The sequence below is a fragment of the Dendrobates tinctorius genome, unplaced genomic scaffold (assembly GCF_039654945.1).
Source record: "Dendrobates tinctorius isolate UK_male_01 unplaced genomic scaffold, ASM3965494v1 ptg000193l, whole genome shotgun sequence".
Taxonomy (NCBI): Eukaryota; Metazoa; Chordata; class Amphibia; order Anura; family Dendrobatidae; genus Dendrobates; species Dendrobates tinctorius.
In genome coordinates, this window is record NW_027361860.1 from 25,619 (window position 1) to 169,797 (window position 144,179).

The following is a 144,179-nucleotide window of genomic DNA, read 5'->3' on the forward strand; positions in this document are numbered from 1 at the left end:
CTCTTCTGTGCAGACGCACTTCTCTGCTCTGTTGAGGGCAGAGGCATGTACTGCAGTGCGCAGGTGCCGGGAAAGGTCAGAGAGGTCCAGCATCGGAGCACTGCAGTAGTTTGCAGTGCCCTTAATAGGGCAGAGAAGTACGCCTGCGCACGAGCACAGTGCCGAGGAGCAATGAAGCAAGCAGGATGGCAGGATCGCAAGAAGATGGGATGCGCCAGACCCGGACCTGTGACACCCATCAGATCGGACCTCCCCCCGAGTGACTATTATAAAACTTATTTTTCTTATCTTTCAGGTCAGACCGGGGGCTTATCTACAGCATTATAGAATGCTGTAGATAAGACCTGAAAGGTGGTGGCCACATCCTATAGTGGCCAAAAGAGGTGACAGGTTCCCTTTAAAGAATTTTTATTATTTTCATTATGGTTCAAATGATTCATAATTATTATAAATTGATGTTATTAGTTATGTAGAGTCTGAAGGTAGCAGCTAAAGCTGGCAATAAAATTGTTGTGGTAATTATTACAAACTAAGGTGGGGGAAAAGGATGGAGAAACAGAAAACATCTTCAGGAACATGAGAAAAATATTATAAACTGAAATAAACAGTATGAAGAAAAAAGAAAATATTAAGAAAAAATTAAATGACCAGTCAGCGAAAATAAATGGAACTGTGCTAAAAAATGCTTTCTTTGGCTTTTAGAGTAGAGACAGGAAGAACCAGAAAAAGCTGGCAATGAACTGGTAACGACGGAGCACAGATAAGAATAGAAAAATTGTAAACAACAAGGATAATATCACTGACTATGGAAATCCTAGTTCTTGAAAAAAGAAAGTAAACAAAAGATCAACAGGATGAAAGAAATAAAATTGGGTTTAAGAATTTAAGAAGTATTTCATGTGTTTTTTAGGGTAGAGTCAGGTAGAAGCAGAGAAAGCTGGCAGTAAATTTTTAATAGAAGTGCTTCCTGATTGGGTACACCTTGTCGTGGTTGGAAGGGTTTTGTGTTTTTTTAGATCAAAGCAATGTAAACTAAGTACTCTGTTATTTAAATGTACTATTACTATATACATGTAGGGTCTGCTTGTTAAATGCTCACAGTGTGAATGCACATCAATGCATTGCACTTGTACCAACATATGCTCTGGCTCTGTTGTTTTAGGTTTTGGTTTATTTTTTGTACTTTGTACTAACAACAGCATTGATTCCCTTTTTTGGGCCATTTTGTTTATTTAGCTTTCCAAGGGCAGGTGTCTGAACAGTCAGACACAGGTCCTACTCTGCCCTGATCTATTTTTACATCTGTTGACACATGATGAGAAGAACTACAAGAGTTAGGTACAATCCTGATTGTGGTACGCCTTGTCGTGGTGGGATGGCTCTTACGTTTTTTGATCAAAACAATGTACTCTATGTTTTATATATATGTACTACTATATTTACTTATTACAGGGTAACATAGTAACATAGTGAGGCCGAAAAAAGACATTAGTCCATCCAGTTGAGCCTATAAAATGCTGTCAGAATTAATCCCCAGATCTACGTCCTTCTAAAGAACCTAATAACTGTAAGATACAATATTGTTATGCTCCAGGAAGACATCCAGGCCTCTCTTGAACCCTTCGACTGAGTTTGCCATCACCACCTCCTCAGGCAAGGAATTCCAGATTCTCACTGCCCTAACAGTAAAGAATCCTCTTCTATGTTGGTGGAAAAACCTTTTCTCCAGATGCAGAGAATGCCCCCTTGTGACCGTCACCTTCCTTGGTATAAACAGATCCTCGGAGAGATATTTGTATTGTCCCCTTATATACTTATACATGGTTATTAGATTGCCCCTCAGTCATCTTTTTTCTAGACTAAATAATCCTAATTTTGCTAATCTCTCTGGGTATTGTAGTTCCCCCATCCCCTTGTTTGCTCATTTTTTTTTTCAATCTTACGTTATATAGTAGAGCTAGTGCAGATAAGGATGGAAAAAGTAGAAAAACAGCATGGCTGACTAATGAACATAAGGATAATTACTGACTATGGTAACCATAGGTATTGGAAAAAATACCTGATATAAAACGAAATCTGGGTAGAAAAGAAAGGCGTTTGGGAATAAGAATTTTTTTATTTGTGTTTTAGAGTAGAGTCAAGAAGGAGCAGAGAAAACTTACAAGTAATTTGTAGAGGCAAACTTATTGCACTCAATTACAGAAAGACAGAAAACAACATGGACATGAGAATAATGTTATCACTGACTGTGGAAATCATAGGTGCGGAAAAAAGAAAACCATCAAAAATAAAATGACCAGCAAGCAAAAATAAATGTTACCGGAGCTAAAAAAGGTTCCATGTGGTTTATAAAGTAGAGAAAGAACACAGTGAGCACAACTCAAGATGGTGCTAAGGTTAGGTTCCCAAACCGTTAAAGCAACAAATATAAACCTAGCACTCAACTTAAAGGTATTTGTAAGGCGGTTTATTGTAGTACACGAAAAAAGACGTTTCGGTCAATGTGACCTTCTTCAGTTACGTGTGGTATATAGATTGTGTAGAGCTTATAGACATCTATCAGAAAGGACGATGGTGCTTTATGCATTGAGGAGAATGATCTCTCTAAGGTAATGAGCTTGTCAGTATATAGAAGAGGGGCAAACGTGCCTCCAGATGCGGTGTCCACCATCGTCCTTTCTGACAGATGCCTATAAGCTCTACACAATCTATATACCACACGTAACTGAAGAAGGTCACATTGACCGAAACGTCTTTTTTCGTCTACTACAATAAACCACCTTACAAATACCTTTAAGTTGAGTGCTAGGTTCATATTTGTTGTTTATAAAGTAGAGTCAGGAAGGAACAGAGAAAGCCGGCAATAAATTTGTAATAGCAGTAAAGAGAGAGAGAAACAAAACTGTTTGGGTGACTAATGAAAATGAGGATAATGTTATTAGAGACAGCTAAATAAACAAAAGGACAAAAAAAAAATGATCAGCAAGAGGAAGGAAATGCTATTAAATCAATGAAAACAAGTGCTTACTTACCATTGGGTTTAACATCATTTACCTGCAAGGAAAAAAAAAAAGAAAAAACTGCGGATAGAGTAATGAGTACAGGTCTATATACCCATCCTTATTAGAGAAAATTACAGTTTAGGATCCTGACTTACCTGTACTGGTAGCGCTCGGCAGAGGGAACAGCTAATTAAGCACAGCAGCACGACTCTGAGCTCCATTGTCTTGTATTTTCTCTCTTCTGGTGGTACAGGTGCAGCGTAAGCTCAATATATACCCCAAATTGTGTAGAAATAGCCAATCATCGCAAGGGCTTTCATCAATGAGCAAGGAGGCATTCCCCATTTGAAAAACCATTGTTCCACCCAAATATCCGAAAGGCTGTAATTACACGCACATATAAGCGCATACATCTTCTGTTTAGCTTACAGGATTAATCCTGATCTCTTTAAAGCTATAGGATTGATAAAGGGTAGTAGTTTATTTTTTTCCAATGTCCTTCTCAATTTATATTATTACAATTATGATTTTGATCATGAAAAAAATCCTTAGACCTGTGTAAATGGACTTTAACAGATTTAAAGGGGCTCTCCAAGAATTTGATAAAATGGCACCTGTCAATTCAAACTTAAGGTAACGAGTCAGGACGAGTTGCAGTTTGAAGAAACAAAGTTCGAGATCTATGTCTCGTCTGACTAAGTAAGGAGCATCATAAAAACCTCATACCTCAGTCTCAGTTTCATAATTTTTAAGGTTGAAAGTAGATATAGATTATAGGTTGAAATTTAGGCAATTAATTTCTGCATATTAGTGGAAATATTCCTCTCCGACTCACAAACGGCAATCAGTTTAGTTCCTTGTATCAACATCCCATCACAGAGTCTAATGCCTATAAACTTTAATGTTATATTTTTAGAATAAAGCATTTAGGCCCTTCTTGAACTTTTGTAGTGTATCAACCATTACAACATCATGCGGCAGAGACCTCCATAGTCTCATTGCTTGTATAATAACGAATTGACATCTGTGGATATGATTAAACTGTCTTCCCTCTAGATATAAAGGATGAACCATGTCACCATTGCAGGTCTAGGTGTAAAAAAAAAAAAAATCACAAAAAAAAATCTCAGTATAATGAGCCGCAGGAGAAGGGCTGTGACATGAGATTAAATAAATACTCTTCTCGATCACTAAGCAGAAAGGATTTTTTTGTCCAGCCTAAGTCCACTGTGCCAGTGCCGTTGCCAAGAGTGGGCCCACCCACCTTTCCAGGGCAAGGGCACTCGCACGGGTGTGTGCGCCAGGTGGTGACCCCGGCCCTGTGGGGGAGGTAGCCCAGTTAGGGAGGTGGAAAAAATGGCATATGTTGATGTGGGACATTCAGCAGCTGCAAATGGAGTAATTGGAGAAGTCCGCTGAAGAGGAGGACAAAAGATAGACATTTTTCTGGCAACCTACGTGTCAGCAGGGGAGGGTGGGGCAAAATCCTTTGAAACCCATACATGGTTCATTTTAATGAAGGTTAGCTCATCAATATTTTGGGTCGACAGACGGGTTCTTTTTTCTGTCAGGATTGATCCAGCAGCACTGAAGACTCTTTCAGATAACACACTAGCAGCAGGGCAAGCGAGCTCCTGTAAGGCATATTGTGCCAATTCATAAGGCATATTGTGCCAATTCAGGCCAGATGTCAAGTTTACAGGCCCAAAAGTGAAAGGGGAATGACCGGTGAGGGAGAACATCATCAATATGGGAGAAGTAGTTTGTTACCATAGTTGACAACTGCTGTCTCCTGTCACTTTCAATTGATGCAGTATTACCAGTCGTGTGAGTGGTACTTGAAAAATCAGTCCACAACATGGTCATGAAACCCCTGTGTCCAACGCCACTTCGGCTGTGTGCACCACGAACACCTCTTCCATGTTGCCCCCTACGGCTCGTGGGAGAAACATCACTGCCGCTGTGTGCTGGGAATGCCTCAAACAAACGGTTTACCAGAGTTGCTTGTTTGTTAACCAATATTAGTTCTAGGTTCTCCTGTGGCATGATGTTTTGGAATTTGCCTTTATAGCGTAGATACAGGATGCTGGCCAACCAGTAGTCATCATCGTTCATCATTTTGGCAATGCGGGGGTCCCTTTTTAGGATCTGCAAGGCATAATCAGACATGTGGTCCAATGTTCCAGGTGTCAATGATGCACTGCGAGTGATGGGTGGAGGAGCACTTTCTGGCAAATCAACATTCCTCCAGTCACGCACAAACCCTGTACCTGACCTTGCCACGCCAACATTTTTTCTTGTCCCCTGAGAAGCATCCTGCTCCCCAAAATAATCATCCCCATCATCCTCCTCCTCCTCCTCTTCCTCTTCTTCCTCCACCTCGTCCACGAGACTTCCCTGAGCAGACAATGGCTAACTGTCATCAAGGCTTCCCTCCTCCTCTTCCTCCTCGGCTGCAGACGCCTGCTCCTTAATGTGCGTCAAAGTTTTCATGAGCAGGCGCATAAGTGGGATGCTCATGCTTATGATGGCGTCATCTGCGCTTACCAGCCGTGTGCATTCCTCAAAACACTGAAGGACTTTACAGAGGTCTTTCAGCTTCGACCACTGCACACCAGACAACTCCATGTCTGCCCGCAAACTGCCTGCCCGTGTATCCTCCCACAAATGAATTACAGCCTGCCTCTGTTCGCACAGCCTCTGAACCATGTGTAGGGTGGAGTTCCTCCTTGTTGCAACATCGATAATTAGGCGGTGCTTGGAAAGGTGGAGCAATCGCTGCAGCTTCTGCATACCACTGTAGTGTACGGGCGAACGGCAGATGTGCGAGCACAGTCTTCGCACATTATGGGGCAGGGCTGTTAACTCCGGATAATTATTGAGGAAGTACTGCACCACCAGGTTCAAGCTGTGAGCCAGGCAAGGTATGTGTCTGAGTTTTGAAAGGACTATGGCTGCCACAAAATTCCGGCCATTATCACTAATTACCTTGCCTGCCTCAAGATGTAGACTCCCCAGCCATGACTCAGTTTGTTGCTGCAAGTAGTCGGCCAGTACCTCCGCGGTGTGTCTGTTGTCACCCAAACACATCATCTTCAACACAGCCTGCTGACGCTTACCACTAGCTGTTCGATAGTGGGACACCTCGTGTGCAACACTGGCAGCTGCGAATGGAGTGGTCGTGCGACTGCACTCTGTGGACGAGCTTTCGCTTCTGGAGGAGGGTCGAACGCATACAGCCAACTGTTTCCTACACCGTGGGCTAGGCAGCACTGTCCCACCGCCGCTGTCCCTTGTAGACCCTGCATCCACCACTTTAACCCAGTGCGCAGTGATGGACACGTAACGGCCCTGGCCATGCCTACTGGACCATGCATCTGTTTTGAGGTGCACCTTTCCTCTCACTGATTGCTTGAGTGCATGGACAATGCGGTCTTTCACATGCACGTGGAGGGCTGGGATGGCTTTTTGTGAAAAGAAGTGCCAACTGGGTAGGTCATAGCGTGGTACTGCGTAGGCCATGAGCTCGCAGAAAGCTTTGCTTTAAACCAACCGGTAGGGCATCATCTCGAACGAGATTAGTTTGGCAATGTGGGTTGTTATGAATGAGTCACCGTAGGAGGCAAAAACAGAAATACTAGCTAAGTCCAGAAAACCAGAGAAGTTGGCAGCTATCGGATTGCAGACCCCTGAACCTATCAACAACAACTAGCAGCAGCCGTGGGGGGTCCCAAGGGTGCCCTAGACCCCTCGATCACAGCCAGAGAACTACATAGCCTAAAGACAGAAAGAGAAATCTAAACTGCCCCAGAGCAGACCCCAAAGCAATAGGCAGCCCCCAACATATAAGGACGGTGAAGCAAGATGAAAAAACACTCACACAGATAGAAAGATAGGCTGAGCAAACGATGGGGCCCAAGCAAACTAGATAGGACAGGATAGAAAAGCTGCTGCCTGTAATCCGCCAAAACCCTATCAAAACAAGAGCCAACAGCTGATAGGGAAAAAAGCCCTGAAGACGCTAGGCTTCAAAAAGACTATATCAGTACTCAGGTATTTTCTGAAGACAGAGCAAAAAGGAATTCAGCTCACCCCAGCAGGGAATGGAAGAAATCAAGGCAGAAGGGCGTCGGCTGCCTTATATCCAGTCAGTAATTCCCGTCACCCAGTCGTCATCATCATCCTGCCCAGGTGCTTGGTAATCAGCCTCACTACCTTCCTTCACCAGAAGAGGGAGTTCATCAGACCTCAATGGTGAAGGGGAAAATGAACTCACAACAGTACCTCCGCCTTGAGGAGGGGTCACCGAACCCTCATCCATGCCACCAGGGCGATCAGGGTGAGCCTGATGAAAGGCACGCACCAATCTTTTGCCATGAATATCAGAGGCAGAGACCCAGGAATTATCCTCCTGACCATAACCCTTCCACTTAACCAAATACTGGAGTCTCTGTCTAGCCAGACGGGAATCCAGTATCTTCTGTACCTCATATTCCATGTTACCTTCAACCAATACAGGGTCCGGAGGTGCCACCCCAGGAACTACTGGTTCAACAAACCTCTTCAACAAGGACTTATGAAACACATTAAGGATTTTAAATGTAACAGGAAGAGCCAAACAAAAAGAGACCAGATTAATAATCTCCAATATCTTGTAAGGTCCAATAAATCTAGGCTTAAACTTAGGAGAAGCCACCTTCATAGCGATATTTTTTGATGATAACCAAACCATATCACCAACCTTAAACTGGGGACCAATGGTCCTATGTCGGTTGGAAAACCACTGGGCCTTTTCCTGGGAGAGAGATAACTTATCCACCACTTGGTCCCAGATCTGGTGCATTCTCTCCACCACAGTGTCAACACCTGGGCAGGCAGAAGGCTCCACCTGCCCTGAAGAAAATCGAGGATGAAACCCAAAGTTACAAAAAAAAGGTGACATCAAAGTGGCAGAACTAGCTCTATTATTTAAAGCAAATTCGGCCAAGGGCAAAAATGAAACCCAATCATCCTGATCAGCGGAAATAAAACATCTCAAATACGACTCCAAGGTCTGGTTTGTTCTCTCCATCTGCCCATTGGACTGAGGGTGAAAAGCAGAGGAGAAGGACAACTGAATTCCCAGCTTGGAACAGAAAGTCCTCCAAAATCTAGACACAAACTGAACTCCTCTGTCAGATACAATGTTCTCAGGAATCCCGTGCAAGCGAACCACCTGTTGCAAAAACAGGGGCACCAACTCAGAGGAAGATGGCAACTTAGGGAGTGGTACAAGATGAACCATCTTAGAGAACCTATCACAAATCACCCAAATAACAGTCATTCTCAGAGAGACAGGCATATCAGAGATGAAATCCATTGAAATATAGGTCCATGGCCTCCTGGGAACCGGCAAAGGCATCAACAACCCACTAGAGCGAGAACAAGGTTTATACCGGGAGCAAGTCCCACAGGACTGCACAAAATTCCTGACATCACGAGACAAGAAGGCAGGCCACCAAAAAGACCGACTCACCAGATCTCTAGTACCAAAAATACCTGGATGACCAGCCAATGCAGAGCAATGAACTTCAGACATCACTCTCTTCTTCCACTGGTCAGGAACATACAACTTTCCACTGGGACAATGCTCAAGTTTGTCCTCCTGGAACTCTTCCAGAGCACGTCTCAAATCGGGCGAGATGGCAGAAAGAACTACCCCTTCGCCTAAGATGGTAGCAGGCTTGGTCACCACAGGAGAATCAACAAAGAAGCTCCTAGAGAGAGCGTCAGCCTTGACATTCTTAGTGCCAGGAAGAAAAGAGACCACAAAATCAAAACGTGTAAAAAACAAGGCCCACCTAGCCTGTCTAGGGTTCAAGCATTTGGCCGACTCCAGGTAAATCAAATTCTTGTGGTCAGTGAGAAACACGACTTGATGTTTAGCTCCCTCCAACGAATGTCTCCACTCCTCAACTGCCCATTTCGTGGCTAACAGTTCCCGATTCCCCACATCATAGTTATGTTCAGATGGAGAGAACGCTCGGGAAAAGAAAGCACAGGGATTCAATTTAGATGTTACAGGATCCTTTTGGGACAAAACAGCTCCTGCATCAATCTCAGAAGCGTCCACCTCTACCTGGAACAGGAGTGAGACATCAGGTTGCCGCAAAACCGGGGCAGAAGTGAATCTTCGCTTCAGCTCCTGAAAGGAAGAAACAGCCTCCGGAGACCAATTCAACACATCAGCACCCTTCTTAGTCAGATCAGTCAATGGCTTGGCAATACTAGAAAATTTTGCTATAAATTTCCGATAAAAATTAGCAAAACCCAAAAACTTCTGGAGGGCCTTCAAAGAAGTGGGCTGAACCCAATCATAAATGGCCTGTACCTTGGCTGGGTCCATTTCAATAGTTGACGGAGACAAAATAAATCCCAAAAAAGAAATCCTCTGTACCCCAAAAAGGCATTTCGATCCTTTGACATACAGGGAATTCTCCCTCAAGATCCGGAACACAGTCCGAACATGTTCCACATGAGAATCCCAATCCTTGGAGAAGATCAAAATATCATCCAGATAGATAATCAAAAATTTATCCACAAAGTCTCGGAAAATATCGTTCATGAAGCACTGGAAGACAGAAGGGGCATTAGTGAGCACAAAAGGCATCACCAGGTACTCAAAATGTCCCTCCGGAGTATTAAACGTCGTCTTCCATTCATCCCCATGCTTAATGCGGATAAGATTATACGCCCCCCTGAGGTCAAGCTTGGTAAACCAGCAAGAACCTTTAACTCTGGAGAATAGATCCGAAATCAGGGGTAACGGATACTGATATTTAATAGTAATTTTGTTGAGGGCACGATAATCAATACAAGGCCTTAATGAACCATCCTTTTTGGCCACGAAAAAACCCCCAGCACCTAAGGGTGAAGAGGATGGTCTAATATGACCCTTCTCCAACGCCTCCTTAATATAGGATCGCATAGCCTCGTGCTCGGGTACAGATAAATTGAAGAGCCAACCCTTGGGAAATTTACACCCCGGGCTCAGTTCAATTGCACAGTCATAACTCCTATGAGGAGGCAAATATGCAGACTCATTCTCACTAAATACATCATAAAAATCCGCCAAATAGTCAGGAACATCATGCGACTGAGGAGAGGTAGAAAAAACCGGAGCCTCACTAAGGGCACACCGACAACCCCAACTCACCACAGACACAGATTTCCAATCCAAAACTGGATTATGAATTTGCAACCAGGGAAACCCCAGAACAATGGTATCATGCAAATTATGCAACACCAAAAATCTGTAATTTTCTTGATGGTCTGGGGCGACCCGCATTACCACCTGGGTCCGAAACTGAGGTTTATTTTTCGCCAAAGGAGTAGCATCAATCCCCCTCAAAGGGATAGGCGTCCGCAGTGTCATAGGAAATCCACAACGTTTAGCAAAATCCAAGTCCATTAGGTTCAGGGCTGCTCCGGAATCCACAAAAGCCTTGGCGGAAAATTTGGACAGGGAGCAGATCAGAGTAATTGCCAGAAGAAACTTAGGTTGAACACCACCCACAGAAAACGTGTGTGCAAAACGTTTCTCTCGTTTAGGACAGACAGAAATAATATGCGAGGCATCTCCACAAAAAAAACAGAGCTTATAATGCCTTCTGAACTCCTGACGTTGCTCCCTGGACAAAAATTCAAAAATTTAGACCGATCCCCAAAAAACACATCAGGAGTAGGGATCTTTGGTTCAGCAGCATGTGAATGAGCAAGGTAGGCTGAAATTCCCCGCACTTCCGCAGCTAGCTGCTCCACACGATCAGACAATTGCTTTATCTCCATTGAGAGAACAATTACAATTCTTTCCTGCTATTGAGTACCCTAGGATCTGCGGTTCTGTTATGAATGAGTCACCGTAGGAGGCAAAAACAGAAAAACTAGCTAAGTCCAGAAAACCAGAGAAGTTGGCAGCTATCGGACTGCAGACCCCTGAACCTATCAACAAGAACTAGCAGTAGCCGTGGGGGGTTCCTACGGTGCCCTAGACCCCTCGATCACAGCCGGAGAACTAGATAGCCTAAAGACAGAAAGGGAAATCTAAACTGCCCCAGAGCAGACCCCAAAGCAATAGGCAGCCCCCAACATATAATGACGGTGAAGCAAGATGAAAAAACACTCACACAGATAGAAAGATAGGCTGAGCAAACGATGGGGCCCAAGCTAACTAGATAGGACAGGATAGAAAAGCTGCTGTCTGTAATCCACCAAAACCCTATCAAAACAAGAGCCAACAGCTGATAGGGAAAAAAGTCCTGAAGACGCTAGGCTCAAAAAGACTATATCAGTACTCAGGTATTTTCTGAAGACAGAGCAAAAAGGAACTCAGCTCACCCCAGCAGGGAATGGCAGAAATCAAGGAAAACAATGCAAAACAAAACCAAAACACAAATGCAAAAAGTAGAGCAGAAAACTTAGCTTTTGAGGAGCAGGAATCAGACTGGTCTCCTAGAATCCCTCAGAGAGGTCACCAGCAAGGCAGAAGGGCGTTGGCTGCCTTATATCCAGTCAGTAATTCCCGTCACCCAGTCATCATCATCCTGCCCAGGTGCTTGGTAATCAGCCTCACTACCTTCCTTCACCAGAAGAGGGAGTTCATCAGACCTCAATGGTGAAGGGGAAAATAAACTCACAACAGTGGGTGTTCAAAGTCAATGTGAGAGGATGAGTACTTTCTTGTCCTACTCATAGTCTCTGGTAGGGTGAGCTGGACTTGAGAGCTGCATATGGTGGAACTAGATGTGGTCATAGCGGACTGAGAGAGGGTTGGTGATGGTGATGGTGTTGGTGGTGTTGCTGATGACCTAGATTCAGTCTTTCGTAGCAATAACATTGTGATTCCATGACTGCTTTGCCCTTGCGATGACACCTCGACATTTGCTGCTGGTGGTGTGCTAACCGGTGGGCTTACTGTGGGGGAAGAGATGTAGTGTTGCTGACTACCTTCATTCGGAGCAGTTGCACATGTGGTACGTGAGGTTTGGTAGTCCGTCCACACTTGCAAGTGCATGGTGGTTAAATGTCTAAACATGCAACTGGTATTTAAATTTTTCAGATTTTTCCCTCGGCTAAAGGTCTTTGCGCACTTCTCACAGATAACTTTTCCCTGATCATTAGGATTTTGTTCAAAAAAGTGCCAAACTGCACTCTTCCTACTATAAGAGACATTTTGAGGCCTTGCACGCTGTGCTAATTTGACCGTCTGGCCAAGCTGTCCTGCAACTCTTTTGGTTTTTGTAACACGATTTTGGACTGCTACGGTCCTGCCAGATAATAGCTGTTGCGATGTCGTTGCCTGCTGCGGATCCTCCTCCTCCTATTCTGAGTTTCATCAGGGTCTGATTCTGCCTCAGTACACTGCGAGGACAATGTAGTGCTCTGAGTGAATGTACCAGCAGAAAAATCTAGCAGTAGCTGTGCATCAGTGCACTCCATGTCATATTCATCTTGGACTGGGGAATTCACGCTTTGACTTGATAACTCAGGCATGATATGTGAAAAGAGGTCCATGGAGTAATCTGTAGTGTGGCCTGCCGCATTCTTCACTTTTGGTAGGGGTGAAAGACACAAGGAAAGGTGTTGTTCCTGACCAGGAGCCTCCACTGACAACTCAGTGCTTTTATTTTTTGAAACTTCAGAAGAGTAGGCGATAGAGCTGGAGGCTGTGTCAGCAATGTAAGCCAAAACTTGTTCCTGAAGCTCCAGCTTTAAAAGCGGTTTACATACTCACAGAAAAGGGAGCCTTCGAGTCCTTGTGGAGCCAGACGATGATGCAGGCTCAACACCTCCTGCCTTAGGTGCTATTGTGCTTTTGCCACTAACAACAGATGCACCACCAACACCACCACCATCAGGACCAGCTTGCAACCCCCGCCCACATCCACAGCTTCTTCCACCATACTTCCACAAGCTATATTGTACTGTAAAACAAGGTAAGTGTATATAGTATTGGTGAGAATTTGAATCTCACTAGAAAATTGAGGACGCTGAACTAGTATCTCAGGGCCAGTAAAGATTACACCTCAATGTAACAGGCTGAAATTGGATGGTGTATGACAAGGTGGAGGGTGTATATTGTATTGGTGAGAATTTGAATCTCACTATAGATTTGAGGACGCTGAACTATTGTCTCAGGCCCAGTGGAGATTACACCTCAATGTAACAGGCTGAATTTGGATGGTGTATGACAAGGTGAAGGGTGTATATTGTATTGGTGAGAATTTGAATCTCACTATAGATTTGAGGACGCTGAACTAGTATCTCAGGGCCAGTAGAGATTACACCTCAATGTAACAGGCTGAAATTGGATGGTGTATGACAAGGTGGAGGGTGTATATAGTATTGGTGAGAATTTGAATCTCACTAGAGATTTGAGGACGCTGAACTAGTATCTCAGAGCAAGTAGAGATTACACCTCAATGTAACAGGCTGAAATTGGATGGTGTATGACAAGGTAGAGGGGGTATATAGTATTGGTGAGAATTTGAATCTCACTATAAATTTGAGGACGCTGAACTATTGTCTCAGGCCCAGTAGAGATTACACCTCAATGTAACAGGCTGAAATTGGATGGTGTATGACAAGGTGGAGGGTGTATATAGTGTTTGTGAGAATTTGGATCTCACTAGAGATTTTAGGAGGCTGATAATGATGCTCTCAGTCCAAATATCGCAGCAGACAGCCTAATAAGCAGGACTGCTGCACACAAAATGGTGGAAAAATGAATACTTGGTAACTGTGCAGAAAAGAGGAAGAAAAGTATTTTTGCTTTTAAAAAAGCAGTTTGCCCAGCAGTGTGCAAACAGCAATGCAGCTATCAGGGAGCCTTATAAGGCAGCCTAATAACCAACAGAGCTAAATGCACAAAAATATAGCCTCCCCTGCCACTGCACACAAAGTGTTGTGTTGTAAGTGGAAATCGCTAACAGCAGAAGCAGTTTTTTGGTTTTTATTCCCTGCCTAATGCTCTCTCTTATTCTGAATCAGCAGCAGCAACCTCTCCCCAATGCTAAGATCGGCAGAAGTAAGATGGCAGTCGGCATGCACGCCCTTTTATAGCCCCTTGTGACGCCACACAAAGCCAGCCAATCACTTGCATGCCCTTCTCAAAGATGGTGGTGACCGATGCCTATGTCATCGCGTTGCCCACAGTGTGCGTCCTTCATCTTTGGCTGAAAAAGGGCGCTGGAAGCATCATTTGATAGGCAACTTTGGCTCTCTGGTCACCGACCTCGTGGCCGACCTCACGCAATGGTCAGGTTTCATTTCATGAAACCCGACTTCAGCGAAAGTCGCCGACTTTTGAATTTGACCAACCCGTTTCGCTCAACTCTAGTGTTTACGAATTGACGTGCTGGAGGTTGGAAGTCTAGAGCAGCAATGCACACTGTGTGCCTCACTGCTGTTTTGGGGTAAAGCTTTCTTGATGTGGAAAATTGTGTTTTGATACTCCACCATTCATGGGTCCCTTTCAGGGCAGGAAGCACAATTTCGAATCCTAACTATACAGGGATCATGTTGCAGATAGTGCAGCAAGAAGGCACTCATACTGTATGTTGGGATTTTCCATGAGGTCCAAGCCTATTCTGTGTTGGTGGCTGGATAACAATAATGTTTGTTTCCTCCATCCCTTCCCACCAACCATGAACAACAGTGAATGGAGGATTATCTCTTTCATCTTCTGACAATTGCTTTTCCATCACCTCTTCCTCCTCCATTTGCTACTCTGATTTTGCACTTTTACTAGCAGCTTGTCTGTTATCACCAGCCTCCCTCGATCGCAGTAATCTACCATTCCTTGACATTCGCCCATGTAACGATAGTCTGGAACTTTGAGACAATGTTATCACTTCCACATCCTCCTCTGCCTCTAGGACCACCATCTCCTCCCGCAGGCAATTCAAAGTCTGCTCAAGTATATAGATGACTGGAATAGTGATGCAGATGATGGAATCATCAGTGCCAACCATCTTAGTAGCCATTTTTAAACTGTGAAGAAGAGTGCGGAGGTTCTAAATCTGTGTCCACTCCCTAACATGATATGCAACACGTCCATACTGAGTTGGCCCACACTATACAACATGACATTCTGCATCAGAGCTAATTGCTGCTACCTCAGTTGCTGCAACATGAGCCGAGTGGAATTCCACCATGTCGGCACATTGCATATCAACCTGTTAACTGGCATTGACAAAGACCTCTGTACCAATGCAAGTCAATGACCTGATGGATGCGAACTGTTGAAGTGAGTGTACAGCATCCATGCTTTCTGCAGCATCTCGCCTAGGCCAGGATAATGGGGAGAAAATGCTGGACCACCAGGTTAAGGACAAGAGCCATGCAAGGCATGTGTGTGAGCTTGCCTTGGCATAGGACTGTCACCAGGTTTGCACTGTTATCGGACACAGCCTTTCCTGGATGCAGGTTCAGTGGAGACAGCCATTGCTCCAACTTGGCCTGGAGACCTGTCCACAACTCTTCTGCTGTATGACTGTGATCTCCAAGGCATATAAATTTTAACACTGCCTGATTGCAGTGAGCCCTGGCTGCGCAGTATGGAGGTGGTGGGGATTCTCTGTGCACTGTTGGAATGCGTGTCTAATTAGGGCAGAGGTGGAGGGCACAGGTGGAGGCCCTAGACAAGGTAAAGGAGGAGGTAGAAGCAGTGGAGCACATGTGAGATATAGAGGTTTGTCCTGCAAGCCTTGTGGATTCCAAAATTTGTGGAGCTGCACCCTCCCCGCCTACCCCCACAGCCACCAGAGTCACCCTGTGCACAGTCATGCTTACTCTTCCAAGTGTCTGTGGTGCATGGCACCCTAGTAGACACAGATTTAGTCAAGAAACAGGTGATGTTGTCTGCAACATCCTGGCATAGCTTAGGCACATCTTTTTTAGAACAGTAATGGTGACTGGGCAACTGGTACTAGGGGACTGCGACGGCCATCAGCTTTTGGAAACTGTCTGTATCTACCAGGCTGAAAGCCAGCATTTCCATGGCCAACAGATGAAGATGGTGGAGTTCAACCTCTTAGCTTTGTCATGTATAGGAGGAAACAATCATTTACGTGACCACAACCATGGTACCATGGGTTGGCTGTAGTGAGGAGTGAGTAAGCTCATTGCTCAGGTTTTCCAGACCATGCTTGGGTGGTCTCTGAGTACTTGTAAGTGCTCTGAGATTTAGTTTCTGTTGCCGCAGCTGCACGATTTGTGGCTATTTGACAGCCTGAATATATGTGAGGAATACCTGTTTATTAGGGAATTCCCACATGTATTCAGGCTGTCAAGTAGCCGCAAATCATGTAGCAGCGGTGACAGAAACTAAATCTCCAAGCACTTCCAAATACTTGGAGATCACCCGAGCATGCTCGGGAAAACCCGAGCAACGAGCATGCTCACTCATCACTAGTTGGCTGCAGTGCTGAGAGAGAGAGTGGATTATGGTGAACTGGACAATTTACTGTACCGTGAGGGAGGTGCAGATGGAGATGTTGTGGTGGATTGAGAAAGTTGTGGCTTGCTCATTCTCTCAAATTCATCAAAAAGAGCAGGAATGTCCACTTCTGTTACAGCTGATGGGCTCTCACTCAGCCTGACAGGAGTGGGTAAAGAGCCCAAAGTTCTCTGGTCAGAGACCTGTGTCACAATACTTTGTACGGTAACAGAGGAGGAGAAAGAAGCAGCAGATGCAATTGATAGCGAGACTGATGGTTGTTGATGTCTGCATTTTAGCACAGTTGGGTTTCCAGAGTATCCTTGCATATTCCCAGTCCTGTTGCTCAACTAGTGTGGTAGGAGCACAGTATTAGCAACAAAAAATTAGATATTTTACTCTGCACCAGCTCTGCAAACAGCTGAATTTCAGCAGCAATAAATGGTGAAATATGGCATCATGGATCACATTAGTCACAGAAGAAAGAATTGCTTGAGTGTGGATGAGGCCTGTGTGACAAGGAAAATATGATCAAACAATATCAAAATGAGATCTCCCCTTCTGTATGACATTAGTACCAGAAATTTTTTTTTTGTGTGGATGAGGCCTGTTTAAAATAGACAAGATGCTTCAAACAATTTCAAAGTGAGAGATACACTACTGTGTGATGTTAGTAGCTGAAGACATTTTTTTTGGCCTGTGCATGAGTCCTGTATAACAGACTAGATCCTCCAAAAAATTTTCAAGTGAGATCACCCCCACTGTGGAACGTTAGTAACAGAGGAAATTTTTTTGGCATGTGGATGATTCCTGTATAACATAGACTGGATGATCCAAACAATTTCAATTTAGGATCTCCTCTACTGTAGAATGTTTGTAACAGAAGAATTTTGTGTGTGAGAGTGTGTGTGTGTGTGTGTGTGTGTGTGCGAGAGAGGTCTGTATAAAATAGACTAGATACTCCAAACAATTTCAAAGTGAGATCTCCCCTACTGTACGGCGTTAGCAACAGAAGAAAGAAATGTTTGAGTGGGGATGAGGCCTGTTTGACAAAGAAGATGTGCTCCAACCAATTTCAAAATGAGATCTCCCCTACTGTATGACATTGATAACAGAATAATTTTTTTTTGTGTGTGGATGAGGCCCGTATAAAATAAACTAGATACTGCAAACAATTTTAAAGTGAGATCTACCCTACTGCATGACCCTAGTAACCAAAGAAATTTCTTTGGCCTGTGGATGAGGCCTTTATAATATAGATTAGCTGCTACAAACAATTTCAAAGTGAGATCTCCCTTACTGTAGAACGTTACTAACAGAAGACATTATTGTTGGCATGTCGATGAGGCCTGTATAAGGCTACTTTCACACTAGCGTGTGACTCACGTCGCAATGCGTCGTTTTGAAGAGAAAACGCATCCTGCAAAAGTTGCCCGCAGGATGTGTTTTTTCTCCATAGACTAACATTAGCGACGCATTGTGACGCATTGCCACACGTTGCATCAGTCGTGCAATGGATGCGTCGTGCTTTGTCGGCCGCGACGCACAAAAAAAGTTACATGTAACGTTTTTTTGTGCATCGTCTCTGCCATTTTTGACCGCGCATGCGCGGCCGAACTCCGCCCCCTCCTCCGCCGGACATGACAATGGGGCAGCGGATGCGATGAAAAACTACATCCGCTGCCACTGTTGTGCACGCCTTTCACAGCGTGCGACGGTTCGTCGCCCCGACGCAGGGCGACGGCCGTCACACGACGCTAATGTGAAAGTAGCTTAACATAGACTAGATGCTCCATAACACGAGCTGTTGTGTCATGACATTGTGGATGTTTCCTGCGTCCTGATTGGCTAGCCGCAATGGGCACACAAAGTTAGAAGACAAAAAAGTTTACAAGTGCACCGCTCCTTTGAGATCTCCCCACCCCTACCCTCATCAAACAGGTTCCTCACGCTCTTCATACACCACCACTATCTGAAAAACTTTAGAGGCAACGCAAATCTTTTCCTGCACTTTTTATCTAATGTTTTTGATATTTTCTGATTTTATAAAATTTTGCTCGTGTTTAGGATCACGAATCCGAATGTGCCATTATATTTGGCAATCATTTATGGAACAAATTTGCTCATCACTGGTTGCTATATTCTGACAATTTTCTGTCAACAGAGCTGTGTAAGGGCTTATGTTTTAATGAAAAGATGTACTGTAGTTTTAATTGATACCATTGTGAAGTATGTACAACTTTTTTTAGCACTTTTTATTACACTGTTTGAGATATGAAATGAACAAAAAAATATATTAAGATATACACATTTATCTAAATACAGTTCACTGTTCTAGATAATTGGCACAATCTTTAATCCAAACAAAAACAATTATGATATTATAAAATGTACCGTATGTCTTTTTTTACTTGTTTGGAACAGAAGAAAGCAATTTTTTATTTGGTCGCCATCTTATTAGGCCCATAACTTTTATATTTCTATGTAGACAGAGCTGTTTAAGGATGTGTTTTTCTTACTGGAAAACTGTACCCTAGGAGGTAGCGACCATGCTATTTTAGAATTTTGGATAACTAGAGGAGGAAGACCTGTGAAGACTCAGACGTCAAGGTTAGATTTCAGAAAGGCAGATTTTAAGGGATTCAGAAAGAGAATTGGAGGGATCCAATGGCTGCATATCCTTAAAGACAAAAATGTCCAGGAAGGATGGGAAATCTTGAAAAATGAAATTCTCAAAGCACATTTGTTAACAATTCCGAAAAGAGGGAAGAATAGGAAGCATTTAAGGAAACCAGGATGGATGAACACAGAACTAAAAAATTATCGACCTAAATGGGTCCCTTTATGAGGTAATAACTCAGAAACGCTTCAACGCATCCTAGCGATTCTGAGATTGTTTTTTCATGACATATTGGGCTTCATGTTAGTGGTAAATTTAGGTCGATAATTTTTGCGCTTATTTGTGGAAAAAATGGAAATTTGGTGAAAATGTTGAAAATTTTGCAATTTTCAAATTTTGAATTTTTATTCTGTTAAGCCAGAGAGTTATCTGACACAAAATGGTTAATAAATAACATTTCCCACATGTTTACTTTTACATCAGCCCAATTTTGGAAATACATTTTTTTTTTAGGAAGTTATAAGGGTTAAAAGTTTGACCAGTGAGTACTCATTTTTACAACAAAATTTACAAAACCATTTTTTTAGGGACCACCTCACATTTGAAGTCACTTTGAGGGGTCTACATGGCAGAAAATACCCAAAAGTGACACCATTCTAAAAACTTCACCTCTCAAGCTACTCAAAACTACATTCAAGAAGATTATTAACCCTTCTGGTGCTTCACAGGAACTAAAGCAACGTGGAGGAAAAAAATGGACATTTTAATTTTTCCAACATAAATTTTCTTTTAGCATCAATTTTTTCATTTTCACATGGGTAACAGGATAAAATAAATCCTAAATTTTGTTGGGCAATTTCTCCTGCGTACACCGATACCTCATATGTGGTCATAAACCACTGTTTGGGCGCACGGCAGGGCTCAGAAGGGAAGGAGCGCCATATGATTTTTTGAATGGAAAATATGATTGAATATTTAGCGGTTGCCATGTCGCGTTCGGAGAGGCCCTGTGTGCCTAAACATTGGAGCTCCTCCACAAGTTACCCCATTTTGGAAACTGGACCCCCCAAGAAACTTATCTAGATGCATAGTGAGCACTTTGAACCCCCAGGTGCTTCACAAATTGATCCGTAAAAAAAAAGTACTTTTTTTCACATAAATTTTATTTAGCCTCAGTTTTTTCATTTTCACATGGGAAACAGGATAAAATGGATCCTAAAACTTGTTGGGCAATTTCTCCTGAGTACAGAGCGCCATTTGACTTTTTGATTGGAAAATTAGCTCCAATCGTTAGCAGACAACATATCGCGTTTGGAGAGCCCCTGTGTGCCTAAACATTGGATCTCCATGACAAGTGACCCCATTTTGGAAAGTAGACCCCCAAGGAGCTTATCTAGATGTGTGGTGAACAATTTGACCCCCAAGTGCTTCACAGAAGTTTATAACGCAGAGCAGTGAAAATAAAAAAATCATTTTTTTTTTGCTCAAAAATGATTTTTTAGCCCGCTATTTTTTATTTTCACAATGGTAATAGGATAAATTGGACCCCAAAAGTTGCTGTCCAGTTTGTCCTGAGTACGCTGGTACCCCATATGTGGGGGGAACCACTGTTTGGGCGCACAGCAGGGCACAGAAGGGAAGGAGCGTCATTTGACTTTTTGAATGGAAAATTAGCTCCAATCGTTAGCGAACACCATGTCGTATTTGGAGAGCCCCTGTGTGCCTAAACTTTGGAGCTCCTCCACAAATGACCCCATTTTGGAAACTAGACCCCGTAAGGAACTTATCTAGATGCATAGTGAGCACTTTGAACCTCCAGGTACTTCACAGAAGTTTATAACGCAGAGCCGTGAAAATAAAAATATTTTTTTTCCTCAAAAAATGATTTTTAGCCTACTATTTTTTATTTTCACAAGGGTAACAGGATAAATTTGGACCCCAAAAGTTCTTGTCCAGTTTGTCCTGAGTACGCTGGTACCCCATATGTCGGGGGGACCACTGTTTGGGCACACGTTGGGGCTCGGAAGGGAAGTAGTGACGTTTTGAAATGCCGACTTGATGGAATGGTCTGCGGGTGTCATGTTACGTTTGCTAAACCCCTGATGTACCTAAACAGTGGAAACCCCCCACAAGTGACCCCATTTTGGAAACTAGACCACCCAAGGATCTAATCTAGATGTGTGGTGAGCACTTTGAACCCCCAAGTGCTTCACAGATGTTTATAACGCAGAGCCGTGAAAATAAAAAATAATTTTTTTCCACAAAAATAATTATTTAGCCCCCATATGTGGGGGTAAACCACTATTTGGGTGCACATCGGGGCTCGAATTGGAGAGAGCACCATTTAACTTTTTGAACGCAAAATTGGCTGGGATCAATGGTGGCACCATGTTGCATTTGGAGACCCCCAAATGTGCCTAAACAATGAAAACCCCTCAATTCTATCTCCAACCCTAACCCCAACACACCCCTAACCCTAATCCCAACTCTAACCCTCACCACAAGCCTAACCGTAATCCCAACCCACCCCTAACCCTAATCCCAATCCTAGTTACAACCCTAACCCAAATCCCAACCCTAATTCCAGCCCTAACCCTAATTCCAGCCCTAATCGTAATTCCAACCCTAACCCTAATTCTAACCTTAGCCCTATCCCTAATTCCAACCCTAACACTAATCCTAACCCTAGCCCTAACCCTGATGGAAACCTAAAAATAAAACTATTTTCTTTATTTTATTATACGTCCCTACTTATGGGGGTGATAAGGGGGGTAGGGATTTACTTGAAAAAGAGCAGCGAAACGCACGTCGGTGACGTGGGGATTTAGTCTTGATTCATATCGCTTATGGGTAAGCACTTGGTGCATTTGTTTATGATGTATATTTAATTGTATTTTGACCGGTTCCAACAATGGGGGATTTAGTACATATACTGGCCAGTACTTTTATAATCTATTCCCATGGTGGTATAATGCACTTTGGCATTTTTTACATGGTATTTAATATGTGACCTTGCCTTCATTACCTGATACTGTTGTATGTATTCATGTTTGTGACAATTATGTCTAATAAAATTATATATATATTATATTCTTTGGACTTTGTACTCCTTATGGTGTCTTTGGTTATCAAGTTTTAATGTGGAGTGTCCTGTGGAAGCCCTCTATTACCTGTCACTGATATGGGTGTTCTATCATATATTGTGCTTTGGATGGTTTATTATTTATCTCCTTTTATTAATGTTTTTGTATAAAAAGAAATAAAAACTAATAAAAATGGATATTGTTTTATGTTTAATTTTTTTTATAGCATTCATCATACAATATAATGCACAACTAGTCCCAGAGTAGAATGCTTCACAAAATTCATAAATATATAGTGTGAATGTCAATACAGTATGGTGATCAGGATGTGGCCTTCTGCTTGAGCTCGAGCTTTAGCGATTTGATGAATGAATGATCTGTAGGAAGATAGGCCTTGTGCAGGCCTAGATAGGTCCACCATGATTTTATCCACCGCTATCTTGATAGTAATCAAACCGTCGGGTTGCTGGACTTCCTCTTCGCCTTATTCTTTCTATTCTCCCAACCATAATGTCCTTCTCCAGGGATTGCTCTTCATATGATGTATCCAAAGTAGTCAAGTTATAGCTTGGTGATTCTTGCTTTGAGTGACATGTCTGGCTTGATTTGTTCCAAAATACATTTGTTTGTTCTTCTTCCCTTCCATGGTATTGATAACATCCTTCTCCAGCACCATATTTTGAAGGTGTTGATTCATATTCTGTCTTGGTTCCTCATCATCCAGGTTTCATATCCATATGTTACCGCATAAAAAACAATGTATGAGCCATGCCTTCATCATCAGTGAGACATTCTATGATGTGAAGCCCTTGTGACTAGTGTTGAGTGATACCATCCGATACCGTGAAGTATTGGATCGGATTGGATCGGACCGATACCCAAAAAGTATCGGGTATCGCCGATTCCGATACCGGAAGTCCCATTCAAGTCAATAGGACAGAAATATTGGAATTAAAAAACCCCTTTCTTTACTTGCACATCCTGTTCGGGAGGGGGGAAGAGTGTGGCCGGTGCGTGGGCAGACACTGTGCGTGTCTGTGTGCAGGGGCAGGGTCTGTGCGGGCTTGCCGGGGGTCTGTGCGGGCCTGTCGGGGGTCTGTGCGGGCCTGTTGGGGGTCTGTACGGGTCTGCTGGGGGTCTGTGCGGACTGCCGGGGGTCTGTGCGGACTGCCGGGGGTCTGTACGGGCCTGCCGGGGGTCTGTGCCGGCTGCCGGGGGTCTGTGCGGACTGCCGGGGGTCTGTGCGGGCCTGCCGGGGGTCTGTGCCGGCTGCCGAGGGTCTGTGCGGACTGCCGGAGGTCTGTGCGGGCCTGCCGGGGGTTGTGTGTGTCTGCAGGCATCGTCCGATGGGACAACAAGTCCCATCGGGCTATGCCTGCTACAATGACAGTGATTGACACATTAGCCAATGATGGGACAGTAGTAGTCCCATCATCCGGCTAATGTGTTGAATGTAAAAAAATATATATATACATACATACTACATACATACAACATTCATACATACTACATACATACTTCATATATACTACATTCATGCAACATACATACAACATACATACATACATACTACATATATACTACATTCATACAACATACATACATACTACATACATAATACATATATATACTACATTCATACAACATACATACATGCATACTACATACATATTACATATATACTAAAAATATGAAAATAACAAACAAGCAATATACTCCCTGATCTGGAGAAATCCACGAGGGTCCCATGACGATCTCCCATGGAGAACAGCAGCATCAGCTGATGCGACCACTCTCTAGGGGCCCCAGGAATACAATGACGGGAGGTAGGTATCCTTCCGCACTGTATTCCTCTGCCACTGTAAAAAAAATAGTCCCTAGTCTCACTTTTGGCATTGCTGTGTGAGAAAGTTCCCACGCAGCTTTTGCCATAAAGTGAGACCAGTGAACGTAACCTCTCAGTGATGCACTGCAGGAGATAGTCGTGGGAAACTCGTGGATTTCTGTGGATCAGGGAGTATATTGCTTGTTTGTTTTTTTCATATTTTTTATAGATGACACTGGCTTTGGGGAACAAAGTGACAAGTGATGAGTATGTACTATGTTATATGTACTGTATGTCTATATGTATGTATTGTATGAATGTATGAATGTATTGTATGTAGTATGTATGTAGGATGTATGTAAGATGTATGTAGTATGTATTTTGTATGTCTGTAGAATGTTGTATGTATGTTGTATGTAGTATCTAGTATGCATGTATGTATGCTACATGAATGTAGTATATATGTAGTATGTATGTAGTATGCATGTATGTACAGTATGTTGTATGAATGTAGTATATATGAAGTATGTATGTAGTATGTATATATGTTGTTTGAATGTAGTATATATGTAGTAAGTATGTAGTATGCATGTATGTTGTATGAATGTAGTATATATGAAGTATGTATGTAGTATGTATGTTGGATGAATGTAGTATATGTGTAGTATGTACTATGTTTGTTGTATGAATGTAGTATATATGTAGTATGTATGTAGTATGTATGTATGTTGTATGAATGTAGTATATATGAAGTATGTATGTAGTATGTATGTTGTATGAATGTAGTATATATGTAGTATGTATGTATGTTGTATGAATGTTGTATATATGTAGTATGTATGTATTATGTATGTAGTATGTATGAATGTTGTATATATGTTTGTATGCATGCTGTATGAATGTAGTATATATGTAGCATGTATGTATGTTGTGTGAATGTAGTATATATGAAGTATGTATGTAGTATGTATTGTGGTGCAGTGACCGCTGTGTCCGCTAGGGGGCGCTGTGTGGGTGTCCCAGGACAGCCGTATAAGCATTTCCATTGCCCTGATAGGTGTAGGATACTGAAAGATCATAATGATCAGCAGAGGTACTGCTGACTAGTATGTTCTGTTACAATGTGTCAGGGAAGCCTGTGTGTGGTTGTGTGCAATAGGACCTTGGGTGAGGTCATAGCCATGTGATCACCTGTGGGTGTGGTTATGGACCTTATAGGTACCTGAGGTCTGGTCACATGTGGTGAATGCTGGGACCTGATTGGTCCAGTTTGGAAGGTCCCGTGAGGAGAAGGATCTCTTCACTATCAGCACGTGTGGACGCTGTGACAAATGAAAAAAACAGGGGAAGAGTGACAAATGGAAAACCAGGGGAAGAGTCTTGAGGAGATCATTTGCATATTCCTAGTGCCTTCTGGGATAAGTGAAGAGTCTCCGCGAGCTCAATGATCACTGGGTTTTGGCCGTTGCAGCTGAAAAGAGGAAATCGGAAAACCAGGGGAAGAGTCTTGAGGAGATCATTTGCATATTCCTAGTGCCTTCTGGGATAAGTGAAGAGTCTCCGCGAGCTCAATGATCACTGGGTTTTGGCCGTTACAGCTGAAAAGAGGAAATCGGAAAACCAGGGGAAGAGTCTTGAGGAGATCATTTGCATATTCCTAGTGCCTTCTGGGATAAGTGAAGAGTCTCCGCGAGCTCAACGATCACTGGGTTTTGGCCGTCGCAGCTGAAAAGAGGAAATCGTAAAACCAGGGGAAGAGTCTTGAGGAGATCATTTGCATATTCCTAGTGCCTTCTGGGATAAGTGAAGAGTCTCCGCGAGCTCAACGATCACTGGGTTTTGGCCGTTGCAGCTGAAAAGAGGAAATCGGAAAACCAGGGGAAGAGTCTTGAGGAGATCATTTGCGTATTCCTAGTGCTTTCTGGGATAAGTGAAGAGTCTCCGCGAGCTCAACGATCACTGGGTTTTGGCCGTTGCAGCTGAAAAGAGGAAATCGGAAAGAATTTTGGATCATCTTTCATCGTCTTTAAGAGATCTCAATATGGAAGAGGCCAGGAGCCATTTGGTGAGCTGCATTTCTTGCTACATGTTCACAGACTTACCAGTGGAAAAGCCAAATTTCACATGCCACAAATGCAAGCTTGTGTCCCTGTTGGAGGAAAAGTTGCAAAGTCTCGAAGAGAGGTTAGCTACGTTGAAGATCATTAAGGAAGGTGAAGAGTTCTTAGACAGAGCAGAATTATCTCTTCATGTTACAGAAAGAGAAGAAATTTGAAGTGCACCTGAAGAAACAGAGGAATGGAGACATGTGACCCAGAGAAGCAGGAGGATCAGGAGGCAGTCAGCACCCATACTTCTCAGGAACCAGTACCAGGCTCTCACGCAGGAAAACGATGAAGAAATACATCAGGATAAGACTTTGCCCACAAACAGCAACCTTGTACGCCTTCAGAGTCCTCCTGGATGGAGAAAGAAAAATGTTGTGAAGAAGAAACGGAGAGTGGTGGTCATGGGGGATTCCCTGTTGAGAGGAACAGAAGCCGCTATCTGCAGACCGGATATAACTTCAAGAGAAATGTGTTGTCTTCCAGGTGCAAAAAGTAAAGATGTGTCTGACAGAATATCAGACCTACAGATGACTACCCATTCCTGCTACTACATGTGGGAACAAATGACACCGCAAGAAACGACCTGGAAACCATCTGCAGAGACTTTGAAGACTTAGGCAAGAAAGTGAAAGAACTGGGAGCGCAGGTGGTCTTCTCTTCCATCCTCCCAGTGGATGGCCATGGAACAAGGAGGTGGAATAAGATTCTGCAGGTGAACAACTGGCTACGTCGATGGTGCCGTCAGCAACGATTTGGATTTCTGGATCACGGAGTGAATTACCTTTACGATGGACTACTTGCTAGAGATGGGGTGCACCTTACGAAGACTGGAAAACATGTATTTGGAAGTCGCCTTGCTACACTTGTAAGGAGAGCTTTAAACTAGAACAACATGGGAAGGGAAGCAAAAGACCAGAAAAAGCCATACACCTGACAAATGCTATTGAGAACTCTGCTATTAGAAGTGGAAAGGAAGAACAAAGACAAAAGAATCTAATTAATAAAAATATTGGAGAAAGAGAAACCAATCACAAACTAAAATGTTTCTATACTAATGCACAAAGCATGGGCAACAAACAAGGAGAATTGGAACTACTAACACAGGAAAAGAAATATGATGTCATTGGAATCACTGAAACTTGGTGGGACAATACACATGATTGGAATACAAGGCTAGAAGGATACAACTTATTTGCAAGAAACAGACTTGATAAACGAGGAGTCGCCGCATTGTATGTTAGAAACGCGTATATCTGCACAGAGATTGAAGCTTCAGAGACTGGGAGTTCTGTGGAAACTGTTTGGGTAAGAATACAAGGACAGAAAAATGGAAAGGACACCATTGTAGGCATTTACTACAGGCCACCTGTGCAAACTGAAGATATGGATGAACTCTTTATTCATCAAATGGCCAAGTTCTCCAAAAAATATGACATAGTGGTCATGGGAGATTTCAATTATCCAGACATTTGTTGGGAATCTCTCTCAGGCAAAACTAACAGGTCAAGGAAATTCTTATCCTCTCTTGCTGACAACTTTATCTTCCAAAAGGTAGGGGAGAAAACAAGGGGAACTGCTACCTTGGATCTAATCCTTATAAACAGGGAGGAAATGGTTGAGGAGGTAAAAGTGGCTGGGACCCTAGGAGGTAGCAACCATGCTAGTTTAGAATTTTGGATAACTAGAGGAGGAAGACCTGTGAAGACTCAGACGTCAAGGTTAGATTTCAGAAAGGCAGATTTTAAGGGATTCAGAAAGAGAATTGGAGGGATCCAATGGCTGGATATTCTTAAAGACAAAAATGTCCAGGAAGGATGGGAAATCTTGAAAAATGAAATTCTCAAAGCACAATTGTTAACAATTCCAAAAACAGGGAAGAATAGGAAGCATTTAAGGAAGCCAGGATGGATGAACACAGAACTTAAGCACATGCTAAAAAGGAAGAAACAAATGTTTATAAAATGGAAAGAGGGAGGCATATCTAAAGAAGAATATAATGCTGTCTGCAGAACCTGCAGGGCACAAATCAGATTAACTAAAGCTGACAATGAATTGAAGCTTGCAAGAGATGTCAAAAGCAATAATAAAGGATTTTGGGGATATGTCAAAAGTAAAAGAAAAGTCAAAGATGCTATAGGATTTTTACAGGATGAAAATGATGAAATGGTAAGACAGGATGTTGAGAAGGCCGAACTTTTAAATTCCTATTTTGCATCTGTTTTCTCTCAGAAAGGAAATGTAACATCAACTGTTCTTCACTGTCCTATTAAGGGAATAGAAGAATCCAGGATATCTATAAACAGAAAGATAGTGAGGAAACACTTAGCTAACCTAAATGAATTCAAGTCTCCAGGTCCAGATGAATTACACCCCAGAGTACTGAAGGAGATAGCAGAAGAAATTTTGGAACCCCTCTCCATAATCTTTGAAAATTCATGGAGAACAGGAGATGTCCCAGAAGACTGGAGAAGAGCAAATGTTGTTCCTATCTTCAAAAAGGGCAAGAAGGTGGACCCAGGCAACAATAGGCCGGTGAGTCTGACTTCTATACCAGGAAAGATCTTTGAACAAATTATTAAACAACATGTATGTCAGTACCTGGATAAGAATGAAGTGATTAAACAGAGTCAGCATGGGTTTGTAACTAATAAGTCATGTCAGACTAACTTAATTTCCTTCTATGATGGAATCACTGATTGGGTGGATCAAGGAAATGCTGTAGATATAGTATATCTTGACTTCAGCAAAGCATTTGACAAAGTCTCTCATACAATCCTTATTGAAAAAATGACTAAGTATGGAATGGACAAGACAACTGTTAGGTGGATTCATAACTGGCTTAGTGATCGGACCCAAAGAGTGGTCGTAAATGGCTGCACATCCAGTTGGAAGAATGTCTCAAGTGGGGTACCACAGGGCTCTGTCCTGGGCCCTGTATTGTTCAACATCTTTATCAACGATTTAGATGAAGGAATTGAGGGTAAACTGATTAAATTTGCTGATGACACAAAGCTAGGAGGGATAGCTAATACTAGTGAAGAGAGAGAGAGGATTCAAAATGATATAAATAAACTGGAGAAGTGGGCAGCAACTAACAGAATTGTTTTTAACAGGGAAAAATGCAAAGTACTACATCTGGGCAATAAAAATGAAAAGAGCATATACAGAATGTAAGGAATAGGCCAAAGCAACAGCACATGTGAAAAAGACTTGGGTATACTAATAGATCACAGACTGAATATGAGTCAACAGTGTGATGCAGCAGCAAAAAAGGCAAATGCAATTCTAGGATGTATTAACAGAAGCATACAGTCGAGATCACGTGAAGTCATTATTTCCCTCTACTCCTCTTTGGTCAGACCTCATCTGGAATATTGTGTCCAGTTTTGGGCACCACATTTTAAAAAAGACATCAACAAACTGGAGCAAGTTCAGAAAAGGGCGACCAGAATGGTGACCGGTCTGCAAACCCTGTCTTATGAGGAAAGGTTGCATGATTTGGGATTGTTTAGTTTGCAAAAGAGAAGACTGAGAGGAGACTTAATAGCTGTCTACAAATATCTAAAGGGCTGTCACATTGTAGAAGGATCAACTTTATTCTCATTTGCACAAGGAAAGACTAGAAGCAATGGGATGAAACTGAATGGGAGGAGACACAGATTAGATATTAGAAAAAACTTTTTGACAGTTAGAGTGATCAATGAGTGGAACAAGCTGCCACGAGAAGCGGTGAGTTCTCCTTCAATGGAAGTCTTCAAACAGAGGCTGGACAGACATCTGACTGGAATGATTTAGCGAATCCTGCTCTGCAGGGGGTTGGACCAGATGGCCCAGGAGGTCCCTTCCAACTCTACAATTCTATGATTCTATGAAATGGCGATGTGTGCCTGACCGTTCCCAGGGAGAGGGAAGGAACGTTTGCAGTGTAAAGCAGCATGCAAGGTAACCCGGAGACGGGACTGCAACTGAGAGACTGTATAGCCTGCTGGCTAGATGAAGCACAGCCTGTGTGACTAGGAGGGCTAAAGGGGAGCAGAGCTCCAGTGTGAAGATACCCTGCTGTCTGCTATAAGACTGTTGCATATTACTGCTGGAGTTTTATGAAGGATGAATAAACCTCATGGACTATGATTTGTTGAAAATCCTGTGCCGGATGTGTTTTTTTGATCGCTGCAAGCGAGAACCCCTACTTACATGACAGCGCTACCTCACTTATGGTGGAGAATTTCTAAGGGCAATATAGTAGCCTTGTTGCTGGGGGCAACGGAAAAGGACTGCGAAAAAAAAAAACACTTTGTTGCTAAGGGTTGCGGTTCCAACAGCACATGTTGCAGTGCTGGCAACGCTGAGCCAGGAGGGCTGACTATTGTGAAAGCCGTATTCTGACACCAGCTCAGTGGAAGAGACTGATGATTGCTAGGGTGCCTCTGCGGATAAGAGATACCCAAGGACCTGTGTGGCTGACACAGGTAACGGACAAGTGTTCATTGTTGTACTGACCTGGGTCAGTGAGCAAGGTCCTGGAGGGTCAGTGTTGGGAGGTTCTGGGAGAGGAATCGGATCCCTGGAACTCGTGATATGACCTTGGACCTGGTGAGGCCGGTGTGTTGGGAGACCCTGGGAGGAGGGTCGGCTCCCTGAATAGCACCCAGTGTGCCCAGTGTGTTGGACGGTCTCAGGTGGAGACGGTACATCCTGAATAGCGCACAGACAGGATACGTGAGTTTTTGGGAGTTTTTTCGTGCATGTGTTTTTTCTTTTTTTCCTCTGCAAAACCTGAAGGTGCTTGCTGTGGCTCAGTGGGGTCACGAAGGTCTCGTAGCACAGGGACCTGGTGTTTTTCCTTTTTGGGATCTCCTCTTTGAGCATTGGTAGCAGACGCTGTCTGTCTACACCCTCCTGCTGCAGCTTTATTGCATGTGACAAAGCGGATACAGTAGTTGTGGCTTTACACAACTATTAAGGGTGAGTACCCTGTATTATTTCTTTATACCCATTGCACCTGCACTGGTAAGGCCCTATGTGCGCGCTTTTGTGGTTTCTTTTATCTTCGAGGGTGACAAGCGGCTTCCGGTAACCCAGCGGGGTTACGAAGGGGACAAGCGACTTCCGGTGGATCGGCGGGTCCACGAAGACGGCGCAGCAGGAGCTGCAGTGACACCAGCAGCTGTGTGTGAACAGCAGTCGGTGGTGCCGGTGATCAGTGACAGCAGGAGCTGTGGTGGTGCCAACAATGACTTGTGTGGTATCGTAAGAGACACAAACTGTGTGGTGTGAACTGTGGTCTGAGAAGACCGGTATAACAGACGTGGGAGATCCCGAAAGGGGGTGGAGTCCCGAAAGGGGGCGGTGACCCAAATCGGGGTAGTAGCCCAAAAGGGGGTGGAGTCCCAAATTGGCACGGTAACCCAAAAAGGTGTGGAGTCCCGGGAGGGGGCGGCAACCCAAAGTGGGGTAGTGGTCCAGAAAAGGGCCAAGTTTGAAGAAATGACAGCACTAGATGACTCAGTGGGTATGTCTGGAGTACTGCAGTGTGTGTGTATGACTTGGTCAGAATGTGGGATATCCTTTCCGGATAGTGACGATGGGCCGCAGGTGTGTACCGTGATGCTGCATCAGGAAGGAGTCACTGGTAGGCTGGACTCAAAGAGTCAGGTGACTCTGACAGGAACTCCGCTCGTTTTAGCTCTGACCGAGAAAAACGTCAGAGTTCGCTGCCTCCACGGGGTCATCGTGAATTATAAGGTGGACAGAGTCCTAATTGAGATGACAAAGGGGGAGTGCCAAGGTGGTAGTATGCCACCAAACTTAGTGCATACCTTTGCGAGGCGCCGGGACTTTGTCATGTTTAAAGATGTGGGGCAGGAGTATGGAGACGTTTCTACTGTAGGGATAGCAGACACTGAGACACTGACGCCTCCTAACGTGGACAGGCCAGACGTAAGGGCGACCGGAGAAAGAATTGCGTCAGACGAATTTACTGACCTGACGTCACCTGAAGCGTACCACAGTGGGAATGAGAATGGTGTGGTAAACAAAAAGAGCGGAGCTGACACACGGATAGAGAGTGTCTTGGGAGTTCACTGTATGGTGTGGTGTGACTGTGACGTGTTGTAGCCAGTAGCCACCACTAGGACAGAATCTAATGCTGTGCTGACTGAAACTCGTGACAGGACTGGTGGTAACCTGATCGAGAGGATAACGGGAATAGAAACACAGTCAGAGGGTAACCGGGGGGGTTCACTCGACTGATAGGACTGACTCAGTGGTACCCTTTGACGATATAGTTAAAGAATTAGTGGTGCGACATGTGCTGGCCAAAAGAGAACAAGATCAGGAGATACAACTAATAAAAGAGACAGTGGAAGAACATGTCAAACAAGAGATAATCTTGAGACAATTGGCCGAGCACAAGGCGGAGGGGCTCGAGAAAGAAGTCTTGGAGCTCAGAGGTCACCTGTCCACCTGGCAAAGTGTGAACAAGAGCTTTAAGGAAGAGATGGAGGAACTCAGAGGAATAGTAGAAGGTCTTCTGCGGGAGAAGAGCTTGGACGGAGATGTGCAGCAGCTGGGTCCCAGTGATAACGAGACGGAACTGCCGGTATCTATCTTGGCAAAGGCTCGCAAAGAGATATAATCTCCTGAAGTTGGTGAGCAAAGAGCCGAAGAAGACAGTCACCCGAACGGGTCAACTGTAGTGAGGGAAGTGTCCGTGGTAAAGCCAGAGTCTTCTGTCCAGGAAGAAAGCAAGACCACGACCTTCAAATCTGTGATCGAGGTACCCGAAGACATGCAAGAAGCCTGTGCGGAGGAAGTGGTACATGAGGCTTTCAAAGAGGCGGTCAAAGCATGTGAGGTGCACTGGGCATCTGAGACTCGGCAGTTGGTGATAGTATCAGCCAGGGAAGATACATCAAACCGAGTAGCTGTCCTGAAAGAGATGCATTTGCAGTGTCTACGTGTCAAACAATTGGTTAGGCAGAGTAATATGAGGGCTGCTCGACGCCTAGAGATAGCTAGAGAGGCTATGGATCGGTTGTGTTTGAGGAAAGATGTGGTTCCGGTACCAAAAGCTCTGATTGGGAGAATCATTGGAAGGTCTGGGAAGGTAATGCAAGACCTTGTGAATATCTCCGGTGAGGATCCCTCCTGATGATGACCAGGTATCCAGGGAAGTGGATAGGATTTCCATCATGGTGGTTGGCTCCGTGGAAAGCCTGAGAGACTTTCGGATGCTCGTGGAGTATCGAGTGGAGTACCTGCAAGAAATTGAGCAGTTGAGGCTGGACCATCGGCGAATTAATAAAGAAATACAGAATACCAGGTGGCGGCCGCCTCCAACCCAAGATGTAAGGACCCGAATGGTTTCTCCAAGAAGTGACAGGGCAGATGGCAGAAGAGTGTCAGCAAGGGGTAGTTCGACTGGCAGGATGACGTTGAAAGACCATAGTTCCTGTGAGACGCTGTCTGAGTCAGACTCAGACCAGACAGTAGGCTCTACTAAGACTTATGACCGCACCAACCGAGAGAGACGGTCAGTGAGAGAAAGATCAGGTGACGAAGCGTACTGCAGACAGGTGGAGACTAGAGAGTGCCTGATGACGCAGACAAACCGTGACTGGGGGGTCAAACACAATTACCGGTATTATGACCGCTGGGAACGGGGGAGGCCTAACGCAGAGATGAGGCCGTATGACAAATGGAGATGGTTCTCTCGACCTGGTGGGCAAGGTGTAGTGAGTGCCCAGTCTCGAGAGCCAGGAGTTATGCTGTGTGTTCAACACCACAGGCTTGAACATAGGGGGGAGGTATGTGGTGCAGTGACCGCTGTGTCCGCTAGGGGGCGCTGTGTGGGTGTCCCAGGACAGCCGTATAAGCATTTCCATTGCCCTGATAGGTGTAGGATACTGAAAGATAATAATGATCAGCAGAGGTACTGCTGACTAGTACGTTCTGTTACAATGTGTCAGGGAAGCCTGTGTGTGGTTGTGTGCAATAGGACCTTGCGTGAGGTCATAGCCATGTGATCACCTGTGGGTGTGGTTATGGACCTTATAGGTACCTGAGGTCTGGTCACATGTGGTGAATGCTGGGACCTGATTGGTCCAGTTTGGAAGGTCCCGTGAGGAGAAGGATCTCTTCACTATCAGCACGTGTGGACGCTGTGACAAATGGCGATGTGTGCCTGACCGTTCCCAGGGAGAGGGAAGGAACGTTTGCAGTGTAAAGCAGCATGCAAGGTAACCCGGAGATGGGACTGCAACTATGAGACTGTATAGCCTGCTGGCTAGATGAAGCACAGCCTGTGTGACTAGGAGGGCTAAAGGGGAGCAGAGCTCCAGTGTGAAGATACCCTGCTGTCTGCTATAAGACTGTTGCATATTACTGCTGGAGGTTTATGAAGGATGAATAAAGCTCATGAACTATGATTTGTTGAAAATCCTGTGCCGGATGTGTTTTTTTTTTTAACCCTGCAAGCGAGAACCCCTACTTACATGACAGCGCTATCTCACAGTATGTATGTAGTATGTGTATGTGTGTGTGTGTGTATATATATATATATATATATATATATATTTTTTTTTTACATTGAACACATTATCCGGATGATGGGACTACTACTGTCCCATCATTAGCTAATGTGTGAATCATTGTCATTGTAGCAGGCATAGCCCGATGGGACTTGTAGTCCCATCGGACGATGCCTGCACACACACACAACCCCCCGTCAGGCCCGCACAGACCCCCGGCAGGCCTGTACAGATCCCTGGCAGCCAGCACAGACCCTCGGCAGGCCAGCACAGACCCTCGGCAGGCCAGCACAGACCCCCGGCAGACCCGTACAGACCCCCGGCAGTCCGTACAGATCCTCGGCAGCCGGCACTGACCCCCGACAGGCCCGTACAGACCCCCGGCAGTTCGCACAGACCCCTGGCAGGCCTGTACAGACCCCCAACAGGCCCGTACAGACCTCCAACAGGCCCGCACAGACCTCCGACAGGCCAGCACAGACTGCGCATCATGGTGCGCACAGACCGCGCATCACGATGACATCATTTCTGCAGCCAATCACAGCCACAACAGTGGCTCATTGCATTATGGGAACTTCCGATTCTGGTATCCGATATTGTAAAAATATCTGTACTCGGTATTGGAATTCCGATAAAGTGAATATCATCCGATACCCAATATTTGCAGTATTGGAATGCTCAACACTACTTGTGACTTCTTTGTTGATTTGCCCATGGCTTTTCTTCTATTCACTTCAGGTGTCATCACTGCATCTTGAATGATTATCAATCCGAGCAGAATGAAGTCCTTTACAACTAGCAGTTCATCATCATCCATCTCAAATGTGTCCCGGTCATACCTGGCAGAAGTCAATATATTTGTCTTTTTTGTGTTGATTAGCAATGCCATGTTTTAACTTCCATCTTGACACTACGTAATAAGTTCTTTGTTCCATGTACGCTTGTTGCTATTAATGTTGTATCATCGGAGTGGGCTGACAAAAGTTTAGTATAATCAAAGCTTCTACCAATGATTCATATAAATTCCCTAATGAATATTCATATTGTTATATTCTGCTCTCTTTCCCCGCTAAAGATTAGTGAATGTGATGAATCTAAAAGGAAAAGAAGAAAGAAACTTAATACAAGTCATCCATCCAGTTACACTGGGACCGACAGTAAACAAAGGATGAAACAACCTCAATAATTCCACAAATTACATATGCAGGAAGATTAGGCAGGAAGACGACTGGTATGGCCTGTACGTGTTTGTCCTGAGGTTGTAAGGTGTTGCCTTTAAATACTTACTTTGCTAGAACAATTGATTTTGAAAGGGACTACATAGCTATTAGTCAAGCCTAACTGCTTAATACAAGCAGTGGTCTACTGTACATGATTTTAAAAATAATATATGGTTATTACCTCTATCTGCAATCAACATTACCAATAAACCAATGAATCAAGAACAATTTAAATAACTAAACAGCTGATATAACAAGAGGCTACTTAAAATTCATTAGAAATGTCTTTTTTAATGACTATTAATTGAATAAGTACCAAAAGTGGTTCAAGAAAGGATAACTAGAGAACTGGCATCAGAATCATCGCTGCCTAAAATTTATTGCTGCACAATAGGCATCAAACGGATTGTCTGATCAAAACAAGTTGACGCCTATTCGCAGAATAAATGTTAAGTTGTTATTAGGTAGGGTTCTGAGTATGGGGACTCCCAATGATTGCCCCTCAAGTATCACAGTGCTTGGATGTGCTCATTACTTGGCTAGCAATGGCCTGTGCTTCACGTAAAACTCGAATCCCCACCCTGCATCTTTGGCGCTTGTTACGCAGTCAATAAGCATGCTGGGACTGCCTGTCAGTCACTGCAATACCGTAACCATCTTGGTTGTGGCATAACTGTGATTAGATGACCATGTGACATCATCAAGGAATATAAAATATTAGATGCCACCCAGCTTGGCACACTTATGCATTGCACAGCTCTGTAACCCTTTGTATTGGAGGGAGAGAGTGCTTGTCTAGGTCTGTGTGTGCACAGTATAACAAATCAGAAGTCTGTAGTGTTAATACTGGTGCTGAAGCTGAGCCATCATACTAACAGGCCTTCTAAGGGCTAATCATTTGCTTTGCTGTTTGTATCACATATTAACTGTATTTAGCCTAAAGAGGGGGAAAGAGTAGCAGGAGCAGATAAAGTGACAGAATTTAGACAGGGATTAGACCTGTACAGTCCGTTGGCAAAATATAGCTGCAACTTTTTTCATGGGAGGGTGAAAAATTGAATATATTTTGATCCATCAAGTATTGCATGCTTTTGAGGTCCTTTGTGTTAAATAATACACCCAAATATCATTGAAACATTTTCCTGGGCTATATTTCTTAGCCATACACTATAACATAGTGTTGTGCACATTTCTGTAATCTAAAATTGAGAAAAATTTTGTAGGTTTCCATTTCTCAGCCATATAGTGTTACGTTTTCTGTGAACATTTCTGAGATCTCTAATAGTGAAAAAAGCTTTTAAAATTTTTATAGGATTCCATTTCTCAGCTATACAGTGTTAAGTGGTCTGTGAACATTCCTGAGATCTCTAAAACTGAAAAAAATATTTAAAAAATTGCTTAGGCTTCGATTTGTCTTCCATTTAGTTTTGTGTGGTCTGTGAACATTTTTGTGATTTCTAAAACTGGAAAAAAAGCTTTTAAAAAATTTGTAAGATTCCATTTCTTAGCTATACTGTGTTAGGCCGGTTTCACATTAGCGCTTTTTAAGAGCACGCACGGCCGGGGGTAGCTCCGCCCCCGAGCCGGCTCTCTGCCCGGCGTGCCCGCCCCTTGCTTGTAGCGCCGCCTACTAGCGGACAGCGGCGCCTGCGATCGGCGCACCCTATCTTTAGCATAGGGTGCGCAGATCGTGCGCAGGCCGTGCGCTAGTTGCGATTTGACCTGCGCTGCGCACTTTTGACGGTGCGCCGTGCGCGCCAAAATCCGAAAAGTTTGATTTTGGCGCGCACGGCGCACCGTCAAAAGTGCGCAGCGCAGGTCAAAGCGCAACTAGCGCACGGCCTGCGCACCCTATGCTAAAGATAGGGTGCGCCGATCGCAGGCGCCGCTGTCCGCTAGTAGGCGGCGCTACAAGCAAGGGGCGGGCACGCCGGGCAGAGAGCCGGCTCGGGGGCGGAGCTACCCCCGGCCGTGCGTGCGCTTAAAAAGCGCTAATGTGAAACCGGCCTTATATGGACTGTGAACATTTCTGAAATCTCTAAAACTGGAAAAAAGCTTTTGAAATTTGTGTAGGCCTCCATTTGTCAACCATGCAGTGTTACATGGTCTGTGAACATATCTGTAATCTCTAAAATTGAAAAAAAAAACACTGAAACATTTTTCTGGATTGAATTGGTGCCGTGAGAAAGAGGCGAAACGCGCGTCGGTGGCGGCGCTGCTAACTGTCCTGGTGAAGGTCAATATGGGTAAGCACTATTGCATGGGATAAGTGGGAGTTTCTTCAGGATGCGCACCTGTTATGATCTCTCTGCACTTTTTAATATATGGCCCATATCCATCATAAGCACTTAGCATTTTATATTGGAATCTGTAGGACCAAAGCAGCGGATATTATCTGATCCTTCATTTTGTTATATATGTATGTAATTTGTAGTACTATTATATGTTTAATAAATCTTGTTATTTTTTCATGATATTAGACTCGTACTCCATTTTTCTCTGCGTAATATGTTATGCTGGAGTGTCCACTTTCAATTCCCATTGAGTCGGCACTACAAAGTGGGTGACTCTTTCGGGATATATATCAATTGGTTCCATGTGGTGTTGTTTTATATGATCACCAGATGAAAACAGTACATAAAGTGTTTGAAATGTTCATGATTTTAGTGAGGGCCTCCAGTTGTTGCCTTTCAATGGTCTATGCATGACCCTCCTCATAATTTCTGTCTGGCATTGCACTTTCTGCTAAGTTTTTATGACTGTATAAATACATCAACTACACTTTCAAAATATTTGAATTCACAATTTTTTTATGGATTCAATGACACATCCATACAGTTTAAACTGTTGTTATTATTATATTAAGATGGTATGTAAACCTGACAAAAAGAGTCGGAAAAACTTTCAGGATTAGATTACTCATACATAGAGTATTACTTGCATTCTGTCACATTTTTGTGGTAAATAACAGTACAAAAAAGAGTTTGAAAATTCTACTTTTATGTTCACATTTCTTACCCATACACTATTCTGTGTTCTGGGATACATTTTTGTTACATATAAACACTCAAAAAAAAGTTTAAAAACTGTGCTGTTTTACTTTTTCAGCCATATAGTATTACATGTTCTTGGGTACATTTCATTGGTACAAAACCCTCGAATAACTTGTTCAAAATTTTATTGTTATTATGTTGATCACCCATAGAATACTACATATACATGGGTAAATTTAATTGCTATATAAGCCTAAAAAAACTTGTTCAAAATTTTTCGGTATTATATTGCCCATCAATAGGGTATTACATCTTCTTGAGTACATTTCTTTGGTAATATAACCCTCAAAAACCTGTTTCAAAATGTATGGGTATTATATTGCTCATGCTTAGACTTTTATATATTCAGCGATATATAAGCCTCACAAAACTTGTTTAAAAATGTATCGGTATTATATTGCTCAACCATAAGGTATTACATCTTCTTGAATACAGTTTGTTGCTATATAACTCTTTAAAGACTGTGTTCATAAATGTATCAGTATTATATTGATCACCCATATGGAATTACATCTTCTTGAGAATATTTCATTGCATTTCATTGCTTCTCTCCTCCACACTTATTCGTTCCTCACCCAACCGCCTCCAAGACTTCTCCCAAATAGCCCCCATCCTCTGGAATTCTTTGCCCCAACATGTCCGACTATCAACCACATTCGGATCCTTCAGACGGAACCTGAAAACCCACCTCTTCAAGAAAGCCTTCAGCCTGCATTGACCCCGCTGCCTCCTCATTACTACTGGAGATTTCACCTCAACCAACACCGAAACTGCTGCAACCCATCAACCTACTATCTCCTTCCCCACCATCCTGTAACATGTAAGCCCAAAAGGGCAGTGTTCTCTCCTCTCTGTATCAGTCTGTCATTGTAAGTTTGTTTACTGTAAGTAATACTGTATCTGTAATTTGTATGTAACCCCTTCTCATGTACAGCACCATGGAATCAATGGTGCTATATAAATAATAATAATACTCAAAAGAATGATAAAAAAATGTAACAGTATTAGTGATGAGTGATGTAATATTCGTAATCGCTATACTCGTAGCGAGTACTTTTTAAAAATCGCTTAATTGTTCCGAATAGCAAGTACAATGCAAGTCAATGGGAAATGTGAGTAATTTTCTGCTGGACCCTACAAAGGGGTCTGGGGGCCTGAGGAAAAGGCTGAAATGGATGGGAAAATGATGAAACAGAATGGGAAGTGCCTGATGAATATGCCTGCATGCATTTCTGACTCGCATATGGTTTCTGGGAATAAGTTTGTCACAGTATTATGCCACATTTACAGATACAGAAGAACAACTACCAAACCTAGTTTTCTATTGAATACTGAATGTATCCCCTATCTCAGTCACAATGTGGGACAACCTGTCACGAGGGCCTCCAATGACAAATATTAGTTTGGTTGTACCACTCTACATTCAAGATTTGTCCACTGCAAGGTGGCTTCTTGAGTCATGGTTGACACAGGAAGCCACCATCCCAAGGGCATCCAATCACAAATAGTAGTTAGGCTGGAGTAGGAATACTGTCCTGGTTTGTCCACTGCATAATGTGCATAGGATTTGTAAAAATTAGCCCTATGGGCTGAGTCATAGTTGATGAAGTTAGAAAATGGGTTTTTATGAGAAGGGCTTGACGTTAACAGCAGTAGCATGAATCAGCGGTTTTAGTGAATTTAGGTTGGCTTGCTGTCATCAGGAGGGATTGCAAACTTGGCCCGATCTCTCCAAGGTGCATAAGGAGTGGTCAGGCCAAGTGTTCAGCTTGGACACCCAATAATTAAAGGGAAATGAAGAGTCAGAAAGGATGCACGTCTGGTCACATAAGTACCCCTTGGCCATGTTCTGCAACTTCTCCCTCGTTGCATTGTTATAGGCACAGATAGCCCTTGCTGTTGTGCTGGTTTATTGAAAATTGCCTAATATGTGCACGCCCCCCCACCTCTGTTGGACATGGTGTTCGTGTCTCTCTCCATTATCCCTTGGTGTTGAAAACAGCCTATACCTCTGCCAACAGCATTGTTTGAGAGTGATGTTTTCAGCAACTAATGTACAACGGCCCTCTTGAACGATTCCATTGTAAAACTCTTTGGTGATTCCAAAAGGAGAGAAGGAAATTTCTCCTTGTACCCTGTATCAAGAAAGGTGGCCAGCCAGTATTGGTTGTTGGATTAAATGTGTGTCACGCCGCAAGGGTCTTGCCACAGACACTTACACATGAAATGTGCCATGTGAGCCAAGCTGAAAAAAAGCAAATGTTCTGTGTGCCCAACAGTAGGAACAGTACCCATCCTCTCCTCACGCTGACTCACCTCCTCCTCCACCTTTTCCTCTCCAGCCCATCCAGGCTGCACAGACATGAAACTTGGGTTGGGTGTCCCCACTATAGCATTAGGAGTCCCCTCGGTAGCACAGAAAAGCAAATCCTCTCCCTTCTCACCTTCCTTATCCTCCTCCTCATCACTCAATGTTGCCTCAGAATATTGGCTGGGCTGGGTAGTATCACCCATTGTGAAATCTGGCTCCATACCAACATGCTGGGCACTCAAAGCTTCTTCTTTTAGATTATGCAGTGATGGTTTCAAGAGACACAGCAGAGGGATGATTACGCTGATAAAAGCCTAATCACCGCTCATGAGGTTGGTGCAGTACTCAAAGTTCTCAAGAACCTCACAAATATCTCCGATCAACACCCACAGTTATGTGTGGTGGCTGACTCTCAGTCTGACAGGCATTTTGAAGCTGGTTTTCAGGTACTACCCTCTGCTGCTCACTAATCCTCACCAACATATGATAGGTTGAGTTCCACCACATGGACTAATGTGGACAGCAGAAGGCAGGCTGTGACAACAAAAACAGTGGGGAAAATTGCCTTGTGTATGCTTGGTAGCAGGCAGTAGAATATGTTTGGACTCCTGCTTTGTGTAGGGCACTAACCGTTTTTGTCAATGGACTGATGTGGACAGCAGAAGCCAAGCTCTGACACCCAAAAAAGCGGGCAAAATAGACAGATGCTTTAAAAAAAAAAGGCAACACAAAATGCTAGTACTCTGTGTGCTGGAAAAATATTGCTTTGCCTCTAACCAAAGTTATTTATAAGATGGATACTGGGAGAACATTTTAACCTCTCCCTACTTAATACACAATCTTTCCCTCCATGTACTCTGACTTTGTTGTTTGTCTTCAGCTTTGAAAAGAGCTATTTTTTGGTGGTATTATGGAGCTAGTGACCGGCTCCTTTAAACTGTCCCTGCTCGAGTATCTCTCTCCCTACTCTTCACTGACCAAGTATACACTGAAACGAGCATCAGTCGCATGTCCGACTTTCCATAGCATTCTGTTCTGCCAAAAAAAGTTCCACATCAGGTATCAAAATTCTCAGATTCTCTGGTCAGTGCAGATCCCAGCAGTCAGTGGTGGGATACCCACCCATTAATTATGCAGTGGATAGGTATTAACTTTCTGTTAAACCTTGCAACCCCTTTAAGGCTAACCTGTTTAGACTGCAACTACTAGCATAAAACTCTGAAAAATTACTACTGATAGGATAAATAATTCAATTGGGGTTGAGTAAGTTTAATTGAAACTGTACCAAAGTGGTTCAAGGAAGGACAACTGGAGAACGGGCTCCGAGTCTTGTCTGGTTATGATAGAATGGTATCAGATCACACAGAGCATCATAGCTTGCTGTGTGAGACTTAATAGCCACAGAGTGGTCAGAGTGCCTCTGTCTCTTGTCAAAAGTGTGAATCATGGGCAGGTGAACATCAGTACTAGACAATGAAGCACTCGAAGATGTCTAGGTCTGAAAAATCAAGTTTATATTTGTATGATTTGGACAGTCAGGTTCATGTGGGTGACGTACCAAAGGAAGAGATGGCATTAGGACAGCTTGTGGCAAGAAAAAAAAAACCTGACAGAAGCAGCTTGAAGGAGCAATGTTCTGATGAGAAACCTTGATTTTTGGTATTATGTGGATGTGACACACGTTACCTGCATAACCATAATACAGTACTCCACCATTATGGCATCAGGCTAATGCCCCTGTCACACTGCAAAAAATGGTCTGAAATTATTTGAGGAACATGACGTAGAGGTCAAGGTGATGACTCGTCTCCAAATTACCAGACCTGAATCCAATCGACCATCTTGTCTTGTAGAGTCTATACCTCGATGGATCAGAACAGTTTTGGTGGCACTAATGAAGATACCCAATATCATTTTGATCATTTTATTTAAAAAAAATGCATGATTCTATGTTGTCCCTTCCAGTAAGGGAGATTGTTGAATTCTGTTGTTTACACATTGCTATGAGCGAGAGACACCATCTGAATGTGTTGCCCACAGGCAACTATTAAGCATGGTAAAGCATTCATTAGACAGCATAACGGATTCTCTAATGGTAATTACATGTGTCTGTGTCCCTTCCAGTCTTTCTTGTAATGTGATGAATCTAAACATCTCTAAGACAGGAAGTGTGAAATTGAATACAATAACCTCATTATTTCCCCTACTTACAGGTACAGAAGATAAAGGACTGGTCAGATTGGTAAAAAGCTCCATAAAAATTACATGGCTGTAAAACATTTATTTCTGAAGGGTGCATAGTGCATACAAAAAGACTGGTTAAGTGGATGACTTCTGACCTTTTACATTTCATGCGACACATACTATACACTGATCTGCAGAGCATAGCCAGTGCAGAATAAAAAAATATATATTATAATTTTGCTAACAATTTTTAAACCCCTGTGCAAATTAAGTTTATCTTCATTTATTTCATCTTTTTGCTGTTTGCAATAAACTAATGAAGCAAGACCAAAGTAAAAAGCTTTTTACAACTAATTTAAAAAGTGTTTTTTCTAAATTCATGCCACTTCATTCATTCATGCCAAGATGCCACTTTCACTAATTACAGTCTAAGCACGGTGGCTTAGTGGTTAGCACTGTTACTTTGCAGCACTGGGGTCCTGGGTTCAAATCCCAGCAAGAACAACATCTGCAAGGAGTTTGTATGCTCTTCCCGTGTTTCTGTGGGTTTCTTCCAGGTTCTCCAGTTTCCTCCCACTCTCCAAAGACCTACTGATAGGGAATTTAGATTGTGAGCCCCATCGGAGACAGCGATGAAAGTGTATGTAGAGCGCTGTATAAGCAATGCATAATAAATAATTCACCATTTTGCAATAAGCCTCTTTAGTACTTAGTACTTTAGAGTCCCTCTGACTGATATGACCTGCTGCAAACGTGATGCATAACCAGCTTATGGCAGTGTTCCTGAGCAACCTTATCACATTCCTCATGGACAATGGCCTTTAGTTCACTGGTATTTTGGGGTTTGCAAGCTGCAAATGTCTTTTCTACATGCCACCAAACATTATCTATGGGATTCAAGTCACTATGATGGCCACTCTCGAATCTTCATATTATTATACATTTTTATAGCGCCATTTATTCCATGGCACTTTACATGTGAAAAGGGGTAAATATAGAGAAGTACAATAAGCATGAGCAAAACAAGCAGCAAATTCACCCAATTAAGATTTAATAATTAAAGTATAACTTAACAACTTAACTTCTGTAAATAAACTGATTAGCTGAGCTTTTGCCTTGGGCTAGACCTGAATTCCACCAATCTCTGCCTACAGTTCAAATCATCTGATTTTCTTCACCTTTTACATACCTTTCATGTATGTTTATTGAAGGTCACAGTGTAAATAAGAAAAATCAGATCATCTAATTTTAAAAAGTCCACAGGCGTTTTACTATTTTGGTGGATAACGTTATTGTGAAGAATAATGCTGCTGAGTCGCAAACACCAATTTTTAAAACAAGGAACACAACCTTCAGATATCTGTATCTGTCCTGTAGATCCACCGTCACACACAGCGATTTCGCTAGCGAGATCGCTGCTAAGTCACAAGTTTTGTGACGCAACAGCAATCTCACCAGTGAGATCGCTGTGTGACACTTATCAGCGACCGGCCCCCCTTCCGGGTATCGCTGATCATTCTGGAATGGCCAGGACCTTTTTTTGATCGTTTGTCTCCCGCTGGCCAGCACGCATCGCTGCGTGTGACAGGCGGGAGACCAGCGATCAGCGAGCTGAAACCTGGTAACCAAGGTAAACATCGGGTTTCTAAGCACTGCGCGGCGCTTGGAAACCTGATGTTTGCCAGCTCCCTGAACCAGCGCGCTGGTTTCTAACATACACGGCGGGTAACAAAGCGATGTGCGCTGTTTGTTACCCAGTTGTCGCTGGTGCTGGCCGCTGGTGAAGCGATCATGTAGCAACACAACAGCGACCCTGACAAGGTCATATCGTTGTCAGGATTGCTGGTGCGTCGCTATGTGTGACAGGTCCCTAAGTAAAGGGGAACTGTGACTTATTAGACATACACTGTGTGCACAATTAGGCAATTAGTATTTTTCATGATTAATTTTATTACTGAACAACTCCAGTGCTGTCTGTCGGCCAATCCAGAAGGTTAATAAACTTGAAACGAATGTTTAACAAAGTGAAAGTGCGTTTTTTTCTTAGGAGATTATCTGTTTTCAGAATTATTATGCAGCTAAATAAAAAAATGTAAATTTTCATCTGTTAAAGTAAGAATAACCAAACAACTCAAAACGTACGAAAATAAAAATTACCAGTGACCAATGTAGCCACCCTTCTCTACAATACCAGTCATAAGCCTTCCATTCTTGTAGTCTGTCAGTTTCTTAATCTGGTGATTAACAACTTTTTGGGCAGTACCAGCCACAGTCTCTTAGACTCTGTTGAGTCAATGTCTGCCAGTTATCCCATTCCAGCACCTACATGGGCAAATCAGATGCCTGGGAAATCTGAGTGTGATGAGCAGCTGCAGTATAAAACATGATGGCCAGTAGCAGAGCCCTAAAAGCCTTGTTGCGCTAGTTGCACAAAAAGTAACTATTCTACATTCCTGTTGGCAGGAGGATCTAGATGAACCGGGAACTGGTGTTGGCCAGGACGGCCAAAGACTTTTTGTATTTTTCCTCCCTCCAAGTTTGTTTTATGCATGTTTCATGTTCCCCTGCTGGATTGAGGGACTATATGGACTGTTGAAGGTTCCAAAACCCTTGTTGCCCCTGTGGACTGTGCACATTGCCCATTTGGACTCTGTCCCATTGCTCCATGAAGTTTGCCCCATGCTATGAACTTTTCCCCAAGGGACTGAGTAAGACACAGGAGGCAACACTGTGCAAATTAATAGGTACTGTTGCTCACAAAAGGGGGAAGGGAGGAAGCAGATGCCCTGAAGGTGCTGTCTCAGTCAGGACTCTGTGGACTGAGTCCTCATCTTCAGGACTGATGAGGGGCTTTCAGAGATAGTGCTCACGGACATATGAGATATTGTTGTTAGGAATCTGGGTCCTTCTATGCCTATGCAGCAACCCAGATTCTCAAATTTTCTCCAGAGGCTAAGTCCTTTTTCCCAGCTTCTGAGCATGGTCATGGGACAAGCTCTCATTGGAGTTCAGGAGTCAGGTCCTGCTCCTAATTTCATTGGTTCTGCTCGGGGCTCTGGAGATTTCCGGAAGGTCCCATATGCTATAAAAAGTGCGTATGGCTGTTCTGCCATGCGCTAGTACTTCTGTACTTGCTGCTGTGTGTTTGATGATGGATACTTGGACTGGTGACTGACTCATTAAATATCCCTCTCCTTGGTTATTACGAGTGTGTGAGTGATTGAGTCAGCTAGTAGCAGCGCTAGCACCAGCGCACTCAAGCTCCATCTATTGCAGCAGCCAGCGTCCTGCTTTGAGCCTGCTATATTGCGCTTGCAGTCTGTTTTGGCATCTGCAGTTGCGACGCCGTGCACACGTCCAGTCACAGTAAGCCTGTTCGGCTGCAGTGACGTTAATTAACTACTCCGGTCTCTGGCTACCACACGTGTGCCGCTGAGTTTCTGGGAATTAAATACAGACTCAGCGTTTTTGTATTTGTGTTTATGTTTGCAGCTCTGTGAGGGCAACAGAGCTTGCTTTTGTGCACCAGGTGCAGTTTAAACCTGTGCACATTACCGTCCTTATGCTCTGCCTATTTAGCAGCGGTTATTACACCTGCCACACGGTGGACCCCGGGCGGCGAACATGCTTTAATTTATATTTTTTTAGCGTGTTCCGCCGACCATAACAATTGTTGTGTGGGCCAAAAGGCCATTGTTTTAAGGGAAACATGGACTTGGATGGACCTCAGTTCTGTGGTTCTAACTGAGAGGACCAACTAATCTAAGTATTGTGCAGGAGAAGGACTTGGTATGTGTCAAAGACCTCCTGGGTGGTTGGGATTATGTTGGCCTATGGGACCAAGAAACTTATGCTCTTTTTTCCTGGGTCAGTGCATCTTTAGCAATGGACACTATTTACCCCTGGATGCAGAGCCCATTTGTTTTATTTGTTTGACAGTTTTTATGTTAATTAGTGCCTGCCAAATTCCTGAATGGTTGAGGATAACTATGTCCAAAATGGGAAGGAATGTAAGCGTAGTGGACTGTGCCAATGTGTTCCTACACCTCAAATATTACAACATCCCAAACTATTCAAAGGGATAAAAAAACAAAAGAAAATTAAAAGATCAAATATTTTATTAAATAATACAATTAAAATTATTTGCCAAAAAATCTTTACATACAAAAGGTATCTCATTAAAAAGGTAGCAAAGGGGCAAATGAAACAATATGGACTTCAGCAGCATTCAGATGTCTTAAGGAGATGCACACTCCTAAAAAAACAATTGGGTATAGTCATATATCCTCCCAAAAAAAGATTAGGCAGAAAAATGTGCACAAAAAGCGCAAAGTGCTATAATAATATGTGGAGCTAATAATAAATAAATAATATCAGAGTCAAGTGACTAGAGTATATGAAAAATTCTATAGAGGAAACATGATTATAACCTTTTCTATGTGCTACATATTAGGAACTCATATAGCGTAAATTGCAATGTGCTAAAATAAATAGAAACTGAGTGGTTAATAAGTAACCTGCCTAATGCAAAGTGCACATGAAAGTAAAAATTGACTTACATTGAAGAAGATAGCATAGGCATATAGTGCAGCCTATCACCCAGACAGCATCGTTTCGCCTACCAGGCTTCTTCCATATGGGGGTGTGTGTGTAATGGCTGCATTTTGCCCTTTAAATAGTGGCTTTAAATAGCTACAGCTGTTTCCTATGTCAGCAGCTCAGTTTGTTAGAACACATGCACCACTCTCCAAGCCACTCATATCTATGCAGTGACTTCCGGCCCTCCATGCTTGGAACGCAAGCATGGAACCCTTGCGCCACCGGATGCACAGAGCCAGAAGTCACAGAGGAAATCCGTGAAGGGCATGAGTGTTAGGTGTCGGATTCCTGGCACTGCACAGCGGGAGTCCAGAGCCAGACATCCTGCGGTCTCCCATGCTTCCTCGACCGCTCCGGGTGTTGCTCAGCAAACACGGCAAGCCAGGCTTGCTGCTCAGACTCGCTCTGACAGCCTGGATGTTGCTGCCACCTCTGGTGCAGCAATAGCAGCGCAACCTGCTCTGCAGGGAACTGCTCCTGAGGCCAAGTCCTCATGCCGTGCTACTGGGCATGCTTGCAACTTGACCTCTCACTGGAGAGCAGGGGTCACATGCTCAGGTCCTACGTCGGATCTGATTGGTCCTTCCCAAGCTAATGGAAGGTCCCGGAAGTGCATCGCTATAAAAGGCCCTCATGGCGGCTCGGCGATGCGCTAGTGTAGCATATTATGCGGTGTGTGTATGGTGACGGATGTGTGGAGTGGTGACTGACGCATTATGAAACCCCTTCCCTCGGATATTACGAATGGTGACAGAGTTGGATAGTCAGTTTCAGCTCGTGGCAAGCAACACGCCACGTGATCCTCGCCTACACTAGCGTCCGTCGGCGCCTGTGTCTCAGCGCCGACGTCGGCGGCTCTACCTGCCGCTGCGCTGCACTAACCGCAGCTACTCTTGGTCGCTGTTGCGATGCCACACGCAGGCCTCTGTGACATTAACAGAGCCGCGTCTCGGCATCATATCGCCTCTTGCGACTCTATGCCAGAACAGAGCCGTTCTTAGCGTTCGGGTGATGTTAACCCGAGTGCAGTACCTCATTGCTTAGGTGCATCTGCCATTGTTCAGCAGCGGTCTTGTCACCTACCGCACGGTGGACTCCGGGCGGCGAACGCACCTCCTGTTATTTTATATTTGGTGCGTTCCGCCGTCCTAACAATGAGCAGGCTGAGTCCTGAAGTACGGAAAGCATATCACTGTATAGAGCTCTATATGAGGGATACATAGTAAATGAAAACACCACTGAATAATCATTTTAAAGGCCAAAAGCATTAATGTATAAAAAAAGAAATATCAGAGTGAACTCTGAGGGGTAGTATTAGTGCACATTAATGGTACATTAATAATTTAATATAGTGTTGATAAATAATACTGCATAAGAATTGAATAATAAATAAGAAAAGGCATTCATCACATATAAAAAAAGAAAAATTGATTCAAATAAAAAAAATCCGAATACCTTAAAAGATAAGTGGTAAGTGCTGAAACATTAGGATTAAGTTTAATTTAAAAATAAGAGTTGAAAATAAAAAATAAAAATAAACTAATGTTGGATCCCTTATGCATTTGATCAGCAAATAAAATTAAACTAATATTTGACTCCTTATGTAGGGAGTAATATGACTATATTGCCCCTTTGCTACCTTTTTAATAAGATACCCTTTGCATGTAAAGATTTTTTGGCAAATCATTTAAATTATATTATTTCATAAAATATTTCATATTTTTAATTTTCTTTTGCTGATGACTCTTTATCCCTTTAAAAAGTTTGGGATGTTGTATTATTTGATTGTGTAGGAGGTTAGACTACATATCTGAAGGATTTTGTGATATAAGTGTCCCTACCCCTGGAGATATGAATTGCATCAATAATGCGTAATGTGAATAATGTCTTGCGTCTTATATTTGTAAAAGGCAGAGAGATAAGCACATATCTGCCCCAGAAAACAATAAATGAGTGGGGTCCCAGAAGGGGCCCCTATGTGGATATGGGCTCTGGGCAAGTGCCCAGTCTGATACCCTCTAACACTGGCCCTATGCACTCTTTGATAAAAGATGTTGTATCCTTAGGCCCCATCCTCCTAATTACACAAATACACATCATCTGATCTGCATCATCCAGTAAACATTTAAGTTTATACAGTTCGGAGGTCGAAAATCTGCATTAAAACGATGATATGGTCAAAATGCTCACTTGCCCAATAATTCTGCACACAGTGTATATCATAGCAGCAGCATGTAGAGGAGGAGCAGCAGGTGGATGTGGAGGAGGACATTGAGTGGTTTCAGATCGTAGACAAATGTTGAGACAGCCAGTGTGAAATTAATGACTAATCAGCACAGTAGGGCTTGGAAAGTGAATCAACAGGACCCTTATTTGTGCTGCTATCTGCATGTTCACTTGCTTGTGAACGTGTAGAAGTAAATGGGGATTTTTTTCCAGTTTTTGAAAAGGAGTCACAATAGGTGTGTCACTAGAATAATAGTATTTGTTCCTTGCTCTGAAAAGTTTTCGTCAAGTTGACATCTCCTGACTGCTTGCCCTCCCCTACACACATTCTTGGATAGGCCCAAAAAGAACAGGAGAATCCACTGATGGGCTCCTGTGCAAGAGTGAGCTACCACCATCTTATATAAACAGTACTTGGTACTATCTACTTGAATCACTATGTACAGACAAAGGCAGCATCTTATTCATTTAACAATATACCCAGTTTATTGGTATATAAATTTATGACTGAGGATAATGTCACATTTGCATGTAGTTGAAAAGTGGGATCCTGGAGTTGGTTACTGGTGGTACCTTGACACCACAGTCCGACATTGCCTACACATTGTCTTTGCACCTCCACTGGTGCCAGAGCTACCTCTACAACAATTGGGTGAAGTAGCAGCGGCAACACTATATATTAAAAAAATGGACAGAATGTTTTATCTGCTGATGCTACATCCTGACGCATGTCATCACAGAAAGATGCACTGCCTGAACTATCATGCGCAGTCATAGCTGGATTGTGAACTTTCTCAGCTACCCGGAGACCAGAATCCAGACCATAGTATTCTGGGACAGTAGATTGGATTTTTTTCAATTAAGATGAATAGTAGGTTTCAATTCTCTCAATATTAATAATGCAGCATCATTGTGATTTTTCAAGTTGATCACCAAATATTTTTTCAATTTGTAGAAACATTTTTGGAAACTTGTTTCTTTAGCTGTTGGTTGCTCATTAACCAATTCCTAAATAGAGCTATATTTCCATGTTTGTTTTTTCCTCCTTTTCTTTTCAGAGCCATAACTTTTTTATTTTTCCATCCACATAACCATATGAGGGCTTGTTTTTTATGAGTTGTTCTTTTGAATGACATAATTCATGTTATCATGTGATGTACTGGAAAGCAGAAAAAAATTCCAAGCGCACTGAAATTGAAAAAAAAAGTGCATTTTCGCAACTGTCATTTTATTTACCATGTTCACTATATGATAAAGCAGACATGATAATATGATTCTCCTCATTATTATTAGTAGGTAGACACCAAACATGTAAAGTTTTATTTTTTATTACTTAGGTGGTCAATAAAAAATTATGAATTTAGAAAAAAAAAAATGGTTGTGTCCCCATTTTCCAAGACCTGTAAAGCTTTCAGCTTTCGGAGATGGAAAAGATTTCACTCCGAGGACTTCATCGCATTCAAACAGTTCCTCACTACTTTCAAGATCACACTCGCCACAGCTAAACAAACCTACTTCTTATCTCTCATATCCTCCCTGTCTCACAACCCTAAACAGCTATTCAACACCTTCAATTCTCTCCTCCGTCCCCAGCACCTCCTCTCTCTCCACTTATCTCAGCTGAAGACTTTGTCTCTGATGTTATCAATCTTCTGTTTGAAGAATGAGGCAGTTTTGGTTGACACCATTAACCCTTCCTCCTAACTGCCCAGCTCTCCTCCTCCAAAACCAACTTCTCTACCATTACAGAATATTGACTCTCCACTCTAAAGATCACAACTCAACACCTGTGCACTTGACCCGATCCCATCCCACTTAATCCCAAACCTCACCACAGTCTTCAACCAACCCTAACACATCTCTTCAACCTATTACTAACAACTGGTGTTTTCCCCTCAAGCTTCAAACATGTCTCAATCACACCTATCCTCAAAAAGTCCTCTCTTCACCCATCCTCTTTTTCTAGCTATCGCCCTATATCACTTCTCCCCTATGCCTCAAAACTACTAGAACAACACGTCCATCTTGAAGTGTCCTCCCACCACTCTTCTTGCTCCCTCTTTGACCGCTTATAATCTGGCTCCCAACCGCACCACTCCACTGAAACTGCCCTAGCGAAGGTCATCAATGACCCAAGGTCAAGCAACTCTACTCTGTCCTCCTCTTCCTGGACCTGTTCTCTGCCTTTGACACAATGGACCATTCCCTATTAGTACAGACCCTCTCATCTCTTGTCATCACAGACTTGGCCCTATCTTGGATCTCATCATACCTAATAGACCAGACATTCAGTGTCTCCCACTCGCACACCACCTCCTCGCCCGCTATCTGTCTGAGTCCCGGAAGGCTCAGTCCTAGGGCCCCTGCTCTTCTCCATTTACACCTTAAGCCTGGGATAGTTCATAGAAACTCACAGCTTTCAGTATCACCTCTATGCTGATGACACACAGATCTACAACTCTGGACCAGATATCACCTCCCTACTAAGCAGAATCCCACAATGTCTGTCTGCTATTTCATCCTTCCCCGCTAGATTTCAAAAACTTAATATGGACTAAACAGATTTCAACATCTTTCTTCCATCTCACTCGACTCCCCCAATGGATTTATCCATTAAAGTAAATGGCTGTTCACTCTCCCCAGTCCCACAAGCTCAATGCCTTGGGGTAATCCTTCACACTGATCTCACTTTCAAACCACATATCCAAGCCCTTTCCACTTCCTGCCGACCTCAACTCAAAAATATTTCATGGATTCATTCTTCAACCAAGAATCTGCAAAAATTCTAGTCCATGCCCTCATCTCCCACCTTGACTACTGCAACCTCCTGCTCTCTGGCCTCCCTTCTAACACTCTCACACCCCTCCAGTCTATTCTAAACTCTGCTGCCCAACTAATTCCTCTGTCCCCTCGCTATTCCCCGGCCTCTCCCCTCTGTTAATCTCTGCACTGGCTCCCAATTATCCAAACATTCCAGTTCAAAACCCTAACCATGACATACAAAGCCATCCACAACCTGTGTCCTCCATACATCTGTGACCTCGTCTCCTGCTACTTACCTGCATGCAACCTTCAATCTTCACAAGTTCTCCTTCTCTACTCCCCTCTTATATCCTCTTCTCACAATTGCATACAAGATTTCTCCCGTGCATCCCCCTACTCTGGAACTCTCTACCACAACATATCAGACCCTCGCCTACCATGGAAACTTTGAAAAAGAACCTGAAGACCTACCTCTTCCAACAAACTTACAACATTCAGTAACCACTGATTGACCAAGCCACTACAAGACCAGCTCTATCCTCGCCTACTGTATCCTCACCCATCCCTTGTAGATTGTGATCCCTCACGGGCATGGTCTCTATCCTCTTGTACCCATCGTGACTTGTTTAGTTTAAGATTACTGCACTTGTTTTTATTATGTATACCCCTCCTTACATGTAAAGCGTCATGGAATAAATGGCGCTATAATAAATAATAATACTAATTTATCAGGATATGGGGCTGCGTGATGGCATGTGTTTGTACCCTGAGCTGAAATTTTAATGATACCATTTTAGGGTAGATAAGATATGTTGATCGCCTTTTTTACATTTTATTGGAATGTTGTGGGGCCAAAAAAACGGAATTATGGCATTTTGACTTTTTTTTGTTATGCCGTATACCGATCAGATTAATTTATTTTACATTTGATAAATCTGGCTTTTACAAATACAGAGTTACCAAATGTGTGTATTTTTATTGTTTTATTTTTAATGGGACAAAATGGGATGATTTTAACTTTGTGGTTTTTTTTATTTTTGTCATCTTTTTTCCACATTTTACTGTATTTATTATTCCTCTTAGGGGACTTGAAGCTGCGATCATGCGAATAAGGGCTCCTACTCACTTGCGAGAGACTCGCACGATTCTTGTGCAAGTCTCACATGAAAACCTGGCACTCGGACCGGAGCGTGCGGCTACATGCATTTCTATGCAGCAGCATGCTCCGGTCCCAGTGATGGCAGCAGTGCCAGGTTTTCATGTGAGAGAATCGCATCAGAATTGTGCGAGTCTCTCGCAAGTGAGTATGAGCCCTAATTGTGCTATATACTGTATATAGTAGTGCATCAGCAGTGCTATGTATAGCAGATCACAATCTCCTATGACCATCAGCCACAAGCCAGCATTCACAGGAGTATTGTAATGACAGGCACGGTGGTCATCAGCAGATCCATAACTGTTATAGCAACCCATCGGTGCCCTGTGACTATGTCAAGGGCATGCCTATGGGAGAGCAGAATGAAGCACCCCCTGCCGGCTTGTGTTAAATGCTGCAGTCAGAGATCGACAGTGGGGTTTAATAGGTTAACATCCATGGGCTGAGCTCCTCTCCATTCTGAGACTGTTAAAGAACATGATGGTTGCTGTCAGTCTATGAATTGCAGTCCGTGCTCTGAATGCCACACATGAATGTGGCATAAATCTAACTTCTAGGCACCCTGACATAAAATCAATTCAAGGTGCAGGAAAAGGTTAAAATTCCTGAGATAACAGTGCTTCCTCCTTACTTGTTTAAGTTTTTAAACCCTCTGGGGCATAACTCCTATTATTAAGTCTTTAATTATTGTCACAGCTAAGCCCTCTCACCAGGGACAACAGAAAATTGTCTGCCAAACACTTGCTGTGGGGTTAGTGTAGGTGACCACAGGTAACAGAAACATTTAGGTCTGAGAAGTTGATTTAATTGGGATCAGCTATAAAAGGATGTGTTCACACTAATTTTTTTGCATTTTCAGAGCAGAAATTCCCCAAAATCAATTAGCTGTGATTGGAGAATCAGGGTATGTTCACAGTTTCTTTTTGCTCTGGAAAGAACTGAGCAGAATTTCCAAGTTTTCAAGGTGACCTTTTTTGAGGAGGAATTGAAGAGTTTTCTTTCAGTTTCTGCTCCTCAGGGCTCGCACCCAGGGTCGGCGTCAGCACCCTGCATACCCGGGCAAGTGCCGGGGCCCTGGCGAGACGGGGGGCCCACTAGGCACCTGAACAAGTTTTTTTTTTTAATTTATGAGTCTGGGGTCAGTCCCCCACCCTCCGCAAAACATCATACTCCCTAAAATCTTTTTTCCTGTGAGATCGCACGGTCTACATGTTACCGCTCATTAAGGTCATGAATATGGATGCCACTCCAGTCCCATAGGCGTGGCGCCCATATTCATGACCTTAATGAGCGGTACCACATGACCGCGCGCTTTCACAGGAAAAAGTTACCGAAACCTGGACTGAGGTGAGCGGCGGCGGAGCCGGGGGGGAGAATGAGCCCAGCCCCAGGGAGATGAGAGTGAGCAGGGGGGGAAATGAGCCCAGCCCCTGGGGGAGATGAGAGTGAGCCAGGGGGTAAATGAGCCCAGCGCGGGGAGATGACAGTGAGCGGGGGGAATGAGCCCAGCGGGGGAGATGACAGTGAGCGGGGGGAATGAGCCCAGCGGGGGAGATGACAGTGAGCGGGGGGAATGAGCCCAGCGGGGGAGATGACAGTGAGCGGGGGAATGAGCCCAGCGGGGGAGATGACAGTGAGCGGGGGGAATGAGCCCAGCGGGGGAGATGACAGTGAGCGGGGGAGGGAATGAGCTCAGCTGGGGAGATGAGCCCATTATTCTCTATGGGGCAATATATGGGGCCCATTCTATAGGTATGGAGCATTATATGGGGCCCAGTATCCCTTTTGGAGCATTATATGGTGCTCATTGTCCTGTTTGGAGCATTATATGGGGCCCATTATCCTGTATTAGGCATTATATGGGGCCCAGTCTCCTGTATGGAGCATTAAATGGGGTCCATTATCCTGTATGGAGCATTATATGGGGCCCATTATCCTGTTTGGAGCATTATATGGGGCCCATTATCCTGTTTGGAGCATTATATGGAGCCCATTAATTGTGGTACGTGTTAAAAGGGCCCACTGAGACACTTTCGCCCGGGGCCCACAAAAACCTGGAGCCGGCCCTGCTTGCACCCATCACTTTGAAAAAAAGTTCCGATTTCGGTCCAGAAAAGTCTGACGAGTATCATGCAAGAGTCATGCAATTTTTATGCGAGTACAATGCGATTTTAACACCTAGCATCCAGTTTACATCCGATTTCCATGTGAATGCGATCCAATATATACTGCTCAAAAAACTAAATGCATTGTATTGTTTAGTGTTACCTTTATTTTTGAGCAATATTTTTTTTTTTTTGGAGCTTTTGAGCTATATACATATATATAGCTAGAGAGAGATCAGATAGATATAAAAAGGTAGGTATTTTAGTCAGATATAATTAGTGCTTTGTGTTTGTAGTTTACTGTATATGTTTTTTTCTATAAAATCCTTTTGGAAACAAATGTGTGGGATCCCCCATATCATTTGAAATGCCATCAATTCATCTGCTATGTACAGTAAAATCACAGCATGATCCGACAGGATAGAATAGATATATAGACATAGAATACATAGATATAAAGAGGTCAGTCAAATATTTAATTAGTACAGTGTGTGTGCAGCTTACTGTACAGGTATTTTATTGCTCAATAAATTTTGTGAAAAAAATGGCATAAGATCCCCAACATTTTATGAACCAGCAGAGGAAAAGCGGACAGCTGGGGCAGATATTTAAAGTCTGGGAAGGGGGTAATACCCATGGAGCTTCCCAGGCTATTAGCATCAGGTCACAGCTGCATAATTAGCCCTTCCTGGTTATTAAAAGGGGGGTCCCCCCAAAAAGTGGCATAATGTCCCCCTAAAATTAATAACCAGCAAAGGCTAGGCAGACAGCGGCGGGCTGTTTTCGATAGTCTAGGAAAGATCTATGGATACTGGCCCCCCCAGGCAAAAAACATCATCAGCTCTCAGCCGTGACAGAAATGGTTCATACATAAGATGCACCAAATCTAGCACTTAGCCTCGCTCTTCCCCCATGCCTTAGTGCGGTGGCAAGTGGGGTGATAGCTGGGTGTTTGATGTCAACCTGCCATCCAGCTCAGTGCCTCGAGATGAACTCTTGTCACCTCACTGATATCAGCGTCACGTGCTTTTGGTGCCATCAGAAAAGTCCTGGGAGCTCACAGCCAATTAACTCAGCTCAATTCACTCACATCAGCATGAACGTCATTATATCTTTTCCCACTGCACTCGAGCTGACGTCAGTGAATTAAACTGAGTTCAATGGCTGTAAACTACTAGGAGCTTTCTGAAGGCACTGCGAGCATGAGAACTTTCTCATGCTCGCGGTTATGTCAGTGAGTTAACAGGAGTTCACCATGAGGCACTAAGCTTTTTTGGTCATTTTTTTCACTCCATTGACTAATGTAGAAACACAGTTGCTCAGTGGTTAGCATTGCAGCACTGGGGTCCTGGGTTTAAATCCCACCAAGGACTACATCTGCATGGAGCTTGTATGTTCTCCCTGTGTTTGCGTGTGTTTCCTCCAGGTTCTCTGGATTCCTCCCACACTCCAAATACATCCTGATAGGGAACTTAGATTGAGAGCCACATTTGGGAACAGCAGTGATAATGTATGAAAAGAGCTGTGGAATATGATAACACTAGTGATGAGTGAGCACTAAAATGCTCAGGTGCTCGATTCTCTGGTTGAGCAAATTGAAATGCTCAGGTGCATGACCCGAGCAATGAGCCCAATGTAAGTCTATGGGAAACTCAAGCTTTTTTGCTGCGACCACCCCGGAGGTCTTTTGAGGGTCTAAAAATTGCGGAAATCTATTGGAAAAGTGCTCAAATTACATGGGAACAGCATATGGAAGACCTCTGGAAGCATATAGGACTCCCAAGTCACTGCTGTAAACAATGTTGTGTTTTGAAATTTAGTGGAGAAAATGTATGTCTGTCTGCGTCGGTTTGCGTGTGTGTGTCTGTCTGCATGCATATGCATGTGTGCAGGTGTCTAAGCGTGTGTACGGGTGCCTGCATGTGTGGTAACGCTACCGCCGGTACTGTCGGTCACAGCACTGCGGGATCATGCTGGCACATATCAGCGTGATTCTGCAGCTGACTGTGACCGCAGCGGTGAAGCAGGCTTAGGTTGATGAGACTATTGCACCCATCCAGCTTTATGTGGTGTCACTGAGAATAGCGACAACAGGTGCCGCTGATAGGAGAGTAGTATTATCTGCCAGCGCCTGGGCCAATGAGACTACTGCTCCCATCTGGCTATGTCTGGTTTCACTGAACAGTGACAACAGGTGCCGCCTATGGGAGAGTAATATCTACCGGCTCCTGGACCGATGAGACTACTGTTCCCATCCGGCAACGTCTGGTGTCACAGATAACAGTGACAACAGGTGCCGCTGATGGGAGAGTAGTATCATCTGCTGGCATTTGTGCTCACTGTTACAAAAAGTAAAATTACATACATATTCATTATTCATATAATACATACATATTGATACATAATATATACATTTTCACATAGAAATAAAAACACATTATACTCACCGCATACCAAATCCCTGTCCGCTGTAGTCCAAGGTAATCCAGATTGTCTCATGGTGATCTCACGTGTAGAACAGTCACATAGGAAGATGTGACCGCTCTACCCGACCGGCGATACCCTGACAGAAGATAATCGCCCCCCAGTGTATCAGCTGATCGGCTCCATGCTGTCACTTATGGCACCACTGCGTGGGAAAGTTCTCACACAGCTGTACTGCCATAAAGTGAGAGCACCGGAGTGATGAACTCTGGGGAACTCTCACGGCAGCTTAGTGATATATTACCTCCTGTCAGTGCATCACCGGAGGCCAGGTAGAGCAGTCACATCTCCCGATGTGACTGTACTACACATAAGATAGTCATTGGACAATCAGCAAATGGACTACAGTTGACTGGATAGTATTCTATGTTGGTTTATTATTTTATTTTTGTTGCAGGAGACAAGGGATTCAGGGATTAGGCGATGAAGTAAGTATGGGTAATTAAGATTAATAAAGGACTTTATTCTGGCTGTGTCTTTATTGACCATATAACTATAGGATTCATAATGGATAGGTGTCTTATAGACGCTTCTCTGTTACTAAGCCGTGGGCTTGATGTCACCTGACTATGCAAAGGTGACATCAACCACACAAATATTGCCACACTTGCCACCGCTAAAGGGCAAGTGGAAAGAGCGAAGCTAAGAGACAGAATTGACGCATCTATAAGATGTGCCATTTCTGTGGCAGCTGAAAGCTGATGTTTTTAGCCTGGGGGGGCCAATATCCATGACCCCTTCCCAGGCTATTAATATCAGCCCGCAGCTGGCTGCCTAGCCTTTGCTGGCTTTATTTTATAGGGGAACCCCATGCAAATTTTTTCTGTGGTTCCCCTGTAAAGTAGCCAGTAAAGGCTAAGCAAACATCTGTGAGTTGATATTAATAGCCTAGGAACCTTTATGGCTTTTGGCTCCTTTCCAGATTAACCCCTTACCTACAAAAGACATAATATTCCGTCCATGTGACCCTGGACCTAACTACCATGGACGGAATATTACGTCCCAGCGATCAGCGGCGCCCACGTGGTGAGCGCCGCTGATCGCGGCCGGGTGTCAGCTGATTATCATAGCTGACACCCGGCACAATGTGTCAGGGGCAGTCACAGACAGCCCCCGACACGTTAACCCCTTGTACACTGCGATCAAACGCGATCGCGGTGTACCGGGGGTTAAAGGGAAGCATCGGCAGGGAGGGGGCTCCCTCCGTGCTTCCCTGAGCCCCCCACGGCAGCGCAATGTGCAGCGCTGCTGCGGGGGGCTCTTTCCCTACAGGCCACCGGATCCAAGATGGCGACGGGGGCCTTCGGGGGCCTGTAGAGAGCAGACTTCCTCACTGCCTGCAAAGCGCAGGCATGAGGAAGTCTGCAGCAGTGCCTGTGACAGATCGCTGATCTGTCACAGTGATCTGTGATGTGACAGATCAGCGATCTGTCACAGGACAGTGATGTCCCACCTGGGACAAGGTAATGAAGAAAAAAAAAAAAAAAAAAAAAAAAAAAAAAAAGTGTTAAAAACGCTAAATAAATTGGTAAAAAAAAAAAAAATTCCCCAATAAATCCATTTTTTCAAAATAAAAAAAAACAAAAACAATAAAAGTACACATATTTGGTATCGCCGCATCCGTAATGACCTGCCCTATAAAACTGTCCCATTATTTAACCCCTTTAGCGAACCCCTTAAAAAATAAAAATAAAAAACGAAGCAAAATATAATGATTTATTATCATACCACCGAACAAAAAGTGCAATAACGCGCGATCAAAAAGACGCATATAAATATCCATGGTACCGCTGAAAATGTCATCTTGTCCCGCAAAAAACGAGCCACCATACAGCATCATCCGCAAAAAAATAAAAAAGTTATAGCTCGCAGAATATAGCGATACAAAAATAATTTTTATATAAAATTGTTTTCATTGCAAAAAAACGACAAAACATAAAACCACCTAAATGAGGTATCGCTGTAACCGTACTGACCCGAAGAATAAAAACGCTTTATCAATTTTACCGCACGTGGAACGGTGTAAACGCACCCCCCAAAAGAAATTCAAGAAACGCTGGTTTTTGTTCATTCTGCGTCCCAAAAATCGGAATAAAAAGCGATCAAAAAATGTCACGTGCCATAAAATGGTACCAATAAAAACGTCAACTCATCCCGCAAAAAATAAGACCTCACATGACTCGGTGGGTCAAAATACGGAAAAATTATAGCTCTCAATATGTGGTGATGCAAAAACTATTTTTACAATAAAAAGCGTCTTTTAGCGTGCGACAGCTGCCAAACATAAAAACCGCCATAAATAGTAAATCAAACCCCCCGTTATCACCCCCTTAGTTAGGGAAAAATAATAAATACATTTTCTTTTAGTTTTATTTCAGGGTTAGGGTTAGGGTTAGGGGTGTGTTGAGGTTAGGGTTGGAGTTATAATTGGGGGGTTTCCACTGTTTGGGCACATCAGGTGCTCTCCAAAGGCAACATGGTGTCTGATCTCAATTCCAGCCAATTCTGCGTTGAAAAAGTCAAATGGTGCTCCTTCCCTTCCAAGCTCTGCCATGCGCCCAAAAGCGTTTTACCCCCACATGTAGGGTATCAGCCTACTCAGGACAAATTACAAAACAACTTTTGGGGTCCAATTTCTCCTGTTACCCTTAGGAAAATAAAACATTGGGGGCAAAAATATAATTTTGCGGAAAAAAATGTTTTTTTTATTTTCACGCCCAGGCGTTATAAACTTCTGTGAAGCACTTGGGGGTTCAAAGTGCTCTCTACACATCTAGATAAGCTCCGTGGGGGATCTAGTTTCCAAAATGGGGTCACTTGTGGGGAGTTTCAATGGTTTAGGTACATCAGGGGCTCTCCAAACGCACATGACACCCGCAGACCAATCCATCAAAGTCTGCATTCCAAAACGTCACTACTTCCCTTCCGAGCCCCGACGTGTGCCCATACAGTAGTTTTCTCCCACATATGAGGTATCAGCGTACTCAGGACAAATTGGACAACAACTTTTGGGGTCCAATTTCTCCTGTTACCCTTGGGAAAATAAAAAAATGGGGACTAAAGATGATGTTTGAGGAAAAAATACGATTTTTTTATTTTCATGCCTGGGCATTATAAACTTCTGTGAAGCCCTTGGGGGTTCAAAGTGCTCACCACACATCTAGATAAGTTCCTCAGGGGGTCTAGTTTCCAAAATGGGATCATTTGTGGGGGGTTTCCACTGTTTAGGTACATTAGGGGCTCTCCAAAGTCAACATGACACCCACAGACCATTCCATCAAAGTCTGCATTCCAAAACGTCACTACTTCCCTTCCGAGCCCTGACGTGTCCCCATACAGTAGTTTTCTCCCACATATGGGGTGTCAGCATACTCAGGACAAATTGGACAACAACTTTAGGGGTCCAATTTCTCCTGTTACCTTTGGGAAAATAAAAAAATGAGGACTAAAAGATGATGTTTGTGGAAAAAATACGATTTTATTTTCACGCCTGGACGTTATAAACTTCTGTGAAGCTCTGGGGGGTTCAAAGTGCTCAACACACATCTAGATAAGTTCCTTGGGGGGTCTAGTTTCCAAAATGGTGTCATTTGTGGGGGGTTTCTACTGTTTTGGTACATCAGGGGCTTTCCTAACGCAACATGGTGTCCTATCTCAATTCCAGCCAAAAACGTCAAATGGCGCTGCTTCCCTTCCGAGCTCTGCCATGCGCCCAAATAGTGGTTTACACCCACATGTGGGGTATCAGCGTACTCAGGATAAATTGCACAATATCTTTTAGGGTCCTGTTACTTTTGGAAAAATAAGAATTGAGGGTGAAAAGATCATTTTTGTGGAAAAAATATGATTTTTTAATTGTACTGCTGTACGTTATAAACTTCTGTGAAGCCCTTGTGGGTTCAAAGTTCTCACCACATATCTAGATAAGTTCCTTGGGGGGGTCTAGTTTCCAAAATGGGGTCACTTGGGGGGGGGGGTTTCCACTGTTTAGGTACATCAGGGGCTCTCCAAACGCGACATGGCGTCCGATCTGAATTCCAGCCAATTTTGCATTGAAAAAGTCAAACGGCGCTCCTTCCCTACTGAGGTCTGCCATGCGCCGAAACAGTGGTTCCCCCCCACATATCAGGTATCAGCGTACTCAGGACAAATTGCACAATAACTTTTGCAGTCCAATTTCTCCTGTTACCCTTGGTAAAATAAAGAAAATTGAACCTGAAGTATTTTTTTTGTGAAAAAAAGTTAAATGTTCATTTTTTTTTTAATATTCAAAAAATTCCTGTGACGCACCTAAAGGGTTAATAAACTTCTTGAATGTGGTTTTAAGCACCTTAAGGGGTGCAGTTTTTAGAATGGTGTCACTTTTGGGTATTTTCTATCATATAGACCCCTCAAAGTGGCTTCAAATGTGATGTGGTCCCTAAAAATAAAATGGTGTTGCAAAAATGAGAAATCGCTGGTCAATTTTTAACCCTTATAACTTCCTAACAAAAAAAAAAAAATTTTGGTTTCAAAATTGTGCTGATGTAAAGTAAACATGTGGGAAATGTTATGTATTAAGTTTTTTGTGTGCCGTATCGCTGTGATTTAAGGGCATAAAAATTCAAAGTTGGAAAATTGCGAAATTTTCAAAATTTTCGCCAAATTTCCATTTTTTTCACAAATAAACGCAAGTTATTTGAATGCAATTTTACCACTAACATGAAGTACAATATGTCACGAGAAAACAGTGTCAGAATCACCGGGATCCATGGAAGCGTTCCAGAGTTATGACCTCATAAAGGTACAGTGGTCAGAATTGTAAAAATTGGCCCGGGAGTTAACGTGCAAACCACCCTTGGTGGTGAAGGGGTTAACATCAGCTTTCCCTCTGCCGGCTATGAAAATTACGTGGGAGCCCACGGAATTTTTTTTTAAATGTTTTGAAAAATAAGCAGATATTGCGTTTCACACAGATTTCATGTGTGTGTGTCTTTATTTATCTCTTTATGTACCGATTTATTAATGAGGATATGTGGCTGACACTTGTTCATTACTAAACCTCAGGCTTGGTAATATATCTAATATATAAAGCTCAAAGTGTGTGTGTGTGTGTGTGTGTGTGTGTGTGTGTGTGTGTGTGTGTGTGTGTGTGTGTGTGTGTGTGTGTGTGTGTGTGTGTGTGTGTGTGTGTGTCCGGGATAGGCATCCGCACCGTCGCAGCTACAGCCACAAAATTTGGCACAGTCGCACGTCTGGACCCTGAGAGCATCCTAAGCTATGCTGTGAGGCGAAATTTTAACCCTGCGCGTTCCAATTCACCAAACAATTTTGCCCCTATCTACATACTGGGGGAAAAAGTGTGTGCACGTCAAGCCCCGCCCCTCATTGTGATGTCATAATGCCCCTATTTGCATACTAGGGAAGCAGTGTGTGTGAATCAAGCCCTGCCCCTCATTATGATGTCACAATGGTTGCCATGGCGACGCTGATGTAATCATAGGTTGCAAGCCCTGCCGCCGCTCATTATGATGTCATAATGGTTGACTATGGGATGGAGGATGTGTGATGGGTATATGGGCACTGGACTATGGGATGGAGAATATGTAGGACGGGTATATGGGTACGGGACTATGAGATGGCGGATATGTATGATGGGTATATGGGCACGGGACTATGGGATGGAGGATATGTATGATGGGTATATGGGCATGGGTCAATGAGATGAAGGATGTATGATGGGTATATGGGCACTCGACTATGGGATGGAGGATATGTATGATGGCTATATGGGCACGGGCCTATGAGATCGTGGATATGTATGATGGGTATATGGGCACGGGCCTATGAGATCGTGGATATGTATGATGGGTATATGGGCATGGGCCTATGAGATCGTGGATATGTATGATGGGTATATGGGCACGGGACTATGGGATGGAGGATAATTATAATTTGCTATAACTAACCACAGTTAGTTACTATGCCCGAGCAGCGCCGGGCTCTTCAGCTAGTGTGTATATATATATATTTATTTATTTACAGTAGAGACCAAAAGTTTGGACACACCTCATTCAAAGAGTTTTCTTTATTTTCATGACTATGAAAATTGTAGATTCACTCTGTGACGAGCGTCAGCTTACGCTGAGTCGTTTTCCTTTTTAGAGTGGACCCTCTGGGCCGTGGCACCCACCCACCTATGGCGAGCTGACCTAATGAGAACCCACCCCCTATACAGGGAATGTCAGGGGCAAAACCAAGGGGGTGAGCCACCACAGCAGCTGGACCAGACGGCCGGCTCAGGGAGACACTATTGAGTGTCTGGCAACAGGACGAACAGGATATGAAATATAAAGCGAAGTCACAGGGTTTCTTCAGCAATTGTGGTTACACATTTTATTCAGGTGTAAGGCATAAACAGGGAATCAGGTGCAGGGCACAAACGGTGAAAAACCGGCAAGGTGCGTGCAAGGGCACGCCAAATGTTCCAGACGTAACACGTGCAGAAAACATACCAGGGTCCAGGGCAGGGTACATGTTAGGGTTCGCACCAGAGTTCCTAGGAAGGATGCGTGCTAGGACACGCTAGAGTCCATGACAAGGTGCGTGCTAGGAGACACGCCAGAGTCCAAGGCAGAGTGCGTGCAAGGAGACACGCCAAGGTCCAAGACATGGTACATGCAAGATGGTAGGCAAAGGCACGCTAACATCGGACTCCGGACATCTGGCAACGATCGACATGATCAGGCCATCAGGCTGCGGACATCAGCTCCGGACATCAGGCCGCAGTCATCAGGCTTACGATCTATGGCAGCGATCGGCAGGTTCCGGGCATCCGGCAGACAAACCAGGATTCCATGCAAGGAGACAAGACAAGTTAGCAACATGATGCGTGTTAAGGAACACGCCAGGGTCCGATTCAAGAACGGAGGCCTGCGCGTGCAGAGGGACACGCCAGGGTCAGGCGAGACAGAGTCCTGCGCGTGCAGAGAGGCACGCCAGGGTCAGGCGAGGCAGAGTCCTGCACGTGCAGAGTGGCACGCCAGGGTCAGGCGAGGCAGAGTCCTGCGTGTGAAGAGAGGCACGCCAGGGTCAGACGAGGCAGAGTCCTGCGCGTGCAGAGAGGCACGCCAGGGACAGGTGAGGCAGAGACCTGCGTGTGCAGAGAGGCACGCCAGAGTCAGGGTTCAAGGATAGGGTTAGGACCTGTGCATGCAAGAGGGCACGACAGGGTACATGGCAAGGCCTGCGCGCACTTTTACAGAAGCACGGGGAGGTATGCCAAGGAGCAGGCGAAGGCCTGGGCGTGCTGTAGAGAGTATGTAGAGCACAGTGCAGAAACAGAGTGAGGTGCAAGAGAGCACAGAGGGCACAGCTGGGGCACTGGCTAGCTGATCAGGCTGTGGCACTGACAGACAGGCAAGACTCCAGCGAACCCGCCTGAGGCATGGCAGGCAACACAACTGACCGATGAGCACGGCTGAGGCAGAAGCAGGCGGGCACGCCTAGGACGGGCACGGCTGAGGCACAAACAGGAGGCTCGGAAGGCCAGGCGCATGCAAAGAGCACACGAAGCAACAAGGCAAGGCAAGACTAGAAACAAGACAGAGCTTAGGCAGAGTATGGATCCAGGAACGAAAGCATAGGCAGAAACACGGAATCAGGTCAGAGCAAGAACAGAGCTAGCAGCGGAGCGTAGGCCGAAACCCAGAGCCGGGCCAAGGTGGAGCTTTGGGACTAGACATGGAAACGTGCAAGAGAGCACAATAAGAAAGTCTAGCAGCAGAGCGTAGGCCGAAGCCCAGAGCCGGGCCAAGGCAGGGCCTTTGGACTAGACATGGAAAAGAGCACCAAAAGTAAGAGGAGGAATGGTGCGTGTGCCAGGGAGCACTACAGAGCACCATAGGAGAGAGCAAGGCAGAGCAAGCAAAGACAGAGACCATTGGGAGGAACAAGGCAGAGCAAGACAAGGTACGGAACAAGGAACGGAAGCTAGAGTGGAGCACAGAACAGAATCAGAGCAAGGAAGGACTACAAGGCAAAGCAGAGCAGAGACAAAACATGGCACAAAGGACAAACACTAGACAAGGCACGGGACAAGAGACGGAGTACGAGCACAGAGCATGTGCAGAGACGCATGACAGAACAGAGTGCAAGGGCACAGAATAGAGGGAGCGACCCAGCAGACCAAGCAGCCATGCAGGGAAGCAACACAAAACTCAGGCCCTGAGCATAGGAAGGGGCGGTCTGATACAGGGCATAGCACCTCCACTTCTGGGTCAGGACCAGGGGAGAACTTCCAGTTCAGTTCCTCCAGGATCATAGGGAGCAGTCACAAGATCAGGATTCCAGACATGCAGGTATGATTGCAGAACCAGTGCTGAAACCTAGGCAGGTCACATGATCAGAGTTCCAGACATGCAGAGATGAATGCAGAACCAGCCTCTGCTGGAACATAGGAAGGACACATGATCAGGGGCTGTAGACATGACGAGACAATCATAGAAGGCAGAGCAGAAACGCAGGCATCACGCAGCTCAACAGTCATGAGATGAGTGTGCACACTGCTCTAGGGAACATGCAGGATAGCAGACATGAGATGCTCGAGCACACTGCTCCCAGGGTCATGAGGCAAAACAGACATGGCGTACATGACAGACATGGCGGACATGACACTCTGAAGGCATCAAAACTATGAATTAACACATGTGGAATTATATAATTAACAAAAAAGTGTGAAACAACTGAAAATGTCTTATATTCTTTTTGCTTTGATTACTGCTTTGCACACTCTTGGCATTCTCCTGATGAGCTTCAAGAGGTAGTCACCAGAAATGGTCTTCCAACAGTCTTGAAGGAGTTTCAGAGATGCTTAGCAATTGTTGGCCCTTTTGCCTTCACTCTGCGGTCCAGCTCACCACAAACCATCTCGATTGGGTTCAGGTCTGCTGACTGTGGAGGCTAGGTCATCTGGCGTAGCACCCCATCACTCTCCTTTTTGTTCAAATAGCCCTTACACAGCCTGGAGGTGTGTTTGGGGTCATTGTCCTGTTGAAAAATAAATGATGGTCCAACTAAACGCAAACCGGATGGAATAGCATGCTGCTGCAAAATGCTGTGGTAGCCATGCTGGTTCAGTATGCCTTCAATTTTGAATAAATCCCCAACAGTGTCACCAGCAAAGCACCCCCACACCATCACACCTCCTCCTCCATGCTTCACGGTGGGAACCAGGCATGTAGAGTCCATCCATTCACCTTTTCTGTGTTGGACAAAGACACGGTGGTTTGAACCAAAGATCTCAAATTTGGACTCATCAGACCAAAGCACAGATTTCCACTGGTCTAATGTCCATTCCTTGTGTTCTTTAGCCCAAACAAGTCTCTTCTGCTTGTTTCCTGTCCTTAGCAGTGGTTTCCTAGTGTCATGAACCAGGTTGGATCTGACAGATTAAATGCACAAAGTAACCTTTTTTTTTCCCCTTGGCTGTGTGCCAAAAGTGGTTTTGCCCCCGGTGGCCATTAGGATCATTGCACTGTGGTGATTTCAGTTGTAGTTATCCCCCCAGTGGCCATTAGGGTCATTACACTCTGGTCACCTTAGTTTGTGCACGTGATTAAGTAATAGGTGTGATTGCTCTATAAAAGAGTATTAGGTGTGTCAATCACTGTTGGTGATAGGTCTTCATTTGCAAGCAGGCCTGGGTGAAGGATGGAGCTAAAGGAGAGTCATGGGCAGCTCAGTGAGATTCCTGGAGTGTCAGCTATGGTGTCTGCAAGGAGGGCTGGCATGGCTTGGTGGAGTCGCAGCTATGGTGTCAGCAAGGAGTTTGTGCATGGATTGGTGGAGTGGCAGCTATGGTGTAGAGCTGCACTCAAAATGCTGGACGTTGTTGCTGAGAGCTGGACTCAAGCATGCTGGACTTTTTGGCAGAAAAGCTGGACTCTTTCTGGACAGCTGCACGCAGGTGGTGGACTCTGTTTGCTTCAAGGCTGCACTATGGTGATGGATCCAGTTGGAAGAAAAGATGCACGCAGGTGGTGTACTCTGTTGCTGGGAGCGTAAGCAACAGAGCAAAGCTAATTGGTGTTCCTCTGTATTGTCACTTTTCCTTATGTGTGTTTTAGTGCAGTGGTGGGATTAGTTTCTGCACTGACCATTTCCCTAGTGAGGGTTTAGGTGCAGGGCAAGTCAGGGATTTTAGGTTCCAGATCGTCGCCTGGTGCGGAACCAGCCTAGGGAATGTTAGGAGTCTAGAGACACTGACTCAGGGGAGTGGAGGAGGGCACCACGTCCGCATTCCCTATCGCAGGGCCTCCTGTTATGAATGGGTCACCAAGGAGGGAAAAAAAAGAAAAAAAGCTAAGTCTCAGAAAACCAGAGAAGTTGGTAACTATTCAGATTGCAGATCCCTGATCTTAACCGCACAACTAGCAGCAGTCGTGGAGCGTTCCTACGTTGGTCCTAGACTCCTCGTCACAACCGGAGAACTACATAAGCCTAAAGCAGGAAAAGAGGAAAACTAACTGCCCCAGAGCAGACCCCAAAGGAAAGACAGCCCCCCACATGTATTGACAGTGAAACAAGATGAAAATACAAACAAAGGCAGGAAAATAGGCTGAGCAAACGATGGGGCCCGACAAACTAAATAGGACAGGAAAGGAAAGACACAGTTTGCAATCTGCCAATAAAACCTACAAAAATGTTGTCCAACACTTCTGATAGCAAAATTAACCCTGAAGTCACTAGACTTCAAAACCTATATCAGCACTCTGAAATATTGTGAGACAGAGCAAAAAGAGGCCAATCTAATAAGGGACAAAAGCAGATTGGCAAATACCGATAAATAGGAGTGGAAATTCAGCATAGCCCCAGCAGGGGCAGGCTGATTACACAAGAAACTGAATTGACCAACAAGCGCAAGTGTGAACATAAGCAAAAAACAAACTTAACTTGAGAAGACTGGAAGAGAGCTGAAGTCCAGGACCTGAGAAGCAGACTGAATCACCAGCACTAGGATAGGGCGTAGGCTCTCTTATATCCAGTCTGATACTCCAGAGATCCAATCGTCATGTTACTCATCAGGTGGCAGATCACTACCACTTAAACCAACCTCACTACCTCCTGTCACCACCAGAGGGAGAACGGAAGGGGAACTCTCAACTGGTGGGGCAGAAAATTGTCACGTCTCCATCAGATTTGGGGCCTGCTGTTCCGGTCGCAGCCACTAGTAGGCGCCGGACCGCCACTTCGCCGTCAGACTCGGGGACGGCTGTTCCTGCCTCGGCCACTGGGAGGCGCCGTGGTTCTATTATGTCGCCGTCAGACTCAGGGCCTATGGTCCCAGCTTTAGCCACTAGGAGGCGCCGGTCCGTCACGTCACCGTTGGATTCGAGGCCTGCTGTTTCGGTCACGGCCACTAGGAGGCGCCGGACCGCCACTTCACCGTCAGACTCGGGGACGGCTGTTCCTGCCTCGGCCACTGGGAGGCGCCGTGGTCCACCCGTGAGTTATGGTGGTGACAGAAGTGGCTCCTGCGCAGGCGTCTGGTGGGCGCAGGCTCCGCCCCTCTGTCAGTCATCAGGGGGTTACTGCATCACTGTCTGGCCTGGTCCTGGGGGCGGCCCTAATGACATCACCAGTCCAGGAACCTGTGAGGGATGACCTGATCCCTCAAATACCTTGGGACTGGTCTTGCAAGCCGCCGGATATATTCTTGGTTCCCCTATGTGTTACTTAGTGATTGATTTCTGTTTGACTCTGACCTCAGCCTGGATTTGTGACCCCTCTTTTGCCTGACGATTCTGTACTTCTGCTACTCTCCTGGTTTGTGACCTTGGCCTGGATATTCTGACTCTGCTACTTCCTAACGATTCTGTACCTCTGCCGCCCTCCTGGTTTTTGACTCTGACCTTGGCCTGAATTTGACTCTGCTATTGCCTGCTGTTTTTTGTACTTCACTCTGACGACCGTCCTGCTCTGGCCGCTGCTCATTCAGACAGCGCCTCCTGGGCTCTGTTGTAAATCCAGATCCCTGTATAGGGGTAAAGGGTATCAGTGTTTCTCGGGGTGTTGTCTGGCTGCAGCCCAGAACCGCAGACGGACGTTACAAAAATGAGTTCATAACAGTACCCCCCCTTTAGGAGGGGTCACCGAACCCTCATCCATGCCACCAGGCTGATCAGGATGGGCCCGGTGAAAAGCACGAACCAATTTATTGGCATGAATATCAGAGGCAGAGACCCAAGAATTATCCTCCTGGCCATAACAAAATACTGGAGTCTCCGTCTAACCAAACGAGAATCCAATATTTTCTCTACCTCATGTTCCACATTGCCTTTAACCAATGCAGGATCAGGAGGTGCTGCCACAGGGACTACTGGCTCGACAAACCTCTTCAACAGTGACTTGTGAAATACGTTATGGATTTTGAACGTAACTGGAAGAGCCAATCAAAAAGAAACAGGATTAAGAATCTCCAAAATCTTATAATGTCCAATAAATCTTGGCTTAAATTTTGGAGATGCAACCTTAATAGGAATATTCTTAGATGACAACCAAACCATATCACCCACTTTTAACCGGGGACCAATGGTCCTATGCCGGTTGGAAAAACGCTGGGCCTTTTCCTGAGAGAGTGACAGCTTATCCACCACTTGGTCCCATATCTGCTGCATTCTCACAACCACAGTGTCCACACCTGAGCAGGACGAAGATTCCACTTGCCCTGAAGAGAATCGAGGATGAAACCCAAAATTACAGAAAAAGGGTGACATCAGAGTGGCAGATCTAGCTCTATTGTTCAGCGCAAATTCGGCCAAGGGCAAAAATGAGACCCAATCATTTTGATCAGCAGATATAAAACATCTTAAATAAGACTCCAGGGTCTGGTTTGTTCTCTCAGTCTGCCCATTGGTCTGGGGATGAAACGCGGAGGAGAAGGATAACTGAATTCCCAGATTGGAACAAAAGGCTTTCCAGAATCTGGAAACAAACTGAACCCCTCTATCGGACACAATGTTCTCAGGAATCCCGTGTAACCGAACCACCTGTTGTAAAAACAAGGGCACAAACTCAGCGGAAGATGGCAACTTTGGGAGTGGTACAAGATGGACCATCTTTGAAAATCTATCACAAATCACCCAGATAAGTCATCATCTGAGAGACAGGAAGATCAAAAATAAAATCCATTGAGATATGGGTCCATGGCCTCTTGGGCACCGGCAGGGGCATCAGCAACCCACTAGAACGAGAACAGGGTTTAGACCAAGAACAAGTCCCACAGGACTGTACAAAATTCCTGACATCACGAGATAAGGCAGGCCACCAAAACGACCGACTCACCAAATCTCTGGTACCAAAAATAACTGGATGACTGTTGTGAGTTCATTTTCCCCTCAGTCACTGAGGCCTGGTGAACTCCCTATTCTAGTGAAGGAAGGTAGTGAGCCTGATTATCAGGCACCTGGGACTAATGAAGACGATTGGCTGAGTGGAGTCACTGACTGGATTTAAGGCAGCCTACGCCCTTTCTGCCCTGCGGGTGTTTTCTCTGTGGACTCTTGGACACCAGTCTGATTCCTGCTCTCCTAAAGCTAAGTTTTCTGTTTTGCCTTTTTGCATTTAAGATTTGTTTTTGTTTTTCTTGCTTTTTGGATTCTGCCTCTCCCTGCTGGAGTGTGCAGTGTTCCGTTAGCTCTGTATTCAGAAAGTACCTGAGTGCTGATTTAGTTTTTGAAGCTTAGTTGCTTCAGGGCCATTTTTATATCAGCTTGTTGGCTTTTGTCTCTGATAGGGTTTTGGCAGATTGCAGACAGCAGCCTTCCTATCCGTTCCTATCTAGGTAGTTTTTGGGCCCCGTCTTTGCTCAGTCTGTCTTTCTGTCTGTGTAAGTGTTTTCATCTTGCTTCACCGTCATTATATGTGGGGGGCTGCCTATTGCTTTGGGGTCTGCTCTGGGGCAGTTAGATTTCCCCTTTCCTTCTTTAGGCCTATGTATCTCTCCGGCTGTGATCGAGGGGTCTAGGTCATCGTAGGAACCCCCCACGGCTACTGCTAGTTATGTTGATAGGTTCAGGGGTCTGCAATCTGATAGTTGCCAACTTCTCTGGTTTTCTGGACTTAGCTAGCATTTCTGTTTTTGCCTCCTACGGTGACTCAATCATAACAGAATCACCCGCCCAACCACAGATCCTTGGGTACTCAATAGCAGGAAAGAATAGTGTTTAAAAAAAAAAAAAAAAAAAAAAAGGTGTGTGTATATTCTTTCCTCTATATCTCTGAGGCCGTAGGGGGAATTTTTTTTTCTCTCAATGGAGATAAAGCAATTGTCTGATCGCTGCTGAAGTGCGAGGAATTTCCGCCTATCTTGCTCGTTCACATGCTGTTGAACCAAAGATCCCCACACCTGATGTATTTTTTGAGGATCGATCTAAATTTTTGAGTTTCAAAAATAATTGTAAGTTATTTTTTGCTTTGAAGCCTAACTCGTCGGGGAGCCCCGCGCAGCAGGTTAAAATTGTCATCTCTTTGCTGCGCGGCGATCCCCAGGATTGGGCGTTTTCTTTGAAACCAGATGACCCTATTCTGACTAATGTGAACGCATTTTTTCAAGCCTTGGGGTTGCTGTGCGACGAACCTAATGCTATTGATCAGGCTGAAAAGACCCTGTTAGCATTGAACCAGGGTCGAGAATCTGCAGAGTTGTACTGTCAAAAGTTCCAAAAGTGGGCGGTCCTTACTACCTGGAATGATAGTGCCTTGGCTGCTCTCTTTCGGAAGGGTTTGTCAGAAGCCGTAAAGGATACTATGGTGGGATTTCCTGTTCCCTCTGGTCTGGACGATTCTATGTCTTTAGCCATTCAGGTTGATCGGCGTTTACATGAACGCAGGATTACACGAGAGGTGTTGCCACTGGTTGAACAGACGTCTGAACCTATGCAATGTGATAGAGTTTTGTCTAAGGCGCAACGTCAGGAATTCAGAAGGCGTAATAAGCGGTGTTTTTTCTGTGGAGATGCCTCACATATTTGTTTGTCCTAAACGTGAGAAACGCTTTGCACACACGTTTTCTGTTAGTGGGGTTCAGCCTAAGTTTCTTTTGGCGATTACTCTGATCTGTTCCCTGTCCACATTTTCCACCAAGGCTTTTGTGGATTCGGGAGCAGCGCTAAACCTAATGGACTTGGATTTTGCTAAACGTTGTGGATTTCCATTGACACCTCTGCGGACGCCTATCCCTTTGAGGGGGATTGATGCTACCCCTCTGGCTAAAAATAAACCTCAGTTTTGGACCCAGTTGGTCATGCGGGTCGCCCCAGACCACCAAGAAAATTGCAGATTTTTGGTGTTGCATGGTCTGCATGATGCTGTTGTTCTGGGGTTTCCCTGGTTGCAGATTCATAATCCAGTTTTGGATTGGAAGTCTGTGTCTGTGGTGAGTTGGGGTTGCCGGTGTACCTTTAGTGAGGCTCCGGTTTTTTCAACCTCTCCTCAGTCGCATGAGGTTCCTGACTATTTGGCGGACTTCTATGATGTATTTAGTGAGAATGAGTCTGCGTCCTTGCCTCCTCATAGGAGTTATGACTGTGCAATTGAACTAAGCCCGGGGTGTAAATTTCCTAAGGGTCGGCTCTTCAATTTATCTGTACCCGAGCACGAGGCTATGCGGTCCTATATTAAGGAGGCGTTGGAGAAGGGTCATATTAAACCATCCTCTTCACCCTTAGGTGCCGGTTTTTTTTTTGTGGCCAAGAAGGATGGTTCTTTGAGGCCTTGTATTGATTATCGTGCCCTCAATAAAATTACTATTAAATATCAGTATCCGTTACCCCTGATTTCGGATCTATTCTCTAGAGTCAGAGGTGCTTGCTGGTTTACCAAGCTTGACCTCAGGGGGGCGTATAATCTTATCCGCATTAAGCAGGGAGATGAATGGAAGACGGCGTTTAATACTCCGGAGGGACATTTTGAGTACCTGGTGATGCCTTTTGGGCTCACTAATGCCCCTTCTGTCTTCCAGTGCTTCATGAACGATATTTTCCGAGACTTTGTCGATAAATTTTTGATTATCTATCTGGACGATATTTTGATCTTCTCCAAGGATTGGGATGCTCATGTGGAACATATTCGGACTGTGTTCCGGATCTTGAGAGAGAATTCTCTGTATGTCAAAGGATCAAAATGCCTTTTTGGAGTACAGAGGATTTCTTTTTTGGGATTTATTTTGTCTCCGTCAACTATTGAAATGGACACGGCCAAGGTACAGGCCATTTATGATTGGGTTCAGCCCACTTCTTTGAAGGCCCTCCAGAAGTTTTTGGGTTTTGCTAATTTTTATCGGAAATTTATAGCAAAATTTTCTAGTATTGCCAAACCATTGACTGACCTGACCAGGAAGGGTGCGGATGTGTTGAATTGGTCTCCGGAGGTGGTTGCTTCCTTTCAGGAGCTGAAGCGTAGATTTACCTCCGCCCCGGTTCTGCGGCAGCCTGATGTCTCACTCCCGTTTCAGGTAGAGGTGGATGCTTCTGAGATTGGTACAGGAGCGGTGTTGTCCCAAAAGGATCCGGTAACATCTAAAATGAATCCCTGTGCTTTATTTTCCCGAAAGTTCTCTTCATCTGAACGTAACTATGATGTGGGGAATCGGGAACTGTTGGCCATGAAATGGGCATTTGAGGAGTGTAGACATTGGTTGGAGGGAGCCAAACATCAAGTTGTGGTCCTCACTGACCACAAAAATTTGATTTACCTAGAGTCGGCTAAACGCTTGAACCCTAGACAGGCTAGGTGGGCCTTGTTTTTTTACATGTTTTGATTTTGTGGTCTCTTTCCTTCCTGGAACTAAGAATGTCAAGGCAGACGCCCTCTCTAGGAGTTTCTTTGCTGATCCTCCTATGGTGACCAAGCCTGCTACCATCTTAGGCGAAGGGGTAGTTCTTTCTGCCATCTCGCCCGATTTGAGACTTGCTCTGCAAGAGTTCCAGGAGGACAAACCTGAGCGTTGCCCCAGTGGAAAGTTGTATGTTCCTGACCAGTGGAAGAAGAGAGTGATGTCTGAAGTTCATTGCTCTGCATTGGCTGGTCATCAGGTATTTTTGGTACTAGAGATCTGGTGAGTCGCTCTTTTTGGTGGCCCACCTTGTCTCATGATGTCAGGAATTTTGTGCAGTCCTGTGGGACTTGCTCCCGGTCTAAATCTTGTTCTCGCTCTAGTGGGTTGTTGATGCCTTTGCCGGTCCCCAGGAGACCATGGACCCATATTTCAATGGATTTCATCTCTGATATGCCGGTCTCTCAAAGAATGACTTATTTGGGTGATTTGTGATAGGTTCTCTAAGATGGTTCATCTTGTACCACTCCCTAAGTTGCCATCTTCCTCTGAGTTGGTGCCCCTGCTTTTGCAACAGGTGGTTCGCTTGCACGGGATTCCTGAGAACATTGTATCTGACAGAGGAGTTCAATTTGTATCTAAATTTTGGAGGACGTTCTGTTCCAAGTTGGGAATTCAGTTGTCCTTCTCTGCTTTTCACCCTCAGACCAATGGGCAGACAGAGAACAAACCAGACCTTGGAGTCGTATTTGAGATGTTTTATTTCCGCTGATCAGGATGATTGGGTTTCATTTTTGCCCTTGGCCGAATTTGCTTTAAATAATAGAGCTAGTTCTGCCACTTTGATGTCACTTTTTTTGTAACTTTGGGTTTCATCCTCGATTTTCTTCAGGGCAGGTGGAGCCCTCTGCCTGCCCAGGTGTTGACACTGTGGTAGAGAGAATGCACCAGATCTGGGACCAAGTGGTGGATAAGTTCTCTCTCCCAGGAAAAGGCCCAGCGGTTTTCCAATCGACATAGGACCATTGGTCCCCAGTTTAAGATTGGTGATATGGTGTGGTTATCATCAAAAAATATTGCTATGAAGGTGGCTTCTCCTAAGTTTAAGCCTAGATTTATTGGACCTTACAAGATTTTGGAGATTATTAATCCGGTCTCTTTTCGTTTGGCTCTTCCTGTCACATTTAAGATCCATAATGTGTTCCATAAGTCCTTGTTGAAGAGGTTTGTTGAGCCAGTTGTGCCTGAGGTGGCACCTCCGGACCCGGTATTGGTTGAAGGTAACTTGGAATATGAGGTAGAGAAAATTCTGGATTCCCGTCTGGCTAGACGGAGACTCCAGTATTTGGTTAAGTGGAATGGTTATGGTCAGGAGGATAATTCCTGGGTCTCTGCCTCTGATATTTATGCCAAAAGATTGGTGCGTGCCTTTCATCGGGCTCACCCTGATCGCCCTGGTAGTGTTGTTGAGGGTTCGGTGACCCCTCCTCAAGGGGGGGGCACTGTTGTGAGTTCATTTTCCCCTCAGTCACTGAGGCCTGGTGAACTCCCTATTCTAGTGAAGGAAGGTAGTGAGCCTGATTATCAGGCACCTGGGACTAATGAAGACGATTGGCTGAGTGGAGTTACTGACTGGATTTAAGGCAGCCTACGCCCTTTCTGCCCTGCGGGTGATTTCTCTGTGGACTCTTGGACACCAGTCTGATTCCTGCTCTCCTAAAGCTAAGTTTTCTGTTTTGCCTTTTTGCATTTAAGATTTGTTTTTGTTTTTCTTGCTTTTTGGATTCTGCCACTCCCTGCTGGAGTGTGCAGTGTTCCGTTAGCTCTGTCTTCAGAAAGTACCTGAGTGCGGATTTAGTTTTTGAAGCTTAGTTGCTTCAGGGCCATTTTATATATCAGCTTGTTGGCTTTTGTCTCTGATAGGGTTTTGGCAGATTGCAGACAGCAGCCTTCCTATCCGTTCCTATCTAGGTAGTTTTTGGGCCCCGTCTTTGCTCAGTCTGTCTTTCTCTGTCTGTGTAAGTGTTTTCATCTTGCTTCACCGTCATTATATGTGGGGGGCTGCCTATTGCTTTGGGGTCTGCTCTGGGGCAGTTAGATTTCCCCTTTCCTTCTTTAGGCCTATGTATCTCTCCGGCTGTGATCGAGGGGTCATCGTAGGAACCCCCCACGGCTACTGCTAGTTATGTTGATAGGTTCAGGGGTCTGCAATCTGATAGTTGCCAACTTCTCTGGTTTTCTGGACTTAGCTAGCATTTCTGTTTTTGCCTCCTACGGTGACTCAATCATAACAGATGACCAGCCAATGCAGAGCAATGGACTTCAGACATCACTCTCTTTCTCCACTGGTACGGAACATACAATCTTCCCATAGGGCAACGCTCAGGTTTATCCTCCTGAAATTCCTCCAGGTTGCGTCTCAAATCGGGCGAAATGACAGAAAGAACTACCCCCTCATCTAGGATAGTAGTAGGCTCGGTGACATTAAGAGAATCAGCAAAGACACTCCTAGAAAGGGCGTCATTCTTAGTGCCCAGAAGAAAAGAGACCACAAAATTAAATCGCGTGAAAAACAAGGCCCATCTAGCCTGTCTAGGATTCAAGCATTTGGCTGACTCCAGATAAATCAGATTCTTGTGATCGGTGAGGACCACAAATTGATGTCTAGCTGCCTCCAAACAATGTCTCCACTCCTCAAATGCCCATTTCATGGCCAACAATTCCCGATTTCCCACAGCATAGTTGCGTTCAGATGGGGAAAACTTTTGAGAAAAGAAGGCACAGGGATTCATCTTAGAAGTCACAGGGTCTTTTTGGGACAACACAGCTCCTGCACCAATCTCAGAAGCATCCACCTCCACTTGAAATGGAAGTGAGACATCAGGTTGCCGTAAAACTGGAGCTGAAGTAAATCTCCGCTTAAGCTCCTGAAATGCTGAGACAGCCTCAGGAGACCAATTCAGCACATCAGCTCCCTTCTTGGTCAGATCAGTCAGTGGTTTGACAATACTAGAAAAATTACCTATAAATTTATGATAGAAATTAGAAAAACCCAAAAACTTCTGGAGAGCCTTCAAAGAAGTAGGCTGAACCCAATCATAAATGGCCTGTACCTTGGCCGGGTCCATTTCAATAGTCGATGGAGACAAGATAAAGCCCAAAAATGATATCCTCTGTACACCAAAGAGGCACTTCGATCCCTTAACAAACAGGGAATTCTCTCTCAAAATCCGGAACACAGTCCGGACATGTTCCACATGGGAATCCCAATCACTAGAAAAGATCAAAATATCATCCAGATAGATGATCAAAAACTTATCCACAAAGTCTCGGAAAATATTCATAATGGACTGGAAGACAGAAGGGGCATTAGTGAGCCGAAAAGGCATCACCAGGTACTCAAAATGTCCCTCCGGAGTATTAAACGCTGTCTTCCATTCATCCCCGTGCTTGATGCGAATAAGATTATACGCCCCCCTGAGGTCAAGCTTAGTAAACCAGCAGGCACTCTTAACTCTGGAGGATAAATCAGACATCAGAGGTAATGGGTACTGATATTTAACAGTCATCTTGTTAAGGGAACGATAATTCATACACGGTCTTAATGAACCATCTTTCTTGGCCACAAAAAAAAAAAAAACAGCGCCTAACGGTGACGAGGATGGTCTAATATGACCCTTCTCCAACGACTCCTTAATATAGGATCGCATAGCATCATGTTTGGGTACAGCTAAGTTGAAAAGCCGACCTTTGGGAAATTTACACCCAGGCATCAACTCAATTGCAGAGTCATAACTCCTTTGAGGAGGCAAAGATGCAGACTTACTCTCACTAAAAACATCAGAGAAATCAGCCAGATAATCAGGAATATCATGAGACTGAGGAGAGGTGGAGAAAACGGCAGCATCCCTAAGAACACACTGACGACCCCAACTCACCACAGACACAGATTTCCAATCCAAAACTGGGTTATGAGTTTGCAACCAGGGGAACCCCAGAACAATAGTATCATGCAAATTATGCAGCACCAAAAATTTACAATTTTCTTGGTGGTCTGGGGCAACTCGCATTATCACCTGGGTCCAAAACTGAGGTTTATTCTCCGCCAAAGGAGTGGCATCAATACCCCTCAAAGGAATAGGCATCTGCAGAGGCATCATGGACAAACCACAACGTTTAGCAAAGTCCAAATCCATCTGATTCAGACCTGCTCCTGAATCCACAAATGCCTTAGTGGAAAATGTGGACAAGGAGCAGATCAGAGTAATTGCCAAAAGGAACTTAGGTTGTATACTGCCCACAGCAAATGTGTGTGCAAAACGTTTCTCTCATTTAGGGCAGACAGAAATAGTATGAGAGGCATCTCCACAGAAAAAACACAGCTTATTACGCCTTCTAAACTCCCGACGTTGCGCCCTAGACAAAACCTCATCACACTGCATAGGTTCAGACATTTGTTCAAAAGGTGGCAGCGCCTCCCGTGTAGTTTTACGTTCATGTAAACGCCGATCAACTTGAATGGCTAATGACAGAGCCATCCAGACCAGAGGGAACAGGAAATCCCACCATGACATCTTTTACGGTCTCTGACAAACCTTTCCAAAAGAGAGTTGCCAATGCACTATTATTCCATGTAGTAAGGACCGCCCACTTTCGGAATTTTTGACAGTACAGCTCAGCAGGATCCTGACCCTGGTTTAATGCCAATAGGGTTCTCTCAGCTTGATCAACGGCATTAGGTTCATCATACAACAACCCCAAAGCCTGAAAAAATGCATCCACATTAGTCAGAATAGGATTTTCAGGTGTCAGAGAAAAAGCCCAATCTTGGGGATCGCTGCTCAGCAAGGAGATGACAATTTTAACCTGCTGCACAGAGCTCCACGATAAGTTAGGCTTCAAAGCAAGAAATAATTTACAATTATTCTTAAAATTCAGAAATTTAGACCGATCCCCAGAAAACACATCAGGAGTAGGAATCTTGGGTTCAGCATCATGTGACTGAATAAGTTAGGTGGAAATTCCCAGTACTTCAGCAGCAAGCTGCTCCACACGATGAGACAGTTGCTTAATCTCCATTAGGAAAAAATCCTCCTACGGCCCAAGAGGAAAAAATACAAAAAAAAATTCTGACACTTTTTTTCTTTAACAATTCTTTCCTGCTTTTGAGTACCCTAGAATCTGCAGTATGGCTGGTGATTCTGTTATGAATGGGTCACCGAGGAGGGAAAAAAAAGACAACAAGCTAAGTCTCAGAAAACCAAAGAAGTTGGTAACTATGCAGACTGCAGATCCCTGATCTTAAACGCACAACTAACAGCAGTCGTGGAGAGTTCCTATGATGGTCCTAGACGCCTCGTCACAACCGGAGAGCTACATAAGCCTAAAGCAGGAAAAGAGGAAAACTAACTGCCCCAGAGCAGACCCCAAAGGAAAGACAGCTCCCCCCACATGTATTGACAGTGAGACAAGATGAAAATACAAACAAAGGCAGGAAAATAGGCCGAGCAAATGATGGGGCCCGGCAAACTAAAAAGGACAGGAAAGGAAAGACACTGTCTGCAATCTGCCAAAAAAAACCTACAAAAATATTGTCCAACACTTCTGATAGTAAAATTAACCCTGAAGTCACTAGACTTCAAATCCTATATCAGCACTCTGATATATTCTGAGACAGAGCAAAAAGAGGCCAATCTAATAAGGGACAAAAGCAGATTGGCAAATACCGATAAATAGGAGTGGAAATTCAGCATAGCCCCAGCAGGGGCAGGCTGATTACACAAGAAACTGAATTGACCAACAAGCGCAAGTGTGAACATAAGCAAAAAACAAACTTAACTTGAGAAGACTGGAAGAGAGCTGAAGTCCAGGACCTGAGAAGCAGACTAAATCACCAGCACTAGGATAGGGCGTCGGCTGTCTCATATCCAGTCTGATACACCAGAGATCCAATCGTCCTCTTCCTCATCAGGTGGCAGATCACTACCACTTAAACCAACCTCACTACCTCCTGTCACCACCAGAGGGAGAACGGAAGGGGAACTCTCAACTGGTGGGGCAGAAAATGAGTTCATAACAGCCTCCATTGTTACCCAGGTTTCCCCTTTATTCTGTAAATACATGTAATACTGAAATTCGCCTGCGGGAGGCGGTGTATCCTGCTGCACATTTTATTATTTATATTCGCCTTAATGGAGGCAGGGTTTCCAGTCATACGTGTATTACCTAAATTCGCCTGCTGGAGGCGGCGTATCCAGCTGCACGTTTTATTATTTAAATTCGCCCCACTGGAGGCGGTGCATCCAGGGTCATGCGTGTCATCTAAATCCACCCTGCTGGAGGCGCTGTGTCCAGTCGCGCATAACCATGACATTATCACCAACCCTATATTTTTTCTGGTGAGCCTTGGCCATGTGGGGACCTGTGAGCAATTGCTGCTGGGCCTCACTGAGGTGAGTGAGGACCTGCAAGGTGTAGAAGCAGCTCCAGCAGCAGTAATCAGGGTCTGGGGCCTTCCCTCTGTCTCAACCAGAAAATCAAAATTGCGGCTCCGGCAAAGAAGCCCCCTAGAGTCGCTGCTGGGGAGCAGGACTTGTTCATACAGGTGGACGTACCCAGACAGGTGGGTGGAGTTGGTCCCCATGGTGCTGTCTGGGATTCTCCAAGGTGAAGGGGTACGTCCCTGTAGTGCACAGACTGGTGTTATAGTCCGCGGGGTTTACGCCAAATCTTCCATACCACCGAAGAAGCCGCCCCTCCTGGTCATTTGGAGGAAGTCGACCAGGGAGTGTATTTTTCCTCCACATCTCCGGCCCCTTCCTCTCCATAGTGAGCAGCAGGTGTGCTGCGGGGGAGTGGGGGAAAATCTCAACCCTCGCCATTAGCCAACCCTGGGAGGCGCAGACCTCATGGTGAAAAGGGTTGGAGGGTGGTGTTCCCTTGGTGAATAGCGGGGATGTGAGTGTGGTGACACAGGAGGATGCCTCTGTTGATTCAAGAATGAGTAGACCGAATTATGACAAACGAATGTGTGGCAATTAGCGTTCAGGTCCGGACCTGTGTGTGAACGAGCATGTATGGGTAGCCACCAAAAAACATCCTGTGGAAGTGTATTGCGGAGTCTTATCAGCTCATACCAAACATACACATACATAACTCGTTCCCCAGGTCGGCGCTTTGGAGATGAGTGGTGCCTCCAGAACATACATTGCCAATACCAGCGGTGCGTTTGTCATAAACCTGAAGTGCAGGTAGTTGCAGGGGTGAACTCTGGATCTGGGCATCCCCGCTGTAGGTGGTGCCCTGATGATGAGCGGTCTTGAGGGTCTAGAGGCCCCTCATTAAGGGGAGGGTACTGTCATGATTCAGGTTGGATCTGACAGATTATATCCACAAAGTAACCTTTTTTTTCCTTTGGCTGTGTGCCAAAGGTGGTTTTTCCCCCCGGTGGCCATTAGGGTAATTGCACTGTGGTGATTTCAGTTGTAGCTTTCCCCCCCGGTGGCCATTAGGGTCATTGCACTCTGGTTACCTTGGATTGTGCACGTGATTAAGTAACAGGTGTGATTGCTCTATAAAAGAGTATCAGGTGTGTCAATCACTGTTGAGGATAGGTCTTCATTTGCAAGCAAGCCTGGGTAAAGGATGGAGCTAAAGGAGAGTCATGGGCAGCTCAGTGAGATTCCTGGAGTGTCAGCTATGGTGTCTGCAAGGAGGGCTGGCATGGCTTGGTGGAGTCGCAGCTATGGTGTCAGCAAGGAGTTCATGCATGGATTGGTGGAGTGGCAGCTATGGTGTAGAGCTGCACTCAAAATGCTGGACGTTGTTGCTGAGAGCTGGACTCAAGCATGCTGGACTTTTTGGCAGAAAAGCTGGACTCATTTGCTGGACTCGGTTTCTGGACAGCTGCACGCAGGTGGTGGACTGTTTGCTCCAAGGCTGCACTATGGTGATGGATCCAGTTGGAGGAAAAAATGCACGCAGATGGTGGGCTCTGTTGCTGGGAGTGTAAGCAACAGATCAAAGCTAATTGGTGTTCCCCTGTATTGTCATGTTTCCTTATGTGTGTTTTAGTGCAGTGGTGGGATTAGTTTCCGCACCGACCATTTCCCTAGTGAGGGTTTAGGTGCAGGGCGAGTCAGGGTTTTTAGGTTCCTGATCATTGCCCAGTGCAAAACCAGCCTAGGGAACGTTAAGAGTGTAGAGACACTGACTCAGGGGAGTGCAGGAGGTCTCCATGTCCCCATTCCCTATCGCAAGGCCTCCATTGTTATTGTTACCCAGGTTTCCCCTTTAATCTGTAAATACGTGTAATACTGAAATTCGCCTGCGGGAGGCGCTGTATCCTGCTGCACGTTTTATTATTTCTATTCGCCTTACCGGAGGCAGGGTTTCCAGTCATACGTGTATTACCTAAATTCGTCTGTTGGCGAATTTCTGAGGCTGGTGACTCGGATGAACTTTTCCTCCACAGCAGAGGTGACTCTTGGTCTTCCTTTCCTGGGGTGGTCCTCATGTGAGCCAGTTTCTTTGTAGCGCTTGCTGGTTTTTGCCACTGCACGTGGGGACACTTTCAAAGTTTTCCCAATTTTTCGGATTGACTGACCTTCATGTCTTAAACTAATGATGGCTATTTGTTTTTCTTTACTTAGAATTTGTATTATGGCAAGAAAAAAAGCAGCTAACAGTCCATTCAGTAGGACTATCAGCTGTGTATCCACCAGGCTTATGCACAACACAACTGATGGTCCCAACCCCATTTATAAGGCAAGAAATCCCACTTATTAAACCTGACAGGGCACACCTGTGAAGTGAAAACCATTTCCGGTGACTACCTCTTGAAGCTCGCCAAGAGTGTGCAAAGCAGTAATCAAAGCAAAAGGTGGCTACTTTGAAGAACCTAGAATATAAGACATATTTTCAGTTGTTTCACACTTTTTTGTTAAATATATAATTCCACACGTGTTAATTCATAGTTTTGATGCCTTCAGAGTGAATCTACAATTTTTATAGTCATGAAAATAAAGAAAACTATTTGAATGAGAAGGTGTATCCAAACTTTTGGTCTGTACTGTGTATATATATATATATACAGCGTCGGACTGGAACACCTTGGGCCCACCAGAGAAAATCCTTCTTGGGGCCCACTATGTAGCTGCATAGAGTTAAATACCAGACCACCAATTATGCGGTAAAACACGCTAATATCCGGGTATAAGGTTGTACATGTCTTAATTATGTAGCAGGAGTTGGGGTAGCCCCCTCATAGAATATAAAGCAGCCCCCTCACATAGTATAATGCAGCCATCTCATAGAATATAAGGCAGCCATCTCATAGAATATAAGGCAGCCATCTCATAGAATATAATACTGCCCCCCTCATAGGGAATAATGCACCCCCTCATAGGGAATAATACTGCCCCCCTCATAGGGTATAATACTGCCCCCCTCATAGGGTATAATACTGCCCCCCTCATAGGGTATAATACTGCCCCCCTCATAGGGTATAATACTGCCCCCCTCATAGGGTATAATACTGCCCCCCCCTCATAGGGAATAATGCACCCCCTCATAGGGAATAATGCACCCCCTCATAGGGTATAATGCTGCCCCCTCATAGGGTATAATACTGCCCCCCTCATAGGGAATAATGCACCCCCTCATAGGGAATAATGCACCCCCTCATAGGGTATAATACTGCCCCCTCATAGGGTATAATACTGCCCCCCTCATAGGGTATAATACTGCCCCCCTCATAGGGAATAATGCACCCCCTCATAGGGTATAATGCACCCCCTCATAGGGTATAATGCTGCCCTCCTCATAGGGTATAATGCTGCCTCCTCATAGGGTATAATACTGCCCCCTCATAGGGTATAATAATGCCCCCCTCATAGGGTATAATAATGCCCCCCTCATAGGGAATAATGCTGCCTCCTCATAGGGTATAATGCTATATAGATATATAGATATAGAGTTAGATAGATATAGATAGAAAGATAGATGTAGAAATAGATAGAGATAGAAAGTAGATAATGGATAGATATAGATAGAAAGATTCATAGAGATAGATAGAGATAGATAGAGATAGATATAAAGATAGATATAGAAAGAAATATAGATTAATGGATAGATAGATAGAAAATAGATAATGGATAGATAGATAGAAAATAGATAATGGATAGATAGATAGAAAATAGATAATGGATAGATAGATAGAAAATAGATAATGGATAGATAGATAGAAAATAGATAATGGATAGATAGATAGAAAATAGATAATGGATAGATAGATAGATAGATATAGAGATAGATGGCTATAGATAGAAAGATATAGGGATAGATAGATAAATAGATAGAGATAGATAATAGATAGAGATAGATAATAGATAGAGATATACAGAAATAATAATAATAATAATAATAATAATAATAATAATAATAATAATAATAATAATAATAATAATAATAATAATATAGACATATATAGATAGATATAGAGATAAATATATATAGATAGATGGCTATAAATAAAAATAGATATAGAGATATATAGAGATAGATAGATATAGAGATAATAGATATAGAGATAGATAGATAGATCTAGAGATAGATATAGAGACAGATATATATAGAGATAGATATAGAGATAATAGCTAGATATAGAGATATGTATAGAGATAGATAGATATAGAGTTAGAAAGATAGATAGAGATAGATGGATAGATAGATAGAGATAGATGGATAGATAGATAGAGATAATAGATAGATATAGAGATAGATATAGAGATAGATGGATAGATCAATAGATAGATAGATAAAGAGCGAGAGATGGAGATAGAGATTGATAGATAATGAGATATAGAGATATAGTGTTAGATAGAAAGATAGATATGGATATAGAGAACAGATATAGAGATAGATAGATATAGAGATAGATAGATATAGAGATAGATAGATATAGAGAGAGATAGATACAGAGATCGATAAATAGATAGATAGATATAGATAATAAATATAGAGATAGAGTAAGATAGAAAGATATAGAGATAGGTAGATCTAGATAACAGAGATAGCTAGATAGACATAATAGATAGATATAGATATAGATAGATATAGATAGAAAGATAGATATGGAGATAGATGTAGAGATAGAAAGATAGATATAGAGATAGAGCGATAGATCGAGATAGATATAGATAATAGATAGAGATAAATAGATAGATAGAGAAAGATAGATAGATATAGAGATAGATATAGAGATAGAAAGATAGATATACAGAGAGATAGATATAAAGATAGAGATAAATAGATATAGAGAGAGATATAGAGAGAGATAGATATAGATATAGAGATAATAGATATAGAGATAGATAGATATAGATATAGAGAGAGATAGATACAGAGAAAAGATAGAGATAAATAGATAAAGATAGATAGATATATAGATAGAGATATAGAGATAGAAAGACAGATAAAGAGAGAGAGCGATAGATAGATATACAGAGAGATAGATATAGAGATAGATAGAGATATATAGATAGATAGCTATAGAGATAGATATAGAGAGAAATAGATAGATATAGAGATAGTTAGAGATAGATTTATAGATATAGATATAAAGATAGAGATAGATATAGATATAGAGATAGAGCGATAGATAGCGAGAGATATAGATATAGAGATAGATAGATACAGAGAAAAGATATAGAGCTAGATAACGGATAGATAAATAGATAGATAGGTATAGAGATAGATAGATATAGATATTAGATAGAGATATATATAGATAAAGATAGATAGATATAGATGGTAGCTAGATAGATAATAAATATAGAGATAATAGATATAGAGATAGATAGACATAATAGATAGATATAGAGATAGATAGACATAATAGATAGATATAGAGATAGATGTAGAGATAGAAAGATAGATATAAAGATAGATATAGATATAGATAGATATAGATAATAGATAGAGATAGATATAGAAATAGATAGAGATAGATATATAAATAGATAGAGATAGATATAGAAATGGATAGATATAGAGATAGATAGATAATAGATAGAGATAGAAAGATAGATATAAGAGAGATAGAGAGAGAGAGATATATAGAGAAATAGAGATAGATAGAGAGAGCGAGAGATATAAAAAAAAAACCCAAAACACGATACTCACCTCTCCTCCTCGCTCCCACGCTGATTCCGGCAGCCGGCTTCAGTGTCAGGAGCTGTCCCCTCTGCCAGACACACAGCGGGTGCGCGATGTAGTGACATCATCGCGCACTGGCTGTGAGTCAGGAGCAGAGAGGACTGAGGGCGGCGCCGGCCCTGATGCAGAGCGGCTTACTGGGCTGGGGGCGGGGCCTCTGGGGGTGGAGACCTGAAATGAGATTCACTGCTTCGCAGTGAATATTCATTTCTCTTTAGCAGCGGGGACAGGGGCTCCTGCCTCCTGACACCCGCTGCTGCTCCGCTGGCGGGGGCCCCCATAGCAGCTGCATGGTGTGCGACACACCACTGGCTGGGGGCCCCTGGAGCAGCGGGGGCCCTAGGCAACTGCTGGCCCTGTATGCCAGCAGGTGCCAGGGCCCACCAGATGCCAGGGCCCACCGGAGAATATACACACACAGCATCGGACTGGCCCACCGGGGAACCGGTGTGTATATATATATATACACACACACAGCAGCACATATGCATGAATCTAGGCCATGTGAAAACACAGAAACACATTAAAACCATTCAATTTGGATAATCCTCAAAAATATTTTTTTCCAAAATCTTTTTTTTCAAAACTTACAGTAACATGAAAATGAAGGTTCTTAGTGCCCAAATTGGTCAATTCATGTAAGCCCATCAACCACGCAAGGTGACCTCCCCCTGATGGGTCCCTGCTCTACCGTACATAAGCCACTTCTGGACCACCAGCCTACAATTTTGGACAAACATGTCACTACTGGGCTAAGCCTACAATTTATGGGCAGGTAGAGCTGAAACTCCCAGTGTGAACATACCTTTACAGCAAACTGATGTCAATAACTTTGCTTAGGCTATGTGCATATATTGTGGATTTGCTTGTGGAAATTTCTGGGCGATTTCTGCCTCTCTTGGCAGAAAACGCAGTTGAAAATCCGCTCGGATTTGATGCGGTTTTTCATGCCAATTTGTATACAGATTTGTAAGCTAAATAAAGATATATTATTTTTTTTTTAAATAGAGTTGTGATGCCATTTTCTTGTTCATAGTAACACAGTTTTTATGGTTGAAGGAAGACTCTCTTCTAATCGGTCTCCCTCTTAGGCCTCTTTCACACTTCAGTTTTTTGCCATCAGTCAAAATCTGCCAAAATTTGAAAATGGCGGATCCGCTTTTTCTTGTTGCGGATCCACCATTTTCCCCATTGGGATACATTAGTGGCGGATTTTGACGGATGGTCGTCCGTTGCGTCCGATATTCGGCGGATCCGCAAAATTCTTTGCGGATTCTGTCTGAGGGGGACGGAGCTTGTAACGTTTTTTTTCGCCGTCAAAATGGCGGATCCGCCGTCATCCGCCATGCGGTAGAATGGGCGCCTATGGGCGGCGGATCCGCGATTTTGCGGAATCCGCCGGCAGGATCCGCAAAATCGCACTGGGCATGCCCAGAAAAAAAGATACTTTTCCAGACAGTCCCAAAACTATATAAGGTGGGCTAATTGGGCCCAGACATGCAGTGTCAGCCAGCAAACCTGCCAGAGGACACCCACCAAGCCTCTGCCAGAGGACACCCACCAAGCCTCTGCCAGAGGACACCCACCAAGCCTCTGCCAGAGGACACCCACCAAGCCTCTGCCACAGGACACCCACCAAGCCTCTGCCACAGGACACCCACCAAGCCTCTGCCACATGACACCCACCAAGCCTCTGCCACATGACACCCACCAAGCCTCTGCCAGAGGACACCCACCAAGCCTGCCAGTACCAGCTCACCTACAAGTGTGAGTATACCTATTTATGACATTTCTGTGTGTGTGTGTGTGTGTGTGTGTATGGCCTGCTAGTGTGTGGTCTGCGAGTGTTGCATGTCTGTTTTTTTTTTTTCATACTTTTTTTTCTGTTGCTTGTGTACTGCATTTTATTTTCATACAACTGTAATTATATTGTATTTTTTATGCTGTGATTGTGTGGTGTAAGGCCGGTTTCATATTTGCACTTTATAGCGCAGCGATGACCCGCACACGGCCGCAGCTAATCCCCGTCCCATCCGGTCATCGCCGCCTACTAGCGCACATGGACGCTTGGGATCTGCGCATCCTATGTTTAGTATGGGGTGCGCAGATGGTGCGCTGGCAGGATTTTACTGTGTGCTGCGCACTTTTGAAGGTGTGTCATGCGCAACAAAATGCAACATGCTGCATTTGGCGCACAAGGGCACACCTTCAAAAGTGCACAGCACACTGTAAAATCCTGCCAGCGCACCATCTGCGCACCCCATACTAAACATAGGGTGCGCAGATCCCAAGCGTTCATGTGCGCTAGTAGGCGGCAATGACCGGATGGGACGGGGATTAGCGGCGGCCGTGTGCAGGTCATCGCTGCGCTATAAAGTGCAAATGTGAAACCGACCTAACTGGTATTGTATGTGGTGTAATTGGGCCCAGACATCTGGCAACAGCCACACTGAAGACACCGAACCAGACATCAAACACCAGCCTGACTATCAAACTCAGCTGCAAATCTTCCGTGTGTGTGTGTGTCCTGGCTGTGTGTTATGCGTGTTTGTGTGGGTTTTTTATTTTATTTTCAGATTTGCAATTGTGGTGTTATTAATGTATCTGTTGTAAATTGGTGTTTTTTTTATTTTTCATTTATTATGGTATTTAAAATAAAGAGCAGAGGAGCTCCTATTTGTTGGAAAAAATTAATAAAAAAAATCTCCTTTTGTATCATTTAAAAAAGAAGGTAAAATTAAGTTACCATAAAGGTACATTAAATTTTTGTTATACAAGTGTGGTTAAAAGTGAGATTGCAACATGAAAATAATCTGGGTATACACAGCTGAGTTTTTCAGGGAATTCAAAAACATCCAGACACAGTGTGGGTATACACAAATTAAACACCTTCAATCACTGGTTACACTCTCAGTGAGAGTTTGAGGGAATGCAAACACTGGTATACACAGCAATTACACACCTTCAATCACACACCTTCAATCACTGGTTACACTTGGTAACACCTTCAATCACTGGTTACACACACCTTCAATCACTGGTTACACACACCTTCAATCACTGGTTACACACACCTTCAATCACTGGTTACACACACCTTCAATCACTGGTTTCACTCTCGGTGATAGTTTGAGGGAATGCAAACACTGGTATACACAGCAATTACACACCTTCAATCACTGGTTACACTTGGTGACACTTTTTCAGGGAATTCACATGCAAAAAAAAGTGGGTTTACACAAAATATTACACACCTTCAATCACTGTGGTTACACTTGGTGAGAGATAAGGAAATGTAGAAATGCAAACACTTAAAATCATTTTCTTAATACTTACAGATCATTTAATAATGAAGAAGCACCAAAAAACCAGCAGAGACGGTAAGCCAGACCGCAGAAGGGATCTTCAAAGAGCGCAGCAGAGAGGAACGGCGAGAGCGCAGCAGACACGAACACCCAGGCCGCGGCAGAGTACAGGCAACGATTAGTTTCCCTGTAAGTATAAAGACCTGAAAGCTTATTATGATCGTTTGTATAGTAGCTTAACAATTGTCTTTATACTTGCAGATTACTTCAGCAAGCACCACCAGCCAGGCCGCAGCGGAGACGGTGAGACAGGCCGCAGCGGAGACGGTGAGACAGGCCGCAGCGGAGACGGTGAGACAGGCCGCAGCGGAGACTGTGAGACAGGCCGCAGCGGAGACTGTCGGACAGGCCGCAGCGGAGACTGTCGGACAGGCCGCAGCGGAGACTGTCGGACAGGCCGCAGCGGAGACTGTCGGACAGGCCGCAGCGGAGACTGTCGGACAGGCCGCAGCGGAGACTGTCGGACAGGCCGCAGCGGAGACTGTCGGACAGGCCGCAGCGGAGACTGTCGGACAGGCCGCAGCGGAGACTGTCGGACAGGCCGCAGCGGAGACTGTCGGACAGGCCGCAGCGGAGACTGTCGGACAGGCCGCAGCGGAGACGGCCAGCCAACCGTTATTTTCCCTGTAAGTATAAAGGCCTAAAAGCTTATTATGATCCTTTGTATAGTAGCTTAACAAGTGTCTTTATACTTGCAGATCACTTCAGGAAGCACTGCAGCTGCCAACACAGCTGCCCCAAACCATAATGTCTTCTCCTGAAAGCTCCCCCTCACATCATCAGCGAGCTGAGGTAAAAAAAAAATTTTTTTTTAAACTAATTTTTTTTTTGGGTTAAAAACACTATCCTATTATGTTTTAACAGGAAGCTGATTCAGAGGAGCTTCCAGGAGGAGACGTGCAGGGTGGAGAGACGCAAGGAGGGGGTGCGCAGAGTAAGTTTAGCACATACACAGATACATAATGCTACACCCAACACACACATTCATCACAGTGCACACACCATAACTACGCATCCATCCAAACAAAATTTTTTTTTTCCCCCACAGTCTTCAGAATCCGGTGCCTGCACTAGAGTGACTCCCAGGACATCCCAGGGTCATCAAGGTGATGCATCTGTTGGTCGGCAAAAGGTAAGTAACCCTATTTGGATAATTGTTTAAATGAACATCATGTGTTTAAATAGAATGTAATTTTTTTTTTGTTTTGTTTTTGGGATGCGGTGTGTTCCGAGGTTGAGAACTGGGAGGAACTCAATGCGAGGGCCAGGGATTTTGTGCGTAAGTATTACAACTTCAGTAACTTATATTCCAGCATGTGAAGTGTTGAATACTAAACCCCTTTTTTTTTTTTGCTTCACAGGTGACAGGGTTATCACACGGTGGCGGTCGCTCCGGGATCGCTTCAAGAGGGACTAAAACAAGGAGATGCAGACCCCTAGTGGATCGGGAGGACGCCGGGGACCCCAGTACAAGAACTACAGAGCCCTGGCGTTCCTGCGATCAACAATGGTGTGCAGAAGGTAAATATTCCCCAAACCATTTCTGTAGTAGAAATGTTTAACCATTTTTTTTCAGCAGACTTAAATTAAATATCAATATTTTTAATATACATTTTTTCTCCTTTTTTTAGCACCATCTGCAGCACTCGGGAGTCTGCATCAGAGTTGCGTCCCTCTGGAGTGATCCCTAGTGAGACCGCCCCCGGTGACCACATCGAGGTATCCGACCCCTCTGTACCTACCCTCTTGTCTCATCCCTCTATCCCCTCCACCAGCACTGGAGCAGCAGGGCAGACTTCATCACATGAAGCTGCTGGTGACGACTTGTTCCCTGTTCCCCCACCCCTCAGACACTGCCGCAACAACTCGACCAACTTTTGGTTCTGGCCGGCAGCGTCTGAGGAGTCAGGAAAGGATGACCTTGTCTGACTGTGAGTCTAAACTCATCTGTCCAGCATGGTTTCCACACTTATGGACAACGGTTATCTTCTGGGTTGACCATGATCAATCAAAGTATCATGGAACGCAGAAGATACATGGAACAGATGAATTTAGAATCAAACCAGACACCGAGACATACCTTTTTTTCAATCTGTTGTCCGGCAAATGGAAGGTTTAAGTACTCACCAGCAGATGCGTGTGATGCAAGCCTGTCAGAATGCTCTAGTGGAAGTGCTTGCTGAAGCATCTCATCCTCCCACAGTCCATCCTCCCACAGTCCATCCTTCCACAGTCCATCCTTCCACACGCGCACTCCACCACTCTGCGCGCTCTAGTTAACCGATAGTTATAGATTCTTTTCCGGTGTGTTAATCCACGACTACAGTATGGTTTGAGTAGGTGTTTAGAAAGCTGAAAAGCATCGTCACCAACGCACACAAAAGGCATTGGTGGGCCTGTTCCAGGGAGTGGTCTTGGAGGTGGGAAGTTAAAATTGTCTCCATACAAGCGACGGCCCATGGTGGAAATCTTGAATACCTGAGAGTCATTAGAATGACTGTATGCACCGATGTCCACAGCAATGAATTTGCAGTTTGCATCCGAAATGGCCATCAGCACAATAGAAAAGTATTTCTTATAGTTGTAAAACTGTGAACCAGATCCCATGGGTTTCACAATCCTGATATGCTTGCCATACATGGCACCGATGCAGTTTGGAAACTGGCAGATTTCTTGAAACTTGTCGGCAATCTCCAGCCACCTCTCCTGTGTTGGCTCTGGGATGTATTCCTCCTGTAGAGAATCCCATAATGCCCGGCAGGTCTGTTGTACAATTCCAGCAATAGTGGAAATCCCAATCCGGAACTGGAAATGGAGGGAGGTGAAGGATTCTCCAGTTGCCAGGAATCTGCTAAAAAAATTGAAACAGTAAAATTAATACAAACTACAAGCCATAACATAACAATAAAATCCTGCAGAATCTGAAACATTTAAAAGGTAGATAACTTACCGAAGGGTCACCATCAAACGCTCCGCTGGTGATTCCAGCCTCATGCGCACGTAGTTGAAGAACTTGTGCGGATTATCCCTCAATTCCAGGTACAATGTGGAAAAAACGCCACGGGTGAACCTCTGCGCATTAATGGGATGAATCCACTGGCGCCGTCTCCTCATACGCAGGATTCGCAATCTTCTTTTCTCCCTCTCGAGAGCAATAATTGCCAACCGATTCAAGTGAAGATCCAATTCCACACTGAAGCTGTCAATACTCGCAATAACTCCTTCCAGACTCGCACTAACTCCTTCCATCGCTGCCACTAGCTCTAAAACCTTTCAAAGAAATTGTATCACAACATCCTAGATATATTTCTCCCTAGTTTCCAGTATCCAATCACATTTGAGAGCATTTTCCAAGAGCGAATCATATTTGGGAGCATCCCATTTTGGAGGTGTGGAAAAACTGATCCGCAAGAAAACTGATCCAACGGATGTGAAAACGGATGCAAGCGGATGGAAAGGATCCGTTTTGTTGAGGATCCGCACTAAAATCGGTATAGCGGATCCTTTAAAAAACGGATCCGTTCCATCAGCTTGCATCCGTTTTTACACATTTTTTGCGGATCCGCCATTTTCAAATGTTGGCGGATTTTGACTGATGGCAAAAAACTGAAGTGTGAAAGAGGCCTTACCAAACTCTCCCCTCTCCAATCTGTCTTGAATGCTGCAGCCAGGATCATATTCCTCACCAATCGTTACACCGATGCCTCTACCTTGTGCCAGTCATTACACTGGCTACCCATCCACTCCAGAATTCAGTATAAACTTATTACCCTCACCCACAAAGCCCTCCATGGCTCAGCACCACCCTATATCTCCTCCCTTGTTTCAGTGTACCACCCTACCCGCTCCCTCCGTTCTGCTGATGACCTGAGGTTAGCATCCTCAATAGTCAGAACCTCCCACTCCCGTCTCCAACACTTTACACGTGCCGCGCCAATTCTTTGGAATGCACTTCCCAGGTCAATACGATTAGTCCCCAATCCCCACAATTTTAAGCGTGCCCTGAAAACACATTTATTCAGATTGGCCTATCGCCTCAACACATTAACCTAATCTATCCCTGTGTGGCACAGCCAAAAGTTTTTACCATAACCAGATTTCCCGCATCATGTTCCCACATGCTTTATGCATCCATTAGCCCTCTGTGTCTGTACTGTTACACACTTAACATTATGGCTGGTCCATACAATCAGGGCAACTGTTACCACCCACCTTTCGTGTCTACCTCTTTCCTCATAGACTAAGCTTGCGAGCAGGGCCCTCTTTCCTCTTGGTATTTGTTATAATCTACTGTGTGATTATTGTTATGCTGTAATGTCTATTGTCTGTACAAATCCCCTCTGAAATGTAAAGTGCTGCGGAATATGTCGGCGCTGTAAAAATAAAAATTATTATTATTATGTCCATCTAGTTCAATCCATATCCTATCCTAACTTGCCCTAATATGTTGATCCAGAGGAAGGCAAAAAAAAAAAACCATGTGGCAAACAGTAAGCTTCAAATTGGGGAAAAAATTCCTTCCCGACTTCACATACGGCAATCAGACTAGCTCCCTGGATCAACACAATATCAGGGAAACTAGAGTATATAACCTGTAACATTATACTTTTCAAGAAAGGCATCCAGTCCCTTCTTAAATTTTAGTAGGGAATCGCTCATTACAACATCATATGGCAGAGAGTTCCATAGTCTCACTGCTCTTACAGTAAAGAATCCACGTGTAATTATAATTTAGGCTGGAGTCACACACAACATATAAAAATACGGTCCGTATTTTATGGCCGTAATATGCAGAAATGGTCCCTAAATAGTGATTCTTATCTCATCCGTTGTCTGGGTGTGGCCACGTATTTTTCCCATGTAAGCATCCGTATGTAATCCGTATGGTATCTGTGTGCCGAGATGTTCTCGCAGGCTTGCAAAATGGACATATAACGGAGCCCTATGACAGGTCAAAACCAAAATGAAAGAATAGATATATACACATAGAATACACAAAAAAAAAAAAAAAAAAAAAAATAAATATATATATATATATATATATATATATATATATATATATATATATTAATTTTTTTTTGTGTACATACACACACACACACATACATAGCTAGAAAAATACATATATTGAACATGTTTTATACGTAGACCAATGAAATAAACATTTGGTAATAAATCAACAGTGATATGGAATAACCGCCACAAAAAAAAATTAAAAAAAAAATTATTAGACATATATGAAAAAGATATAAACATCATGTGGTAGGCGCGATCTAAATATCAGAGACAATCACAAATATAACTCAAAAGGAAAGATATAATGGAGTAGGTATAAGGTAGAGATATAATCTTATGAAAACTAATAAAGGCTCTCTATTATTTTTTTTGTGTGGCGGTTATTCCTTATCACTGTTGATTTATTACCAAATGTTTATTTCATTGGTCTACGTATAAAACATGTTCAATATATGTATTTTTCTAGCAATATTTTTGAACTGAGTTTCAACCATCTACTCAGGTGTTTTTAATTGGTTTGTTTCACTGCTTTTAATTAAGGATCATTTGAATATGTTCCACAAAGGAGGATATATTGTCAGTGTTGGAGCTCAGTTCAAAAAGGACCGTGAAGAAGGCACATAGTGCTGAAACATGTAGTCCCTTTGCTGGAATGTTACCAATTGTTTGGAGTTCCTCATACATTTTTTATATGAATTAATGGATAAATAAAGAAGAAGATTTTATAATTCTGGTGAACTTTCATGTTTTTGCTGGATCCCAATTCTCTCACATTTCTATTTGTTGGGGCACACTCCCTGCCTGGATCCGTGCAGAATATAAGGTGAACACCGATGAGGAACTCCTTTATGGTGAGCTGGCTATATGTTCTTTACATTGTTTGAATATTGACTCTGGGAGTATTAGCCGAGCACCCATAATCAAAGTATTGAACTTGAAACTTTATTACATATGACTGATCTCATTGGTAAAAAATCCTTTGCTACTATGGAAGTGGATTACTGCAACACAAGACGCAATAAACTTGCCTTGATATTTAATGACAATGCCAATGGAGTGGATATAGCACCTGGGGGATTGAATTCCATCATGTACAATTTGGAACGTATTATGATCAAAGAACAGAAACTATGGTGGGACCACAACTCCCTCAGCTGCTACTGGGAGAGGAAGATGATCCCACGTGGTCTAAGATTGAAAAAAAAGTGGCTACAACAGCTTATAATGATGAGTTCCAGACCAGGTGGGAAAATGTCCTTAGTGAATGCTCTCTCAGTCTTATAAAATTAATCATTGAAGAAGAGGAGACTGAACTTAAAAAACTCAGTGATGAAATTAAGATTGTGAAAGATTCTCTGGAAATTTATCAAGGCAATGATTCTTACAAATTATTATATGAAAAAATGCAACAGAAATTAAATAAACTAGAGGATACCATTATTGAGACTAAAAAAAGAAAATACACACGAGACTTGGAGGATTATAACAATAAATGTGTATATAATTGGAGCAAGAATCCGTCATCAATATTAAAAAAACGGAAACCTTGGTTCAGCAGACATAGTGACTTTTCAAAAAACTCAAGAAAATATGGACACTACTTTTGGAGATACTTCAGATGATTATTCAGATTCATCAGTGGCTTGTGTATCTAATAAAGGTATGGAAAAAAGAAAAAAATCTTACCAAAGAAATTACAACAAAGAGGGAGCTAAACCAAAAAACGGATTAGAAGGAGAGGAGGAAGACGCCATAAGAGAACAGGCTTATCAGGACAAACTCCGGAAACGGAAGTAGTAACTGTACCAGTCTACAACCTTTCCAGTTATATACTTTCAGCACCGCAACTTTCACTTTTGTCAAAAGGACTTGGTTTTTCCCCGGCATGTAAATTTAATGTACATGACACAGTGTGTGATGTTAATCGTCTAGCACGTAGTTTAACCTTAAAATGTCATTTTGTGGATGATATGTTTACTGATAATTCTTGTTCTGTAGAAAATAGGGATGTTGAAAGGTTACTTACATTTGAGGAACAGGTGGGTTTGTATAATTTGAGACAACTAGAATCTGAAAGCTCCAAAGAATACCAGGTTAATTTAAATGATTCTTTTCATGTAAAAAATACAAAATTTTACCCACTTAAATCTAGACCTCCGATGCTGGATGTTTTTCAAGAAGCGGTGGAAAGGGATTTGGTGGAATTAAATAACAGAGTGGAACTGACCCATCATAATCTGACATTTCATGAGCATAAAGCTCTTCAGGAGTTGCGTAAAAATAAAGATCTAAAAATTGTCCAGTCGGATAAGGGTGGATCAATTACCATTCTGGATGTTGGTTTATATAAGAAACTCAATTTAACCGCATTGGGAAACTCCAGTGTGTATAGGGAATTAAATGAAAATCCCACTCTCCCTTTTAATAAGGAAATGAAAAAAATTTTGCAGGAAGGTGTATTTACAGGAGCTATTTCAGAGAAATTGAGTGAAGCTCTGTATTGTGACCATCCTATTATACCCATTTACCACTCACTCCCCAAGGTGCACAAAGAAATTTTTCCTCCCCCACTAAGACCTATCGTTTCAGGGATAGGATCTTTTAGTGAACGCCTTGGGGAGTGGGTGGATCATTATCTACAACCCCTGGTGGCTTTAACTCCTAGTCACTTGAGAGATAGCAAAGCAGCTATTAACATGGTAGAAAAAATAGAATGGGGGAATGATTTTCTGTGGCTTTCATGTGATGTTATTGGATTATATCCATCAATTCCACATTCTGTTGCATTGGAGAGCCTCAGATATTATCTGTCTAAATATAGTGAGTATACATTAGAAATTCAACATTTTTTAGTGCTTGCAACTAATTTTTTGCTCACTCAATTATTTTATTTTTGATGAGAAATATTATTTGCAGATACAGGGAGTGAGCATGGGGGCTAAATTTTCACCGTCTTTAGCAAATTTAACTATGTCAGTATGGGAGGAGAGGTATATTTTTCATTTCAACAATCCATTTAGACATAACATTTTTGGTTGGGACGTTTCATTGATGATTTGGTTTTTGTGTGGAGGGGGAACAAGGATTTAGCATCTTCCTTTTTTTCATATTTAAATAACAGTTTTAATCTCAAATTTACATGCCACATGAATGAGCTGTCAATCAATTTTCTTGATTTGACCTTGAAAATAGATTCAAAACGAAAAAATGTGTTGGTGGAACCTTATCGCAAATCTACAGCTGTAAACAGTATATTGATGGCAAATTCATGTCACGCCAACCATGTTATTAGAAATATACCCACAGGTGAGCTGATTTGAACAAAAAGAAACAGTACAGAAAAAGATACCTATATAAAAGAATCTCAATTTTTGGCAAAAAGATTAAAATCCAGGGGTTATCCAAACTGGTCTCTTAAAAGAGCGAGAGGCATAGTAGATAATTTAAATAGACAGGAATTGTTGGAATATAAAAATATCAAAGAACATAATGATTTGGGTATAGTTTTCAGCACTAAATTTAGTCCACAGTATCAAGAAATAGTCTCAATTATTAAAAAAACATTTACACATTTTAGAACAAAGTTGAAAGAACAAATTGAAAATTGAACAAATTGAAAAAAATATTAAAAAAATATTCAATTAAATTTGTTGCGAGGAGAGCTCCTACTATAGGATCCATGTTGACGGCAAGCTTATTTACTGATCCAGACAAAAAATTGAAACAAAATTGGATGAAAACTGTAGGCTGTTTTGGTTGTGGTGCAAAAATTTGTAAGTGTTGCAAATATATTGTTAAAACAAAAACATTTTCTTCTATAAAAAAATGGAAAAAACTTTGAGATTTTTTCTTTTATTAATTGTAATACAGAAAATGTAATATATCTTATTGATTGCAATATTTGCGGACTTCAATATGTGGGTTGCACCACTAATTCATTGAAACAGCGTATGCGAAAACATTTGTCGGATGCAGTTAATTTGCCTATTGCAGGAGCCTCTGCGGTTTCCAAACATTTTGCTAATGTGCATAAAGGAGATTTAAAAAGCTTTTCCTCTAGGGGAATAGAGGAGGTTACAAAACCACGAAGGGGTGGTGATCATAAAAGTAAAATCCTCTCTAGAGAAAGTAGGTGAATCTTTTTATTAGAGACTAGAGTTCCTGACGGATTAAACAGTAGAATGGATCTCATTACACAATATTAAGTAATAAAGAGAGATAAGGGGAAGGAAGGAGAGGGAAAGGAAAGAAAAAAGGATAAGGTGGAAAAAAGGAAATTTTTTTTTTTTTTGTATATATTTTTTTTTTTTGTGTTTTTTTTTTTCTTCCTAGAGAGCCTTTATTAGTTTTCATAAGATTATATCTCTACCTTATACCTACTCCATTATATCTTTCCTTTTGAAAGTTATATTTGTGATTGTCTCTGATATTTAGATCGCGCCTACCACATGGTGTTTATATCTTTCTCATATATGTCTAATAATTTTTTTTTATTATTTTTTTTGTGTGGTGGTTATTCCATATCACTGTTGATTTATTACCAAATGTTTATTTCATTGGTCTACGTATAAAACATGTTCAATATATGTATTTTTCTAGCAATATTTTTGAACCGAGTTTCAACCATCTACTCAGGTGTTTTTAATTGGTTTGTTTCACTGCTTTTAATTAAGGATCATTTGAATATGTTCCACAAAGGAGGATATATTGTCAGTGTTGGAGCTCAGTTCAAAAAGGACCGTGAAGAAGGCACATAGTGCTGAAACATGTAGTCCCTTTGCTGGAATGTTACCAATTGTTTGGAGTTCCTCATACATTTTTTATATGAATTAATGGATAAATAAAGAAGAAGATTTTATAATTCTGGTGAACTTTCATGTTTTTGCTGGATCCCAATTCTCTCACATTACTAATATATAAATATATATATATATATATATATATATATATATACACATATATATACACACATACATACATACATACACACACACGTCATTTAGACACATATATATGTATATTTCATACAGTTCTACATAGCAGAATAGCAGCAAAATCAATTGACGGCTTTTGTAAAATCATTCCCCAACCTGACATGAAATGACACATGGTTTACATACAGTAAACCATTTCATTTCATGTATTTTTTTTATATGTCCCTGACTAATAATTAAATTAGGGTTTGTGTGTAAAATGTGGGAAGTCTAGGTGTTAAATTAAGGGGTTAATTCGTAGGAAAAAAAATGCGTGGGCTCCTGCAGCAAAACCGCTACCAGAGAGGTAAAGCAGGTGAGTGAGGGCAGATTTTAATAGCCTTGAGAGAAACCATTGTTTTTGCTCCCCCCCGGATACAAAAATCTGCCCCCAGACACCCTAGAAAAGGTGCATCTATAAGATGCGCCTTTTCTGGCACTTATCCTCTCTATTCCCATTGCCCTGTAGCGGTGGCTAATGGGTTAAAAACAAAGGGTTAATGTCACCATCATTCGATTGGAAGATGACATTAAGCCGATTAATAATGGAGAGGTGTCAATAAGACACCGATCCATTATTAACCCTAGACTATGAAAGAGTTAAAAAACACACAAACCTTTTAATTAAAAAGTGTTTTAATGAAATAAAGACACCAAGTTTTTGCCAAATTTTTATTACTCTATTTCAAAATAAAACCATGACCTGCAAAAAAAAAAAAAAAAAAAGAGCAAGAATATCCTTACCTCTCCACCGTTCAGTCATGTCCCACGCTGTAATCCTTCACAAGGGGTTAAATAGTTTTCAATGAGAACCGGTGCTAATGCGACCAGCCCCACTGTAAACTACTTCAGAATGACTTATTTCAGCTCTGCGCAGCCTCACTGGCTGCCTGGAGATGAACTAATTAGCGTGGGAAAGTTTCTGACTTTTTTCACACGCTTATCAGTTCACCTCAGGTCAGCCGGGGACTCCCGCTGACATCACTGAGGCTGCGCAGAGTCCCTTGGCTGACCTGAGGTGAACTAATGAGCGCAGGAAAAAATGCCACAGTAATTAGTTCATCTCAAGGCAACAGGGAGGCTGCGCACAGATGAAATAATTGATTCAGGCAGTGGTTTACATGGGGCTGGTCGTATTAGCACCGGTCCCTATGTAAACCACTTAACCCTTTCTGATGGATTGCAATGGGGGACCTGACTGAGCAGTGGAGAGGAAAGGATATGGTTGCTTTTTTGTTTTATTTTTAAGATCCAATGGAGCTTTTTTGGACTCCGTGCGCTGCTTAATAATATACAAGATTACAGTTGAGATGAATGATCAATGTTTTTATTCCTATTCCCAACGCGTTTCGAAGTATGAGCTACTTCTTCCTCAGGGGATGCTTGTCTGTCATCCTCTGAGGAAGAAGTAGCTCATATTTCAAAACGCGTTGGAAATAAAAACATTGATCTTTCATCTCAACTGTAATCTTGTATATTATCACGGAGTCCAAAAAAGCTCCATTGGATTTTATATTTCGCTGGTCATCTGTCTGACCCTTGGACATGCAGCAGCTTATTATTAATCCTATGTGCCTTTTCTCTCCGACAACAGGCGAGTAGAATTTATATATTTCTATTATGTTATCATCGGATAAGACTCTATTTGCGCTTTTCTGTTCCTATAGTGCAAACCATTTGTTTTATTTTTGTTACAGGTCGATGGTTTATTTTTGGATTACCAGAGCAATAAATCTTGTCAAAATCTAGGTGTCTATTTCATTAAAATAATTTTTAATTAATGTCTTTCTGTGTTTAACTGTTTAATAGTCTAGGGTTAATAATGGATAAGTGACTAATTGACATCTCTCCATTATTAATCAGCTTAATGTCACCTTCCAATTGCAATATGACATTAAGCCAATAATATTAACCCATTAGCCACCATTACAGGGCAATGGGAATAGAGAGGATGAGTGCCAGAGAAGGCGCATCTTATAGATGCGCCTTTTCTGGGGTGTCTGGGGGCAGATTTTTATAGCCAGGGGCAAAAACAATGGTCTCTCTCAAGGCTATTAAAATCTGCCCTCACTCACCTGTTTTACCTCTCTGGTTGTGATTTTGCCACGGGAGCCCACACTTTTTTTTTTCCAATGAATTAACCCCTTAATTTAACACCTAGATGTTCCAAATTTTACACACATACCCTACTTTAATTATTAGTCAGGGATATATAAAAAAAATACATACAATGAAATGGTTTACTGTAAACCATGTGTCATTTCATGTCGGGTTTTGGAATGATTTTACAGAAGCCGGCAATTGATTTTGCGGCTATTCTGCTATGTAGAACTGTATGAAATATACATACATACATATATATATATATATATATATATATATATACACACATATATATATACACACACATTATATATATATATATATATATATATATATATATATATATATATATATATATATATATATATATATATATATATATACACACATACATACATACACACATATACAGTGGGGAAAAAAAGTATTTAGTCAGTCAGCAATAGTGCAAGTTCCACCACTTAAAAAGATGAGAGGCGTCTGTAATTTACATCATAGGTAGACCTCAACTATGGGAGACAAACTGAGAAAAAAAAATCCAGAAAATCACATTGTCTGTTTTTTTTTTCATTTTATTTGCAGATTATGGTGGAAAAAAAGTATTTGGTCAGAAACAAAATTTCATCTCAATACTTTGTGATATATCCTTTGTTGGCAATGACAGAGGTCAAACGTTTTCTGTAAGTCTTCACAAGGTTGCCACACACTGTTGTTGGTATGTTGGCCCATTCCTCCATGCAGATCTCCTCTAGAGCAGTGATGTTTTTGGCTTTTCGCTTGGCAACACGGATTTTCAACTCCCTCCAAAGGTTTTCTATAGGGTTGAGATCTGGAGACTGGCTAGGCCACTCCAGGACCTTGAAATGCTTCTTACGAAGCCACTCCTTCGTTGCCCTGGTGGTGTGCTTTGGATCATTGTCATGTTGAAAGACCCAGCCACGTTTCATCTTCAATGCCCTTGCTGATGGAAGGAGGTTTGCACTCAAAATCTCACGATACATGGCCCCATTCATTCTTTCATGTACCCGGATCAGTCGTCCTGGCCCCTTTGCAGAGAAACAGCCCCAAAGCATGATGTTTCCACCACCATGCTTTACAGTAGGTATGGTGTTTGATGGATGCAACTCAGTATTCTTTTTCCTCCAAACACGACAAGTTGTGTTTCTACCAAACAGTTCCAGTTTGGTTTCATCAGACCATAGGACATTCTCCCAAAACTCCTCTGGATCATCCAAATGCTCTCCAGCAAACTTCAGACGGGCCCGGACATGTACAGGCTTAAGCAGTGGGACACGTCTGGCACTGCAGGATCTGAGTCCATGGTGGCGTAGTGTGTTACTTATGGTAGGCCTTGTTACATTGGTCCCAGCTCTCTGCAGTTCATTCACTAGGTCCCCCCGCGTGGTTCTGGGATTTTTGCTCACCGTTCTTGTGATCATTCTGACCCCACGGGGTGGGATTTTGCGTGGAGCACCAGATCGAGGGAGATTATCAGTGGTCTTGTATGTCTTCCATTTTCTAATTATTGCTCCCACAGTTGATTTCTTCACTCCAAGCTGGTTGGCTATTGCAGATTCAGTCTTCCCAGCCTGGTGCAGGGCTACAATTTTGTTTCTGGTGTCCTTTGACAGCTCTTTGGTCTTCACCATAGTGGAGTTTGGAGTCAGACTGTTTGAGGGTGTGCACAGGTGTCTTTTTATACTGATAACAAGTTTAAACAGGTGCCATTACTACAGGTAATGAGTGGAGGAAAGAGGAGACGATTAAAAAAGAAATTACAGGTCTGTGAGAGCCAGAAATCTTGATTGCTTGTTTCTGACCAAATACTTATTTTCCACCATAATATGCAAATAAAATGAAAAAAAAACAGACAATGTGATTTTCTGGATTTTTTTTTCTCAGTTTGTCTCCCATAGTTGAGGTCTACCTATGATGTAAATTACAGACGCCTCTAATCTTTTTAAGTGGTGGAACTTGCACTATTGCTGACTGACTAAATACTTTTTTTCCCCACTGTATATATACACACATATATATATATACACACACACACAGTATATGCATATGTGTCTCAGTGACATAATTATATATGTATTCTATGTGTATATAGCTATTCTTTCATTTCTTTATTAAACCTGTCAGTGTGATTTTACTGTATTGTGCACTGAATTGCCGGCTATTCTAAAGGACACCGAATGCGTAATTCTCACAAGTCACACATCTGGTCCGTGTGTAATGCGGTTTTTTGGACACCCATAGACTTGCATTGGCATACTACGGGGGTACTATGCTGACAATCACAACATGCTGCGATTGGCATGGCCCGTAAAATATATGTGAGAAATATACGGCTGTTGGGAGCTACCCCATAGAGAAACATTGGTCCGTGTGCAATGCGTGCTTTTAACGCCTCTCACTCGTCTGTATTTCTCTGCTGGCCTTAAGGCTAAGTGCCCACATTGCAGAAATGCTGCGGAAATGTCTGCAGCATTTCCACAACTCCCTGCCGTAGGTAAAACGCATGCGGAATTTCCCACAAAACGCAAGCATTTTCCAAGTGTTTCTAGCTTGCGGAATGCTTGCGCTTTTCCAAGTGATTTGAAGCATCGCCTTGAAAGGAGATTGACAGTCAAGTGTGTATATATATGTGTGTATGGGTGGGTCTGTGTGTATATATATATATATATATATATATATATATATATATATATATACACACACACACACACACACACACACACACACACACTCACTGGCCACTTTATTAGGTACACCATGCTAGTAAGGGGTTGGACCCCCTTTTGCCTTCAGAACTGCCTCAATTCTTCGTGGCAGAGATTCAACAAGGTGCTGGAAGCATTCCTCAGAGATTTTGGACCATATTGACATGATGGCATCACACAGTTGGCGCAGATTTGTCGGCTGCACATCCCTGATGCGAATCTCCCGTTCCACCACATCCCAAAGATGCTCTATTGGATTGAGATCTGGTGACTGAGGAGGCCATTTGAGTACAGTAAACTCATTGTCATGTTCAAGAAACCAATCTGAGATGATTCGAGCTTTATGACATGGCGCATTATCCTGCTGAAAGTAGCCATCAGATGTTGGGTACATTGTGGTCATAAAGGGATGGACATGGTCAGCAACAATACTCAGGTAGGCTGTGGCGTTGCAACGATGCTCAATTGGTACCAAGGGGCCCAAAGAGTGCCCAGAAAAAATTCCCCACACCATGACACCACCACCACCAGCCTGAACCGTTGATACAAGGCAGGATGGATCCATGCTTTCATGTTGTTTACGCCAAATTCTGACCCTACCATCCTAATGTCGCAGCAGAAATCGAGACTCATCAGACCAGGCAACGTTTTTCCAATCTTCTACTGTCCAATTTCGATGAGCTTGTGCAAATTGTAGCCTCAGTTTCCTGTTCTTAGCTGAGAGGAGTGGTACCCAGTGTGGTCTTCTGCTGCTGTAGCCCATCTGCCTCAAAGTTCGACGCACTGTGCGTTCAGAGATGCTCTTCTGCCTACCTTGGTTGTAACGGGTGGCAATTTGAGTCACTGTTGCCTTTCTATCAGCTCGAACCAGTCTGCCCATTCTCCTCTGACCTCTGGCATCAACATGGCATTTCCGGCCACAGAACTGCCGCTCACTGGATTTTTTTTCTTTTTCGGACCATTCTCTGTAAACCCTAGAGATGGTTGTGCGTGAAAATCCCAGTAGATCAGCAGTTTCTGAAATTCTCAGACCAGCCCTTCTGGCACCAACAATCATGCCACGTTCAAAGGCACTCAAATCACCTTTCTTCCCCATACTGATGCTCGGTTTGAACTGCAGGAGATTGTCTTGACCATGTCTACATGCCTAAATGCACTGAGTTGCCGCCATGTGATTGGCTGATTAGAAATTAAGTCTTAACACACAGTTGGACAGGTGTACCTAATAAAGTGGCCAGTGAGTGTATATTTGTTCTCACCTTCCCGACGGCCCCCGATCTCCTCAGCGATGCTCCCGTTATGCTCCGGTCCCAGGAATGCATTGCGAGACTCACCCAGATGACATCACGCTCGCGAGACAGTGACGTCATCTCAGGTGATTCGCGTAATTCCCTGGGACCGGAAGATGCTGGAAGTGTGGATGAGAGGCGGGAGGACTGCGGGGGCCATCAGAAGGTGAGTATGTCCCGATTTTGTTTTCCATTCTATTTTTTACAGGAATATGGTACCCAGGGCATGGAGGATAGTCTCCTCCCCTCCAGACCCTGGGTAACATCTGCACATGAAGCGCTCACTTTACGCATGGCGGGCATAGCCCACATGCGTTAAATGAGTGTTTCAATGCAATCCTATGGTGGTGGAATCGCTGCGATTCCGCAGGAATAACGAACATGCTGCTGATTTTACCGCTATGCGATTTTGCAGCGGTAAAGTCTGCAGCATGGGCACAGCAACTGCGCAATCCCATAGAATTGCATGGGATGCGTTTTAATAACATTTTTTAGGCATTTCCGCTGTGGGGAAAAAAAGCAGCAAAAATGCCTAAAAAATGCAACGTGTGCACACAGCCTAAGCCTTCTTTCCTCCAGAAGCAGCCATTTGCTGCTCTGAAGACTCTGTGTGAACCTACAATTAGAATATGTTCACATTTGGTGTTTTTCAAGCGTTTTCAAAGCAGAAACCCTCTAAGGGTGTATTCACACTACATCTTTTTCAGACCTTTTTGGCCCAGAAAATGCAGAATAAGTGCTAAAAAATGCTCAAAAGAATGATCATATTCATTTCTATGGAAATGTGACTTGCTGTTCATATTGTGCTTTATTTTTATTTCTTTGTGACTCTAAAAAAAATGCTACAGTTTTTTCTTTTGAAATAAAAAAAATGCCCCAAAAAACACCAGAAAAAAGCCACAAAAATACAAAAACACTGTCGCAAAGAGAAAAAAAGCACTGGAAAAAATATCCACCAAACACTAGCAAAAGACACTTCAAGTTTACAAAATTCCATAGTACAGGAGAGTTTCCTGAAGATTCTCCTGCTTCAAAAATGGTCAGTTTTAAGCATCGGAATCAGACAGTGTCAACACAACCAAACTCTCTGATCAAAACTTATAAGGATTTTGAGGGTTTCTGAGCCGAAAACTCAGCAAAAACTAAATGAAAAAAATCAGCATCTACACAGCCCAAAGCCATGTTAGTTTTTTATCAGATGTTTATCTAAATCCTCCTCAAAAACTGTTTAAAAAAATTCTTCCATTTTTTATTTCATTTTCTTTCCAGAGGAGATTTTGAATAATGCCTGGTGTCAAACAGATTGTGCGCATTCCTTCTTGGAAATGGATCATGAAGGAAACCTCGTAAAATTAGGCACTGGTCAATTAAAAGGCTGCAAGGAACATTTCAGAAAAAAAAAAAAATCTTCAAACATTCTTCAAAGCTGCTTCAAGAAACACTTCAGAAGAACAAAAAGCTACTCTGAAAACTGACCGAAAAAGGAGAATTTGTTGAAGTGCTTTCTACTTTAAGGTATGTGCACACATTGCAGATTGCTGTGCAGAATTTTCCATGCAGAATCTGCATATTTTGGCAGATGCGGATTCCTCACAAAGAATTGACATGCTGTGGAAAATAAACTGCTGCATTTCCATGTGGATTTTTTCACAGCAATTTTTTTTACCCATATATTAACATTGTACTGTAAGGCCGGTTTCACATTTGCGCTTTATAGCACAGCGACAGCCTGCGCACAGCTGCCGCTAAGCCCCGCCCCCTGTCGACTCCCTGCCCGCCCCTTCCGGTCATCGCCGCCTACTAGCGCACATGGGCGCTTGCGATCTGCGCACCCTATCTTGAGCATAAGGTGCGCAGATCGTGCGCTGGCCGTGCGCTAGCAGGATTTTTCCGTGCACTGCGCACTTTTGAAGGTGTGCTCGTGTGCGCCGAACGCAGCATGCTGCATTTCAGCGCGCACGGCGCACCTTCAAAAGTGTGCAGCGCATGGGAAATCCTGCTAGCGCATGGCCAGCACATGATCTGCACATCCTATGCTAAAGATAAAGCGCAAATGTGAAACCGGCCTATATCAATAGACAATCTGCAGCGGCAAATCCACAACGTGTGCACATATCCTTATAAGCTCGTGTTTTTTTAACTCTTCAAAATCCTCAGTGTAACTTAAGGATGTGTTCACATTGCTTCTATTTGTAACATTTTAAAATGCTTCAGGAAACCCTCCTTTCACCTGGAATTTTCTTATGGTTGCTTTCTGAGTATTTTTGCAGCATTTTTTTTGCCATCAGCGGAATTTTTAGCATTTTGTCAGCGCTTTAATCTCATTTTGAAGAAAATAATATTCACAGCACAAATGCTGAAAATAAGAGTAAATTTACGCTCTACATCTTTTTAACCTTCCCAGTGACTTGAATTACAAGCATTGAGCATCTTCATGGAGATAGTAAATATTCCTTTTTTTTTTTTTAAACGCTAGCCATCATTTTAAAGCCTGAATCATTAAGGGGAATTTGTCTTGTTAAAAAACAATGGCGTATGTTAAAAGCTGTAAGAAAAATGCCAGAACTGCTCATTTTTCTTCATCTCTCCTCCTGCAAAGATAATTAAATAATAATGAAAATATCATATGTGCCAAAGTACCAAAAAATAACACATGAAAACTACAGGTCTCATACATCTCGATCAACAGAAAAATAAAAAAGTTGTATTACACCTGTGTCTGAAGGCGCCCCCTGCCACTTCTCAGGACATGGGCACACGTTGAGTTTTTAAGTTTTTTTACTACATTATTTGTAAGCCAAAAACAGGAGTGGGTGAAAAATACAGAAGTGGTGATGTGTCTCTATTATACCTTTCTTCTCATTGTCCCACTACTAGTTTTGGCTTATAAATACTGATGTAAAATGCTGATCAAATACTCAGCGTGCGCACATGGCCTTACCCTGTGGCAAGACAGCGCCGCACTCGCATCGTAGATGCAAGGACTTCAAGCATGATTTAAGCTAGTTTCACACTAGCGTTTATTCCACGCAACGCATGGTGCCGCTAAGCACTGCCCCCTGCCGGCTCCCTGCCCGCCCCATCTGGTCATCGCTGCCTACTATTGCACATGGACGCTTGCGATCTGCGCACCCTATCTTTAGCATAGGGTGCGCAGATCGTGCACTGGCCGTGCGCTAGTAGGATTTTGGCGTTCGCTGCGCACTTTTGAAGGTGCGCCGAGCGTGCTGAAGTGCAACAAGCTGCGTTTGGCACACACGGGCGCACCTTCAAAAGTGCGCAGCGCACGCTAAAATCCTACTAGCGCACAGCCAGCACACGATCTGCGCACCCTATGCTAAACATAGGGTGCGCAGATCGCAAGCGTCCATGTGCGATAGTAGGCAGCGATGACCAGATGGGGCAGGCAGGGAGCCGGCAGGGGGCAGGGCTTAGCGGCGCAATGCGTTGCGTGGAATAAACGCTAGTGTGAAACTAGCTTAAAGCTAGATGGCTATGGCTGTCAGTAGCCAGTTTGTGGATGTAACCTGGAGTCTCTGCATAAGTCCAGATCTCTGCATATTGGCTAAATGGTGAAGGCTGGGGTTCTCCTGGGACCTGATTAGTGGTGTGACACGAGCACAGCCTGTTTGTGCAATCCCTATTAAGTATCTGCAAGGCTTCCATGTACTGCTGACCTTATAGTACAACTGGCCAAAAATAAAGGACTGCCTCTGAGCTATGGTCATTGTCAATGAAATGCAAAACCTGGGCCTAATGATTTGAACTTGCAAAGCTGACTGAACATCTTGAAGCTACTCCGGCCCAATCCCTTGCAGCACCTCTGCTGACCATTCCTGACACCAAGGTAAACCTACATGATTGATTTTTCTAGCGACTTTAAAAGCATTGGAGAGCTGTTGATTATATTTTGGGCTGTCCATAATCATCTGGCTTTGAGAGCCAACATGGACTTATTATATCCCGGTTGAAGGGTAACCCCCCCCCTTTGGGCCTCTTCCCTATTTCCTTATTTCCTGATGCTCCAGATCTTTCTACAACTGACGTCCTTTAAGATTCTTGTATGGTGACCCTGACAAGTAATGCTAGCAAAATTTTAAAACTCCATGCATGTGCCAAGGATGGCCCACTACTCAACCACATTGTATGGAGCATTGGTGTTGGGCCATAGGCTCTCAATGGAATGTCCAGTTTCTTTGCCATCAGTTCCATACTGGTATTTCTGCCCCAAACAAGGGCTAGTTATTTCCATTGTTTTAGCTATTCCTTTGGCTATGCAGATGCAACTACAGATTGCAACACATGACTGTCCTTTGACCTCCAACATAAAACTTGTGTATTCACTATATATATATATATATATATATATATATATATATATATATATATATATATATATATATATATATATCTCTCTATCTCTATCGAAGAAACCTCAGATTGAACAGAGTTCATCACAGGAATCCGCAATATTTGGCCTCTTTATTTTTCTACTGTGGAGAGTCTGGCCTCCAAACCTGCCCAGGATGACCATCGCTGGAAAACTCCAGCGCCTAGATTGGTCTGGCGATGCCCTCCTGGGTGCACAGGTATTTCCCTAATGCATTTGCAAAGTTTGTTTCCTGCATATCACATCCAATAATCTGTGGATTAATGTCTTTATTGATTTGTGGTTATGTAGCAGGTTTTTACCAAAATGATGAAACCTTACAACTGTTAAAACTTGTTTTCCTATAAAGTGTACTGCTATTGAAGACACTTCTTAGCAAGTGGGTGGTGAATTGCCAAGTAGAGGGCTTTGCTTTTCAGTACCTTAAAGTTTGAATCTTTTATTTTCTGTTCTTGAAAATCTGTGGCAGTAAGCTAGTTTACATAGCATGTCAGTCTGGGAGACTTTAGGCCCGTAGATAATGACTGGCAGTGCCCACCATTAGAGTTGAGCGAAACGGGTCGAAAAATTTCAAAAGTCACCGACTTTTGGCAAAGTCGGGTTTCATGAAACGAAACCCGACCCTAGGATGAGGTCGGCCACGAGGTCGGCGACTTACGCGCCAAAGTCGCGTTTCAAAAGTTTGTTTAGCGCTCTTTTTCAGCCAATCAGGATCCACGGACACTGTGGGCAACATGATGACAGGCACGGGTCACCACCATCTTTCAGAAGGGCATGCAAGTGATTGGCTTGCTTTGGTGGGCGTCACAGGGGGTATAAAAGGGCGTGCACGCCGACCGCCATCTTACTTCTGCCGATCTTAGCATAGGGAGAGGTTGCTGCTGATCCTGTAGGGAGAGTGTTAGGCAGGGAAGAAGAAAAAAAAACTGCTTCTGCTGCTAGCGATTGTGCCTGTACAACACACCAGTCACTGTGTGTGCAGTGCAAGGGGAGGCTATATTGTGGTGTATCAGTGGTGTTGGTTGTTGGGCTGCCTTCTAAGGCTTCCTGACAGCTGCATTGCTGTTTACCCACTGCTATGCAAACAGCTTTTTTAAAAGCAATCCCAATTTTTTTTTTTTTTTTGTCCTGCTGAGGTACTAAGCATGCATTTTTTCACACCATACAGCGGTGTACGCTCCTCACACAGTACCGTGTAACGGCTGTTATCACAGCCACAGTGAAGCTGTGTCACTCTGAGAATAAGTCGAGGACATGTTCCGTTCTTACAGACCTGCACTCTAGGGAGATTCCTACTCTGCCCAATTCTACATACACCTTGTAGTTTGTGATACACTAGACAATTTCTGCCTGTGACATAGCGCTGTGATATTCAGTGGGCCTCACACAATCCAAAAGTGTCCAGTGTCCACTAGTATGAGCAGAAATTCAAAATCTCCCCTGTCCTATAGACACCTTGCACCTTGTTTTACATTACTATATAGTTTGTTGGATTTTGTCTACATTTCTACCAAAAATGAGGAAGGCTGGTGGGAGAGGCCGTGGAATTGGGCGGGGGTTGGCAGCTGGTAATGATGGTGTTGGTGGTGGATCTGATGGTAGTGGCAAGAGCAAAATAGGACCGAATGCAGGAGGTGTTGAGCCTGCGTCATCGTCTGGCTCCATAAGGCTTCGAAGGCTTAGTTTTCTAGGAGTTGGCAAACCGCTTTTAAAGCCAGAGCATCAGGAAAAAGTTTTGTCTTACATTGCTGACTCAGCCTCCAGCTCTATCGCCTCCTCTTCTTCAGTTGTAAAAAGTAAAAGCACTGAGTCATCATTGGAGGCTCATGTTTATGAACCACACCTTTCCTTGTGTCCTTCACCCCAACCAAGATTGAAGGATGGCGCAGGCCATACTACTGATTACTCCATGGAGCTGTTTTCACATACCATGCCTGGATTATCAAGTGAAATGGTGAATTACCCAGGCCAAGATGAATCTGACATGGAGTGCACTGATGCACAGCCGCTGATGGATGATTCTGCTGGTACATTCACTCAGAGCACTACATTGTCCTCGCAGTGTACAGAGCCAGATTCTGACCCTGATGAGACTCAGGTGCCCCTTCCCGCACACTATACCACCATACACGGTGACACAGAGGAAGGTGCACATGACATTGAAGAGGAGGTGATGGATGACCCAGTTGTTGACCCAGATTGGCATCCATTGGGGGAAGAGGGTGCTGCTTCCAATAGCTCAGATGAGGAGCATCCACAGCAGACATCGATATCGCAACAGCTGTTATTTGGCAGGCCCAGAGCACTCCAAAGACAGGTTCCAAACATCAAAAGAGTTGCTGGACAGCTTGTCCAGAGGGTCAAAAGATCACAGCGTGCTAGGCCGCAAAATGTCTGCCAAAGTAGGAAGAGTGCAGTGTGGCACTTTTTTGAACAAAATCCTCATGATTAGGCCAAGGTTATCTGTAAGAAGTGCGCAAAGACCTTTAGCCGAGGGAAAAATCTGAAAAATTTGAATACCAGTTGCATGCTTAGACATTTAACCAGCATGCACTTGCAAGCGTGGACACAACACCAAACCTCAAGTGCCACATGTGCAACTGATCACAACGAAGGTAGTCAGCAACGCTACATTGTTTCCCCCACTGTAAGCCCACCGGTTAGCACAGCAGCAAATGTTGAGGTGTCGTTGCAAGGCCACAGCAGTCAGGGAATGCCACTGTTATATCAACGAAAGACTGATTCTAGGCCATCAGAAAGAACACCAACTCCATCACCATCATCAACCCTCTCTCAGTCCGCCCTGTCCACCGCTACTTCCACCATATGCAGCTCTCAAGTCCAGCTCACCCTCCCAGACACTATGAGTAGGTCAAGAAAGTACTCAGTCTCTCATCCGCGTACACTGGGTTTGAACGCCCACATTGCCAAACTTCTCGTTTGAGATGATGCCCTTTCGGTTGGTGGAAAGCGCAGCTTTCCGCGAACTCATGGCCTATGCAGTACCACGCTATGACCTACCCAGTCGCCACTTCTCTCGCAAAGCCATCCCAGCCCTCCACCATCATGTGAAAGACCGCATTGTCCATGCACTCAAGCAGTCAGTGAGCGGAAAGGTGCACCTCACAACTGATGCATGGTCCAGTCGGCATGGCCAGGGCCGTTACATATCCATCACTGCGCACTTGGTTAATGTGGTGGATGCAGGGTCCACAGGGGACAGCGGTGGTGGGACAGTGCTGCCTAGCCCACGGTATAGGAAACAGTTGGCTGTAGGCGTTCGACCCTCCTCCTCCTCCAGAAGCGAAAGCTCGTCCACAGAGCGCAGTCGTACGAGCACTCCATCTGCAGCTGCCACTGTTGCACACGAGGTGTCCCCCTATCGAGCAGCTAGTGGAAAGCGTCAGCAGGCTGTGTTGCAGATGATGTGTTTGGGCGACAGACACACCGCCGAGGTGCTGGCCGAGTACTTGAAGCGACAAACTGAGTCATGGCTGGGCAGTGTACATCTTGAGGCAGGCAAGGTAGTTAGTGATAACGGCCGTAATTTTGTGGCAGCCATAGCCCTTTCAAAACTCAGCCACATACCTTGCTTGGCTCACACCTTGAACCTGGTGGTGCAGTGCTTCCTCAAAAATTATCCGGAGTTAACAGCCCTGCTCCAGAAGGTGCGAAGACTGTGCGCGCACATCCGCCGGTCGCCTGTACACTCCGTTCGTATGCAGAAGCTGCAGCGATTGCTCCACCTTCCCAACCACCGCCTCATTATCGACATTGCAACAAGGTGGAACTCCACCCTGCACATGGTGGAGCGGCTGTGCGAGCAGAGGCAGGCCATAATGCATTTGTGGGAGGATACACAGCCAGGCACTTTGAGAGCAGACATGGAGTTGACAGGTGTGCAGTGGTCGAAGCTGAAAGACCTCTGTAAAGTCCTTCAGTGTTTTGAGGAATGCACTCGGCTGGTAAGCGCAGACGACGCCATCCTAAGCATGAGCATCCCACTTATGCGTCTGCTCATGCAAACTTTGATGCACCTTAAGGAGCAGGCTTCTGTTGATGAGGAGGAAGAGGAGGAGGGAATCCTTGATGACATTCAGCCATTGTCTGCTCAGGGACCTCTCCTGGACGAGGTGGAGGAAGAAGGAGGAGGATGATGATGGGGATGATTACTTAGGGGAGGAGGATGCATCTCGTGGGGCAAGTGAAAATGTTGGCGTGGCAAGGTCTGGTACAGGGTTTGTGCGTGACTGGAGGGATGTGGATTTGCCAGAAAGTGCTCCTCCAACCAGCACTCGCAGTGCATCATTGACACCGGGAACATTGGCCCACATGTCAGATTATGCCTTGCAGATCCTAAAAAGGGACCCCCGCATTGCCAAAATGATGAACGATGATGACCTTTGGTTGGCCAGCATCCTGGATCCACGCTATAAAGGCAAATTACAAAACATCATGCCACAGGAGAACCTTGACCTAATATTGGCTAATAAACAAGCAACTCTGGTAAATCGGTTGCTTGAGGCATTCCCAGCACACAGCAGCGGTGATGGTTCTCACACGAGCCGTACGGGCCGGGGTCAGCTTGGCAGAGGTGTTCGTGGTGCACACAGCAGAAGTGGCGTTGGAGACAGGGGTTTCATGACAATGTTGTGTACTGATTTTTCAAGTACCGCTCACACAACTGGTAATACTGCATCGATGGAAAGTGACAGGAGACAGCAGTTGTCAACTATGGTTACAAACTACTTTTCCTCCCATATCGATGTTCTCCCACACAGGTCATTCCCCTTTGACTATTGGGCCGCTAAACTGGACACCTGGCCTGTATTGGCACAATATGCCTTACAGGAGCTCGCTTGCCCAGCTGCAAGTGTGCTATCTGAAAGAGTCTTCAGTGCAGCTGGATCAATCCTGACAGAAAAAAGGACCCGTCTGTCAACCCAAAATGTGCATGATCTCACCTTCATTAAAATGAACCACGCATGGGTTTCCAAGGATTTTGTCCCACCTTCCCCTGATGACACATAGGGTAACAGAAAAATGGCTTGCTTTGGTCCACCTCTTCCTGGGACTTGACCTATTTCTCCTTTTGCATCAGCTGAATGTCCAACATCAACATATGCCACTTTCTAAAACTCCGTAACTGTGCTGCCTCCCCCCCCACATGGCCGGGGTCACCACCTAGCGCACGACACCGTGCGAGTGCCGTTGCCCTGGACAGGTGGGTAGGCCGACTCTTGGGTGCAGGCACTGGCACAGGGTCCCTCATAGTGCAATCAAGTGTCTGACGGTGGTGGTGCACACCCGCCGTCAGACACACCGCCGTACTATGAGGGGCCCAGTGCCAGTACCGACGCCCACAAGTGGGCCCCCCTTGCTTGGGCAGGGCCCCAGCATTTGCAATCTTTACCTCTCCCTGCTCCTCCGCTGTGTAGTCTGGCCGTCAAATCCATACTGTGCCTGACACCGTTTGAGCCTGCCTCCTGATGTATAGACATATATTTTGAATGTGTACGCTATCCATACATGTTATCTGGGGATACGGTACCCTTTCTCACCTTTGTGCAATCATGTGTAATCCATACTGGGCGTGAGAACGGCTGGCGAGCTGTTAAGCAAGCTACAGCACCTGTGGTTTGCACACGTAAGTTTTTCATTTTTTCAGGAATGACTGTTAGGCCTAATTCCGGAACTGTGGTTGACCTGCACTTACTGGGAAATCATTGTTCGCGGGTAATAATTGTAATCAGTGATCCCCATCACTAACGTTGTTCAGCGGGTTATCTGCACCTGTAAGCGACAAACGCTGGCCTTTTCAGTGTAGCGCACATGCAGCCACGGACATGTAAGGGCATGACACACCAGTTATTGGCCAATCTCATGTGCCAGAGCCTCACGTGTCCCTCTAGTAAGCTGGACTCGGACCGCGGGGCATGACGGTGTCTCGTTCGTTAACGGAATTAAGCTTGCAATGTGTGCATCTGTTCTGTAGCTGGCATGGTTGAGGTTTCCCAGGTGGAGTCGAATTTAACCGTAGGCTCCACTCCTGGTGGTGCCCTTCTGGACATTCCTTTAAGGTTCAGCTTTGCAACCATACTGCCCACGTAAAACAAACACTTTGCCTTCATGAATGCTGTTTGGAGGGTCATGACTCGTGGGAATAACGCCGCCCAATCAGTTAACCTGCTAGAGAGATCGTTCGTTGCTCCCAAGCATGACATCACACTCCCTAGGAAGAAGGTAATGCCACTGTGGCGACCGTACTCCTGGGGGCGACACAAGTGCACTGATGCCCAGCCACTGCTCAATGAATCTGCTGGTACAATGACCCAGACCACTACATTCCCCTCGCACGCTACCCGGCCTGAATCTGACCCTGATGAAACTCAGGTAACCCTTCCCATATACAGTTCCATCTTACACTGTGACAAAGAGGAAGCTGCAGATGAAAGTGCAGGTTCGGCCCACCCGCCATCAGACACACCACCATACTATCAGGGGCCCTGTGCCAGTGCCGTCGCCAGCGAGTGGGCCCCCCCTGCTTGCTCAGGATCACAGCACTTGCAAAGTTGAAATACTGTGCAGTGAGATGGAAGATGGGGACGACGAGGAGTCCAGACAAGTACAGAGATTCCCTAGCGAGGAGACTTATTTGATTGTTTTCAATGTTGGGACAGCAATTTTTGGGGAGCACTATACTCTGGAGAATGATAAATGGGGCCCACCATACACTGGAACATTCCAAAGGTGGACATCAGACACTGGAGCAGCATTTACAGGGCCCATTATACACTAGAGCATTAGAAATGGGGCCCATTATGTTTGGAGCATTATTTGGGCCCATAAGACAGTGGAGCTTCATCCATGGGGACCAATATATACTGTAGCATTATGTGGAGCTCATCATATACTGTTTCAAACATTATATGGGACCAATGATTCTGTATGGAGAAATAGATGGGCCTCGTCATGAGATGTAAAAAGTGAGGTATTTTTCATTGTACTATACCGATATTTCTCTGCCGTATCGGAGCATGATGAGTTGTGGTATGTGTTAAAGGGGCGCTCTTTCGCCCAGGGCACATGAAAACCTGGAGCCAGCCCTCCCCCCCCACAACTGTAGCCAAATAACCCCCATTTTTCAGTGCGTAACTTGTATTATGAAGTTAATTAAGGTTGACAAGCTTAAGAAAGAAGAATTGATGCTTTTGGCATTCAAATGGGCACTGTAGGTGTGTTTCCTGTCCTCCTCTCACTGCAGACTTTTATTCCCCATTGACTTACATTGGGTTTCGTGTTTCGGGACGACCCCGACTTTTCCCTATAAATCGGACGATCTTGCTCGACCCGACTTTTGGAAAAGTCGGGTTTCACGAAACGAAACGCGACCCTAGAATCATAGAATCGTAGAGTTGGAAGGGACCTCCTGGGCCATCTGGTCCAACCCCCTGCTCAAAGCAGGATTCGCTAAATCATCCCAGTCAGATGTCTGTCCAGCCTCTGTTTGAAGACTTCCATTGAAGGAGAACTCACCACTTCTCGTGGCAGCCTGTTCCACTCATTGATCACTCTAACTGTCAAAAAGTTTTTTCTAATATCTAATCTGTGTCTCCTCCCATTCAGTTTCATCCCATTGCTTCTAGTCTTTCCTTGTGCAAATGAGAATAAAGTTGATACTTCTACAATGTGACAGCCCTTTAGATATTTGTAGACAGCAATTAAGTCTCCTCTCAGTCTTCTCTTTTGCAAACTAAACATTCCCAAATCCTGCAACCTTTCCTCATAAGACAGGGTTTGCAGACCGGTCACCATTCTGGTTGCTCTTTTCTGAACTTGCTCCAGTTTGTTGATGTCTTTTTTAAAATGTGGTGCCCAAAACTGGACACAATATTCCAGATGAGGTCTGACCAAAGAGGAGTAGAGGGAAATAATGACTTCACGTGATCTAGACTGTATGTTTCTGTTAATACATCCTAGAACTGCATTTGCCTTTTTTGCTGCTGCATCACACTGTTGACTCATATTCAGTCTGTGATCTATTAGTATACCCAAGTCTTTTTCACATGTGCTGTCACTTAGCCCTATTCCTCCCATTCTATATATGCTTTTTTCATTTTTATTGCCCAGATGTAGTACTTTGCATTTCTCCCTGTTAAAAACCATTCTGTTAGTTACTGCCCACTTCTCCAGTTTATTTAAATCTTTTTGAATCCTCTCTCTCTCTTCTCTAGTATTAGCTATCCCTCCTAGCTTTGTGTCATCAGCAAATTTAATCAGTTTACCCTCAATTCCTTCATCTAAATCGTTGATAAAGATGTTGAACAATACAGGGCCCAGGACAGAGCCCTGTGGTACCCCACTTGAGACATTCTTCCAACTGGATGTGCAGCCATTTACGACCACTCTTTGGGTCCGATCACTAAGCCAGCTATGAATCCACCTAACAGTTGCCTTGTCCATTCCATACTTAGTCATTTTTTCAATAAGGATTGTATGAGAGACTTTGTCAAATGCTTTGCTGAAGTCAAGATATACTATATCTACAGCATTTCCTTGATCCACCCAATCAGTGATACCGTCATAGAATGAAATTAAGTTAGTCTGACATGACTTATTAGTTACAAACCCATGCTGACTCTGTTTGATCACTTCATTCTTATCCAGGCATTGACTTACATGTTGTTTAATAATTTGTTCAAAGATCTTTCCTGGTATAGAAGTCAGACTCACCGGCCTATAGTTGCCTGGGTCCACCTTCTTCCCCTTTTTGAAGATAGGAACAACATTTGCTCTTCTCCAGTCTTCTGGCACTTCTCTTGTTCTCCAAGAATTTTCAAAGATTATGGAGAGTGGTTCAGAAATTTCTTCTGCTATCTCCTTCAGTACTCTGGGGTGTAATTCATCTGGACCTGGAGACTTGAATTCATTTAGGTTAGCTAAGTGTTTCCTCACTATCTCTGTTTATAGATATCCTGGATTCTTCTATTCCCTTAATAGGACAGTGAATAACAGTTGGTGTTACATTTCCTTTCTGAGAGAAAACAGATGCAAAATAGGAATTTAAAAGTTCAGCCTTCTCAACATCCTGTCTTACCTAAAAAACCAAAAGCCGCTCAACTCTACCCACCATCCATGTATTGCTTTTTGTTCTGTCAAGCTTGCCCCAATGTCCTTAACGTGTTTCAAAGGTGGCGTCTTTTCTCCTAACTTCCTACCTATTTGATGTCACTTTCCAATATAATTGCTTTAAAAATTCCCTAACTATAATAACAGCTACAGTTTTTTTTTTTTGTCATCTGTTATTATTCACGTATCCAGTGCATGTTGAGATACTCAAATTAAGCATCAAAGCAGGGGGCAGATGCCGCAGTCTCTGGCATAGCCACTGCCCCCTCACTGAAATTCAGCAGCGGCATCATCAGTGATGCTCATCTCAGGGGTGATGTCCCAGCTTTCTCCCCTCAGGGGCGGTGCTGTCCCTTCTTTCTCCCCTCAACCTCCATGCACTGTCCCTTTTTGTGCTCCGTCTGCCTAGATGAATAGTAGTATACCAGGAAAAGAGCACTGTCACTATACCTGGCAGAGACCAGTGACATCACTGGTATGGTGGCACCAGCTTCCTGCATCGCTGGGCATAGTGACACCGCTCTGTTCCTGGCTTATATATTATATCTCAGCACATGGGGGGGAACAGCAGGGACAGTAACACCACTGATGCTGGGTTTCAGGTAGGGGACAGTAGCTGAGACAGTAACCGCAGCCTCTGCCCCCTACTGACACTTAAGTATCGCAGCATGCACTGGGATACCCAAACGAGTAGTCACCACACGGAGTGGCGAAAAAATACAACATCAGTGAGTGTAAAAGAACTGTAGAATTTTTAAGACAAGTACTAGATATAAATTTTAAAGTGTTTATAGCATCAAATAGAAAGTTGAGAGCATGAAAAATCATCACTCCCTTCTAAAGTTATGTTCACACCTGCACTCAGATTGTCTTTTTTTTTTTTTTTTTTTTAGACTAGATTTAATATTTAAAATATACTTTACTGCTTAAAGTTCTACAAATTGGAACCCAGACTGTTCTTTAGTTCAGTGGGGGCCCCTGTGCTTCTGTTTGTAGCAGTTATGCAACTAATGTATTTTGTGCATAAAATGTATATGTGATGCATGAAAAAGTATAAAACCTCAATGTATAGACTGCAGCTCCCATATAGGAACTGAATGGTTTACTGGAGATGCAAGGCAGCTTTTAAGGGTGGGAACTACTTGGAATAGGTTTGCTGTAAGTTTTTTTTGAGGGATGCATTTTTATGAATGTTCCACTTTTAGTAGTATTTTGCATGTAAAATGACACTGAGCTGGCGCTAATCTTTCCCTGCTCCAACTTTCCACCACTAAATAGTGATTACAAGTTGCAGTGGTGGTGACATAACTGCAGGCAGTCACTAAGTTTAGTGACTGCTCGATTGACTGCAGTGGTGGTGTGCTCTAGTGTTTGTAAAAGCTGTCTAAACTCTATAGGTTAGATACTTATATTCTTTTTTCCAACTATTCTTTTTTCCAACTTGTTCCATGCATATTTTTGTAGTACTCGTTTGGTGGCAACTCGACACTACCAACGTCATGCAGACAGGTGTGGGAACAAATCTCACCCTGTCACCAAACCTCCTCCCGCATCACCTCCAATAATCCCCACCACAGAACACGGAGACTCAAAATTTCTTTTGGAATGTTATGGCCACAGCAGCCTTTATTATAAACAACACAAACAGTGAATCATAAATCACATTAACAATAACATGAACCTGAGAAGGAGTCCTTGAAGCCCCAAGATCTTGGTGAATAACCCCAAAAATTGCTGTGGACAAAAATCCCTCATGATTGCTCCCAGCCGATACCCCACTAAGCTACTCGGGGATCCGCCACTTTGGCCAGAAACTCCCCCACCACCTTTCACCAGATCACCCCCAAGATACCTGTTTAAACGAAGGAGACCCTAGACAGTCTCCAAACCCAATTTTTACCGACTTCAAGGACTCCCCCCCTCTCAAAACCGCCATGACCCAAAATAAAATATAACCAATAACACAAAGGGAGGGAGGGTGGGACTTCTTGTGGGGGGCCAGATCCAAAGAGGAAGGGGACACCCACACCCCTCCTCTATATACTCCCCCCAACTCCAGGGTACTCCCCCTGGTAGCCGACCACCCCCCCGTCATGCTGGCCTCCGCCTATGCCTCCTTGGGGGGGGCAGGGGAGGCTCAGCTCCGGCCAATTCTTTCACTTCCCTGTGGCTATATACTGGGTTATCATTCTTATTGTGGGCTATATATTTGTCTTGTAACAGAAAACTTCATGTTCCGAGTAACAACTGTATATATGTGCCTTCTCCAGATGGCTGCTCTCCATGCATGCGCCAGTCTCCTGATGCTGGGGGGCCACAGTTAATCCTGGGCTCCATGGGAGTATGTGTGCCTTGGTCTTGTGCTCTTGCCTGGCGTTCAGCTTGGTGCATATGTTACTTGGAAGCATAACACACTGTGCCTCACATGGGTTTATGAATACTTGATACTAAATGTTTTTAATACACCTTATGATGAAGCTATTATAACAGCGAAATATGCATAATTTCCCTGGTCTATTCATACAGTTATTGAAGTCACTTTTTTTTTTTTCATCAGATATGTAACTTTGTATCATTTTTATGGCTTTTTACTGGATGAAGTTTAAAATTCCCCAAAATCTGTCTCCTGCTGTACCGCCTACACTTCACAAATTCTAGAACATTTTAAGTTGTGATCAGAGCAGGGGACTAGTAAGGGTATGTGCAGATAATCAGGAATTGCCAGTGCATTGGACACTGCACACGTCCTCTGTGTCCAAAGCGTGGCCAGCTATTAAACGCAGGTGAGTCTGCATTGTTCACCACATCCAATACCTTGTATGGTAACCTAAGGGTGTGTGCACACATTGCGGATTCATGTGTGGATTTTTCCACGTGGAATCTGCAGAATCCGCAGGCCAAAATGCCTGAGTTTTACCTGCAGATTCCAAGAATGAAATAAGTGTAAAAATGCTGCCGAATCCACACAGAGAATTGACATGCTGCGGCAAATAAACCACTGTTTTGGCACGGAATCTTCAGTAGCATGTGCACAGCAGTTTGTTTTCCATAGGATAACATGGTACTGTACATCCCTTGGAAATCCATTGCGGATTCTACTGCAGAATTTTCAGCGCAGATTTGTCTAAGGCTATGTGCACACGGTGTGGATTCTGCTTTGGAATTTTCCACGCAGATTTTGCTAAATCTGCAGGTAAAATGACGTGTTTTACCTGCAGATTTAGTGCATTTTTGTGCGGATTTCCCCTGCAGATTTCTATAATGGAGCAGGTGGAAAACTGCAGCAAAACCACGCAAAAGATATGACATGCTGCTGCTTTTATTCTGCACAAAGTCTGCGCAGAAAAATCTGCAGCATGTGCACAGTGTTTTGTTTTACATAGCCTTAAATGTTACTGCACATCAAGTGCAGTTCTGCAGGGCCAAATCTGCTGCAGAACTGCACAGAATCTGCACCGTGTGCACATGGCCTTAATCCGCAGGTCAAAAGACCTGCAGATTTTCTGCCGATTAGCCTGTGGTTTGACGCTTGGCATGGAAAAGATGCCAAGCTGCTGTTGAATCCACATAAAGTGACATGCTGCGGATTTAAAACCGCAGAAAGTTCCACACTGTGGGTACTGCGTTTTTCATTTTGCATTGCCTTAAATGGCACTGTATACCACAACATGTGCGCACACCATTAGACTGCTTTTAATAGTCCTAAAGGTCACTTGACATCTTGTGATGACTTACAGGCAAAGCTCAGATTTTCATAATTGTTATTGAAGTGTGCAGTGATGGCTACATACTGACTGCTCTTATATTGAGATGTTAACTTGTTGTATTGACTAGACTGCACTTACTATATTTGCTGTACATCAAACATGGCTTTTCTTGCTCCAAAGAATTTAATGGCCTTGTTTGCAAAAAAAAATTCTGGATGGATTCTTCTGCATGATAGAGGCCCCTTCATGTTGAACATGGGGTGCAATGGTGGCTATGGAGACGTCTGCATCACACTTGTCTGCTCAAACAACTTGACATCCGCTCACTAGTGACTACAAGTTGAGCACTACTGACATACTTCAAGTGTGAGGCTGGAGTCACACTTAATGTATAAAAATCGGTCCAATTTTGACAACCGAGTATCGCACTATGTTCCCCCAACAGTGATCCGCATGTAATCCGTTTGCAATGCTGAGGATGTTATTACCTCGTGTTGTGAACTCATTTTCTGGTCTACCAGTTGTGAGTTCTCCTTCCGGGCTCCCTCTGGTGGTAACAGGAGGTAGTGAGGTTGATTTAATTAGTAGAGATCTGCCACCTGATGAGGCTAACGATTGGCTCTCCGGAATCTCAGACTGGATTTGACAGCAGGCGCCCTATTGTGGTGCTGGTGATTCCGTCTGGCTTTTCAGGTCTTGGTTTTCAGCTCTGTTCCAGTCATCTCAAGCTAAGTATTTCTGTTAATGTTCACACTTGATTTTGTTGGTCTATTCAGTTTTTTGTGTGGTCAGCCAGCCCGGCTGGGGCTGTGCTGAATTTCCACTCTTATTTATCTGTATTTGCCAATTTGCTTTTTTTTTTCGCCGCACTTGGAATTTTTTTTCCCCGTTTTCAAGTACACTACATGCTAAAAACAATGATGTTGTTCAAAAGTACAATTTGTCCCTCAAAAAGCCCTCACATGGCCTTATTGAGAGAAAAAAAAAAAGTTATGGCTCTGGGAAGAAGGGGGAGTGAAAAACAAAAAATAAAAAAAGCTGGGGTCAATAAGGGGTTAACTTCTGCTTATCTCATGCACGATGACTGGAGTGTGCCTCTGGCTGACTGCAGAACCTGCCATTTGGCACAAAGAATGCCTTTCAACTTGGTGAAGGAAATGTGAATGAGGTTATTAAAATCTGTGATACTTCACCAGAATCCATGACTGTTCCTCATCTGAAGTTGCGGTTGGAAGTAATGACAGGGCTAATACACATGTAATTCATCCATGTTGTCAACCCTCTGGACTTAAATTGCGGGATGTGTTTACAAATTACTTTTCACCATAGGGATATACTCCATGGCAAGACAATGCAGCGTCTAGGTCGTGATTTTTGAAGTTTGGGATGTGTATCTATCTATCTATCTATCTATCTATATCTCTCTCAAGAAAAAAGGGCAGCACTACCAAAATACAGCAGGTGCAAAACCTATTCAGCAGTGTCCAAACAGCCAGAATGACAAAAGGAAAAAAAATAGGCAGCACTCAAATTAAATGTGAAAAAAGTGGATACTTTACTGATCCTCAGATGGCAATATTTCAACGGTGACCAGTTTTTGTCAAGCTTCACATTTAATTTGAGTGGTGCCTATTTTTTTTCTCTCTCTCTATTTTCTCTGAAATGGGTAAAGCAACACATTAATTAGTTCTTCAAAATATCACAAGACACAACTTTTTTAAAACAATCTGTACTTTTGCAAAAGAACTGTATGACATGTTGGTCTGAACTTGGTCTATATTAAATGTAAAACTAAAGTCCAAGAACATTTTAAACCCACAAGTTATGGTAGGTTGGGGGTGGTGATGGCAGGAGGGCAGCTTGAGAGGTTTGCCTTGGTTTCCGTGCAACCTCAATTTCACCCTTTGGGTTGGCAGATGCGAAGCCAGGATGTACCATGGAAGGATCCTGTGGTGGAGGATCGTAATGAGTAGTTGAGTTTTGAAATTGGTACTCCTGGGTAGTGGTGTGCCCAATATGGCCATGTCAACAATACTCATGTTGGGATGAGCCTCCAACAGTGGGTTTGATCGAGTGACCATATTGGGCAGGTGCAGTATGGTCATAAAATTAAATCTGTGTTGGCCAATGTTGGGTTGGAGGGGGCTGTGGCTGAGGTTTAGGCATCCTGGGATGAGGTGGCTCAAACTGAGACTGCACTTCTGGTATTCCTGGCATTTGCAGCTGGTTACTACTAGACAATTGCCATATTTACAAAAAACAAATACCCAGTTTGGGTTATTTGGTGTGCAGGCATCAATCTGGATCTGTATTGCCCCTCTGGCATGCAGTCTCACCTCACAAGGAATTGGATGTAGGTACTGTGCCAGACTGCTGGTGTAAGCTTCCTCCTTATTTACAGTCCTGGCCAAATAGTCCAATTCCCCACTGTCAACTTGCCTCCTAGTGGCTGTGGTTGGTAGCACTCTCCTGTTCCGGTCATGGTGTGTGATGCAGAAGCCTGGGGTGAGGTATCCAGAGGCAAGGTTGGGCTGCTACTGTTGCCCTGGTACTCTGCATTTGCCTTCTGTGATGCAGATGCCACTGGTGGTTGTTGGGTGCAGAAGATGGGCCAGCCACTTCTTCACATTCCCCTATTGGATCAATATTGACCTCAAAGTCCGTTGCTGTCTCTCCGTAAGGTTTGACTTGGTTCTGTTAGATTAAAAAAATCCTATTTGTCCATAATAGCATGTATAAAATGTGGTGTCATCGCTGCACTTACAGTCTCAGATCCATAATGGGAGCAAGAAAAATTAGACTATCAAAGATACTTTTCTTTTGTGGGAGCTGTATCCCCACTCCTGGCCTGCTGCTGTCGCTCTCTCTGGTACTGTACCTGCAGCTGCGCCACCATCTTGTGACATCAGTGACTGCAACATAACAGTTTTAACATTCAATTAATGTGTTTGTATTGCAAAATGTAGTTTACATTGTAATGTGGCCTGCTAATTGTAAAGTGTGAAATGGGCCACATATTATACAAAAACGCCACATGACAATTTTCTGTTTGTTTGGTAACGTGTTTTATTAATAGTACTTTTTAATTATTGTACTTACTAATTTGCTGGGGCTCACGAGGTCTTTCCTCAAAGTTGGGGTACATTTTTGTGCAGATTCTCCTCCATGCTGCCTCCTTGCATGCCAGGTCTGCATAGTGTGCATTATTATACGCAGCACGGTGGCTCAGTGGATAGCACTGCAGCGCTGGAGTCCTGGGTTCAAATCCCACCAAGGACAACATCTGCAAAGGAGTTTGTATGTTCTCCCCGTGTTTGCGTGGGTTTCCTCTGGGTACTCCGGTTTCCTCCCACACTCCAAAGACATACTGATAGGGAATTTAGATTGTGAGCCCCATCGGGGACAGTGATAATGTGTGCAAACTGTAAAGCGCTGTGGAATATGTTAGCACTATATAAAAATAAAGATTATTTTTCATTTATATATAGCGCCATTTATTCCATGGCGCTTTACATGTGAAAAGGGGAAATAAAGACAAATATAGTAAACATATGCAAGACAAGGGACACACAAGTACAGAAGGAGAGGACCCTGCACAGTCTACAGGGATAGGAGAGGGTAGAGCTGGTTGTGCGGTGGTTCAGTAGACCGAGGCTCATTGCAGGCTGTAGGCTTGTCGGAACAGGTGTGCATCCCATTGACCCCATAGTTCTGGCCTCTTGCACCAGAACTATGAGCATCTCCACATGAATGTGTGTGGCCATGATGATCGACTCTGTGGAGGTGTTTCCTGGATTTTCTAGAGGTTGCCAGGGAAACTTGCATGCCAAAGCTTCCAGACAATGCCTGATTCTACTTCCTGTCACCTGTGAGAAATACACAAGCATTCTCCAAGTTACACGCATGGTCCATGTGTGTTTTTTTTTTTTCTTACCCATATAATTGTTTTGGCGAGACTCTGCCAATATATACTGCAAATAGCAGCATGTGGCGATTTCACTTGCATGTATAATTCAGCCGAGGGGAAAAACTGTGATAGAAGCTGCCCCTTAGATTAAAAGCAGTCTGTGTTCTGTGATTTATCACATAGCACTCATCCATACTCCTCTCTAGTGTGATTCCAGCCTTATACTGACATTGATCTCTAATTTGTAAATATCCAATGTGGGATGAGGGGCAGTACAGCTGGTTAATTAGACCTACTGGTAATTGTTTCCAGGAATCCATCCTGACAGCACCATGGAGGATGTCCTCCTTGCCCTCAGTGGGACAGGAACAATGAGCAGTTAAAAGGACCCTCCCCTTACCACCCATCAGTGATTTTCCAAAGTACCACGTCTGGATGGATGCAATAAAGAACTTTATTAACAATTTATACAAATGTTATGTCACATCAGTTTGCAAAGAAAACAACCTTGCAGTAGGGAGGAAACTAGTAGTGCTGTCAGGATGGATTCCTGGAAACACAATTACCAGTAGGTCTAATTACCATTTTCCAGTTTACCACCTGATGGCACCATGGAGAAGTACCAAAGGATGGTAATTTTAGGGCAGGACTACTGCACGTAAGACTTTCCTACCAAAAGCCAACTGTTCTGAAACATCTAGTTTGTAATGTCTAGTGAACATACTAAGGTTAGCCCAAGTTGCAGCCCTGCAAATTTGTTCTGTTGTGGCCCCCCTCTTTCTGCTCATAATGTAGCCATGGCTTTAGTGGAATGGGCTCTAAGGATATCTAGGGAATCTTTCCCTTGTGCTTTATAAGCTAAGCTTATCATGGTCTATATCCACCTCGCATCGCAATTGTCGCTTTTGCCGCTTTACAGTCCTTATTTGGTTCCCCCCCCCATACTGGATAAACAGATTTTTGTCTCGCCTCCAACCCTCAGTTAATTTTAAATATTTTATTAGTCTCTCTGACGTCTAAATTATGATAGACCCCTTCCTTTGAATTTATAGGGTGCTCGCAGAACAAGGGAAGGACCACTTCTTGGTTCATATTTGTAGATAGGATACTACTTTGGTCGAGCCTCAAGACTATCATAGAATATCTGTTGGTACGGATCTTGTATGGATAGGGCCTGCATCTCCCCCAACCTCTTTGCCAATGTGATAGCCACGAGGAAGGCCATCTTGAAAGAGTTTCTGTCCATAGCCTCTGATAGTAGATACACGGGTTTACATAGGGCGTTAAGGACCAGGTTAAGGTCCCATGGTGGAGACTATTTTCTTAAGAGGGGCCTCAATCTCTGGGTCTAGAAAATCTCTCTATCCAGGGATGAGCTAAGTGCTAAGAGCTGAGATCTGTACTTCTAGAGTACTTGACCGAAGGCCTTTCTTAAGCCCAACTGGAGAAAGTCAAGATTTCTGGGAATGTGTGGACTTGCAGTATCGGGGCTTCTCCAGAAAAGGTACAGAATCTTTCCAATATTTTATTGTAAATTGTCAATGTTACTGGCTTTCTGCTTGCTTGAAGTGTGGTAATCACATCTTCTGACAGGCCTCTGGAACTCAGGGTTTGGCTTTCAAGATCCAGGCTGCTAGTTGGAGTGAATCTGGGTTGGAGTGGAGGAGCGGGCCCTGGTGTAGTAAATCTTGTCTCCTCGGCAAAAGGATGGGACTTTCTCCTGCTTTTTAATTTAGAAGGTGAAACCAGCTTCTTTTTGGGCAAAAAGGTACCACCAGGATCACTGTCGCTCCATCAACCTGAATCTTCCTGAGTGTTCTCAAAATCAGCGTGAGGGGTGGAAAGGCATACAGGAGCCCTTCTCCCCAGGGATGAGAGAGCGTCGACCCCCCCCCCCCGCTGCAATGTCTAGAGGGTTCAGTGAAAAGGTTCTGACCTTTGCATTTGTTCTGGTGGCAAAAAGGTCCACCTGCAGTGTTCCCCCCCCCTTGAGAGACTCGCCCGGCCAAACTAAGCCGTAACTGGCAACGGCTCCCAAATTAACTTTGTCGGTATCTCCATACCGTTCCATTCCATGTGATCCACCGAAGGGGGAGTCCAGGACCTTTGCGATTTCCCCCCCCCCTCCAATCCACCATTTCTGGCACAACCAACCTCGAGGACCCCCCCCACGCTGCCATGACGAAAGTGCAAGCACCCAGACCAGCATCGCGGGTTTTTTTTTTTTTTTTTTGACAGTCCCATTTAACTGACCCATACGACAATTAACAAAATAAAAGGGGGTGAGTGGGAGCTTGGTATCTCTTCTATGGGGCACCTAAAATGGTTGCCCCAACCCATGTGACTGTCCTTTTATATATTGCTCCCCCTCCCATGCCCTATCCCTTTTTCACGCCGCACATGCCCCAAACAAATTAACTCAATCCTTGCCCACTCACTAACTGGTCCCCCTCAACCATGTCATGTTGGCCTCCCTTTTAAAAGGCCTGTGGCCCCAGTATGGCCTCACTCAATCTGTAACTATCATGTCATGAATAATTTCCAACTTTGTCCTTTCAATAGAGACTATAGGCTAAAGGTGCTTTCTTTCAATTATGGTATGTAGCTTGTTAATTTAATATCTTATCTGCATGTTTAATCTTAGATTCTCTCCATCTAAGTAATTAAAGATCCATAATGCTTGATTACAGATTTTGAGCTTCTTGTGATGAGATCTACTAACTGGAGTGATCATTTTAAGATGCTGAGCTGATCCATTCTTCCTTGAAGTTACCACAGAAATTAATAGTAGGAATCTTTCGTCCTCAAGTCACAAGGAATCCTGCTCTTCTGTTTGTGAATTATAATAAAACAAGCTCATGAAAGATTGGTATGTTTGGAAGTTTCATATAAACAAGTAGTGTACTAACAGCATTTTCCATGATATAATAGTACAGGACTAAATTGGGCCCGATCGTTAACCCTGACCTGAACAGAGCGAGGGGGAAAAAAAACTCTAACAAGGTGTTGCATATAGAGCAAAAAATAACCTTTTATTAAATGGTAGAACAGGCATGGGAAAACTAAAAAATGGCACACAACATATGTGCCACAATACTAAAGTGTTGCTAATAGTGTTGAGCGATACCACCCGATACTGAAAAATATCGTATCGGAATGGATCGGCCGATCTAAAAAAAGTATCGGGTATCGCCGATTCCGATCCCGGAAGTCCCATTCAAGTCAATGGAACTGAAATATCGGAATTAAAAAAAAAAAAAAAAAACCCTTTCTTTCCGTGTAGGTTAATTCTACTTGAAGAAACACAACTAATAATATTGTAGAATGTATTGTGGGAGGTATAGGACACATTAAAGCCATAGAGGTTTAGCCCAATCAAATGGAATAGCAGGAATTAATTTTTTTTTTTTTTAAAGATGTTTGGAGTTACAAAGTCTCTCCTTTTTCTACCTGCAGCAGGCCTTTTCCGGGGGCACCACGAGGAGGAACGGACTCACCCCCATACACTGCTTCTTCTGCTTTTGGTTTTTATGCTTCTTGTTCTTCTGTCTCTTGTTGTTCTGCATCTTGGTGGCTGTCTTCATGTTCTTTGTCCTCTTAGTCATCTTCAGGGTGATCTTTTAGGTATTCTTCTGTGTGGTCTTCAGGGTCATAGTCTTCAGGGTCATTGTCAGGGAAATCCAGAGTGAGAATCAAAACCCATTTCCACAAGCTTGAACTTGGAATAGTAGCAGAAGGTACAAGGCGGCTGAGGAACTGCCGAGAACCAGCTGACGGTACTGGAACCCGGATGGGTAGCAGAAGGAACAATAGCAAATGCAACTAGCGAGGACCAGCTGACAGTGCTGGAACCCAGAGGGGTAGCAGAAGGAACAAAAGCCAATGGCACAACCATGGACCAGCTGACTGTGCTGGAACACGGTTACTAAGCAGGAGGTACCTGTGCTACAAAGCACTACCAAGGACCAGCAGACATTGCTGGAACTCGGATACCGAGAAGGAGGCACCTAGGTCAAAGGCTATGCCGAGAACCAGCTGACGGTGCTGGAACCCGGATGGGTAGCAGAAGGAACAATAGCAAATGGAACTAGCGAGGACCAGCTGACAGTGCTGGAACCCAGAGGGGTAGCAGAAGGTACCCAGGAAAAAACAAAGTTGCCAGGCCGTGAGCTGGCCGCAGTTACTGAAACCCACAGTCCTACAGGGGGTGCTTGTCCTATTGGCACTACAGAACCAGCCTTTATTACCAGAACCCGCAGCCCACATAGGAAGCATCGAAACTGCAGGCACCATAGACTTGGCTAACCCGACCGCAACAGGACAGGACAATGTATTGGTGGCAAAGTGACGTTGACACTACCCGGAAACAGCAGGCGTGCTGGAACCAGGCTGGGCAGGAGGGAGTACCCATGCCAAAGACACTTCTGAGCAGCAACTGGCGATGTTGGAGCCCAGGATCAATCACTGAGCAGGCTGAGGCCTACATGGAGCAAGTTTTAGATCGATTGTACACTACAACTGATTGTAACCGTGCTCCACTTAGGCCTCTGGCTCTACTGTCTCCAGTATTTCCCCTGGCCTCCAACCCTGCCAGTTGCTGCACTGAAGTGGCATCTGCACAATCCACACTTGTTCCTGGGTTACAGGGGCTCAGTCACGACAGTTGATCCCATGATGTGTGTCCGGCAAGGTCTCCTGCTCTGTCCACATTCCCACTACTAGTAATGGGACTACGGACAGAGCAGGAGACATTGCCGGACACACATCAGGGGATCAAATGATGTGACTGAGCCCCAGTAACTCAGGAACAAGTGTGGATTGTGCAGATAGCACTACAGAGCAGCAACTGGTGGGGTTGGAGGCCAAGGGGAAATAGACAGTAGAGCCAGAGGACTAAGTGGAGCATGGTTAAAAATCAGTAGTGACTGTAGGCAGCAGGAGACTTTGCCATCCACACAGCAGGGGAGCAGCTGGCGTTGCTGAACCCCACTGACACCAGAGCGAGTGTTTCTATCTGTGCGGACGGCACTTCCAAGCTACAACTGGCTGTGTTGGAGCCCAGGATCAATGCTTGCAGCAGGCGGATGCCAACTTGCAGCTGGTTTTATAGAGGTTGTAGACTACTACTGATTGTAACCTTGCTCCACTATGGCCTCCGGCTCCACTGTCTCTAGTATTTCCCCTGGCCTCCAACCCCACCAGTTACAGCTCTGAAGTGGCATCTGCACAATCCACACTTGTTTCTGGGTTACAGGGGCTCAGTCACATCAGTTGATCCCCCGATGTGTGTCTGGCAAGGTTTCCTGCTCAGTCCTCATTCACACTACTAGTAATGGGAATGTGGACAGAGCAGGAGACATTGCCGGACAGACATCAGGGGATCAACTGATGTGACTGAGCCCCAGTAACTCAGGAACAAGTGTGGATTGTGCAGATAGCACTACAGAGCAGCAACTGACAGGGTTGGAGGCCAGGGGAAAAACTAGAGACAGTGGAGCCAGAGGCCTAAGTGGAGCACGGTTAAAAATCAGTAGGAGTTTGAATGTGGACGGAGCAGGAGACATTGCCGTCTACACAGCAGGGGATCAGCTGGCATTACTGAACCCCAGTAACAGGAGCTAGTGTGTTTTTCTCTGTGAAGACGGCACTTCTGAACACCAACTAGCGTTGTTGGAGCCCAGGTTGAGGCATGGAGCAGGCTGAGGCCTGATGTTTTGGGCATGTGGAGTCAGCAGGAGACATTGCCGTCTACACAGCAGGGGACCAGCTGGCGTTAATGAACCCCACTAACACAGGAGCTAGTGTGTTTTTCTCTGTGCAGATGACACATCTGAGTGACAACTGGCTGTGTTGAAGCCCAGGGATTATAGTTCAGGTGGTAGAAGCACGAACACAACAGGACACCTGGATACAGTTGCCAACCAATTATTTAACTGTCCACAAATTGAGAAAATAGATATCTGGCACCGTTGTGTGGCAAAATACCCTGGATGTCTGCACATATATTTTTCACATTAATAAAAAAAACACCTTAATCCCACTTGGAATGGGTGCTCAATCCCATGTTGAAAAAACAGAACATTTCATTGTGAAAAGAAAGAAAAAAATAGGATGGCACTCACCGTTCATGTGAGTCAAATCACTTTATTTCACATACACAAGGCATCGGCACAGGAGCAATGTGCTGGGCCTATGCCGATGCCTTGTGTATGTGAAATAAAGTGATTTGATTCACATGAACAGTGAGTGCCATCCTATTTTTTTCTTTCTTCACAACCAATTAGTCAGGAAGAGGACTGGAAATTCTGGAGAGATTCAGGCCTTGTTCATTTTCAGAAAAGTAAGCCGGTCGACGTTATCGGAAGATAGTCGCATGCGACGGTCTGTTAGTACACCACCTGCGGCACTAAAGACGTGTTCCGATAATACACTGGCAGCAGGGCAAGCCAGCACCTCCAATGCATACTGGCTAAGCTCTGGCCATGTATCCAGCTTAGAGACCCAAAACTTGAAGGGGGAAGAGCCATCTGGGAGTACACTCACAGGGCAAGACATGTAGTCTGTCACCATCTGACGGAAACGTTGCCTCCTGCTGACTGGAGCAGTCTGTGATGGTGTAGACAATTGTGGCAGACACACAACTTTGCCACATTTGGGCCATAGTGGTCTAGCCTTGTGCTGAGGCGCTGCCTCTTTGTGCAGAGTTTCCTCCACTGCCTCGACACACAGAGGTGCTTTGTAAAGCACTAGCACCACTGCTGTCGGGTGGAATGGAAAACATGGACTGCACCAGTGTGTCTTGGTACTCCCGCAGTTTACGCTCCCGGTTCAACATTGGTATGAGGCTTTGTAAGTTGTCCCGGTAGCGAGGATCTAGGAGGGTGTACACCCAATGATCAGCCATGTAGAGAATGTGGACGATGCAGCGGTCGTTTCTCAGTCATTGCAGCATGAAATCAACCATGTGCTGCAGACTCCCAACTGCCAACGAACCGCTGTCCCCTGCTTGAGGCGTGATCTCTGCCTGCTCTGCATCACCCCACCCTCGCTGTACATACTGACTAGAGCTTTGTGCACCTCCCTCCTCTGGAGAGATGTCTTCCTCCTCCATCGACTCCTCCTCAAAGTGTCCCCTGCCTAGGCCTTTGTGAGGAACCATGTAGCGCAGACTGTCCAGAAGCAGATGGCATTTGGGACTCCTCATCCTCCACCTCTTCCAAAACTTCATCCCTTAGTGCTTGCAGTGTTTTTTGAAGCAGGCAGATAAGGGGTACAGTCATGCTGACTAGTGCATCATCTCCACTCGCCATCCGCGTGGAATCATCAAAGGCACGCAAAACGAGGCAGATGTCCTTCATAGAGGCCCACTCAGTGGTGCTGAAGTGTGACCGGCGCACAGTGCGACTTGTTTGCGCCTGATGCAGCTGGTACTCCATTACTGCTGTCTGCTGCTCACACAACCGCTCCAACATATGTAACGTTGAATTCCACCTGGTGGTTAGGTCACATATGATGTGATGTTCCGGAAGGCATAATCGGCGCTGCAGAGCAGCAAGGCGCGATCTTGCCATGCTGGAATGCTGCAAGTGAGCGCACTCAATGCGGACCTTGTGCAGCAGTGCATCAAGATCCGGATAGTCCCTCAGAAAGCTCTGCACAACCAAGTTCAGCACATGTGCCAGACATGGGATGTGAGTGAGGTTGCCTAGGCCAAGAGCTGCCACCAGATTTCAGCCATTGTCACACACTACCAAGCCCAGCTGGAGATTCGCTGGCACAAACCACATGTCTCTCTCCTGCTTGATGGCATTCCAGAGCTCCTGCGCTGTGTGGCTTCAATTCCCCAAAGAAATTAATTTGAGTACAGCCTGTTGACGTTAGGCCACGGCTGTGCTCATATCGGTCGTAACAGGCTCCTGCTGCGCTGTTTCTGAGGAACTTGAGTAGGAGGAGGAGTCTATGTGTACAGACTGGATTCCTGCAATCCGTGGAGTTGGCAGAACACGTACAGCGCCACTCTCCAGATCTGTACCAGGCTCTACAACATTGACCCAATGGGCAGTGAGGGAAAGGTATCATCCCTGTCCATGGTTACTGGTCCACGCATCGGTGGTCAGGTGGACCTTGCTACTAACGGCGTTTAGTAGCGCATGCTTTATTTTTCCCTCCACATGTTTCTGCAGGGCAGGGACGGCTCGCCTGCTGAAATAAAAGCGGCTGGGCACTGTGTATTGTGGGACTGGCAATGCCATGAAGTCACGGAAGGTGTCAGTCTCCACCAGCCTGAATGAGAGCATTTCAAGGGCCAGTAGTTTGGCAATGCCAGCATTCAGAGCCTGTGCTCGGGGATGGTTTGCAGAGTATGGCCACCATTTATCCCATGCCTGTGCTACCGATGGCTGTCGAGTGGCCTGGGAGTGTGAGGATGACTGGGAACGTGGTGGTGTGGGTGGAATGTCACAGGGTCTCCGGACAGCAGTGCTAGAGGTTCTTCCTTGGCGATCCTGTGAGGAAGCCGAACCAGCTGTGTGTGAGCTGGAGGAAGAGGCCCCAACGCGAGCTGAAGAGGTGGTAGGTGGTGCTGTACGTTGGCCTGCGTCTTCAGTGTGTCTGTAACTCCAGCTCGTGCTTGGTCCGCACATGTTTCCACATATTAGTGGTATTGAGGTTGCTGACATTTTTCCCTCTTTTGACTCTGACACAACTTGCATTTGACAAAGCAAAATGTCATCTGCAATTGCGTCAAAAAAGGACCACGCACTGCACGTCTTGGGAGCGCCCGTTTTGCCTTTTGAAAGAGGAATGCTCCTACCGGGTGCCGAAGTGGAGGCTACAGGCAACCAAGTCAGCCCCCTCCCTCTCCCTCCTGTTTTGGCCATTCGGGGAATCTCTTCCTCAGAGCTGCTCCCACCACCTTCCTGTTCCTCACGCCATGATGGGTCAAGGACCTCATCTACACTCCCCTCCTCAAACACCTGCTTCTCCTGGGTTGTCTCGTCAGCACCATATGCACCAGAAAGTGGTAACTGAGTCTCGTCATCATCTGATGCGTACTGAGGTGTGCTGACCATAGGCACTGGCCTACCCGCCTCTTCAGATTCAGAGGGACAAAGAAGTTGCGCATCACTGCATACTCCCTCTTCACATTCCGGAATGCTGCTTGGCTGGCCCCCTCTTTCCAAGCCAACAGATTCAGAGAACAGAAGTATAGACTGATGGCTCCTGTCCAGGGCTCTGACTGCCTGGGCACTTTGGCAGGTGGTGAAGAGACAGATGGTTGCTCTTCGGTGCTCTGGCCCCGAGAGGATGTGGAAGTAATTGAATTCGATGCATTAGCTGCCATCCATCCGACAACGGCTCCAATTTGTTCCTCCAGCAGCAGTGGGGTACGGCGAGGTCCTACAAAGCTGCCCATAAAGGACTATTGCCTGCTAAAACTGGGGGATGCTGACTCACTGGTGCCCGCAGCAGGCGCAGAACCCCCACGTCCTCTCCCTGCAGAACCCCCACGTCCTCTCCCTGCTGAAACTCCACACCCACGTGCCTTACTCCCTGCCTTCATCTTGCTAGACTGATAAAGATAGGCAGAAAAGTACAAAGGGGGGACTTAGTGTGCTTATTCCTGAACAGCTGGTTACAGGTAGAAACACTAATTTTATGAAGTGTGTGTGTGTGTGTGTGTGTGTGTGTGTGTGTGTGTGTGTGTGTGTGTGTGTGTGTGGACTACACTTTAATAGGAGCTAATGTGGCCTACACAACTTTCAAATGTAGTGTTTGGTGAACTTTATTTCTTTTTTTTTTTGTGAAAAAAAACTAAAAAGGATGTGATCAAAGATTTGAAAATGATAGTATCACCAACTTTTTGGAGCTATTACAATGGAGGCATGTAACCTACAATGCAAAAGATGAGGCTCCAAAAAAATTGGGTAATACTAATCTGGCTGCAGCTGAAGGGCACAAGCCAGAAAAAAAGCTCCTCTATCTACTCCTATATAGTGTTTGCAACCAACCAATGTAGATGGATACAGATGGATGCACACTAATAGAAGAAAAAATGAGCTGCAATAAAAGAAAAATGTGTGTGAGGCAGTGATGCACGCTGAGCGGCCTACAACCAGACGTAGCTGCAGGACACACTACTCAGCGTGAGCTGCACTCACACACAGTCAGACCTCTCAGACAGCCGTGAACAGTGCAGCTAAGTGGGCACTAGCACTGAAAGGCTGCAGAAAGGCTCCGCTGTCTACTACTAGTGTTTGCAACCAACGTATATTGATACGGACAGAAGCACACTAGATAGAATTTTTGAAAAATAAGCAGCTCAAAGAGAAAAATATGTATGAGGCAGCAGTGAGGCACGCTGGGCGGCCTACAACCAGACGTGGCTGAAGGACCCACTCCACAGCGTGAGCTGCACTCTCACAGCCCTTGCAGACAGCTGTGAACACTGCTGCTAGGAAAAAGAAAGCTACAGTGGTGGTTTATGTAGCCTGGTTAAAGCAAAATATGTTTGGTAGAAAAGCTATTTCTAACTGTCCCTCAGTCTTCAACAGCAGCCTGTCCCTAACTGAATTCACAGCAGAGTGACCAGAAATGGCGGCGGCTTTTATAGTGCATCATGACATCATTTCAGCAGCCAATCACTGCCATGCCAATAGTTAACATGCCTACATGCCTAACAGGATGTGCCCACACTTCTGAGGATTCCCATTGGCTGAATCAAAGCGAGCGGGCTCATAGCATTATGGGAACTTCCGATTCCGGTATCCGATATGAAAAAAAGTATCGGAGTCAGTATCGGAATTCCGATACAGCCAATATCGGCCGATACCAGATACTTGCGGTATCGGAATGCTCAACACTATTGGTGGATCGATGTAATCATTCGATCCCACCAATGACAGGTCACAACAGCGATGTGACCACTCTGTGACCTGCCCCTGACCTGCCTCTGACCTGTCTCATCTGCCTGCAGGGGTCCTCACTCTAGCTGAGGATTCCTGCAGAGAAGTCGGACGCAGCAAGAGCTCCTGTGCTGGGTATTGTGGTGCCACAACTTGTAGCATCACAATCCCTGCAGAAAGAAGAAAAAAAATTAAGAAAAATGCCAACCGTAAGTGTTCCTGATCCCCTGCCCAATCTATCTTCATCCCCCATCCCTCCTTCCCCCTCCTTTTACCCCCTTTTTACCCCCCTTCATGCCACCTAACTACAACCCTAACTGATCCCTGCCCAATCTCTCTTCATCCACCCCCATCCCCCTATTTTTACCCCCTCCACCCCACTTTTGTGCCACCTCCGTGCGCAGCCGCCGAGCGTTGATCTGTGATGCAGTTCACTGATCAACACTCATGCTCGCTTTTTTCCTTAGCCCCCTTTGCGCCACCTCCGTACACACATCCCGCAGCCGCAAAACTTATCCAAGCTTGTGCCTGCCGTTTTTCATTTTTTTCACCCCCCCTTTGTGCCACCTAACTACAACCCATCCCCCTTTTTTTTTTTTTAACCCCCTTCCACCCACCTTTGTGCAGCCGCCGAGCCTTGATTGGTGACGCAGTTCATCGAGCAACAGTCGTGCTCCCTTTTTTTTTCCTCAGCCCCCTTAGCGCCTACTGCGCGCACACATCCCCCAGCTGGCAAACTTTGATAAGTGACAAAGTTCACTTATCAGAGTTTGTGCCTGCCGTTTTCTTTTTTTTTCTTCCTTCATCTCCACCCCCCCGGCGCCACCCCATGCACACATCCAGCAGCCTGATTTTGATAAGTAAAACTTATCAGCTAGGGCCCGCTGTTTTAGACTTTTTTCCACAGGTTTTTCTTTACAGAAAGTTTACACCAAATCACTTCCCCGCCCCCCCCTCCCTCACGTACACATACAGTTTTCAATAAAGTGTTCACCAAAGCACCATATTTACACAAAAATGTCATCAAATTCATCCCACAAGCGCTATTCAATGGAGGAAGCATATGCTATACTTGCCTCCGACACTGATAGCAAGGATGGCGATCCCATTTTTGTTTATTTTTTGGATTCTTCATCCCTTCCCCCTCATCTTCCTCCTCGGATCCTGCGGAACTGCCACGCAGACGCTCCAGGACAGAAGATGAGGCAGCGCCCACCATGCCCTCAGCTGACCCAGTGCTCCCCCGTATGGACCTCGCCCCCCGAAAATTACGAGCCACTGATTCCCGATTTTGTGGCAGAATCAGGAATCAAGTTTGACCACACCGGCCTCTCAGAAATTGACTTTCAAAATCTTTTTCTCTGAGGATTTTGTTAACCTCATGGTGGAGCAAACTAATTTGTACGCTCGTCAATTTTTGGAGCAAAACCCGCATTCATCATTTTCAAACTGGTCTACTGTAGACGCAGTTGAAATGACGCAGTTTTGGGGCCTGGTCCTCCATATGGGGATACTGAAGAAGCCAGAAATTCGGCAAAATTGGAGTGTTAATATTTTATACAACACTCCAGTGTTCCGAATGGTTATGGCCCGGACGCGTTTTGAGGCCATCCACAAGTTTCTTCATTATACTGATAATGCAGTGTCCCGCACGAGATGACCCCAACTTTGACCATCTTTTCAAAGTTTGGCCGGTCATCGAACACTTCAACAAAAAGTTTGCTGAAGTGTATGTGCCCCAAAGGGACATCTACGTGGATGAGTCCTTGGTTCACTTCAAAGGAAGGCTGCAATTCCATCAATACCTGCCCAGTAAGAGAGCCAGGTATGGAATCAAACTCTAAGCTGTGTGAGAGTACCTCAGGGTACATCCACAAGTTTTTAGTTTATGAAGGGAAGGACACTGGGATTGAACCCCCTGAGTGTCCTCCTTTCCTGGGAGTGAGTGGGAAAATTGTGTGGGACTTGGTGCACCCACTGCTGGATAAAGGTTATCACCTTTACACCGATAACTTTTATACCAGCATCCCACTCTACAAATCCTTCTCTGAGCGACATACCGCAGCCTGCGGTATTGTCTGCAAAAATGAGAGGCCTCCTGAAGACGCTACTTGGGCAGATGCTCCGAAAAGGCGAGAGCAGAGCCCAATGTAGCGACCACCTGCTGGTGGTCAAGTACAAGGACAAGAGAGATGTCCATCTCTTGACCACCATACACAGTGATGGCAGTACCCTCTGCACTGTATGGGGTACCTCTAAACAGGTCTGCAAACCGACGTGTAGTGGGGTACAACAAAAACATGGGGGGCGTTGATCTCTCCGATCAACTCCTCCAACTGTACCATGCATTGAGGAAGGCTAAGGTGTGGTATAAAAAGCTGGCCATGCACATCGTCCAAATGGCAATGCTCAACGCATTCCTGCTGTAATAATGTGCATGCCTCAGCGATACGTCGCACCTTCAGTTCCAGGAGGTAGTGGTTAAGGCCCTGATGTTTGGCGCTCAGGAAGGAGAGGGCCCCAGTACTTCTGGAACTGAAGGTGCTTGTATTGTACCGGTCAGCATTTTCCGGGGGTGGTCCCACCAACCCCAAGAAAAGGTAAGCCGCAAAAAAGGTGTTGAGTGTGTTACAAAAAAGAAGAATACGCAGGCACACCACTTATCAATGCGACACCTGCCCCAAAAAACCTGGCCTGTGTATGAAGGATTGCTTCAAATTGTACAACACCTCCATGCACTACTAATTTACATTAGATTAGTTGGGGGCACATCTAGATTTTTTCTTTGGGGGTCTAGTATCCAAAGTGATGTCACATGTGAGGTTTTTTCCTGTTTAGGCACATCATGGGCTCTGCAAACAGAACATGACGCCTACAGACCATCAAAGTCTGCATTCCAAAATGACACTACTTCCCTTTCGAGCCCCTACGTGTGCCCAAACAGTAGTTTTCTCCCACATATGGGGTATCAGTGTACTCAGGACAAATTGGACAATGACTTTTGGGGTCCAATTTCTCCTGTTACTCTTGGGAAAATTTAAAATTGGGGACTAAATGATCATTTATGTGGGAGCAAAACAGGATTTTTTATCTTCACGCCGGGGCAGTATAATCTTTAGTGAAACACTTGGGGGTTCATAGTGCTCACCACACATCTAGATAAGTTCCTTAGGGGGTCTAGTTTCCAAAATGGGGTCACTTGTGCGGGGTTTCCACTGTTTAGGCACATCAGGGGCTCGTCAAACGCGACATGGCGTCCAATCTCAATTCCAGCTAATTTTAGGTTGACGTAGTCAAACGGGGTTCCTTCCCTTCTGAGTCCTGCCATGTGCCCAAACAGTGGTTCCCCACCACATATTTCATATCAGCATACCCAGGACAAAATGGACAACTTTTGGCCTCCAATTTCTCCTGTTACCCTTGGGAAAACAAAATATTGGGGAATAAATGATGATGCTTGCGGAAAAAATATGATTTTTTATTTTCACGCCTGGGCGTTATAAACTTCTGTGAAGCCCTTAGGGGTTCAAAGTGCTCACAACACATCTAGACAAGTTCCTTAGGGGGTCTAGTTTCCAAAATGGGGTCACTTGTGGGGGAGCTCCAATGTTTAGACACATCAGACGCTCGTCAAACACGACATAGCGTCCGATCTGAATTCCAGCCAATTTTAGGTTGAAAAAGTCAAACGGGGCTCCTTCCCTTCTGAGCCCTGCCATGTGCCCAAACAGTGGTTCCCCCCCACATATTTCATATCAGCGTACTCAGGACAAATTGGTCAACAACTTTTGGGGTCCAATTTCTCCTGTTACCCTTGGGAAATTAAAAAAATTGTTGCCAAAATATCATTTTTGTGACTAAAAATTTAAATGTTCATTTTTCCTTCCACGTTGCTTCTGCTCCTGTGAAGCACCTGAAAGGTTAAACTTCTTGAATGTAGTTTTGAGTAGCTTCAGGGGTGCAGTTTTTAGAATGGTGTCACTTTTGGGTATTTTCTGCCATATAGACCCCTCAAAGTGACTTCAAATGTGAGGTGGTCCCTACAAAACCATTTTTTTTTTTTTTTTTTTTAAGTTTTGTTGTAAAAATGAGAAATCGCTGGTCAACTTTTAACCCTTATAACTTCCTAACAAAAAAAAATGTTTCCCAAACTGTGCTTATGTAAAGTAGACATGTGGGAAATGTCATTTAGTAACTATTTTGTGTCACATATTTCTCTGTTTTAAGGGCATAAAAATTCAGATTTTGAAAATTGCAAAATTTTCACCATATTTGTTTTTTTCACAAATAAACGCAAGTTATAGGGAAAAAACATTACCACTAAGGTAAAGTACAATATGTCATGAGAAAAGAAAATCAGAATTGCCTAGATCCGTTTAAGCGTTCCAGAGTTATAATCTCATAAAGGGACAGTGGTCAGAATTGTAAAAATTGGCTCAGTCATGAACGTGCAAACCACCCTTGGGGGTAAAGGGGTTAATCACAAGCACACTGAACATCCCCTTTTCCAATGGGCGCCCAGGGCCACGGGCCGGGTCCCAGCTGCCGTAACATCTCCCATTGAAGTGACCCACTAGCTACATCACCGCGCCCCCTGCTGCCTAAATGTCACTGACAGACATTGCAGACAGCAACGATGGACCCTGGACAGGTGACTATCGCTATACTTAGCCCCTCTTGGCACGGTCTCTGCAGCCTCACCTCTTCACAGTGATGAATATGCACATATTAATGAGTTTAATGAGCTGTACCACGTGACAGCTGAAGGCAGGAAGGGAGACCATGGCGAAGTGGGGGCCAAGTATGATCTGTGACACACCTTGCTCCCCCTCCCCCGCTGACCCCCAAGATTTATGACTCATGTATAAGCCGAGAGGGGGACCATACATACATACAC